The 143,435-nt window shown below is 42.6% G+C and overlaps 5 protein-coding genes, 1 long non-coding RNA gene and 2 pseudogenes across 7 annotated transcripts; 4 read left to right on the forward strand and 4 right to left on the reverse strand.

Moving 5' to 3' along the window:
• Nucleotides 1-15,769: 15,769 nt before the first annotated feature.
• On the reverse strand, nt 15,770-31,014 carry LOC102912765 (glutathione S-transferase alpha-3). Its single transcript, XM_076557914.1, has 7 exons — nt 30,862-31,014; nt 24,298-24,405; nt 23,147-23,198; nt 22,062-22,194; nt 20,877-21,018; nt 17,496-17,627; nt 15,770-16,143 (listed from the first exon to the last, which is right to left on the reverse strand). Exons 2-7 carry the CDS (start codon nt 24,382-24,384, stop codon nt 16,024-16,026), a joined length of 666 nt encoding a protein of 221 aa, XP_076414029.1. The 5' UTR covers nt 24,385-24,405; nt 30,862-31,014; the 3' UTR covers nt 15,770-16,023.
• A 12,105-nt stretch (nt 31,015-43,119) lies between these two features.
• On the reverse strand, nt 43,120-63,143 carry LOC143269968 (glutathione S-transferase A6). 2 transcript variants are annotated; one of them, XM_076557917.1, is made up of 7 exons: nt 62,984-63,143; nt 57,015-57,122; nt 52,220-52,271; nt 51,048-51,180; nt 48,189-48,330; nt 47,304-47,435; nt 43,125-43,465 (listed from the first exon to the last, which is right to left on the reverse strand). In XM_076557917.1, the coding sequence occupies exons 2-7, from the start codon at nt 57,099-57,101 to the stop codon at nt 43,343-43,345; spliced, it is 669 nt and encodes a 222-aa protein (XP_076414032.1). In that variant the 5' UTR covers nt 57,102-57,122; nt 62,984-63,143; the 3' UTR covers nt 43,125-43,342. The 2 variants fall into 2 exon arrangements, with proteins under 2 accessions (XP_076414031.1, XP_076414032.1); XM_076557916.1 differs by lacking the exons at nt 57,015-57,122; nt 62,984-63,143 and adding an exon at nt 53,089-53,228 and having other exon boundaries at nt 43,120-43,465.
• A 41,445-nt stretch (nt 63,144-104,588) lies between these two features.
• On the forward strand, nt 104,589-108,958 carry LOC143269969 (uncharacterized). The gene is made up of 3 exons (XR_013046782.1): nt 104,589-105,911; nt 106,956-107,139; nt 108,574-108,958. It is a non-coding gene; the product is annotated as an uncharacterized LOC143269969 (long non-coding RNA).
• On the reverse strand, nt 107,635-108,172 carry LOC102906033 (small ribosomal subunit protein uS15 pseudogene; annotated as a pseudogene).
• Nucleotides 108,959-109,834: 876 nt separating the features above from the next.
• On the forward strand, nt 109,835-111,488 carry LOC102927149 (KH homology domain-containing protein 1-like). Its single transcript, XM_076557095.1, has 3 exons — nt 109,835-109,934; nt 110,680-110,862; nt 111,175-111,488. Exons 1-3 carry the CDS (start codon nt 109,835-109,837, stop codon nt 111,264-111,266), a joined length of 375 nt encoding a protein of 124 aa, XP_076413210.1. The 3' UTR covers nt 111,267-111,488.
• Nucleotides 111,489-113,426: 1,938 nt separating this feature from the next.
• LOC143269876 (KHDC1-like protein) lies at nt 113,427-115,368 on the forward strand. Its single transcript, XM_076557096.1, has 3 exons — nt 113,427-113,544; nt 114,574-114,756; nt 115,073-115,368. The coding sequence occupies exons 1-3, from the start codon at nt 113,427-113,429 to the stop codon at nt 115,189-115,191; spliced, it is 420 nt and encodes a 139-aa protein (XP_076413211.1). The 3' UTR covers nt 115,192-115,368.
• A 2,161-nt stretch (nt 115,369-117,529) lies between these two features.
• On the forward strand, nt 117,530-131,112 carry LOC143269877 (KHDC1-like protein). The gene is made up of 5 exons (XM_076557097.1): nt 117,530-117,629; nt 119,031-119,213; nt 119,526-119,591; nt 130,497-130,643; nt 130,994-131,112. Exons 1-5 carry the CDS (start codon nt 117,530-117,532, stop codon nt 131,110-131,112), a joined length of 615 nt encoding a protein of 204 aa, XP_076413212.1.
• Nucleotides 131,113-135,894: 4,782 nt separating this feature from the next.
• LOC102924108 (small ribosomal subunit protein uS15 pseudogene) lies at nt 135,895-136,411 on the reverse strand (annotated as a pseudogene).
• Nucleotides 136,412-143,435: the final 7,024 nt, after the last annotated feature.

Here is a 143,435-nt window from a genome sequence, read left to right on the forward strand (position 1 = left end):
CCCACGTCCTTCTGCTTTCCGAGGCCCGGAAGCGGGGTGCAGCTCTGGGGCTGCGGGAGCCGAGACCTTGGGAACTTGCTTGTCTGTGCGGGCTTCCTCGGTCCCGGGAGCGCAGGGCTGGAGTCTGCTGCCCCCTGCCGGCCGGACTAATGCGTGCAGCAAGACCCCTGGCTTTAGCTAGGATCCCCAAATAAAGGAAGATTTTTTTCCTTAGGAAGACAATGTACACGCTGTCTACAAATTGTTTCCGTTTTCAGTGGAGGGAACTGACCTTCCAAACGGTGAAGTAGGATGTCCAAAGAATCCAAGTTGATCTGGTTTAAAACCCGACTTCCCTTACAGTTTACTGTCTCTAGGATCAGGCAGATGTGGGCGTGACATCAAGATCTGGCTTTTTTTTTTTTTTTCCCCTCCCAGTGAGACAAGTACTACCAATCTTAGATGTCCTGGAGAAATGGTACAGAACACCAGAACTGGAAAACATTTGGAGTCTTGCAAGTCCAGGGAAATCAGTTCCCAGAAAAGAACCTTAAAATGTCACGAAATCGTGCCTCTTGGTAAATTCTCAAGCCACTCCAGTTTTGCCCTCTAGGCTGAAATTTTTTAGCTACAACAAACACTCTGCCCTCAATTATATAATAGCCGTCCAGGTATTGAGGAAGACTCCAGAATGTTTTTGTGGTGGGGAATAATGGAATTCACCAGAATACAAAAACAAACATTAAATCTTGTAACAATCATTTGCTGAACCAATTCTTTCACAGTGCAAGTATTTGGGGAAATAATGTGACTGTGTTTTGAGAATTGGAAAGTCTAATCCGGTCCTAATCCAGGATTAACCAATCCCTGGAAGAGTCACGGGAGCACCAGCAGCGCATCACAGGGATTAGAGGCAGTGGCATCCTGATGTTTGCCTCTGAGTTCTCCTGGCTCTCCTTCCCACCCTGCCATGTCCACCATCACCCCAGCCTTCTCTCTCCTCAGACTCACAGAACACTTTCTCTACCAAAAATAGAATGAGAACACTTTGGGAACGCTTTATTATTTCCATGACATGACTTGGGTAAATGATTGTTCCTTTTATCTCATACTGGATTTAAAGAGTTTAGTCTATACTGTTGAATTGGAACACAATCTCTGTCTTGTGTACTCTACCACTTAATCTTCCACCAAGATACACCATCACTCCCAGCAGCAGGGTTTATATGGCTCAGACTAGATGCTCTGAGACTTCTGGTACTAAAGTACCAGGCTCCTATTCAGTTATTCTAAATGAAAATGGCCCCCATAGAATCATAGGGAGTGGCACTACTAGGAAGTGTGGCCTTGTTGGAATAGGTGTAGCCTTGTTGGAGGGAGTAGCCTCCATGAGGGGTGGTCTTTGTGGTTCCAGATTCTCCAGCCAAGCCCAGTGTCACTCTCTCTTTCTTGCCTGGGGTTACTAATGTAGAACTCTCAGCTCCCTCCCCACCACCATGTCTGCCTGCATGTTACCATGCTTCCTGCGGTGATGACAATGGACTAAACCCCTGAAACTGTAAGCCAGCCCCAATGAAACATTTTCCTTTGTAAGAGTTGCCGTGGTCATGCTTTCTCTTCACACCAATAGAAACCCTAAGACAGACTTCCTATTCATGATTGACAACAATGGAGATGAACAAGTCAGTGTGGCCTCAGCACCTTTGGTATTCCAGAGAAATGCACCAAATGAATTACATACGATTTCAAAGGAAGCTCAGCTTATGAATCTCCTAAAGGGCAAAAGATCTGGGATTATGCTTACTAGCATAGCTTCAGAGTACAGTTACACATAATTACTAGTGTATTTTAAAGTGTCTGTAATGGGACTGGCGGTGGCCCTCGATGATAAGAGACACATACTACAGCTGCTATGGTTTGATGTCTATTTTCCTGATGGAAATGAAGTTTAGTTAGAGGTTAGTGAAAACAGACATTTCTCTCTACCTCCCCTGCCCCACAACTTCTCTCATTTCCTGATTCTAATCCTTAGATGACTTTGGAATTGCAGATCCCAAAGGAAAGATTCTAGATATGTAGCCATGGGTGTTTCCATAGATTGAGTACAGGAATAAATAGAGAGAGGGAGAGAACCAGGTCAACAGACTTCCTGAGTTAATTCTTACTGAGTCCTAAGCCTGGTCCTCAACAACCATTGAGAAGCTCAGTTTGTCTCAGGTCTTCCAGGTGGACCCTGCTTTTGGGACATTGATCTCTAAAAAGTAAAATCTCAAGGGGCTTACTGATATTAAACAAAAGCAGACAGAGTCTTGATTCTTTCCTTTCTGGTCCATGTGGCTACTCTACTTCTCCTTAGGAAAAGCTATGTTGAATGGACATATGTGTATATAGTATATAGAATATTAGTACTTAATTAGTTTTTTAGACAGAATCTCACTCTGTAACCCAGGCTGGCCTGGAATTCACTATGTAGCCCAGGCTGACCTGGAATTCACTATGTAGCCCAGGCTGGCCTGGAATTCACTATGTAGCCCAGGTTGGCCTGGAATTCACTATGTAGTCCAGGCTGGCCTCAAAGCCACTGCAATCCTTTCCGCCTCAGCCTTCTAAGAGCTGAAATATAGATGTGAACAACCACATCTAGTTTATACCTTATTTTAAAATTAACACATACTGCTGTGCTAATACTGTAAATATTATTAATATATGTGTATACAACAAAACAGGATATAAAGGGAGAATAGCAATATCATAGATTAATTAAAAACACTTTCCTACATTCAGTAAAACAAAGTGACATAATTCCATGATTCAGAACAATATTTTCATGCTTTCTTTTTCAATGACACTCTTCAGAACTGTCTGTATCCTAGAGAACATTTTCTTTTATATATGAGGTCTTCAAAGTGAATAGATTCAAGCATAGAACTCACTCTGCCCCGCAACTCTGTTCTCCTCAAGCCCAAGTAATACTTGATGTAATACACACCGAGTCCTTGTGTCAATACAGTGTGCTACCATCAAGCTATTTATCCTCTCTACAAAAGCCTTTGAGCTAGGATACTCATGACTTTAGTTCCTGGTAACAACAGGTTTTAGATTCCATTTCCCCACATGCAGCCCCTGTGTCATGTTTACAGGCTTGTCTGAGACCAGCTGTGTATCAGTTGGAGCCTTGGTGTCTATGAGCTTATCACAGAGGCTCTCTACTTCTCAAATGCCCTTCACTCTGAAGTGTAGCTAGAGTTTTCCTGCCTTGCCTACAGTCAGGACAAATCTTTGTCACCTGCCAGTCCCACAGCTGCTCAGACCCAACCAAGTAAACACAGAGACGTATATTGCTTACAAACTGTATGGCCATGGCAGGCTTCTTGCTAACTGTTCTTATAGCTTAAATTCATTCATTTCCTTAAATCTATACCTTGCCACATGGCTCGTGGCTTACTGGCATCTTCACATGCTGCTTGTCATGGTGGTGGCTGGCAGTGTCTCCTCCACTCAGCCTTCCACTTCCCAGAATTCTCCTCTCCTTTTCCCACCTATTTCCTGCCTGGCCACTGGCCAATTAGTGTTTTATTTATTGAACAATCAGAGCAATTTGACATACAGACCATCCTACAGCATTGAAGCACTTCCCAGGCTCACTGGATGTCACCTCTCACCATGACCCAGGGCATTCCTCTAGGTCTGGTGACTGTTCTGAGGAGTGGGCCTTAACTTTTGACATGGAAACAGAACAGTTTGGAGTTTTTATTTGCTTGTTTGTTACCTAGCTAAGCCCTCTTGGAGAGTTAGGCTTAAATATACAGAATGATTGTCCAAAGTGTGGCTCCCAAATCAGCAGCATTTGAGAGTTTGTTAGAAAAGCAGATTCTCGGACCCTGCTCCTAATCCAATAACTCTGGAAGCCTGGAGGTAAGGCTCGGTAATCATCTCTCCTGCAGCTCTGACATGGGAAGCTTGAGAGTCTGTACTGCACTTGATGACGGGACATAGGGACATGGGGACACATTGCAGATTCTTCTTCAAAAGTTGCTTCTAAGACTCGGTCGGTGTGCTCTTATGTGTGAAAAGCAAAAGTCCATGTGAAAAGTAAGTACAGACTTCCACTGCGTCCTGGCACAGACTGAAGATGCTCTTTACACAAGAGAGGAATGGGCAGACAGCGAGGAGTGACTGAACTACAACAACACAAAAGCCAGCAGGGGAAACTCCGGAACTGACGTCGCCGTCTCGGGCATATGGAGCTTGTGGCGGCATCACCTGGGCTCTAATAACCTTTGGCAGCCTCTCCTTGCCAACCTTTGCCACCTACAGCACATGGAAGCCCTCTCTTGGGCCAGCTTCACATTGTGCCTGACATTTCCCGCATCTCGAGGTCTCCATCACAAGTCAGGCCTCACCTTCACAGCTTCATGCAGTGACCTCTCAGGGACTTTTGGCAGAGAATTTGACCCAGTCACACATTTCCTGTCCTCAGCATCCATTCTGATGAAGGGGAAAGGGGCTGAAGAAAAAAACCTCAAGACAACATCACAGTCTGGTCTCAAGTGTTCAGGATTATGTAAGAAGTCCTCAGAAAATTCTATTTCCCACAGATTGTGGGGTGGGGGTGGGGTGTTCAGGGAGCAAATGAAGATATGTGGAGGAGGGTGCTAAAAGGAGGGAGAGCCGTATTTGTCTTCCACAGCATTCCTCCTTAAGCATAAACTCATCAGAATGCAGTTCTGAACACTCCTGAGATCTTCTGATCGTGTAGAGCCCTGCCTGGCTTTCCTCAGGTGGTCCTGATGCCAAGTTTTGCCCATGACTTTCACATCTCTTTGATGTTGACCTAATAATAAAAGAGTGACTACCGTCTGCTCAAGTTAACCCCCCCCACGCACTCCAATTCCAGGAAAACTCTAAATGAGGGGCCTTCTAAACTCAGTGAGGGTTGTGGGGCTGCCAAAGGGAAGCCGAGGTGAAGAGACAACTCGGCCTCCCTCATCAAAGTCCGTCTGGGAGTCAGGGCTGTTGTGTTTGCTGCCCCTTAAGTCACAGGAAATCATTTACCTACGGGGACAGCAGAGAGACTCACAGCACAGTTCTTTAAAGTCTCTGAGACAATCCACACAGTTCCCCTCTCCCCTTCCTGATCTGTTCCTTCCTGACCTAGATGGTGTTTTTATCCTTGCTCTTCCACCAGGGGGCAGCACTGGGCACTGCCAGGGCATATGGGTTGGCCACCACCTCCAATCAGATGAGCTGTGAGATCCAGGACCTTGAGTGCCTGCCTGGTGATAGAGGAAAAATAGAAAAGACAGAAGCCAAAACAGTCATGTCTGCCTGGGCTGCCAGCCACAACCATGTGTGGTCATGAGAGCTTGTCAGAGTCAGAATGGTCCAGACAGCGCCTGCTGAAGGGCTGGGTCCCTCAGACCTCAGCTGGGATCTCAAAGCAGGCAGCCACTGCAGCCCTTGCAGGAGCGGCTCCCTGCTAGGACCTGCTGCTCCCGTGGGAAGTGCCAGCCTTCTGGTCTTGAGTTTGTTTTCTTCCTGAAAATCGACGGCCATCACAAGCCCGTGTGACCAGACACCGGGGTCCCTCTGCGTTCTGGCACCTACGGCTTCTGTCTCTTCAGCACCGTGGAATAATCCTGCTGGCCCCAGCCCTGGCCTTGGCTACCAAGTGCTCACCTGGCATCTGCCTCTCCTGAGCCTGGCGTCTTAAGCTCATTGGGAACTGACTTGCAGATCTTTGCATGGGAGGATGTGGGTCACCTGCGGGCGTCCAGTGCCTGGTGCAGAGGGAGAAGTGAGGGATGATAGTGAGAGAGCAAGATAAACCCCATAGTACAGAAAAACTCCATTTTAAACGGCACTTGGTCAGAAGCTGAAGTTAGTTCCAGTAAAAACCTCAAACCAGCTCCAAGAGAAATTATAAACAGCCAAGGTCGCGGTTGAGACGACCCCACCAGGGTGGGCTGGCCAATGAGTAGTTTTGATAAACAACATCTGCTGGTCCCAAATGTCCTTGGACATCTGCGGGCTCCAAGTATCCTTCTGATAACTGTTGTTGTTGGAAATTCCTCTGGACCCCAACCAGTAAATTCAAAGGTTACATATTCTCACCCAATTCTATGACCCAGAGGCTTGTACCACCCTGCTTGCAGTTTTTCCCTTTAAAAACCCCTCATTCTGAGAGCCAGGGCCGTCCTCCTCCACCCGCTGTGTCGGAGTGTTGGACACGGACCAAACCCAGCTTGCTTGTAGTCAATAAACCCCTGTGTGTTTTGCATCGGATATCGGCTCTGTGGTGGTCTTGATTGCGGGTCTTGATGTGTGGCACAATAATAGCAAGGACTCCCGTCTTTGAGGAGCTCACAAATGTCATCCAGTTTGTCCTGACTGCTCCCGGCTGTTTATAAAACAAGCTGGTCTGTTGCTTTGGAGAGGTCACTGAATATACATAGTTGGCACCCCAGGTTCTGGATGCCCATCCCTGACACAGCAGTAAGTATTTGCCTTCTGGATTTTGGTTGTTTGTTTTGTTTTGTTTTTCTGAGACAGGGTTTCTCTGTGTAGCTTTGTGCCTTTCCTGGATCTTGTTCTGTAGCCCAGGCTGGCCTCGAACTCACAAAGATCCGCCTGTCTCTGCCTCCCGAGTGCTGGGGTTAAGGGCATGCGCCGCCGCCGCCGCCGCCGCTGCCGCCGCCACCACCACCACCACCCGGCGCCTTCTGGATTTCTTGGCCTCGAGTTTTCCTGCTCTAAAATGGAGTTAACAACACCTACTTCATGGGAAAACGCAGTTTTTTTTTTTTTTTTTCTGTTAACTTGAAAACAAAGAACTATTTTAAGGCAGTTGCCTGGTTGGTTATGAGGAATAAATGACGGACTGTGTGTGTGTGAAGGCTGAGCACAGTGGGCATTTGGCAAGTATCTGTAAACAACAGTGTTATTCTCCTTATCACTACATGAAACAGACAGCGAGTCATCCCAGAAAACCTGGACTTCACTTCTAGATCTGACATAAATGATTCTTGCCAGCCTCAGTTTCTTCGTCGATGAAATGCAGACAACACCGGCCTTTGGTTACTCTACTGAAGAACCCTTATCAAAGGTTAACTCTGTGGAAGGCACCCTTGTAAGCTCCTTTTAACTCATTTAACCCTTATTTCACACCAGCTTTGGGCATGGGGGACCTGAGGCACAGAGGTCAAGGGTTAAAAGGTCTCAGATAAGGGGTCTGAGAAGGTCACTGAGATGGATTGTTGAGGAGGAAGGAGTTTGTTTTAGACATTAACATTATGGACAGATAGATAACAGCGTGATGGGGCTCTGAGGAGAGCTCAGGTCTCAGCACCAGAGAGAGACAGCATGGAGGACTCTGGAAAGAGAAATGGGAGGTCTCTCCTGACACCTTTCTGATGGTGTGGGAAATTTCACTGCACATAGGAAGGAGGGGGTAGGGAGCAGGATGTGTGGCCACCAGTACCCCTTTTCAGCTAGGGACTCAGAGATAATGCCTCAGTGGGGGAGGGACATTGCCTGTGCTGCGACAGGGGAATGGCTGCTGCCTGTACTGCAGTCCGACCAGCAACTGGATTCTAACATCCCATCCGACAAGGGTGAAGCAGCTACTAACAGATGGAGTCGGGATTCCGAACCAGGCTGATCCTGGTATGGTGGCGCACGCCTTTAATCACAGGACTTGGGAGGCAGAGGCAGGCAAATCTCTGTGAATCCAAGGTCAGCTTGGTTACGTAGCAAGTTCCAGGACAACCAGAGCTGCATATTGAGACCTTGTTTCAAAAACAAAACAAATGTCCAGCCACCACCACCGGAACCCTGAAACCAACCCAGCAGTCATTCCGACAGCTTGCATTCTCGCTCTTGTTACTGTGAAACCTCAGGAAACGCAGTGATTCTGACTGTGCCCAGAGACGGGGAGCACTGTGTCTACACCACGACAGATTGTGACTCTCTTCTCAGCAGCTGGGGGACTGACCTGGACCAGCAGGTCCTTCTTCAGTGACAGGAGGTGGAGGTGCCAGGGGACGAGAAATATAGAGAAGATAGAGGATAAAGAAGATAAAAGCTGGGGTCAGGAGGTCTTGCACAAGCTTTGTCTATGCCAAGCAAACAGCACTTTACATACTCTTTCCGGGGCGACGTGGGACCGAGTCAGCAGAAACTGTCACACAATGGGACAAAGTCAGCCAGGGCGAGGCTAATCAAACCATGCTGCACAATGAGAACACAGGCTATCTCAAGAGCTCCCAGAGCACACGGCAGCCTTGGGACTGATAACTCCAGTCTCTTCAGAGGGGAAAAGCCCAGTTCCCAGGAACTGGAACCTTTATTCCTACAAGGCCCATGCCTCAGCCCCAGACTGGCCTTGCCAAGTTGGCTCCTGAGCAAGGACACAGAGCTGGGCTCCTTTGTCCTTTCATGGGGCCTCTGAAAAAAGCCTTGGATCGGTCTGGCTAAGTGGATTTTATTCCTGAGCCCATCTTATTTCCTTCCCCTCTTTCTGAGCTCTCCTGAATCTTTCTTCTCCATAGTTTCTTTGGGTTTCAGAAGCCACAAACCCAACTGATGGTCATCTTTTTTTGGGGGGGGGGGGTTGATTTTTCGAGACAGGGTTTCTCTGTGTAGCTTTGCTCCTTTCCTGGAACTCACTTGGTAGCCCAGGCTGGCCTTGAACTCACAGAGATCTGCCTGGCTCTGCCTCCCAAGTGCTGGGATTAAAGGCATGCGCCACTACCACCCAGCTGATGGTCATCTTAAGACAAAAGCCTGAAACGAATGCCTAAGCACTGGAGACTTCGTTGGCATCAAAACCCCCCTCGGTGGCAGATCCTGAGGTGATGGCTAGATCAGCTATAGCAGTGGTTCTCAGGCTGCCTAACGCTGCGACCCTTCAATACAGTTCCTCTTGTTGTGGTGACCTCCAACCATAGCATTATTTTCTTTGCTACTCCATAACTGTAACTTTGCTACTGTTATGAATCATAATGTAAATATCTGATTTGCAGATGGTCTTAGGCAACTCCTGTGAAAGGTTCATTCAAACCACAAAGGGGTCATGACCCACACATTGAGAACTGCTGAGCTAGACCAACACTACCAGAAACCTGTCATGTAGATCTGCAGTCCTTGCCCTGTAACACTGAGATAGTTTGTAGACAGATTTTAGATCACCGGACCTCTGTGCTTTCTGGTATCGCATCATCAGTAAAGCTCCTTTCCCTGTTTCTTAGCATTTGTCTTGGCTTCTCAGGACAGGTGGCAGAGCCTAGAGCACTGGACTCCCTGGTTTGGGGGATTTTACCCTAATGTTGATCTCAGAGGGAGAGCCCAGCTAGGAAGTAGAAAAATAGTCTTCCTGAGGATGCTGAGGACAGGGCTGGGGGAATGGGTGGGGGCACAGACCCATTAGAGGCAGCTCTGAGCTCTAAGGCACATGGCAGGAATACTTGTGATTGTATTTCAGTTCTGTAACTGAATGCAGGAGGTTTGCATCATGGTGACTAGAAACCCCCAACACAAGCAAATAGGAGTGAGAAAGATATCTTATCAGATGCAGGTGAGTGGAGCATAGTGTCTTCTTCAGACAAAGGAAGTGTGGGGATTTTATGTAGGCGAGCCTGTGCATATTCACGTAGGAAAGCACTTGAGGTATGGGCATATTCTTCAGCACACACAGTAACACATTCTGAGCATGCTCAGTTTAGGGTCAGAGCTCAAGAAGGAAAAATGGAGGACGCAATCTTTGTTATGCTTTAGCTCAAGCTCACGGAGCACATTGTTAACAAGGACAAGATGGTAGACAGAAACATTTGTGTGTGCTCAGTTTTTTTTGTGAAGATGGAAGACTGCAAGGCCGCTGGGCTTGCTCTGGGGGTGAGTTGAAGTTATATTAGTACAAGAACTTCCCCCTAAAAGTATCTTTGTAGCAGCAAGCAAATTGTGTACAGAAGGCCAAGAAAGAGGATGCAATGTGGACATTTATGGCTATGAAAGAAGGAGACTCAGAACTTATGAAAAGAACCATTTTCTGTAGGGCTCATGAAGAGCCTCTCACAGGGGATTTCCTACCCAGGGCTCCAGGCTGTGGCTGCCTTCCCGGGGAAAGGTGGTGTTTGCTATGGGGACTTGTACACTGCGTGGCCATGGTTCAGAGGTAAACAGTGCCTACTCCCTGCTCTGGACTGCAGGCTGCCTGAGCTTGTTCAGCTGGGGACAAATACACTCTGTCCTTGAACCATACATGTCAGAAGCCTTTGCAAGAAAGGGATGCTGAGTTCAGGGCAGATGTAGAAGAGAAGGCAGGAAAACTGAGTACAGCTGGAGTGAGGGGAGGTGAGAGCAGTGAGGGGCTGTTCAGAGGAAAGAGCCCATAGTGCAGAGTGTGGTGTAGGGATGACTGCTGGCCAGCTCCAGGCTGAGGTTACAGGGACAGGGCTCTTCATACTTCAGTGTGATCTGAAGCAGGACTGGAAGAGAACAATGTCAAAGTTCAAGGGTAACCAGAGGAAAGCACATCTCCCCTCTTCTTCTTTTCCCAGCTCCAGTTTTACAGATATGTATATATACTATATATAATATAATATATATGTATATATATATTACATTATTGAAAAGTCTCATCTCAGAAACAGTACATATTTGCTGTCAGACTCTATCAGGATTTCTGAGGAGACTGATAGAAATCTGTTTCATTTTCATGGGAGATAAGGGATAGAAGCAAGTCCTCGCACATCTATCTGTTCAGGCAAGATAACGATAACATCACTAGAGGGATTGTGCTGTAGATGCCGTCTCTATTTTGTCTTTCCTAACCCCTCCTCTCGTCCAGACCCACCCCCTTTCCCTCTCCTCTCTTTTACTTCAACATGCCTTTTTTATTTTCTTGTGTTTTCTCTCACCCTCACTTTCCCAAATCTCTTTGTTTTATGTTCTGCACCCCGTGCCCTCCTTGGTTTACAGGAACCCACTGGACAGAGTGAGGGGTTGCTACAGAATCCGGAGCAGTGTGTGTGCTGTGAAGCCATTGGGACCGGGGACTGGGTACCCCAAATCATGAGGGGGAAACCTTTTATCTTTTTCTCCAATCCTGACGAATCCTGTGTAAAGAATTTTCGCCAGCCTGTTGACAAGAATCCATCATAAGAAGATAATTCTGAATACCTAACTGATTTATAAAATAATGACATGTAATTTGTGTTATGAGCACAAGGAATCTGAATGTGAGGTTGTACTTCAAGGTCATATGGGGATGCCCTTGGGTTCCTCAAATTCCTGTCATTAATTTTTATTTAGTGTATTTGCTTTGCCTGTGGTGTACAGTAGGGGATAAGCTGGTGGCTAAGGCATATAGATAGAAACTCCCAGACTCTCTTTTAAGACTCCTCTCCCTCCTACCCAGAATTTCAGCATGTATTCCAGGATAGTGCGGGTGTGTATATAATGATAATGATCCTGTACACACACACCTGAGTGACATTAGATTTTTTTTTTTTTTTTTTTTTTTTTTTCGAGACAGGGTTTCTCTGTGTAGCTTTGCGCCTTTCCTGGGACTCACTTGGTAGTCCAGGCTGGCCTCAAACTCACAGAGATCCGCCTGCCTCTGCCTCCTGAGTGCTGGGATTAAAGGCGTGCGCCACCACCGCCCGGCATGACATTAGATTTTTAAAATGAGTTATATGATTAACTATCTAGTTTTCCCATTCAGACTTTCAAATTTTTAATTGATTAAAGTTATTGATTTATTCTTCTACAGTTTAATACAGACATGCTTTAAAAATCAAGGTCCCCTTCTCCTTTAGCCCCTTCCTAATCCCACCAAAACCCTTCTACCCAAGCCTTCCTCTTCTTTTCATGTCTTATTTTGAACTGGAGCAGGCATTCTAAAACAGGCCCAATTTACTCGATACACCAGATATTTATCCATGTCTGGAGACATTTGTGGTATCAGAACCTGAGTGGGGAGGAGATGGGAATCACAACAGTAAGATGTAAGGGGGCAAGGGATGCCTCCAGGTGTCTATGACTGAGATTGGGAATCCGACCTTAGCCATTCTCTGGACATTCCATAGATGCTGACTTACCATGTAGCTAACTTGTGGAGTACACTAAATTAGAATCCTGTTTTCCTGACATTCAGGGTAATTTATTTCTAATCTGGAACATAAATAAAATCATTTAATAAAAAAAAGTTCTACAGGAAGCAGTTATATTCAAAATGCCCAGAATATATCCAAGTAATGAAGTCAAATAGGTAGAAAAAACAAAAGCATTCATGTGAATATACAACTCTCCTGCAAAGACACTAAAGCAACGAGATTTTCTACTGGTCATTGAGCTACTTGGCTTCTTGAGTGGAGTTGGTTTCTGCGTTTCATGTGAGAGTTATATGGCTATTTGGGAATGTGTCAAGCTGCGGTGGCACCACAGCACCTCGATGATTTTCATGTTAAGTAATTGAAATGTAGCTTGTCACCCACGTCCTGTGTGAGTTGTGAGTAGCACAATAACTTGTACTTAACTGGTCAGACACTGCCAATGACCTTCTAATCAGTGACCTTCCACCTTAACCAAGAATATATGCATATATATATATATATATATATATATATATATATATATTGATTTGTATTGACTCTGTCTCTCTCTGTCTCTGTCTCTGTCTCTCTCTCTCTCTCTCTCTCTCTCTCTATATATATATATATATATATGTAGTTTTGATTCCATAAACACAATATAAAGTTTCTTCTTCATTATCACTGCATGGATTCCACATCACTTTGTGGTTTGTTGATGCCATATTTATGGAAGGCTTTTTTTTTTGTCAAATGAACTCATTAAATACTTTAATGGGCTTAACTTTGATAGTCTGTATGAAAGAGAGACTCCTATTGCTGTAATGAAACACCATGACCAACACATGGAAGGAGTTTACAGTTTCGGAGAGTTAGAGTCCATGAGCATCATGGTGGGGAGCAGCACAGAAGCAGGCAGGCAGGCATGGCGCTAGGGTAGTAACCAAGAGCTTCCATCTGATCCACAAGCATGAGGCAGAGGGCGGCGGGCAGGGCAACACAATATCAGAGAGACTGGGAATGGCATGGGCTTCTGAAAGCTCCAACTCCCATCTCCGATGACACACCTTCTTCAACAAGGACACCTCCTAATCCTTCCAAACAGTTCCACCCACCGGGGACCAAGGATTCAAATATATGAGCCTATGGGGATCGTTCTCATTGGACCCACCACATCTAACTTGTCATGGTTCAGATACGAAGTGTTACCCTGAGACTCATGCATTGAAATCTTGGTTCCCAAGTACACGATCCAATCCTAAAATGTTACTGAGTAACAAGGGGTCTAACCTAGGCAACAGATTAATGCACTGATTGACTGACAACGTGAATATTCTATAGGAAGATGGTGAACTGTGGGAAGTGGGGTCTAGCTACAGGAAGTAGGTTGTCAGGGGGCCATGCCTTTGAAAGCACATCTTGTCCCTGGCTGGAATGTTCCTTTTTTCTGCTTCTCAGTTGTCCAGACCTGAGCAGCTCTCTTCACACCCTCTTGATATTCAGCCTCATTTCAGCCCCTAAACAACGGAGCCGGCTGATCAGAGAGTGAAGCCCCTGACGCCGTGAAGAAAAACCTGTCTTTCCTGCTGTGGACTCATCTCTCTGGCGTGTTTTTCACAGCAACAATAAACTAACACATAGTGGGGGAAATTCTTGGTTTCTGAAATAGAGGCTTGAGTGTTTCAAAAAACATTTAAAAGTATGAATTTTAAATCTTATGTTATACTGGAAAAGTAACACCTATATTTACTCCTCAGCTTTCTGTAATTTCTCAAAGCAAAACCCAGGCTTTTTCCTGTGGCTTCAAAGTCCACATAACAAGCTGTTCCTTGAAGGCCCTCATTGTCAGGCCCTCTTCCTAGTGCTATAATGTTCCACCTACAGTAATGTTTTCTATCTTTGCAAACATGACCTCTGGCCCTTCTCATGAACTGAGGACCCTAATTTCTGCTTTTCTATGAGAGACCACTGTTTTTGGATGATCTTTTAATTTTAAAGACAGCTTCAAGTTCAATGCCTTTATTTTTATATTCAAACTGTTTCAGGACAGAAAATTAAATAATGATGATTGTGGTGGCTTGGGTGAGAAATGTTCCCCACAGTCTTGTCTATTTGAATACTTGATTGACAGTAGGTGGTGGTATTTAGGGAGACTTAGGAGGTGTGGCCTTGATGGAGGAAGTGTGTCACTGGAGTTGGAAACTGGAGTTGGGCTGTGAGAGTTTAAAGACTAGAGAAATTTCTAGTTTGCTTTTTCAGTTCCTGCTTACAGTCAAGATGTGAGGGCTCAGCTGCTGTTCCCTCTGCCATGCCTGCCACTTCCTGATATCATGGACTCATAACCTCTGAAACTGTGATCGCAACTAAAACCTTCCTTCTGTAGATCACCTTGGTCATTGTGTTTTATCACTGCAATAGAAAAGTCACTAATATAATGATTACGGATTAATCTTATCAACTTGGTGAGACTTAGAATAAACTAAGAGAAAAAGCACTGTGTGTGTGAGGATATTTCTGTAGAGGGTTAACTGAGGGAAGACATACCTTGAATGTCAGAGACATCCTCCCATGGACTGTGATCCCCAAATGAATAAAAGGGAGAATGTGAGCCAAGTGCCAGCATTCATCTCTCTCTTTCTCTGCTTCCTGACTGGGGATGAAATGTGAGTAGCTGCTTCATATCCCTGATACCACACCTAAAGCTATTCTCATCATCATGCCTTTCCTGCATAGTATCTGTACCCCAAAGTGTAAGCCAAAATAAACCCTTTGTCCCATGAGTTACTTTTCTCAGGTGTTTTTGTCATAGTAGAATGAAAAATAACTATATCACCTCTCATTCAGAGCCCAGCGTCCAGCAGAAGTATTTCTATTAGGCATGTGCCCAGAATTAACTGCTCCCTAGCATGAGACTTTAGTATAAATTCCATTGTAGAGTATGTTTCAGTCCTAACTGTAATTCCTGTAAGTGTGATCTCATCCGGAAAGATGGTCTCTATCAATTTAAAAAGTTGATGCTGTACTAGATTTGGGTTGTCCATAAAACAATGATTGGTAAGAGGAATATCTGTGTGTGTGTGCCACAAAATGCCATACTACCATGGCAGTAGAGATTTGGGTACTATATATCAACAAACCAAGGAATTTCACCATGGTTTCAGCAGGTGCTTGGAAAGAGGCTAAGAAGAACAACTCATCAAAGCAGAACCTGGTACACTGCAGACTAAGATTTTAGACATACCCCTCTCCCAGGACTGTAGGAGAATACATTTATATTACTTTGAGGCACAATGTTTGTAGAACATTGTCATAGAAGCCTTAGGAATGGGACATACAGTGTCCAATTTTGTATTAGGAATTTCCTAAGTTTTTATTACAGTAATTTTAGCTTCTGGAGCTGGATAAATGATTGTATTTGCTCTATTCATCATTCATGCAGCCACAGGAGGAATGAATGCTCTATATTTAACATAAATATACTGGTTGAGTAATTGAATAAGCAAAAGGTTAATTGGTTGTAGGAAACAGTTCTTCACAGTGTGAGTGTGCTCATGCATGTGTGTACTTGGTGAGAAAGGGCATGATCCATCAGGAAAGATTATGTCTGCAAGAGCCAGAACTTGACATGAAGGTTTCTGCTTACCTCTGTTTGACAAGCCTATGACAGCTATTTCATGACAATATTTGAACACTCCAGGGTCTAAGAAGCTTGTTCTGTTTTATTGAAATTCAAGGGAATATCCCAAGAAGTGATGATGATTTCAGTATTGACTACAGCCAAATAGCATCCCACAAATCTACATAGGTTGTGACTACTTGAATTAATGCACAAACCTTAGAAAAACTTGTAAGCTTCACACTAAGCAGGATCAACATTTAATCAAAACACTTCACTGTTGCAAAGCTTTAGAAGAAGGTTGGCCTTGTGGCTGCTGTTCATCCATATCTGCCTGACTTAACTGAAAATCTTCATTACTGATTCTACACACTTCTCATCCTCGAAAGGCTTCCTCTGGCTGCCAGGTTGGAGAAACTTCTTCACAGTGGGAAGGTTGCTGACTCTGGTTCTCAGTGCCTGCAACAAACAAATCAGAGCCTCAGAGAGCAGCTGAAGAAACAGCTATTGCTTGTGCAGCCCTGCAGCCCTGCCAGGCAGAAAACCAACCGGTCCCCTCCATCAGCAGCAGGGTGGAGGCTGGAGACAGAAACCCAGAGAGAATGAAGTTGAGAGGGAAAAAAAAGTGGAGCTTTCCCCCGGTATATCTTAAAGATTCATTCTGTTCAAGTTGTTCCCATCTTCTTCTCTGGACTTTAGTCCTGCAGACTCTTCATTTCTCTAGAAATTAAGGATGAACAGTTTGTTTCTCAGATGTTGATCCATAGACACACCCAAACAGAGAAAATGAAGATCTGGGACAACAGAGTCAGAAATAGTGGTAGAAAAATAGAACAGGAAACCTGGGTCCGGTCACAACCAACCTTCACACTGGGAAAGACAAGTGGGAAGTGCGGGGGGCTGGCAGTATAGCCCAGTGGTACAGCACTGCCTGGTGTATGCGAGGTTTAATCACTAGCACCACACAAAACCAAGACAAGTCATATGATCAGGAGGGTTGAGGAATAGCTCAGTGGACCAAGTGCCGGCTATGCAAGCATGAGGGTGTGAGTTAGGATCCCCAAACCCACATAACGGCAAGTACAACAGTATGTACCTTTGCCCCAGCACTGTGGTGCAGAGGGTGGAGAAGACAGCCCTGAAATTCACTGGTCAGCCAGCCTAGCTGAATAGATGAGCTCCAGGCTCAGTGACAACTCCATTCAAACATTCAAAGATAAGATGGAGAGTGATCCAGCAAGGCATCTTATGTATACCTCTGGCTTCCATATGCATAAGTACATTTATACACACCCATATGAAACATGCATACCTCTCTCTCTCTCTCTCTCTCTCTCTCTCTCTCTCTCTCTCTCTCACACACACACACACACACACACACACACACACACACACACACACATGGGAGTTATTGGATTGGGGAAATATGTCTGTGAAGGAGGCCACTGTAGAGAGAAGTACAATGTTTGATAACGGAGAAACTTGAAAAGGCCTCTCCAGATAGGATCACTGTCAAGAACAAGACTACCACAGTGATAAAGAGAATCTTATCAAAATCAGGATCAAATCCAAGGTGGAACGGGGTGGGGCGGGGAGAAAGTGAGGCCTTGGACTCTTTCCATTGTACAAGACAACGTAGCCTTCTTGAGATAGCATATGTCTCAGACCTAGGGTCTAAAATCTCATTTTGCAGGTACTGCTGGGGGCAAGGGGTAGCTATGAAGGCAGGAAGAAACTAGAAGTTGGGTTAAAATATTGGATCCGACAAGGTAAGATATGGACTGCCCCTCAGAGAACTTGAAATAGAGCACCTTCAGCAGAGGGAAGTTGGCCATAATGGTGGGGTCCAGCTCTTCCACATGGTAGAGAAGTTCAACCAGGTAAACATCAGCCTTGCTCAGCCTGTTGCCAACCAGATAATCTTGTCCATGGCTCTTCAACACCTGCGAGGTTCAAGATGTTAGTTAGATCTTGACAACAACAGCCATTACACTGGGGCCTCTTGGCTTTTTCTGAGGCTCTCAAATCAAATTTCCCCTCTGCTGCCTTTTTTTTGTTGTTTGTTTTGTTTTGTTTTGTTTTTTTTCGAGACAGGGTTTCTCTTGTGTAGCTTTGCACCTTTCCTGGAACTCACTTGGTAGCCTAGGCTGGCCTTGAACTCACAGAGATCCGCCTGCCTCTGCCTCCTGAGTGCTGGGATTAAAGGCGTGCGCCACCACCGCCCGGCCCTCTGCTGCCTTTTTAGGTGTGTATGGAGCCCCACATCTTGCTCTATCCTCTGACTCATGATAAAATCAAGAAGCAGATGTCTCCCCATCTTTTTGTCATCTGTCCTTCACTGCTTTTCATATATGTGTGACACTCCTAGCTTCAGCCCCACTATTTCTTCCTGACCCCCCCCTCTATACACACACACTAAAGGGGTGAAGATCTGACCTTGAGGGTGTTGCCTCATTGTATTCTATAGCTTCTTAGTGGGAAATGGTTTCACCTGTGTGAAGACATCCTTCACACTGAGTAGACTGCTTCAGTGGTTACATTCCTCTTCATTCTGCTCTCCCAGTGCCCTCATATCCATGGCATCAAGAGTGAGCTTGATCGTCATCTCCTCTGCAACACTGACTCAGGCTCTTTATACTATGGCATCCTCTGCAGTGCCGAGGCAACAAAGGGTTAACTGCATGTCTGTCTCCAACTAATTTTGGAATGCTAGAAAAAGGTACCGTGGTGGAAAGAAGAATGTGTAGGTGGGGGAGGGGAGGAATGGACACCTACAACAAAGCCAGTACCACAGGATGCCCGATTTGCCATCAAGTCGATGAACACATGATATCCATGTGTTCTTTAATCTAACTAACCTACCTTCACTTCTTCTTTTTCTTTCTTTCCTCCTTTCTTTCTTTCTTTCTTTCTTTCTTTCTTTCTTTCTTTCTTTCTTTCTTTCTTTCTTTCTTTCTTTCTTTCTTTCTATTTTGGAGACAGGGTTTCATGTAGCCCAGGCCGGCCTCAAACTCACTGTGTTCTTAGCCTAGTCTTGAACTGATCCTTTGGCTTCTATGTCTTGAGCACTCAGCTTACTGGCTTGCATCACCATACCTATCTCAACCTTTGTAGATGAATGATAGTTTTTATAAAAAATATTGGAGTAACATGTAATATTTGCTAAAATAATCCTTCAATGTTAAAGTCATGAAGAATAAAGAAGAAAAACGTCGTAGCACTACCAATTAAAAATAATATGTTGCCGGGCGGTGGTGGCGCACGCCTTTAATCCCAGCACTTGGGAGGCAGAGCCAGGCGGATCTCTGTGAGTTCGAGGCCAGCCTGGGATACCAAGTGAGTTCCAGGAGAGGCGCAAAGCTACACAGAGAAACCCTGTCTCGAAAAATCAAAAAAAAAAAAAAAAAAAAAAAAAAAAAAAAAAAAAAGCCGGGCGGTGGTGGCGCACGCCTTTAATCCCAGCACTCGGGAGGCAGAGGCAGGCGGATCTCTGTGAGTTCGAGGCCAGCCTGGTCTACAAAGTGAGTTCCAGGAAAGGCGCAAAGCTACACAAAGAAACCCTGTCTCGAAAAACCAAAAAAAAAAAAATAATATGTTATCAAATACTTACCAGATTATGTATACATATAGAAATATGAATAACTGCTTGGTAAAAGAACAAAATGACACTGTAATTTATGTAGTTAACAGATATTCAAGGGGTTCTTTGGTTTCACATTACAGGTGACAAACTGTAATCAACAGAGAGCATCTCTTCATGGGATAAATCCTAATCTGTAGGCATCCCAAGGGCCAAGAGGGAGAGTCTGTGGATATGAGCATTTATATTATTCTGTACCCTGGATCAGACACACAGCAATGAATTAGTATTTGTTGAATAAAGGAAAAATAATCTAATGCTAAGTAAGTATTTACACAACAAATGGGAACAATATGAGCTTTTTGCTAAAAATAACTCAGCATTATTGAAACCTGAAGAATAAAGGGGAAATGCCCATAGTCAGTGAAGTAGAAGTGAATGGAACTCAAATGGTTCTTCCTTTATCTGCAAGGCTCCTGCCTCAGTGACAAGCTTAGACATTTTTTTTTGTTCAGTTTGGCCTAACAGTGTCTGATTCTGAAACATGGCCTCTTCATTTATAAATGGAACTCTAAGTAGGATGGTACACATACAACAAACAGATGTACATATGTATATGAAAATAGAACTTTATCCCCTTATTCTTGTGCAACTTACTTTTAAAAATCTGAGAGCAGTGTTGCTAATTCTGGCAGTTATGTTTTTCTTTGTATTTCCTCACTGTCTCTTCCCTTCCGTGCCTCTGACAATATTGTGTAGATACTCTGAGTCCATCCTGAAACAATGCAACACTCTCCTGATGGAGACCTGTTTCAGGCTTCCCTAGACTTGGGGGTGGAATGTTTTCTGATGTGTTGCTCTCATTTTGATGCTCTTGAGCCAAAAGATTACAGTGTCCTGTTCAATCAGGTCCAGCCTTTAGTATGGCTCAGATGTTTACACATTCCAAGTTCTAATTGTGACTGTGAAATCTGTCTGAAAAAAATTCTGTCATGAGTGACAGAAATTTTTTTTTTTTTTTTTTTTTTTGGCGAGAGAGGAGGAACACAGTATTTGCTATAACTGTCAATGGCTCTTTACATTCGACCTTTACACAACACCTTCAGTGTTTGGGTGCTGAATTAACAATAATAAAGTCCGTCCTGGAAGTGAAGACCAATAGCCCAAGAACACCTAGGCCCTTTTCCTCTTGGCTCTGTTGTGCCTGATGGTTTGTATCTCCCACAAATTAGGATGATGAGAACTCCAGCCCACAGCATGATGCTGTTAGTAAGTAGGACCCTGGAGAGGGGAAGAGGTTCTACAGTTTAAGGGCTCATGAATGGCATTCCTCCTCCCAACCAGGGGCCACCAGAGAGCTCTCACCCCCCTCTGCCATTGAAGACACAGAGAGAAAGCAGGCATACAAGAGCCAAGGAGTAAGTCTGGCCAGACACCAACGCAATGTCTTGATTTTATACTTCAGAGCATCCAGCACAGTGAGAAATAAGTGTCTGAGGTTTAACCCACACAATGCTTGGCATTTTTGTTGCAGCAATATTAGCTGCTCAGATGCCCCCTGAGGACTACTAGGCCCTCTGAACGCTCTAAAGGTCAAACAGCGTGCACTCACCTTCTCATAGGCAGGGAAGTAACGGTTCCTTGCTTTGTCCTTGATCTTGGCAAGGTTTCCCTCTTTCTCCTCTCGGGGAATGTAAGGTTGATGGAGAACTATATCATCCAGATCCGCCAGACCTTCAGTATACATGTCAATGCTGAAAAACAGACAAGCATTCTGCTAAAGCCCTCTTGCCTCAGATATTATAGTTGAAAAACATAAAAGGCAGTGGCCAAATAGTTCACCTCTGATGGGACTATGGAGCCAGTAATAATATATTTTTACCTGCTGGTTAGCAATCGTTTCTTTTCTTTTCTTTTTTTTTTTTGAGACAGGATCTCTCTATAGCTCTGGTGGGCTTTAAACTCACAGAGATTCTCCTGCCTTGTCACTGAATTTGCTGGGATAAAGGCAAACACCACCACCTCCAGTAACATTCCCTTTCGAATGATCTAAAGGGCTAGCAAGAAATGTTCCTTTCTTCATCCATCCTTCTGTTAACATTTGGCTCATTTTTTACTGTTTGAACATTATACTTTTTTAACATAATGCATCTATGAACATCCTGTGAACATTATTCCAGAGGATGTATTTTTATTTCTCTTGTGTGTCTATCTGGTAATGGAACTGCTGGGTTATTGGTGACTTGATGTTTAACTTTTTGAGAAAAACCCCATAGTTCCACAGAAGATTTAGTTTGAATGGGGCGGTTCTATCAGGAGAGAGAAAACCTCATGATCAGTTTTGATACCCCCAAGAATCCTCTAGTTCCCATGCAAAGCTTCATGCAACCCTGGTGTCTCTTTACCAGAGTCTATGAGCCACAATCAGCCTGACTGATGTAGATTTACATGGTAACCTAGGGTCACAGCTGCAATTGTCAGAACTGGAAGATCAGCTCTTTGGGGCCTTCTCTTTACTGACAGTCAAAGCTGTCCACCTCTTTTCCCTTTTCTAAAGCTATTGGCTAAATGCTGCTTCTGAAGACCAAACAAAGGGAAACCGAACTCCACCCTCTCCTGTTCTACATGAGATACCCCTAACCTCTCATATTCTTCCCTCAATCCCACAGTGCTCTACTTAGCTGATGTCAGTGTATGTATGCCAAAGCACACAGCCCATTGTGTTCATGGGTCCTTTTCCATCACTCTGTTCACTCAAGATAGGACCTAAATATTTCCCAGAGTAAGTATATCATACAGGGCTCTCTCCTTCATGTCCTTCCCATAGAGGTTGTATTTGGAGGCGATGTAGTTGAGAATGGCCTTGGTCTGCACCAGCTTCATTCCATCAATCTCCACCATGGGCACTTGCTGGAACATCAAACTCCCATCTATTGGATGAAGCAAAGAGAAAAGAAAATAAGATGCTTATGGGCATATGTAATACGACACACACACATATGTATATATTATATATATTCAATCCATGGTCAGACACATTCAAAACAAAAAGTATTTGATGAAATGACAGAAAAATTAAAAATAACTAATTGCTTGATAACTAATTTTTCAGTGTAATCACATTTAATTTTTTTCTGTTTTTAGTGTCCTCTAAGTTCTACCATTTTAACTTTTTAATTTCAGATTGACAATACTTCTGTATGTGTACCACAGGATGTGACGGTGTGTTTACTCATGTTCATGTATAATTTAGGAAGAAGTTGAAAGAGGAATAATTGTAATATTAACTGGTACCCTTAAAATTAAAAAGAAGGTCTCTCGATGTTCATGACATCAAGGCAAGATGACAAACCTGCTTCTGTGTGGGTTTCCTGTGTGTTTTTCACTAACAGCAAGGGTCAGTGTGTGCTGGGTAGGCCCAGAGACCCTCCCCCATAGGTGTGGACCCTTCCCCTTTTCTCTCTCATCCTCCCTCATAGTATTCCACACAATCAACACAGCCTTCCTGTTAATCCTATAATGCAGCATCACTAGGGAATTAGTTTATAAAACCTGATAGAACTCAAGGTAAGTGGCTGACACATTTGCTACTGACATCCAGTGAATTGTATGTGGATGGCAGGTTGTGTGGGAACCCAAGCTAACTGCAGCAAGCATGGGAAGCAGAGACAGGACATTCTGGGGACTTTGGGGGTGGTTTCAGCAAATACAGAGAGAGTTTCAGCCTTTTAACTGAGCTCTTCACCAGATCTGCTCACAGAGACCCATGGCTGACAATTTACCACCCTTTCATCAATGAATGCTACACTTACATAGGTAATGTCTAATGTCTAAAGCTTCCACTAGAAACCCTCTCGGTAGCATTTAGATCTTTGTTCTTACCGTTTCTTAACCTTGCCAAGTCATCCCGAGTTTTCAGAAATTTTTCTTCAAACTAGAACACAGAAAGAATGAACACATCTTTATTAATTAATTCCATTGCATTCCAGGCTTTTCACTTTGATGACTCCTGTCTGCAGATAATATGAGAGAAGGAAGGTATCTTTTAATTTGGCAAGTACACAGGTGGACTAATCATGGCTTGTGGGAATTGAGAGCAGCTCTTTTAAGAAAGGAGCTGTGGTCACAGCACATTGCTTCTCTTTCTTGCAGTTGACATCATCTTTCCCAGCACTCTACCTATGTTGATGATTAAGTCATAGGTTACAGGAATGCCAGTGGAAGGAAAGTGCTGGTCTTTTCTTCGGGCTACCATTTATAATATTCCAGCCTATTCCCCATGAGATCAGAAGGAAGATGTCTGTGTACCCAGCATGGAAGATGGCATAGGCCAGTGCCCAACATCTGCCAATAGGCATGATCTGTAATGACTTAAAAAACAATGATCTGTAATTATTTTTAAAACACAACATTGGAACCATTACAGAGGTAGGTTAAAGTCAAGTGGTGGAATCTCAACTCTAGGCCCCTGATGCTATTTGATAAAATGCTCAGCCCTTCCATTGGTGGAGAATCTGCTTTTTTTTTAGGTCTGACACAGAGGTGGACAAAGAATGGCTCTTTAGGGAGCTAAAGAGTGCCCAAGATAAATTGGAATTAGCCTCTGGGTCTATGGATGCCAAACTCTCCATAGTTTTAATCGGCCTCTGCAGGCTTAGCTTTTTTTGTAGGAATTCTTGTTCATGGGTTCTTTTTGATATCATCCTTTTAGTTCTTAAATATAGGTTAAGTTGATCTTATATTTATGAATAATGTACTTCACCCTGAAGTGGGTGCTGAGAATTGAACTCAGGTCCTCTGGAAGTGGAGCAAGTGTTCTTAAGCCCTAGCAATTTTTCCAGCCCTTCTTTTAATGTCAATGATTGATAATGAAAACAATAATTTATTAGGATAGATCTGTGGGTCACTTAATAGTTAGCAGTTTTTATTTTAGGTCATTCAGTAAGATACTTTGACAGCTCCTGTGATAAACAAATTGAGTTTGGTAAAATCAATTTCATGTTCAACTTAAAATGACTCAAGTCAAAACATACCTCTACTCCAGCTGCAGCCAAGAGCCACCGGACAGGCTCCATCCTGCCCCGGCCATCGAAGTAGTGAAGGATGGGCTTCCCGGCCATGGCAGCAATCGCTTGGTTTTTCTAAACAGGAATGAAACACACCAGCTGTTAAAAGTCCATCCTATGAGGGTGTTTGGACGGCAGCCCTACACTGAAGAAGGCTGGCTTCCTTATGGCAGGGTTGGAGACATTCCAGTATTATGTTCCTCGATCCAAATTGTTACCCATCAAGAACCACCCTCAGATTTCACCAAACCAGTTTAGCATCTCCATTGGTTAAAATGTGACTTTAAAAAAAAAAAAACAAAAAAAAAAAACAACTGGTTCATCGGTCAGAGTGAAGGATAAAACTGTGTGGACGTAATGGGAAAACAGAGGACCAGCAAACCACAGTTTACTGTAGACCTCTAATGGTCCTACCCACTCCACCCCACTCTCTTTTTCTCTCTTCCCTTCCCCTCCTCTCAGCTGCCTCCTCCTCCCCCTCTCCATGAAGGTCTAACCCAGGGCTTTGCCTATGCTTGGGAAGCTCTGTATCCTTGAGCTACAGCCCCAGCCCAGATCTCTTCTAACACATTGCCTGTAATAGTCACATGACCATAGGAACTGGCTATGTCTCCATTTTTCTGTTAAGGAAACTGGCTATCAGATAACGTTGAAGATTGGTTCACAACCACACCAAACCAGTGAAAGACAAAAGCGAAAAATCACATGAGGAATAAAAACAAGAAGGATCTGTATCCTTATGCGTGAAGTCTTATAACTGATCGTATCAAACCCAGAGGACATGGCCAGTAGCATGACCGGGGCAGCAGGCACTGTTCAGCCCTTGGGCTGTTAGGCTGGGTTTGATCAAAAGCAGAGGTCAGGCTTCAAAGGGTCTGTTGTACCAAACGGAGGGAGTGTGCTGAGAATAACTCAGCTGCCCTCTGAAACAGTCATATTCTGCCCACCACATAGAATGCCAATTCCTTGCCTCTTTGGGATGTGATTTTTCTATCTTTGTGTTTTTTTTCTATCTTTTCTATGTTTGCATTTCTATGTGAAGTCAAGGAAAAGGAGTATTGCTGAATTCATTTTACAGAATACAAGTTCAATACAATTCATTTTACAGCCAAGTTCAGTGGTGTCCATGTCTGCCACTCTGGGCACCCTCATCAGTTCATCTTCATTTTATCCTAATAAAATAAAATCACCTACTGGGACTTATAAAATTTCTTTCCAGTGTACGGCTGTACAGACAGAAGTTTCCAGAGGAGCCTGCTCAAGATGAAGCACCTTTCCAGTATTCACTCTTCTGTTCAAAACCAAGGTCTAGGTTATATTAGTTGTGGTATTAATTTCAAAATATGGTGGAATCTCTAGGTAGGTTATGGAATCCACTTTTTTAAAAAAATGAAATAGAAAAGGATAGGAAGTGTCACTGCAAAAAAGGTTAAGGACATGGATGTGTTTTCAGTTCAGTGTGTGTAACTTGTATGTGTGGACATATGCACATGTATATGCTCATTCGGTCATTGTGAATGATCCTGCTGAGTCCATAAAGGAAATTTGATGTGTTCCCCCCCCCCCATCTCAGGCTTCTTGGAAGTAGAACACAGCAAAGGAACAGTGAATAAAAAAGCAGTGTGTCCTGGGATAGATGGAGCCAGTGAGGTCATGAGAGTAAACTAAACACCCAGGAGTCACTGAGACCAGAGGCTCCAGCACTGGACTTGGGGAAACTCCCTTCCCCCACAGACCCAAAGACTGTTATAAAACATTACATTTCTTTTGGTAAAGTTTTGATGTTGTGCAGTTTGAAACAATCTCCTTGTCTTTACCAACAGATTATTTTTTTAAAAATATGTGTACTTAGATTTAAAATAACAATCTACTTTAAGAGTGTCACTTAAGATGTAGAGCTCCTAAGCTCCAACCTTTCCATTATAAAATCTGTTGGAAATGCGACCACTCCGTCCTTCTTACTATTTAGAACGTGAGTATTGCATGTTCTTATTAGGGGGATAATTCAGCAGAATGAAAGGGAGAGTAAAGTTCACTTGGCTTCAGGTATTTGACTGTTGGGGACACAGAGCCAAGTGATTCAAATCTGCTCACTAATCCTATTATTATTGATAGAGGATCGAGTTCCACAGTATTTCATCATATGCTCCTCACTCTAACGTTCTCCAGTTTCCAAACAAGAGCCTTCCAAAGGTCGATTCACGGCCAGGACAAAGAGTATCACACAGCCTCACAGAGTCCACAGAATGACAATGAGAGAGACTCAATGACTTGATGGGGTCTCAACATGTTCCCGAGTCACAGTCAGTTCCCAGGAGTAACTGCCCTGTCTACAACCACCGTGGGAACAGCTCATAGTGCTTGACTTACAGAGGGTTTCATCAAGTTCAGTGAGAAACATTACACTCCCACTCTCACAGCATTTGATTACTGACTTTCTCCTGGTACAGGTCAGGGCTTCTCCACTCCATCCTGGAGCCCTCCCTGAGCTCCATGCTGCTCTCCTGAGGACCTACTGCCCATTTCCCAATGTCCTTCAGCCTAGACAAGGTTGAAGAGGGAATGAGAAAGCCTCTAGTTTATGAATGCCCTTCTATGAACAGCTTTTCTGGAACTCCAGAGAAAGAAAATTTCGTAAAGGTTTTCAGTGCTTTACTTTGAAAACTTAAGGAATTCAGTGTGGTGAGGACAACATACCTTTATTTGTTCCATTAAGAAAACTGGCTTCTGCATGTGGTGATACATGACTATAATCCTAGTATGTAGGATGCTAAGGCAGGAGGATAAAGAGTTTGAGGCTAGGTGGAAATATATATATGTATATATATATATATGTATGTATATAAAATTTGTTTTGTCTAAAAATAACAACAGCAAAACAAAATACAAGGAAGCAAAAATAATAGGAAGAAGAAAATATGTTTAAAAAAAAGGAATTCCTCTAAAAAAAAAAAAAGAACAAATCTATAGTGATTCCAGTAGTAAATAAGGGGAGTTACATCTCTGATGATTCATAACATCTGGCTAAGAGTGGTACATCCTTAAGAGGTAGAAGGAAGTCTTACCCATAAATCCTTCCATTTAGAGACACATGGACTCAATAGATTACTAAATCTGGGTCTCAGTTTCTCTTCTGACTTTAGAGATAGTTACACCTGCCTACTTTCAGGGGGCAAAGAGCAGTACAGAATCCATGCATATAACATTCATAATAGAAACTTAGTACAAGCATGTTCACCGTTGCCCTAGTTCCTAGGAGACAAGCATGTGTTGGAACATCAGCCATCCCATCTGGAGCAATTGCAATGCATCAGGGGATGATCATTGTCTGCTTTGGTACTTTCCCTGTAAGGTTTTACAGGAATTCATGTGCCTCTTGCAAAGCTGGCAGAGCAGCATGTACTCAATAGTAACTTCACATCATCTGTCTCTAGGGACCTCCACCTGTCATCCTGATTCAGATGGATAAGCAAGTGAGAACCATAGGAAAAGGCAAGTCTTCTAAGACAATGGGGATGCTATCCCTTTCACACTGGGGCTGGGGTGCTACTTGCCAGAAAGAGCAGATTTTGGAAGGCTGAGATGTGTGCCTTCCTCCCTTCAAATCAAGACCACATCTCACAAAAACACTACTGTGCAGCATCTTGCCAGCCTGCTCCTCTATATCATCTATTCAATATCCTTTTCCACAGATTTATTTCCTGTGAATTGTTAGACCTGGTTATTTTGACACCTGGACTTTCAGCTCCCCCACCCCCACCCCGTGGTAACATTTGTTTCATGGCATTGTTGACGACCTGTGCACATTCTAACGACCTGTGCATTCCAGCTAACTGCCAAATGCTCCAGTGTTTGTCCTTCCCATTCATACTTCTCAAGTGTTAGCTCTTGAAAAGTCAGCTCCTTAACTGATCCTCAGCCAGAGCTTAGGCTGCTTCCCCAGTGCAGAGGCTGGGGACTCATTGGACCATCACAGACTGAGGGTAGGGGATATACATATGAAATACTGTACACTCTTGGGTTGTAGAGGTCATGAATCCATCTCAGCACACTAAAATGGAGAGGGAAGCTCTTCACAGGAAGAGTAAGCCAGTCAAAATGGGCAGTGTTATGTAGCTATTTCCTCTGAATTAAAAGATAGTCATGTAGAGAGAAGAGCTAAGCTTATGTTTGAGTCTAAGGAAGCTAAGGAAACCTAAGAGGCCCAGGAAGATAATAAAAGCTACAATATTCACAAGCCCCCTCCCCAGGGTGATAAAAGTAGTGAACAATTGCTGGGAAAGGATTGTCCACTGGACCTTCCTACAACCCAGGCAGGAAGCTCTAGGAGGCAGCTTTTGAGTCATTCATTACCTGTGCCTTTGAATTGATGTGCTCCTGTAATTAACCTCAGTAAAGTCCTTAGTTCCCCAAGTTGGATGTGGATGAAATAGTTGCCTTCATTTGTCAATGGTGCCCTATCTGGGGTGAGGAGATACTTATTCAGGTCTCCCCAGGAAAGGTCACACAACTGACAGTGCTGCTGAGGTTGGGGAACTCTTTCTGCCCTGCCATTTCTCTGCCGTGCCAGGAGATGCCTGAATCCTACAGAGAGGATGTCACTGGTGATCTGCTTCATTACTGCCAAGACTAGATGACATTCTACCACTCCTGACATGGAAAATGACTTGTTTCTACAGCAGTAAGTCTCAGTCTGGATTTTCCCAGCCTACATAGCTTTAGGACATTGTTGCTGGCAGTGGAAGATGTGGCTCAAGGCTGCCAGCTGTAGCAGCTGGAGTTTTACTCAGAGACTCTGCTCACTGGAAGCTGGGATACTTGGACTCATGCCCCAGAGAAGAATTTCAGGGTATGTCACCAGAAAGCAGTGTTGGAGTTCATGAAGAAAAGGCCTGCCTTCCACTCGAGGCTCAGGGACCTTCTACATGTGCAGGTCCAGTAGAAGAGCAGGTAGAAAGAGCCTACAAGCAGGAGAATGGGGAGGGGTGCTGTGAGGTGCAGTCCTCCTCCATGACATGGCTGTTGCCTACTTGAACCCATTGCCACCATAGTTACCTGCACATAATCAATGCAGTTAAAAACTCCAGTGTGAGATAGAAGGGCTTCCCAGTGCTCCACCCCTGCTTGAAGAGCTATTGGGGACTGACAGCTGCTGAGGCAGGAGAGTCACTTCACTGGTAGGTTGATGATGACCCAGTGGATGATTCCACATCCTTGTGTATTTGGGCAAAACTAAGTGGACTCAGTGGGTAGCAAAGCAAGAGGAGGAAGTTGGGAGGGAGGTGTGTTGAGAGGGGAAGCAGATGGAGCTGGAAGGAGGGAGGGAGAGAGGGAGTGGGGATTGGATATGGCCAAGATACCCTGTACATATGTTGAAAATAAACTGAAAAATCACTGCCTAAAAATTGTTTTAGTATAGATTTTATTAGAGAGAGGGGGGAGGGAGGAGAGGTTAGAGAGCGGGAAGGAGGGAGGGAGAGAGAGAGAGATGGAGGCAGAGACATGGAGAGAGAGAGGAAGGGGAGTGTAGAGGGTGGAGGAGGACTATTTGGGGCAAGGAAGGACAAGAGCAGAAAAGGGGGCCAGAGAGGGTAGCCGGGATACATAGGGTCAAAGTACAATGATATACTTGACTGCAAGTATCTGGATGAACTCAATTACTTTATACAGTGAGTTTATACTCAATATTTCTGAAAAAGAAAAGAATAGTTGTGTATACCCAAGTGTTTGTATGGGCAGAAAGAGGGAGAGAGTAGGAGAGAGAGCTGCATTAACAATAGCTATCCAACATAGTTGTGTTAAATATGTAGTTATGACGACCTAGAGGATTAAAAGGTTAGGCAACATGTGTAGGTATGCTTATTTCTATCCAAAGCGTTTCCCCATAATCAACTAGATTGTACATGGTTTTTGAGGCATATTGCTCTGATATACGGTTTATGAGGCATTTTGCACTGGATTATAGGCAGATAAGAGAGAATACAAGTCAAAAATGGTTAATGATCAACGCAGATGTTTTGATTGCAAACACAATTCATGATCGTAATCAAAATCTCAGCCAGCGGAGGTGAGGAGTTCATTTTTTCTTCCTCATCTCTTTAATTCTCCTTGTCCTTATGTCTTGCCTCCACATCACAATTCACAGCCGCACATTGGTTTCCTCTCTAGAGAAAGCCACTCCAGAATTACTACCACACTCTCTTCCCTGGACGGAATTCCAGTGTGCCTGGGCTGTTACCCGCTCTCTCTCCTCCTTAGGAAGTTAATTTTTCTCTTACAATTCTGGCACTCCAATTTTCCAAACCCTTCATTTTTACATCTCTGTAACAGTGTATCCAGCAGAAATGGAATTAACAATTGTTAGACTGCCCTGAGTGCACCAAATGTTCATAATGCGAGTATAAAACATATATTTTCTTGTGCTGAAGTATTTTCTAGGTGCCAAAGTGTGTGTGTGTGTGTGTGTGTGTGTGTGTGTGTGTGTGTGTGTGTGTGTGTGTGTTAGGAAAATTGATTTGATATAGCACTTACCTTTTTAAAAAGCTGTTCCCTCTAAAAAGCTCTACAACACATAAGAGTTCCTGATGTTTTATAACTATTTGTTAATTTGAATAAGCCCTTCCCAGGCAGGGGCAGACAATCCAATAAGAGAAAAGCTGCTCCCACACTGCCCAGAGACCAGAAGTATCCACCAGAGATTAGAAGGAAAATGCAAAGTCATGCCTGTGTTGCTAAAATTTTGGTTAATATGTTACCTCTTCAGGGCTGCCAGTGGAAAATTTGAAGAACAGAATTCAGACAGATTTAACTCTGTGTCTCAGTGAGGATGGACTTTCATAAGAAATTCCCTGTGAGGTTTCCATGAGTGGCAGGCAAGGGCTAAAACAAGCAGGAAATCTCTGCTTAGCTAAGCTGGGAGATGCTGTAAAGAGCTAGCTATTGGCACTAGGTAGTATTTCTGTTGAATGGGCTACCAGGTAATGTACAGAGCAAATAGCTGAGTTTCAGATAATAGTGATTATTAATATGAGTATGTCCCAAATATTGTGGGAACGTGCTTATGCTAAAAAGAGATATTTTCTTTGAAATTCACATTGACGTGGGTGTCCTGGATTTTACCTTCTCACCAATAGGCCTTTGGATGTGGTTTGTGATCAACTCTTCTACCTTCAGCTACTAATGCATTTTCTCAATAATGGTGCCTCAGGTTATTTTCACATTATGTGCTTAATGTGCTTCTCTCATGGGCTTTTGTGTGTGTCAAGTCCCTATAAATGGGCATAAAATATGACCATAGAATCAACTCATTCAATTAATTTAGAATGCTTACAGTAACTTCTAACAGAAAGTGAAATGGTATACCCAACCACAAATTATCCATCATTCTCATTCAGAAATTGCCATGTTTTGTCCACTATACTGTAGAGTAAGTTAAATTTATAATGTGTCTCCCTCAAAAGATAGGCCCATGTCTAAATCCCAGAATCTTATAAATATGAATTGAATTTGGAAAATGTTCTTTACAGATGTACTTAATCTGTGGAACTCAAGATGAAGCCATCTTGAACAATCCACATAAAACCTTCAATCTAGTGGCAGGTGCCTCCATAGGAGCAGAAACAGATGTGAACATGGTGAGCTGGTGAAGAAAACAGGTCAGTGACGTTTTCCACAGACGTCTTTCTTCAGTTCATTTCACATAATGAGCATTTTGTCTGCAGGTATTTCTGTATACCTCCTGCATCCTTGGTACCCACATTGGTGAGAAGATGTCATCAGATCTCCCTGGACTGGAGTTTGGATGGTTGTGAACTGTAATGTGGGTGCTGGGAATCAAACTCAGGTACATGGAAGAGCAGCCAGTACTTTGACACTGAAGCATCTCTCCAGCACCCACAAAGACACTTTTAAGACATTCATTTCCAGTAATTCTTGCTTCTGTGTTATACATTAGGCTTATACATTAATGGGTTTATACAGTACAGGGAATGACAATGTTTCAGATTCTAATTTGCAGTGATCTCTAAGTAGATAAAATTAAAACATAGAATATGTAGATGGAAATGAAGCTAGGAATGATGAAAGTCTAACCACAGCCATGACCGATTCTCACACAGAAAGAAAAAACTGGGGGATTTGGGAGGATGAAGGCGTGTGTATGGAGGAGTTCTATGCAGACAACAAAACTGTAGCTCATCTAACAGCCTGGGCTGAGAGATGGAGAGGGGATGGATGCAGAGAGCAAGACAAAGTCCAACCTGGAAAGTGTGAGATCAGGAAAGCCATCTGTGTTCTCATCCATGCTACATTGTGACAACTAAAGGGAGTTCTTCTGCATAAATATGTATATATCACATATACACTAGCCTCTTTTTTTCTTTTATCTAAAAGTTCTTATTTTTGCTGAGGCATACTTTAAGCCTTTGTACCTTAACATTTTCTTTCTGGGAGTTTTTTTTTTTTTTTAAGGTAAAGTTTGTCAAACATCACACATTTTTAAATCATAATGACTGAGTGGTTATTTAGTACATTTGCAATGTGGATAAACCGTCCCTTCTATACAGGTCTAGACAGTTTCCCTGACATTTTCCTGTTCAGTTGCTACTTTCTCTTTCCAACAATCTCCAGGGGTTCTCTGCTCTGACATTTCATGTAAACAGAATACAATGCATGACTGCTCTGACTTCTTCCACTTAGCATAATCATCTCAAGATTCCTCCACTGTTGCAACATGTATCAGTGCATCATTTTTTCTTATGGACAAATAATATGTACCACATATATGCTATTTTTTTTTGAGACAAGGTTTCTTTGTGTAGCTTTGTGCCTTTCCTGGAACTCACTTTGTAGACCAGGCTGGCCTCGAACTCACAGAGATACGCCTGCCTCTGCCTCCTGAGTGCTGGGATTAAAGGCGTGTGCCACCACCGCCCGGCTAATATATGCTATTTTTAATTGCACCAATGTGCCTCTCTAAAACATTGTGGTGATTTTATAAACAACCACAGTTGATTCTCACACCTCAGTAGGTAGAATGGTTCTTTCTTTTCCTCCTTTAACAGACCATGGAATGGAACCCAGTGAATTATACATACTAACCAAATGCTCTATCACTGAACTGAGTCCACAGCCCCAAGACAGTAATAATTGGGTAATGCCATTAAATATTTATTCATTAATTATAGTTGTAATTCCAGAAAAAAATGCATAAATTGTTTTATGCTTTGTTTAAATCACATTTAAAAAAGAATCTCAAGTTCTGTTAAGTCTCCTCATGTAGTTTTAATGTATTATATATTCTTTGATGTGTATTGATGTAATCATCAGATTAAATATATTTATGCATATCTTCAAAACTGAAATTTTTATTTAAGGCATAATTCTAGAAATATATTGCAGCAAAATTGCCTTCCCATTGATATAAGTGTTAGGTAGGGTCACTTTTAGGACTAAGTTAAGCTGTTCCAATCAGAGTCTATCTCTAACATGGTACAGTCAAGAGTGACCAGATGCAATTCATTCTGCCTGTCAGAGCAACAGTTTCTCGATTTGCTTGTACACACATAAATACATGTATCAGTGAACCAAACCATGAGAGCATAAATGCATGTCACGAGGGACGGTTAAGAGGTATCAACTCTCCTGAAGCACTGTGTGTCTTCTTTCTGGAATGTTCAGAGGAATTTCTGAAATGCCTTCTTGGTACGAATCTATTGGGAGCCACTCAAATTTTATCAAACAGTCTCATGAATCCATGGGATGAGATATGATTGTCTTCGGCTGGTTCTCAGGTCAGAGATTACAGAAATAATGAATATATGGGGGTTAGTGTGACGAGAAAGAACTGAAGAAGCAATACTTACTTTAACTCTTAGTGATCACACCCCCATGCTAGCTGATGACTTCTGGTGTTTCTCATGGTCTATGTAAAACTCCAGTGAACTTTAGGCATGCACCACTGAAGATCAGGACAGTTGCTGAGAAATATGCCTTTTCTCCATCATTTGAACACCGTAGCATATGCTTTTAGATGGAGGAGGTCAGATATTGTGCAGCGCCTCTTGATATGTAAAATGGAGATGTAGTTAACTGAAGATGTGTGAGGCACTGGCTGGCAAACCCACCACAATAAGCCCTTTTTTAATAGAAAAATTATGCTTTAAATAACAATGAACAGTATATTATAGCAAATACACAAGCCAAACCCAGTTGCTTACTGTCTTTATCAAATGTTAGGAATTGGGGCTGCCGAGACAGCTCAGCAGTTAAGAGCACATTTTGCTCCTACAGAGGCCCTGAGTTTGGTTCCCAGCACCTATGTGGGGCAGCTTGCGACAACCTACCACTCCAGCTCCAGGAGCGCCTGACAGCTTGGATCCCTGCAGGCTCCTGCACTCATATATACATACCCCTATACAGAGATACATGCATATATATGATTGCACATAATTAACAAAAATCAATCTTTTAAAAAGCATTTGTGGGATAGCCGGGCGTGGTGGCGCACGCCTTTAATCCCAGCACTCGGGAGGCAGAGCCAGGCGGATCTTTGTGAGTTCGAGGCCAGCCTGGGCTACCAAGTGAGCTCCAGGAAAGGCGCAAAGCTACACAGAGAAACCCTGTCTCGAAAAAACCAAAAAAAAAAAAAAAAAAAAAAAAAAAAAAAAAAAAAAAAAAAAAAAAAAAAAAAAAAAGCATTTGTGGGGCTGCAAATGACTCAGCAATTAAGAGCGTTTGTTACTCTTCCAGCAGATGGATTCAAGTTCAGTGCCCAGCACCCACATGACAACTCATGACTGTCTGTAACTCCAATTCCAGGGGATCTGATACGCTTTTCTGGCCTCTGTGGGTAGCAGACATAGATGCAGCACTCAGACATACAAGCAGGCAAAACACTCACACACATAATTCAAAAGAAACCTTTTATAATAAAAGAGTTAGGGATTGTACATAATTTCATACTCTGGTTTTTATAGAAAGGTTAGTGGATCTGTTTACACTAAAATCACCACAAATCTGGCCCAATGTGCTGTATTTTGATTTACAATGGCTACTTTGTATTCGCTGATAGAAAATATTCATCTCCACCCTAATCATACAGTACCACTGCCAATTATGAGGCTCATCATTGGTTGAAATGTTCTCATGTGCAGTACCACAGTTGCTACCTCTGTCTTAGAGTTGATGAAACCATGTAAAGAGAGGGAAAAGCCAAGTCTACCCTTACACATGCTCAGTTATGGACGTGAAAATTCACATGCAGGGTGCAGGAATAAAATAAGGGCAGATTTGGGACACACAAGACTGTCAGGAGCGATTGTCACGAGCTATTGTGGGCCATGACTCAATTATAGCATATAGCAATTGATAATTCAGATACCAACCCACCAGAGGAATCATTCTCTGATGGGAAACCCCGTCAGCAAGGCTTATAGATCACTGACTCTGAAAACTATTGCTTTCATCTGTAATTCAACTTATGCAATAACTGCCATGATATCTCCCCAGCACCATGCATTTTCATGTAATATGTACATGTAATCTCATGATTACATCTCAATCTGGCGGGCACACCAGTTTTTAATGTAGGATTTTAGGTTCAGTAGACTACTTTTAGGTCCTGAGATTCAGGTAATTAAAGGAAAAAGGCTGTTAACTGATTAACCACGTCCAGATATTATTAATCACACTTAAGAAATGTGATACAGCACACACATTCTTTGCCTCTTTCTTAGATCTCTCATTGGTTTAGTTTTGTCCCTTGTAACCCTTGTAGCTGTCCCTTTAAGAGATAGCCAGAACTTTTTACAGCTGCAGCTGTGACCAGTCATCAATTAAGCTGACTAAGCTTTTGCCTGGTGTGACTCTTATCATATCTACAAAGACTGCTTGTCCCTGAGACTTTGCTTTGTAGCTGTAGCTTTTTTTTTTATTACTAACAAGTTGCTAATGAATATATATGTATACACACACACACACACACATATATATATATATATATATATATATATATATATATATATATATATATGCTTGGGAATTTGTAATGCAAAAATAATGAAGAGCCATGGAATGAAGAGCATTTGCCTGTGTGTGTGTGTGTGTGTGTGTGTGTGTGTGTGTGTGTGTGTGTGTGAAATTATTATAGAAATCTTATATTTCCCTAATCTTGGGAAGCATTTTTTCTTCTTGAACCCTGGGTAGGGGCTGGGAGCTGGGCTCTCGGACCCTACACAAGCCCCTGAGAACCTTGGAGGAGACCCTGCAGTGAGAGGCTCTCACCAGTGGCAAGGATAAGGAGGAAGCAGTCCCTCTTCTCTCCTTGGCTGTTAAGCCACATCTGAGTCAAAGCAGACCTCAGACTGGGCTAAATGTAGTTCAAAGTTGCAAATTCTTTACCTAGTTTCTAATTTCCTGCTCCTACAGGAAATTTGTGTTATAACCCTGGAGGGTGTATTTTGCTTTGGGATTTAGGAAAGGGGATGTTCCTGCATTCACTTACACTTAACAGCAGGGCAGATGAACGGGATGGGGATAACACTGGCCAAGCATCAGTCACACGCTGCTCAAATTAGTGAACTTGCTTTCATTTTACTCCAGAAGAATCAGTGAAGGTAATGATTGCCTAATACATGGGCTGCACTAGCAATTCAAACTATAAAAGGAGAGGAGTTCAAAGTGCATGCAATGATTAGGGCAGTATTTCTTAACCTGTGGGTCATGACCCCTTTGCGATTGCTTATCAAATATTTAGAGTTCACATATCAGATACACTGTATATCAGATATTTACATTATAATTTAAAACAGCAGAAAATTACATTTATGAAGTAACCAAGGAAATAATTGTATGGTTGGGAGTCACCACAACGTGAGGAACTGTATTAAAGGGTCACAGCATTAGGAAGTTTGAGACCACTGGACTAGGGGAAGGGTGAGCATATAGATTGCTGAATCAATAGGAAATGAGACCAAGAGAGCCTGAAGTCAGGGGTCTCACCTATGTTCTTTGTTCGTGGTGATTGTGCAGGAGTGACGCTCCTCTCTACAGGTCAGGTGTCATGTGCATTCAGTTGATTTGTTTGGCTTAAAGACTTCTCCAGATTTAGGAAGCTGAAGTCTAATTGATGTATGATAAGATTGCAACGTACCCTTGAACACAGTCTCCAGTCACCCATCCTCAAGCCAAACACACTTATCTTGTGATGGGAGGTCCTCTCCAGTCCTCTGCTTTCTGCCTGTGGCTTCTTTTTTCTGTCTACAACACACACCACCTATGCTGGGGGCCAGAGCATTCTGATCTTTTTGCTTCAGGCTTATGTCTGTTATACACTACAACCAAAGGTGGGAAGATCTACAAAATTAGTCTTAGAATGTTTTTATTCTGTGTGTTTGAGTGTCCTGGTGTGCCTTTTGTGTACCTGGTGAGCAGGGAGGCCAGAAGAGGGTAATGGATCCCGCAGCACTGAAGACACAGATCTTTGTGGCCACATAGGGGTGCTGGGTCCTCTGGAAGGGCAGCCATGGATCAAACTGCCTAGCCATCTCTCAAGCCCCTACAAAACTAGTTTTGCTAGATTAAGCAACAACAACTGTAGTTTAGTTTTTTTGTGTGTTATACAAGTGAATGTGTGCATACAGACCTGTTGTGTGGACTTTGTAAGGACAGGAACATGTTGATTAAGTTCAGTCAACATCTGATATATGTTGTTCTGCCTTAGCAGTGTGGAAAACAGGACAGAGCAAAGACCCAGACAATGAAATTCAATGGCTCCAGTGACACTTGTGGCTTGAATAGAAACACAAGGACTCATTGGAAGCAGCATTCTCAAGGCCTGGACTCAGCTACAGATGGTTACACAATTCCCCAGACTGTTATATAATGCCCCAAAGTACAAACTGTGCCTAGAGAACATCCAGAGATTTTCTTGTGTGGAGCCCTAATTTTTTATGATTGTCCAATTTCCTTTTTATGCATTTAATTCATTCTTTGAAATTTTTATTCATGTGTATAACGCATTCTGTCTGCTCTCATTCCTTCCATCCTCATCCTCTTCCCGTCCCCTCCTCCGAAATCTCCATCTCTTCTCCCACAAGTCCATTTCCACCCTGATGCCTTTTTGTTTAGTTTTGTGACCCACTGACTTTAACTGGGACCAGCAGTGTGGCTATGGGTTTGGAGTTGTCCATTGGAACCTGATGTGCTCACCATTATGGGTTTCATACACAACTGAAGACAAATACCGTCCCTCCTCCGGAATCCATCTGTTGCTAATAGCTCAGTCCGTGAGTCCCTTCCCAAAGGTGAGGTCAGCTGTTGACAGGCCCAACTGTGTGCCAGCCCAGTGCAAGCAACTGCAAGTGCTGTGAGATCATGTTTCAAGTGCAGTTTTTAAGGAAATGTATTTCTACATAACGGGGGGGGGGGGGGGGTGTTCTGAAAAGAAAGATGTGTGACCATGTTTTAAGTATCTGTACTTTTAAATGTGTGATTCGAAGTTTTAGTGTTTTTTAAGAAGACATTTAGAAGTATACTTTGCTTGTTTGTCTTGTGACTGGATATTCTGTACACTGTACTGGAGACTCTACACTGTTCTTTCTGGCCAGAGAAATGGAACCACAAAGTCCAGCAGAAGGCAAGGGAGGGTGAAGCTGACGCTAACCAGTGAGGTGTGTGAAGTATTAGGGACTAAAGCTCAGACACCACCAGCTTTCTGTTGTTAGTGACTGAGGGCCACGTTACAGAAGAAATGAATTTCCCTTCCATCATATCTTATCCAGTGCTCTTCATTAGAAACCACTTCCTCCTACTTATATGAGGATCCAGAGCCTGGCCTATGACTCCGGGAAAGGTGAGCATATAGCTTCCTGGACCAATAGAAAATGAGACCAAGGGAGATTAACTGACAGGGGTCTCATCCATGTTCCTCACGCATACTCAGTACTCAGAGAGGCTGTCTTCTCCATAACCTCCCTAAGAACAGGCACTTGTGTTCCGTTTACTCAGAAGTGTTAAAGGCTCAGATGGAATCTACTCACCCATATACACACTGAGTGTCAGGTACCTGCTTGGGCCCTGATTTCAGGTCAGCTTCTCCACTCCTCCATGGAGCCCTCCTAGTTCCCTGATCCTGCTGTAGATTTTCCCAGTCTGAGTGTGTGAGCCAAGTACAGTTGGAAGAGAAGGGGATGTGGAATATCTCATTTGTCTTTATCATGTGCTCCTTTTTAATATTGCTGTTTTAAATTTAATCTTCTTGAGACAGGATCTCTCTGTGTAGCCCTGGATGGCTCAGAAATCATTATATAGGCCAGGCTGATCTTGAACTTATAGAGATCCACTTACCTCTGCCTCTCCAATGTTGAGTTTAAAGGAGTGCACCACTACACCCTTTACATTGGGGTCTCTGTCCTGGGAGAAGCATTTCAGGGATTTTTTTTATGGGAGTAGAACATTAGTAAACTTCAGCTTGGGTTTACTTTGACAACCAAAAAACCTGGTTAAATTGAGGGCATGCATCTATCTGTGTAAGGTAATGGGTTTGTTTAGAAACACATGGTACCCATGTCAATTTTGCTGGAAGTTCAAGGAGTTCTGTTTTTGAAGGTACCTTGTTTCTTACCAGAGTGAAGGGAGATTTATAGATGAATCTCAACTCTTAGCATGAGGAGCTGTGCAAACTTGGAAAAGTTGATGAAATTCAGATCTATATACCATTTCTTCAAAACACAGAGAAATATTTGTTTTCTGAAACACTTTAGAGATAATAGACATGATACCTATTATGGTCTCAGCAAATAAGTGTTCTCTGCTGCCCCAAGACCTGAGCTCAGTGTTAGACCTCTTTTTATACTCTTTTTTGTTCCCAGTGAGTTGTGGGGACTCACAGGGCAGAGTTTCCAGGGTAAGTGCAGTATGTTGCACACAGTTGTATTACAGCATCACTGATATTTTAAAACTTAGAATAGCGGTGCAGAATGCATAAGAGGTCACACAGGCATATAATTTTCTTCTAGTGAATGACTACATAGAAACATTTCATAATAGATGATATTGGATCTATAAATCCAATTTATTAGACACCACTTTCAGTTTACACAGAATCAATAAAAACTGGGCCCATCCCAGTCAGGGGACATAGAAACACTAAGGCATAGAAGTTTGAAAAAAAAATTGAGTCTCCACAACAATTGATGTGTGTCGCACAAGGAAGCATCTCTGACCACATCTGAGAGCAGCACTAACCTAAGGTATTTCACAGAACAGTAGCCGCTTCTGTCACCAGGACCTGCTCTCCACAGCCATGTGCTTAGGACCAGGTTTCACATGAATTCTCTCCTTTAGAGTGGGCCTCGAAGACAATCAGAGTGCTGTGGGTTACCTATAGTATAACAGTCCCACCACTACTGCACAGTGGGCACATTCTTGCTCGACACATCACATTGGTTATTTAGCATGCAGGGGCCACGGCAGGGTAAAACCCTTTGATTCCTCTTGCCATACCTCAGTCTACACAGCACTATAGAGCTAGCCAGAAAGGAGGAAGCTTCCAGCTCACTTCCACCTTGATTTCCTATACCCACAGTCCAAACATGAGGTGTCTTCAGAAGTGGTATCTTAACATCCAGTTCTAGCAAGCAACCAAGAGCAGTGGCAATAGAGTTTATTGCTTTGGGGGCCTCAGAGGCCTCCCTGACCAGAAACTCCTAGGGAGATATCCTACCTTTGGGCATTAGGATTTTAAATAATCTATGGCTTCTGGGATCTACATAATTCACCTATGCAGGGTACCTCCATTTATACTCAAAATGAATTATGTTTTTAATCATCTTACAAAGCGGTCAGTTTCCATATACCTTAGGGATGTTGAGAAGTGGTGTGGAAAGCTGAGAGAACCCATGCTGAGCTTGTGAAAGGCTGTCCTCTTGGGTCCTCAGTTCACTAGGATGTTCTGATTGTTTTATAAAAAACTGGATCATTTGAATAACTCCTCCCTACCAAAGGAGGCAGAGCCCAGTCAGGGAAAAGCCACTCCCACAGATTTCAGGGGGGTCACAAATTTACATACATTAGAAGGTATTTCCATAAAACAATGGGTTTAAATATTCCTTTTCAAAATTTCAGGTTGGATGTCTTGGCTAAACTATAGGGAAATGGATTTTTGAAGAAATCTCCTGTTACATTTTCATGAATCAGTTGTGTTAACCCAGCAAGTGGAGAATAACAGCATACAGGAAGCTGATGTCCTGTTGTAAAATTTTCCATATAAGATCATATCTTAGTTCTGTGGACTATTGTGTGATAAAATACCCTGACAGAAGCAACTTTAAGAGAGACGCTGGCCAAGTGGTGGTGGCGCACGCCTTTAATCCCAGCACTCGGGAGGCAGAGGCAGGAGGATCTTTGTGAGTTCCAGGCCAGCCTGGTCTACAGAGCGAGATCCAGGAAAGACGCAAAGCTACACAGAGAAACCCTGTCTCGGAAAAACAAAAAACAAAACGAGAGAGAGACAGAGAGAGAGAGAGAGACAGACAGAGAGAGAGAGAGAGAGAGAGAGAGAGAGAGAGAGAGAGAGAGAGAGAGAGAGAGAGAGAGAGAGAGAAGTTGTCTGTTCACAGTGCACAATTCTAGGTTACACTCCATCACTGTGAGGAAGTCACACAGGCCCCTGAGGCAGCTGGTCATGTCCATAGTCAAGAGCAGAGAGGAAGAATCCTCCTCTGTACACTACTCACCTCATCCTCTCCACTCTTAAATACACTCCAGAACCTAAACCCAGATTATGGTGCCACCATGGTGGGCTGGGTGTTTCCACAACAATTAACATAGGCAAGACAAATCTACACAGACATGCCCATTGGCCAACTTGATTTAGACAGTCTCTTAGGACTCCCTTGCAGGAGAATCTAGATTGTGTTGACTTAATAATTAAAACTAAGCATTAGGGATGGAGAAACGGCTCAACAGTTAAGAGCACTTGCTGCTCTTGCAGAGGACTGGAATAAAGTTCCCAGCACTGTAACTCTAATTCCAGGGTATCTGATATCAGCACCCTTTTCTGACCTCTGAGTACCAGGCACACACATGGTACATATACATACATGTAGGTAAACACACAACACACCTAAATCAAATAAATAAATTATAAACAAACATACAAATAAAACCAAACTCCAGTCACCTTAGATCACTAAATAAACTGAAGTATTTACAGAGAAATAGCTAATGAAAATTAAAATTTTTATTATTAAAAATAAGTTTTCCCAGCCAGGTACTGTGGCACATACCTTTAATCCCAGCACTCTGGAGGCAGAGATAGGCAGTTCTTTGTGAGTTTGAGGCCAGCCTGGTCTACATAGCGAGTTCCAGTACTGCAAAGGTTACAAAGTGAGATACTGTCTCAAAACAAATGAATAAATAAACAAAACCAAAATAAAAATGTTTTTAAGAAGAAAAAAAAAGTGTTACTTGGGGTACTACTCCAAAATTACAGCCATGATTTTGTAAACCTAAGAACATAGAGTGAAGTGCCTGGAGAGATGGCTCAGAGGTTAAGAGCACTGGCTCTTCTTCCAGAGGTCCTGAGTTCAATTCCCAGGAAACCACATAGTGGCTCACAACCATCTATAATGGGATCTGGTGCCGTCTTCTGGACTGAGGGCATGCATGCAAGCACAATACTGTACACATAATAAGTAGGTAAGTAAGTAAGTAAATAAATAAAAAGAATATCAAGTGAAATTTCTAAGCTTGACTCTGATAGATGAGATAAAAGATGCTAGGACTATAAAACAAACCACACAATCTTCATTTTTTATTAAACTTTTTATTACAGGAAAGAGTTAAGTCAGGAAATTAGAAAACATCTCACAGCATATCCTAATAAAAGAGTTTACACTAAGCTATGCCATGGGAGCCCGTTAATTCATTGATAGCATAAGTGAGAAAGCTCACTGTCATGACAGTTCTCAGGATCGACATGGAGGTGTAGTGCTGGGTCCATGTCACTTCCTTAAAACTTGAAAATCTTCCTTGTCTTCTGTATGCTTTTCTCATCAACAGGAGGCTGCCTCTGGCTGCCAGGCTGCAGAAACTTCTTTATGGTGGGCATGTCACTGATTCGGGTTTTCAGAGCCTGCAGTAAAAAAGAAAGAAAATCCATAGCCTTCCGAAGGATGCCAAAGACAAAGGCAGCTTGCAGTGCAGCCTAGGAAATCTGAGTTCCTCCAGCAGCTTGAGTGTGACAGCTACAGAGAGACAATGACACGGAAAAAATGAGGAGGCAGAAAACAGCCTGCTAGCACTTTGCATGAAGATTTGTTAAGACTTTACTGTTATAATCTCCTTTATATTCTTCCTTACACCCTACCCTCATCAGTTCATAACTCTGAAGAAAACCAGCCTGTCATATATGAACTCAGAGGAGTATGGGAAAGCCAAGCTGGACCCGAGGATAGGAAAAACTGAGCAAATATTCACAAATTAAAAAAACCAAAGTAGCTTATTATATCATATGATATGGTAATTTCACAGGAGAAATTGAAGAAAGTAAACAAATATTTGGGGACTGAATAATATAATCATTTTTGAGATTTTTTTAAAAAGATTTATTTATTTTATGTATGAGTGCTCTATCTGCATGTACACGTTTATGTCAGAAGAGGGCTTCAGATACTCCTAGAGATGGTTGTGAGCCCCAATGTGGTTGATGGGAATTGAACTCAGGATCTCTGTGAGAGCAGTCAGTGCTCTTAACCACTGAGCCATCTCTCCAGCCCCATGAAGGATACAATCTTGAATGAAGAGTGTCATCAAAGATAACAGGGAGGAAACTGCTAAATATCTAGGCTCAAAGGCAAATGAAAGCACAACTTAACAGAACCTTTGTGGTACAGCCAAGGCAGCTTTCAGAGGAAAGCTTCCAGCACATACCTGTAATCCCAGCACTTCAAAGAGGGTGGTAGGAGGGTCTGAAGCTTATCCCTAGCTACATAGTGAGTATGAGCTAGTCTGAGGTATTTGAAATCCCATCTAAGAACAACAAAATAAATAAGCAATACATAGACTTTATCAAGTAGAGAGTTGATTGAAAAAAACAAAACACACAATTGAAAACTTCTGAAAGCTAACAAAAAGAAAAAGAGAAGACCCAAATCAACAACAGCATTAGAGATGAAAACAGGGATAACTAATGGGTTCTAATGAAATTGCAAAGATCATTAGGAATATTTTGCAAATATATTCCAAAGATTTGGAAAATATAGGAAATAACAGAGAAATAACTAGACATATTGTGTGCCAAAATCAAATCAGAAAATGTAAACCACTTAAATAATACACAATAATTCAGAATCTCCCAAAAAAGCAATCCCAGGACTGTAGGAAGGCCACCGATGAATTCTACCAAACCTTTAAAGATGACCTAACACTAATGCTTTTCAAAATGATTCAAGAAACAGAAGGCAAGAAACATTACAATACTGATGCTATACATCCAGTCACTATTACACTTCTGTAGTGGGCACTCTTCTGTTGCTATGATAAAACACCATGATCAAAACAACTTATAGAGGGAAAGAGTTTATTTGGGCCTACGGTTCTGGAACCATAGGAGTCTATCATGGAGGGAGGCACACACCAGGCGGCAGGCATGGTGGTAGGTAGAAACAGGAAGCTGAGCGCTCACATCTCCCACCCCAAGAATGAAGCAGAGAGAGGGAATTGGATGTAGAGTGGCACTATAAATGCCCAAAGGCCACTCCCCAGTGATGTACTTCCTCCAGCAAGGCCACACCTCTTAAACCTCCCCAAATAGTGTCACCAACTGGGAACCACTTGTTCAGATATCTGAGCCTATGGGGGATATTCTCATTTAGACTTCCATACTTATATCAAAACCAGATTAAGGACAACACCAAAAACCAAACAAGCAAATAAACTATCCACATTCCCTACAGTATAGTTTCTTAATAAACACAGACATAAAAAATGTCAATAAGGGCTGGAGAGATGGCTCAGCGGTTAAGAGCACTGGCTGCTCTTCCAAAGGTCCTGAGTTCAATTCCCAGCAACCACATGGTGGCTCACAACCATCTGTAATGAGATCTGGCACGCAGACAGAACACTGTATACATAATAAATAAATAAATCTTTAAAAAAAGTCAATAAGTTGATGGCGGCTTCAACAAAGCATTGTTTGTGTAGTGATGTCTCACACCCTTCTGCTGGTCCAGCCTACCAAGAGGCCAGATGGCAGGACCTACATTGACTATGAGTCTGTGAATGAGTACATGAGAGTTGTTTGTTAAATGTATGAAGAACATCTGCAGGGATTGAATCCTAAGAGTCCATCCACACATATGATATCAGTCAATTGTTTGGTTTTATTGATAGTCTGACAAAATCACAGCTGTTTGTCTACTGAGCCAATGTACAGACATAACAAAGACTGGATCAAAGAGAATATCTTTATGCTCTATGTCTATATACTGAATATCTATATATCACTGGCAGGCCCAACGGCCTGGGAAGTAATTGAGTTGGAAGAGTTAAGGGGTGAACAGAGGATTGGAATGGGTGCATATAGCATGCTGTGGTGAATATTTTGCATGATAGTAATTTTGTTTCTATTTTTCTAGTTTAACTAAGACAAAATGTATGACATGAAATGTGAACGATCTTTTCAATCTGAAACCACCATTGTCTATTTGATTGCCCTTCCTTCCTTCCTTCCTCCCTCCCTCCCTCCCTCCCTCCCTCCCTCCCTCCCTCCCTTCCTTCCTTCCTTCCTTCCTTCCTTTTATACTTAAACATTTTTATAATTTAAATAGAAAGTGTTCTTTGCCACTCAGGTTCCAATCCTTAAAATTGTTCTTATCTACTTCACAGCATTCAAGTACACTAACTCTTTGTGCGGAGTGTGGGGTTGGGGGTGCTAACGAGGTTAATTATGTCCTCTAGGAAAGTATTAGTGAAAAAAAAGAAATGTTCTATAATTGTATTTCTTTAATGTCAATGAAAAATCTAATTTAAGGACACATTAAGATCAGATACTGTTTCTGGGGATGCAAAGCTGGCTCAATATATACCAATCAATAAAAGTAATACAACAATGTAGGACAGTAACCCAGTGGAGTTTTGTTCACCCCTCAGGGATGAAATAATGACATTTGTAGGAGAATGAATGGAACTGGAAATCATTATGTTAAGCAAATAAACTAGACTGAAGACGACAAAAGAACGTTTCACCCACATGCACAAGCTAGATTTAAATGTGTAATTAAGTGTATTATATATGTGAGGAATGACTGTAGAAAAGGCCTTATGGGGGGAGGCTTAAAAGGAAGGGGGGACAAATGAGAGCACCGGAACACATATTAATGAAAGCAAAAAGTGGAACCATTTCAGGAGAGGAAAGGGTCTAGTCGGAGGAGGAGAGGGGATGGACTGGGTAGTAGGGGCGGTCCTAATGGAACCCATTTCTTTGGGAAAAAAAGAACATAAATATTATAGCCAATCAAGTGTCGATCATAATCAACTTTTACACTGAGATAAAGATAGTTTTTGATGGAAGTGTGTGTGTGTGTGTGTGTGTGTGTGTGTGTGTGTGTGTGTGTGTGTATACAAGAGAGAAATTGATGTCTGACAGTAGGGGTGAAAGCTGAGGGTATGAGATCAAATGGAGAGAGGTCAGCTCCAATGGACTCTGCAAAGACAAAGTTTCACCTAAGATGCTGAGCATACCAGAGAGCAAGGAGAGAGATGTCAATGGGATAAGAGGATGCATGGGGCCGAGATGCTGGGTCCTTCTTATGTACCACCCAACTGGTTTTCTTTCAGAACAAGATTATTGTAAAGCCTTAGAACAAATGCCTAGACGTTCATTTAGCAGGCCAGAAGAAGGCTGAAGATGAAATATTATCAGCCCAAGCTCAGACATTAGATCCCTGATGGGGAAGTGTGAGATAGCTCACCTGAAGCAGAGGGAAGTTGGCTATAATGTTGGCATCCAGCTCTTCCATGTTGTAGATCATTTCAACCAGGTGAATATCAGCCTTGCTCAGCTTGTTGCCAACGAGGTAGTCTTGTCCATGGCTCTTTAACACCTGGAGAATTCAAGGGACCACATCCTGAACACACAGAGACAGGCTGGGGCCCCTGCTTCTTTCTGTTGAGACCCTAACAATCAGCATCATTCTGTTAGTGGACTGGGGCTCCGGGGTTCAAATTAGTAAATGAGTAGGAGACCCTGAAATTATAAATGCCCTTATAAAAGGATGTGGAGGGTTCCTTAACCCACTGGCTCTGTGAAGACACTTCTAGAAGCCAGCTAACCAGGAGACAGACATCAGGCCTTCATCAATAACTGCATCTGCCAGCACTTTGATCTCCGTTCCAGTCTCCAGAATTGTTACAAATTAACAATGCTTGCACAACTCACAGTGTATGGCATTTTGGGTGTAGCAAATAGCTAAGCCACACTCTAGTACTAAGACAAGTTCTAAACCAGTGGTTCTTAACCTGTGGGTCATGACCCCTGTAGGGTCACATATTAGATATTTACATTATGATTCATAACAGTAGCAAAATGAAGCAGCAACGGAAATAAATTTATGGTTGGGGGTCACCACAAAATGAGGAACTGTATTAAAGGGTCCAAGCATTAGGAAGGTTGAGAACCATTGGTATAAACTCCTTTTTAATAGCGCCCTGATATGCCACCCCTTTAAAGCATGCTATTCAGCAGCCCCAGCCTGAGTCTTCCTGTCTCAGCCTCCTGAGTGCTGGGATAACAGGTACATGGCACCACACCCACACACGTTATTATGGATCTTGAAGTCCAAACAGCTTCTGCAAACCTTTTCAAAGGCAGGAAAGTAACGGTTGGTCGCTTTCTCTTTCATCAGGGCGATGTTTGCTTCTTTGACCCCAGGTGGGTCAAATGGGTAGAGAATAAACATCTCATTCAAATCTGCCAAACCTTCCGAATACATATCAATCCTGAAAGACAAAAACAAACACAGCTGCCGAACCTGTCCGGCCCGACATTTTTCAGTTTGAAAACCTCAGAGGACAGAGCATCAGCAGGTACCACTCCCACCTCCCGCCCCTTCCTCCTGTTCTGTCAGACAGTCGTAGCTAGGACTTTTACAATGAACATTGGTTCCTTAGAGAAATCTAAAAGGAACGCGTGGGTCAAAACCTCGGTTGTATGTGTGGCCAAATACAGCTGGGGGCACTGGTGACTTGTCTAGTGTCACTGCCAGGAGAGAACCTGGAAGCACTCAGGCATTTCCTATGGGTACAGCAAATAGGATGCCTCTTCTGCTTTCGCTTGCTCTCTGAACAAATGGGGTGTGGGTATCAGGAGTAAAAATGGTTGAGAGCTCACAAAGCGCTGTAATATCTCAGATGCTTCTGCTTCCTTTGCTGCCTCAGTCCATGACCTTTTAATGTTACAAGTTCTCTCAGTGGCGTTAGTTTCTAGTTTTGCACATATGACTTTAATTCATTTTATTTTCTGTAAACTGTAACAGAGTGGTCTAACGTGACATGTTTCATTCCTATGCACGTAGATACCCATGACTGCAGTATAGGTGTGTGTGTCTGCTGCAGAGCAGTTGAGTAGATATACATGCATTTGCTCCTGGGCTCTCAATTCCATTCCAGGGCACTGTGTGTCTGGATTTATGCCAGCCCCACACTAGGTTGGATGCCATCAATGTGTGGTACATTTTGAGGTCAGGTACTGTAATCCCTCCAGTTTTGTGCTTTTGGGGGTTCCTCGTATACTATATTTTTAAATGGTAAATTTAATCCATTCACATTCAAGACCAAGATGTGGACACACCCTCGTAGTTCTGTTCATTTTTCCTGGTTGTGCTGCATGCTCTTGTATTTCCTTCCATCTGTGTTCAGTTGTGTTTGGATGATTTCCTATATAGGCGGGAATTGATTCTCTCTTCTCTCTTTTGTGGCTCTGCTCTACTTTTACCTTTTGTACTTGTCTCTGCTTTACTAGCGGAAGCTACTACCACCATCCTTGGCCTTCTAGTCTATGACCCATGTGCAGTGGGACCAGTCCTCTGGTGATGAACTCACTGGGTTTTATTCCAGTTAGTCTAGTGATGTCCTTCACATGTACTGTTGTGGGTCTGTTTCCATGCTCTTTCCCTTCTGACAGATTGGTTGCAATATGCCTCAGGGATCTGTTTTGTGATCTTATCTGGGTTCCTTTGAGCTTCTCAGGATGAGATTTTCATCTTTGCTAAGATATGCAAAGGCTCAAGTAATTATTGCATTTACAGGCTTCCACAGTCCTTCCTGTCTCATTTCAGAACACTCAGAATGTGAAGGTAGAAGAAGCTACCACTTTTACTGAAGAGTAGATTCTATAATCAAAGACTTTCTGCTGGTCATGAATCCTAAGTGTTAGTTGGATGGACAGCATTGGCTTTGAAATGTCTAGTGGGCACTTCAGTGCTCAGGTTCACCAACTAAATATTTCCAGTGATACAGCTGCTGGCTTTTATCTTAATTTGGTCTGTTATGTAGGGAAGGATGTCAAGTGCATCTAGTTACATATTTTTCTGATTTCTTCCATAGTTTGAAAGCTTCTATGAGCCTTTCTGTCCAAGAACAGAAGAGGGCATATTTTTGTTTTTCTTGGATATACACCAGACTGAGGAAGTGATTGGTCATCAATAATACTGTATTTAACTGTTAGAGGAACTGCCAACATTTCATAACAGATTTTACTTTCTTTTGAAATAAATTGGCGTGTGTGTGTGTGTGTGCGCGCATGCGTGCGTGCACATGTATGTGTTTATGTGCACACTGTCATGAATGTATGTGCACTTGGAGGCCAGCGGTCAATGCCAGGTGTTTTTCTCTATTGCCTCCCCCGTCATGAGACATGCTCTCAGATAAACTTGGAGCTCAGATTTTCCTACTAGACCGGCTGCAAGCACGTGGGATCCACCGGTTCCTGCCTCCCAGCACTGGGGTTACTGAAGCACACTGTGGCACCGTGCCTTTATGTGGGTGCTGGATGTCGCACCTTCAATGTGTGCTCTTGGACAGGAAGGACTTTACTGACTGAGCCACGTCCCCTGCCACCATAGTTGGCTAAATGTCAATGAAGCAGTTCTACCACAACTGGGGGGCAAGCTGCCAGGGTTGGTGGCACCGACTCAATCCAGCTGCTGTAGTTCTACATGACACGAGCCAGATGACTCCAGGATCTTGGGCATTTTGATTCTATTACCCTTGAACACTGGACTAGTCCATGTAATTAGCTGGTAGCTTAATTTCCTGGTCCTGACCATGATCATTCCTGGAAATTGGCAGATGAAATCCTTACATTGTCAATCCTTCATCTCTAGACTTCATCTTCTGAGCATCCAGCTTCAGAAAAGCCTGAGCACCTGGAATAATGGTTCCAATGTTCTCCCAAATTCAAATCTGATGAGAGCTGTCTAGCCTCTATCGCTGTGTTGTGTCTGAGAACATCCCTGGTTATTGTTACAGTCACCAGGATCCACCCTACCATTACTCATCCCTCATCTCCAGAGGACTCTGCTATACTTCAATCCAATATAAATACCAAGGCAAGCCTACTGGTGGCCATGACCCCCTGCCATAGATCTGATCATTCAATGAAAGACTTAGATCCTTCTCATGATATTCCTTGACACTGAAATAGAAATATACTGTACAGGGCTCTCTCCTTCATGTCCTTCCCATAGAGGTTGTATTTGCTGGAAAAATAGTTGAGAATGGCCCTGATCTGCACCAGCTTCATTCCGTCCACCTCCACCATGGGCACTTGCTGGAACATCAAAACTCCATCTTTTGAAAAAGGAAAACAAAAATAGAGATTTTTTTAATGCTGTGGGTTATACATATGTTTTCAGAATAAAAGCCATCAAAAGACTAAAATACAAGAGGAAACACATTATAGCCTGGTAACTTAATGTTTCTAATTAAAAACAGTTAGTATTTTTTAAGTGTCTAATAGTTCCTCCCTCCCCAGCCCTTGGTCAGTAGATTGCTAATTCATTTCTGTCTCTGTTACCCATCCAGACACATGCCAGGGAATTTCTATTTCTTCATGTTGACTTCTGCTCATAGCTATTCTTAGGAAAGTGGGAGAGAATGCAACAAGGTGAACAATTTCTATGTCAGGATCTTTTTTTTTTTTTTTAGACAGAGTTTCTCTGTATAGTTTTGATGCCTGTCCTGGATCTTGCTCTGTAGTCCAGGCTAGCCTTGAACTCACAGAGAACCACCTGGCTCTGCCTCCCGAGTGCTGGGATTAAAGGCGTGCGCCACCACTGCCTGGCCTATGTCAGGATCTTTGTGTGCTCTTCTAATCATAGCAGGAGGCAGTGGTCCAAGGAAGGCATGAATCCCTAGCCCCATGTCTGCCATCCATTCCTGTTTCTTCATCTCCTCACACTCTAGTCTGAACCTCCAATACTTTAGGACCATCTCACTATAAGGACCAGCAGGGAGTCGAGGTCAAGCTACCAGACTGAAGAACTCAAGGTGAGCACTGGACTTGCTTCTTTTCTCTGCCATACTGCAGGAAGTGAGCAGCATGTGACCCTGAATGCTCTGTATCTCAAAAAAAGTGGAGAAAAAAGGGGAAAGCCAGGGAAGGCACTCGGGGATGTTTCATTAGCAAATACTCAGAGGCCTAGCCCTTTTTAATATTAAGTAAGCCTCAAATCTGCACAAAGAACCCTCCTCATTTATGTTTTTTCTACTGGCATCCTACTCTTCTCTGGCATCCCTGGGAACCACCCTATAAACACACCCTCATGACCTGGGGTCTAACCCATTTGGAAGACACCCCCGTCTGTGGTCTTCAGGTACTTGAGCTTACCACTTCTTAACTTCTCCAAGTCCTCGTTGGTGTGTATAAATTTCTCTTCATACTAGAAAGCAGAAACAGCAAAGGAGTTGTTAGTTTTTCTTTAGTCTTGCAGGCTTCTTCACTTGAATACATTCTCTTCCATACATAATGTGAGTGAGGGAGCACTTTGGGGTTGGCAGTGTATGGAACAACCTGCTTACAGCTGTTTGGATGCATGTCTGACCGGTCAAGAGAGCACAACTCATGGCATGTAGCTGCTCATCCTGAAGGTCCCTTTCCCTTCCACCCTGCTCCCCACCAAGAACTATGGCAACTTCACAATCTGGGAGGGATTTCACAATAAGGGAACACCTGCAAAGGTCTTCTCATGGTGAAGCTGTAAGATAGCAGGAGTCTGCATCTCCAAGTAAGATCACTGGGTCTGCGGCACAAGATATGATGACATGGATCAACAGTCTCTGTCCTAGTCAACTTGACACAGCCCAGAGTTACCTGAGGGAGTCTCAACTGGGGCATGTCATTAATCAGATTGGTCCATGGACATGTCTGTAAGGCATTTTCTTCATTGCTAATAGATGTAGCCCAGCCCACCATGGGCAGTGCTATCCCTGGGCAGGTGGGCCTGGACTACCAAAGGAAGCTAGCTAGTGCAAGCCAGGAGAGCAAGCCAGTGCAACAGCAATCTTCCATGGTCTCTGCCTGAGTTCCTGCCTCAGCTTCCTTCAATGACTGGCTTTAACATGTAAGCCAAATAATCCTTTTCATCCAAAACAGGTTTTGGCCAGTGTTTTATTTTTATGTAAAAAAAAAAAAAATTCATGGATATAGCTGTTTTGCCTGAATATATGTATGTCTGTGTTTCCCTTGCATGCTTGTGCCTTCAAAGGCCAGAAGAGGGCATCAGATCCTCTAGGACTGAAGATACAGATATAGTGTTGGAGAGATGTCTCAGTCGTTAAGAGCACTGCCTGTTCTTCCAGAGGTCCTGAGTTCAATTCCCAGCAACCATACGCCATCTCATAATCATCTGTAGTGAGTTCTGGTGCCCTCTGCTGGCCTGCAGGCCTATGTGCAGACAGAATACTATGTGCAGACTGTATACATAAATAAATAAATCTTTAAAAAAAGAAATCAAATCTAGGCTATCACTCCAGCACCCAGTCATTGTTTTATCATAGCAACAGAAACCAAACCAGAATAGTCTTTATAAAACCTAGTTTATAATTTACATATGATATGCTTAAGTAGATTTCCTCTTCTGGAATATATGGAACTTCATGGTAGAATTCTCATTTTAAGGTTCATAATACTCATAGTAAAACAGTAAAAGGATCATGACTTTCATGATCTTGTATGGTTGGATACATGTTTTCACACAATATTTAACCAAGGTTGACAAGATGGCTGGGCTGGTAAAGGCATTTGTTGCCATGTCTGACAACCCAAGATTGATATTTGTGGCTCACGAGGTAGAGGAATAACAAACACCCACAAGTTAGCTTCCAGCCTGTACCTATGCATCCATAGTACATATATGCACACACATGAACAAAATAACATGTTAAAAAATATTAAATAAAAAATTTGGGTTGTCATGATTGCACAGGTTCATTATAACACTTCATTTTTGTGTATTTATCTGACCTTGAAGTCATTGTTAAATCTCACTCTCATTATTCTAATCTATACATACAGTTATATGATCTCATTTTGTTATGGGAAATAATTCACTAAGCCATTCAAACCACTTAGAAATATTCAGGGTGTGTGTGTGTGTGTCCAGAAGGATGATGTGTCAGAATTCTAATGAATGTCTTGCTATTTCCTCACACTATCTTTTCATTTAAAGCAACTGAATATTGGTGACCATCTACTCTGCTCTTCATCTGCCTCTAGAAATCAAGCTTATCCAAGAGCAATCACTTTGGTCACAAAGACAGCCCATGACAGGGCTGCCAGAGACTGATCTGATGCCCTGAGGAGTTGCCAGTACTTGCTACAAATGTAGCAATCAATTTGGCCAGACATGGGTGGCACATGCCTATGCAATGGCCGCATTCTGGAATTGAGGCAGGAGGATGACAAGGTCATGGCCAGCCTGAGATATGCTGCAAAACTAGCACAACAACCCTCAATTTAGGAACCAGGGAGATGCCTCAGTGGTAAAGAACATTTGCTGCTCTTCCAAATAATCCAGGTTCAATTCATAGCACCCACATGATGGTTAACAATCATCTATAACTCTACTTCCAGGGAATCTGATACCCTCTTCTGGCCTCAGATCATGGCATCTGATCTGGCCTCTTCTGGCAACAGCCATGTTTGTGTTTCAAACATACATGCAAGCAAAACATCCATACACAGAAAATAAAAACCTCAAATCAGCTTTTATATCATTTTGTATTTATATCATATATCAAATATATAATTATATTTGACTTGATAGAATTTATAAAAATAAAGTCATTAGAAACAATCATGATTTTTTCTGTATTTTGATGCTTATATGATTTATGATCTAGGCTGTAACTAAAAAATAGCTGTGTGGCCTGAGCACCATCATTGAAGATCTCACAGCATTTGTTTCCTCATTTGTAATAAGGAGAGGGTTTTCTATTCATCTAGTGATTTTTTTTTAATGTGAGACAAGTTCTTACTATGTTGCATATGCTAGACTCAAGAAATTCTCCTCCTCCTTCAACCTTCTGAGTAGCTGGGGTCATAAGCACATGCCACTGCACCCAGCTGGGCAGAGTTTTCAAAGTACACAGTGTAGGCCTTGCCCACATCACATTGGACAATAAGTACTAACTCTGGTTGCATAGACTGTGATTTACTATAGTTCTAAGTAGTGATGGGCAGGAATATTTTCATCTCTTGCTGCTTGGTTGGAATGCTGGATTATAGACGTATACACTGTCACACTGCATTAGATGACAGACAGTGAGGTGTTGAATGCCACCAATTAGCCAAGCATCCATTCAGGAAACACACGGGGACAAAGGGGATGGATGAGCAGTCATCGGAAGAGGCTCACCAAGCTCGGATAGGGATGGTGAGTTTGTTGGTTATGGTGAGAACGGTGGGATGGATGGGTCTGACATAATCAGTCTTTGGGCACAGAAGACCCAGAAGGTCTGAGCAAGGGTCCGAGATAGCCTGTGCTCAGCTCCCTCTTCAGTCTCCCTGGGGTGGACAGGAGGAGGCCTTGATACTGAGTTCATTGCTTCTACTTCACCCTTCTGTTAAGAACGCATTCCTGCAGAGGCTGAGCCGCAGGTGGACATCTGCATGACTAGCAAGAAGATTTCGTTTTGAAAGAACACAAGGAAGAAAGGCGCCCATTAGTATCTGTGGGCTGCTCTCTTTGTACCTGGGAGGGATGAAGTCAAAGCCCCATGCACGTCAGGAGCAAGGGTGAAGTGCAACCTTCAGGGTCACGTAAACACCGCGCCAGGAGGCTGGGAGAGCACTGCAAGTCCCCTCCCAGGACCCTGTCTCAACCCTTATCCATTCTTCCCAGCTTCTATCCAAGGGCAAAAATCTCCTGAGTCTGTGATTTCCACTCAAGTAAATCCTTCCCAGATCACAGGCATCTTACTGAGACGTATTTTACCCAAGGATGCCTCTAGAGGGCAGCACCCAACAGGGTCATACAGAAAAGTACCAGCTTCTCTTGAACATTAGTGAAATGCTTGAGTGTTCTAGATGCTTCCCTATTCATTTAAATCTCTTCTTTGAAGCCGTATGTGGTGATGTGTCGGGAAATTGCTGGAATTTGAGGGCAGCCCAAGCTACACAGTGAGTGAGCTATAAAACAAGACCCTTTCAGGAACAACAGTGGGCCACCTTTTTTCCCCCTCTTTGTATTCCCACACATGTGTAGGATGCTGAGGGCAGGGCCAACTAACTGTCTTCCTCCCTGGGTATCCTCGGGACTCAAAAGAACCTGGCACTTACTCTGTGCTCAAGACAATAATGTCTACAGTGTCCGCCCCACCCTGAACAAGCAACCTGTTGCTGTCCACTCCTGACTGCCTCTCAACTGCGGTTTGTATTTCCACTCTACTTTCATTTGCTAAAATGTTATATATTCTACACTGTAAGAATTCTGTCAGGGGAGAAACCTCCCACCAAGACATGATCACATCTAAAACAGTAATAATTCATTAGTGTTACCATATATCCAATATACATAGCTCTAATTCTTAAATAAGTGTCATGAACTATTTCTTGCTTATTTTAATTTGTATTAATTATAAATTATAAAATAATTATAAATAAAAGAAAATCACATGCCCAAATTAACCAGACGCAAAGACCATACAACTCAGCGAACTTCTATATAGTTGGAGTTATTTATTCTTCACACTCTAAGTCTCCATCCAAATGTGATGCACATGTTGTGACTAATGCCTTGAAGTTGTTACTGTCTGTGCTGTGATAAGAAAACAATTTCACCTATTTATTATGTCATAGCTATATATATATATATATACATATACATATATATATATTTATATACATATATATATATATTTAAAACTGATAATCTTAATGTAAGGTATAAGTCTGTTTTTATTCAATAGTGTCACATTCTATAGCATAGCCTACCCCTGAACTTGCGATCCTCCTGCCTCAACTTTTGGGATTAAAGGTATGCCTTAATCCTAGGGCACAATTCCTCAGAGGTCACAATTCCTTAGAGGTCATGCAATAGGAAACACCTCCTGACTGATGTGAGGGACTCAGTGGACACAGTCTGTTTTAGGTGCATCTGAAGATGGACCATCTCGAAACTTACCTCTACTCCAGCTGCAGCCAAGAGCCAGCGGACAGACTCCATTCGGCCCCGGGCCTCATCATAATGAAATAAGGGCTTTCCCGCCATTGTTACAGCTCCTCGGGTTCACTAAGTATTAAAGAAAAAAAAAAAGAAGAAGAAGAAAAGAATGGAACAGAAGCTAAATGCACCTTAGGATTATGGTTAATAATACAATAGTACAGAAGAACTATCTGTCTCTTCTCGTCAAGGCTGCTAGCAATCCTTGTCAGACTTTCTTGATCCACATTGCATCAAACCACACCATGGGTAGTTTGAGGACATAAACAGAGCAGCCTGACCCTACAGTGGAGGAGGGCCTGGGTTCCTGGCAAACCTTAAAATGCAGACATCACTGACAAGGGAAGGGGCCAGAGCAAAGTCCCTCCCTAGCTCTGTGGCTCCTATGGTGCTTTGCTCAGAAGGTCCTGGCTCAGCTTCACTTTGGCTAATTCTCCCCACTGCAGAAGGGGATTCTTTTTCTACTACAACCCCATGTCCCACGTCTATAATGAGTTTTATTTCACAATCTAGGAAAAGAGTAGTTGCTGCAATACTTTTATATTGAAAGGAACATGACCAGTTTATTTAGTGCCTAGTGAGTAATGGGCAGTGTCTCATTTTAATCCTCTTTCAACTGTTATAAGGGACACTGGCATCTCTATAGATACCATGATGTGGAAAACCTGTCATTCAAATGCACTTCCTTTGACACTGAAATCTTAAAATTTTCCCATTCACATAAGTTGCAAATTCCATGTCATTATTGATTAGTGAGTTGGAAAGTACACCATACGTTCTAAGTAGCATTTTTAATACCATAGGAGTTTTCATATCATAGGAACTCTCAGGAGTGTGGCATGTATGTTAAAGGCAAACATTTTGGGTTCTATTCATGTTGTGCAATGCACCTGTGGCTGAGGGTGAGATTCAAGAATCACCCTTCCTGGTACTAGCCATGAGATTCATAGTTTGTTCTTTTCCCAGGTGCCCCTGCACTACTGACGTTCTGAGCAGGGTAATCTTTGTTCTACGAGTCTATGACAATCATTGGAGGTTATTTACTAAGCAACCTCTGGCATTATATTGTAGTCTCCCCCAACTCTCAATTATGGCAACCCCAATGTCTTCAGACTGTCCACTGTGCGCCTGGAGCAGCACCTCCCTGGCACTGCCCTTCAGACTGAGAACCACGGGCTCTGTTCCAAGCTGCCAGAGAGAACAGCATAGAGAGAGGAGTCAGAAAGCACCTTGTAGGGGCCCAAATTACTCAAGGTTAGAGAATCTGGGCTTGCTTTACCCAGCAGGACTGAATAATGGGATGATTTGGCCACAGGTGTGGTTACCAGGTGTTTTGAAGGGTCTATATTTGGCTGTACCCTGAGCTTTGATCCTGAAAGGGGCGGGGAGTCTTTTGCCTCTCCTTTGGCGTTGTATAAAAAGCCCTTTGACATAAACCTCCAGGTGACTGGGTATTGACCCAGGGCCCTCCCTAAGCTATCCCATGTCTCTGTCTTTCTTATCATCTATTTCTATCTTTCTATCTATCATTTCCTCATTCCTCACTCCTCCCCCCATGAACCCTTCACAGGTCGGAGTTGGACTCCCGTAGACTCCCACAGCACCTCAGATTAAGATCAGGCAAGTCAGCGGCAGACTCAGGCAAGCCATGTATGTGTGGTGCATACACAAAAGCAAGCCACAGTTTCAGATTGCTGGGTTGTTAGATCTCTAACACACACACACACACACACACACACACACACACACACACACACACACGCAATTTTCATCATAAGCCCCCTTGGAGCATTTTTGCCGTGTCAAACAATGGTGATGGCTGGTAGAGTGACATGCCAACCTGATCTGGTTCCTGCACTAATCAGGTTTAAATCTAGTCCTGACCACGGACGTGTGTACATGTGAGAGAACAGAATGTGCCCAGAAGTGGCTGTAGTTTTCGATTCAGGAGTCATCATCCCCTTAGCTAGTCAGAGCTGGGAAGATGGCTGCCATTGTGAAAACGAAGCACCAGCTTTTTCTGGAGGTGGGATCCTGCCTGCGGGGCCACCATCATCCCGCACTTTTCTTACCCCTCAGAGGTCAGGCTTCTTTTCCTTAGATTACCGACGCCCCTCACCATTGTCTAATACACCTGATTGAAAAGCTTGAGAGATGGGTCTGTTCTTACGGGGACCAGAGTTTGGTTCCCAGCACCCATATCAGGTGGCCCACAGCTGCTTGGAACACCAGTTCCCAGGGATCCAGCAACCTTTCCTGTACTCCATGGGCACCTGCACTCACACATGAATATTTCCACACATAGACATACACACATACATGTAGTTATAAGCACCATGTTCTCCGTATATTTCAATGTTCCCCCTACTGGCACCATGGTTCTCTGAATTTAGGTTTGCCCTGTGCAACTCCAAATAATTGTTTTTTTGTTTTTGTTTTTTTTTACGAGGTATCTCTGAGGATCTGAGATTTTTCCTACATGAGACATTTGTCACATTCTTTCTTCTGTTGCCAGTGACTCCAAGGTAATCCTGCCTCTGCCTGGTGGGTTCTATGCCCAGTCAAAGGTAAGCATCCGCTCCATGTAGCTAGTCTCCCCTAGTGACTCCCTATGTACTGAGCTGCAAGGGATCTGAGAAACTCTAGATTTGAAGCTAGTTCTGGCATTCCAACTAGTTTCTTCTTGCTTATCTTATTATTATTCAGTTTTTATAGCCTGCAAAGGTAACTTCCCTCCCAGACCCACACAAAAAGGGAGCTTCCAGGAAGTCAGCATAGAATCGTAGTGTGTCAGGTTCTGAATTGTTTATTCTGCAGCCCGGAATAGCCCCTGGCTCCTTAGCTCAAGACACAGCCATTTCTTACAGCGCTTCCTTGCCAGGAAGAATGCCGAGGACAGAGCCAAGCAGTTCAACAGTAAACTAGGGCCACCAGGCTGATAGAGTAACAGTCCTACCACCACACCTGCTGTTCCGCTGTTTAAACACAATCATCCAAATAGCAGCAGTCTCCAGGAGCTAGACAGACAGCTCCTCGATGGAGAGTGCTCGCTGCTCGCACAGGGCACCTTAGTTTAGTTCTCAGCACCCACATAAGGCAGTAATCAACTAGCTAAAACTCCGGTGCCAGAGAATCCAGCACCTTCTTCTTGTCTCTATCAGCACCCCCTACCCATCCACCTCCACGCCCCCCCCCCCACACACACATTCACATAAATAAAAATAAAGCAAATCTTTTTTTAAAATAAATCATACTGACAGTTCTCTACCTAGCAGAAATAGTGGGTTGGGATTTTTATTTTGTTTTGTTTTCACTTGCATGTTTTTTCGCTGGGAAACCTGAAGGGAATATTAAACTCAGAAAATAAAAGGAATTTGCAAATTCTCTGCTGGTGTGGGAATGTGTCATTTCAAAAGAGCATTCATTGCTCTTTAGCTTGTCTAAATCTAGGTCTTCTTGCTTTACCACCCCCAAATTCTAAACGTTTCCATTTTATTGTTCTTTTGAGACTTTAAACTCTGCTCATCTTTGGACTCCTTGATATAGAGGGATCAGGAAGAGGAGGGGAAGGGGGAGGAGGAGGAAGGGAAGGGGAAGGAGGAGGGGAAGGGGGAGGAGGAGGAGGGGAAGGGGGAGGAGGAAGGGATAAAAGTAAAGGCCTATGAAATGGCTTAGCTGGTAAAAAGTGCTTGGCTTGCAAGCCTGGAGAGCAGGGGTCCATACTCAGATCCTGTGGTGGAGGACAGAACCAACCCCCCAAAGTGGTCCTCTGAGCATAGCTGTGTGGTGTCTGTCCTCTGAGCATAGCTGTGTGGTGCCGGCACTTACACACATTGTGGGTAAACACACACACCCAAAAAATAAAATAACCACTACAAAGGTTCGACAACTCCAACAGTGTGATCTAAAAACATAAGAAACAGAAATGCAGCATCAGTGGGAAGCGAACTGACTACAGCCTTAGCCAATAAATCGGCCAATTGATTACAGCCTAGCTAGGTAACTGTTCATAAATAATCATTGCTTTGTTTTGATTTTTTTTTTTTTTTTTTTTGAGACAAGGTTTCTCTATGTAGCTTTGCACCTTTCCTGGAACTCACTTGGTAGCCCAGGCTGGCCTTGAACTCACAGAGATTCACCTGGCTCTGCCTCTCGAGTGCTGGGATTAAAGGCATGTGCCACTGCCCGGCTTGGGCTTGTTTTGATTTTTTAAAGAGAAGAACCAGTTTCTACTTTGTGCTTGATCTTAAGGTAGCTTACTTGAACATGGAACATTTCATGGAAAAGCAACATGAAATCTATATTTAGATTCTGCTCTGCAGGCCCACACTTCAGGCTGGGAATATACACTACAGCGGTATATTTTCAGATTGTTGGGGGCACCCCACTTCTTTTTATCAACCCACCCAGTCCTCTGCCCTGGTTTTCTAAATTCCTGGCAGTTATTTTTCTTTAAAAACTAAGAAAGGAAGTCTAGAGGGACAGCTCAGCAGAGCACTTGCAGTTCTTGCAGAGGACCAGAGTTTGAATCCCAGCACCCACATATTGAGACAGGTAGGTATCCCCCAAAACACCTCTCACTCCAGCTTGGAGGAGTCTAAAGCCTTCTTCTGGGCTCCCACCCACGGTCACACACACACACCCCTCACACACAAATAAATACAATAAATCTTTTAAAAACTAATAAAAACGCACAGGCAGAGGGCAGCGATTATTGTGAGGTGCTATGCTCTGTCTTTTCTCATCATGAGACTAGAAGAAGCAGATTAAGGTATAGGTTAGGGTTTGGAGAAAACGGCTATGTAACTCCCTAATTTCCTAAGCCATTAAAGCAACAAGCGTTCAAAACTTTTTTTATTTAAATTCTCCTAAACCCTAGGAGCTCTGGTCTTTTTTAAACCTCACCCCAAATGAAACTGAAAGCATCTCTCACACCATAGAAAACCCCACGCCTAGGTGAAATTCTCCGATGCTTGGAAACCTTCGATGGGGGGGGGGGAGCCCCAGAGAACTGAGAGCAGTGCATCACTGTCTTCTGAGCATGACAGAGAGCTGTGGCACTCATGAAGTCACAGCAGCTGCACTGCCAGCACCCGGCCTGCCCACGACCAAGTCTGTCAACATTGTCCTAGATGGGGGAGAGGCTGGTGCAGGCCAGGCCCACCCACGTCGGGCAGTCAGCTGAAACCCAGTGGGTCACCAAACCAAACCGAAAAGACATGAATGTAGGGGTGGGAACGTGGGGACAGTGAGAAGGGATGGATGAGGGTGACCAGGCCGGGTTATATACGCGTACGCAACTATCAAAGAATAAATTAAGTAAACATTTTCTAATTTAAAAAAAAAAGGGGTGGGGTCCAGCATTCCCGAAGGCACGGTCCTCACCCCTCCCCTCTATGAGAGCGAAAAGGGGGTGCAGCTCTGCTGAAAGAGGGGTAAGAAGCAAGAAGACGAGGCCTGGTGCCTGCGGGAGAGCAACTAGAGGGTCCGAAACACTGGCAAGTGTTTTGAGAGACTAAGTTTCCCAGATTCTTCTCGCAGCCTCCCTGGTGCGCGTAAGAGTAATACGTGGTGAGTGTAAGAACAGGCTTCATTCAGTGCACCGTGCCTCTAGCCAATCTTGTTAAGGAAGTCACAGAAAGGGCTGGTAATAAAGATAATACAATTGCTCGGGCCATTAAACTCTCATTTCCTCATTTTCTACATTCTTCTTTTTAACATTTCTGGAAAAACTGTTGTTAAACAAAGGGGGTTCGGGGGTTGGTGGTGAGGGAGTTCTGCTGCGTTCTCTAGGCACACGCCCAAGAAAGCACAGCGTGAGTATTAAACTCTCCTTCATGTGCTAAGGAGGCGACGTTAAAGGACTTTTCTTAGCATCTAAAAGGCAGGGCATGCAAACTTGTAGGAAAAACCACCCTGCCAGTCCTTACCTTACTGGAGAATTCTCTTTTCTTCCACAGCAGTAAAGAGCCGCAAGTGCAAATGTTTAGTCCTCAGATTGACTCCATCCGGGAGAAGGGGGAGGAGTCCCGTTGGGGAGAAGCCACACCCCCACCCCGTTCAGGGCTGGACAGGGGGTAGGGGTGAAGCAGGGGTAGTGTGTGTGGGGGGGGTCGTCTCCACTGACAATTAGAAGGAAAAGTGCCAAGTCATTCTAACTCGGCAAAGCACCGGGTTAATATTTTGCTTTTCAAGGTTGATGACAAAATGGTACTGATAAATCTCAGATAGTTTTACTCTGCCTGTGGGTGGGGACTGGGTTTGGGGTCAAAGACTTTTCCCAGTGGGGCGAATGGACTGCAGGGACAAAGGCAGATACAAAATTTCCACTCTGAAATTAGCACTGTAAAACCAAGATGTCACAGGCACAAAGGCGGTTTTATTCCAGGGCGGGATGGATTTGCAAGTAACACTGGTTTTGGTTTGGAAACCCATGTAAGCCACCAACATTAACTAGATCTGAGGGTTTCCGTAAGAAAGGAAGTTAGCAGAACTGCCTCTCATTCTCAGGAGAAAGATAAGCAGGGATGGGACAAATTAGGGTGGCCTATTTGTCCTACGCCAGAATCCAGCTCAAAAGGCAAAATAGACTATCTGGTAATTCTGAAACTGGGCAGTTTTGTCAGTGAAAAGTTTTTTCACCCCGATAAGCCTCTCTGTCTACACAGCGATCCAAATCAGACTGAATTAGAAAAAGCCCCGGTTTAATCGGTGAAGGGTTCCTGGATGATTTTTCGGCCCCCTAGAGAGGAGACAGGGAAGAGAGACTGAAAAACCATGTGTCTGTTTTCTGGGATGCAGCTTAAATACCCTATGGGAGAGGTCTTGAGCATCTCTGGGGGAGGAGCCGTGTTTGGCGGGACTTTCTGAGGAACAGGGTCTGGACAGAGAGATGGGGCTTCCACCAGAACATTCTAGACTCTTTGGGTATCAGGGTGCCAGGGGCTAAGGTGGAGCTTCCATCAGAACAGTCAGCTTGTGCAGATACGGAGAAATCATTGGTAGTTTCCTGTTTGTGAAGCAATTCACCCCATGTATAAAACTCCTTAGAGAATGTTTTTGCTGTTTTATTTTTCATCATTCTGCATCTGTTTTCACTTTTACTTTATCATTTCAGTAGACAGCATTTCCTGACACATGGAGGAAATCACACTGTCCCAGAAAAATTCATCCCTGAGGATTCATGTCCCACAGAATAGTGAGGGATACAAGGGTTCCTGGAGGCTGCAGAACAAGAGGCTTTAGGATAGATAGGGATAAATAGATGATAGATATATAGATACATAAGAAGATGGATACATAGATACATGGATAGACAGATACATAGATACATAAATAGATGGATACATGGATGGATAGATACATGGATAGATATATAAATGGATGGACACATAGATGGATGGATAGATAGATACATAGATACATAGATGTATAGGTAGATACAGAGATACATAAATAGATGGATACATATATAGATGGATATAGATAGATACATGGATACATAGATACACAGATAGATACATATATAGATGGATGGATAGATACACAGATAGAGCTGAACTAGAGTTGGGCTGGGGCCTGGAAGAGACTTGTCTGTTGGAGAAATCAGTCCCATAGAGGGATGCCTGGTGGATTCTATGATTTAAATATGGTCTCTCCCTACTAGGTTGGAGTTAGTCCTCAGCTGAGAAATTATTTGTAGTAAACAAAGTCTAAAGACATTAATTCTTCTTGCTGTTTTCTTTCCAGGCACACATTGTGACAAACTGTCTCACTAGAGACGATTGCTGATGACTTAGCCCAGCTACTTGAGTACCTTACACTCATATTCTACCCATTTCCAGATCAAGAGCATGTGTACTGCCCACCCTGGTGTATGTGCTCATGGGAACACACACACACACACACACACACACACACACACACACACACACACACATCAGCAACAACCTGAATAAACTCTTGATAATATATGAGTCTTCTTTATATAGTTGAAGAGTCTGAGCTTATCATGGTGGGGTGGGGTGGGGTGCTGGAAATTGTGTTGGTATTTGGCCAGGATAAAGTTGGAAAAAGGTAACCTTTTCCCCACTGAAATAAGCCTTAATTTTTGACAAAGACATGAAGAGGTTCGGCCATTGTTATCAGGGGACACAGGGGCTCATTTTCAGGGTCTTAGACTCATAGTTAAAAGAATTTTAGCCGGGCGGTGGTGGTGCACGCCTTTAATCCCAGCACTCGGGAGGCAGAGGCAGGTAGATCTCTGTGAGTTCGAGGCCAGCCTGGACTACCAAGTGAGTCCCAGGAAAGGCACAAAGCTACACAGAGAAACCCTGTCTTGAAAAAAAAAAAAAGAATTTTAAAACCGAGGGTCTATGAGCTGGCTCGGCAGGTAAATGCACTTGCTGCCAAGCCTGGTAACTTCAGTTTGATCTTAGAGACTTACATTCTAGAAGGAGAGAACTGACTTCAGAGGGTTGTCCTCTGACCACCACACACCTGCCTACCCACCCACCCACCCCCAATAATAAATAAATAACATAACATAATGTTTAAAAATAGACCCAGGAAGACACTCAAGGGACCATTTCATTGGAGTTTGAGAAAAACAAACGACAGGACAGGCAGTCTGGAGCTCTCAGAAGCTGCAAGAGGAGGGAGAGGAGAAAGAAGTCACGCTTTCAAAGTTACCAGTTAGGAAGGTAGATAGGCTCAGAACACAAGCCTACACGCATCTCTGCTGTGACTTTGTATGTGAGGGATGTGAGTCTCTCCTCAGAAGCAGAGAGAAAATGCCCAGTGTCCGGGAAAGTAGGCATAGGGGTCGGGCCAGTATTCAAAAAAGGAGCTAGAAATCGAAAAGACGGAGATGCTGTGTGGGCTCACGTGTTGTGCTCCGAGGAAAGCTGGCTAAATCTGCCAGAGGAGTCCAGGCAAGGCTGGAAGCTGGGACGCGGATTTGGTGACCTTTGAGGATGTGGCAGTGAACTTTACCTCGAAAGGACAGGTTTTCTTGGATTTTTCTCAGGTGAATCTATACAGAGATAGGTTATAGGGAACTTACAGGAATCTCACTCACGTGTGGTAGTTTGAATAGGAACGGCCCCCATACACTCATGTGTTTGAATGCTTGGTTTTAATGCCACCAATTGAGAAGAAGACCACTACCCCAATTAAAAGCCAAATTCGAAGCAAGTTTTAATTAAATACTGGCCAGGTGGATAGACTCTGGCCAGGTCTATCTCTGGGTTTCCAGAAAAATGGGCCAAAATCAGGGTTTACAGTGGCTTAAGTATTTCCCATCAGATCCAATCAGGGGCAAGCATATATCTTGGTGTATCTCCTCCCTGTGAACCTCCTGCCCACGTGTGATCAAGCATATCCAGTGCAGATGTGTCAAACAAATTTGTTTAGGGGATTAAAAATATGTGGCTTGTTTTCTTCCATAAATAATAGCCTGCAGCATTTCAGGAACTATCTGTCCTCAGCAAGGGGCTTTCGGATTAGAGACAATTTTGTTTCATCTAACTTTAAGGCATAGTAATTAAAACCTAAAATGTAATTTTAGCTCTCACATTTATCCATAGGGAGTGGCTCTATTAGGAGGCATGGCCCTGTTGGAGAAGGTGTGGCCTTGTTGGAGTAGGTGTGGCTTTGTTGGAGGAAGTGTGTCACTAGGGGGTGGGTTTTGAGGTCTCAGAAGATCAAGCCCAGGCTCAGTGGCTCATTGTCACTTCCTGCTACCTGCAGATCCAGATGTAGAACTCTCAGCTACTTCTCCAGCACCATGACTTGCCATGATGATAATGTACTAAAATTCTGAAACTGAATCTTGAGTGTCCCAGGAGTTCCTTTGATTTCCTTTGGCCTAAGTGTATTCCCTTGTGGATCTGGTAGGTCAAGGACTTGGCCAACTCATTCGGTAAGATGAGTCTTTCGTCCGAAGTATACCTCCATTTGTTTTTAACCCAGGTGTCAGGTAAAAAGGTAAAGTCTTTATCATCTTGGGCAGAATAATCCAACATCTCAGGCAACATAGGGTCTAGGAGTGTTATCAGCAAATTGGTGCCAGCCAGGGAAGCCTCCTTGGCTGCTTGCTCTGCCTTTCTATTGCCCTGGGCTTTATAGGAATTTTCTTTTTGATGTCCTGGGCAATGGATGATGGCTAGTCTTTTTGGAAGCCATAGGGCAGACAGTAGATCTAAGATTTCTTGTTTATTTTTAATAGTTTTCCCTCAGCAGTTAGTAAGCCCCTTTCCCTGTAGATGGCCCCATGAACATGTGCCGCTGTGAAAGTATAACAGCTATCTGTATAGACATTGATAGTCTTGTCTTTTTCTAATTGTAAGGCTCTGGTCAGAGCAATTAGTTTAGCCTTTTGTGCTGAGGTGCCAGTGGGCAAGACAGTGGCCCAGATAGTCTCAGAGGCAGTAACTATTGCTGCTGCTGCATACCTGGTTCCTTCCCAGTTGGCACTGCTTCCATCCATAAAATATATGAGATCTGGGTCCTGTCAAGGGATGTCAGTCAAGTCTGGTCAGATTCCATGTACTTGCTGCAGGATCTCTGTGCAGTCATGGACGATGTCTGAGGCCAGATTAGGCAACAAGGTCACCAGGTTGAGAGAGGTACTTGGGAAGAACCTAATGTGGGGGGTGATTGAGGAGCAGGGCCTGGTAGTATGTCAATTGGGTGTTTGTTATCCACCGATCGAGGGGGTTTCTGAGAATGCCTTCTATGGAGCAGGGAATGGTTATGGTTAGAGGTTGTCCCAGAGTGAATTTGTCAGCATCGTTGACAAAGAAGGTTGTGGCTGTGATAATACGAAGGAAGCCAGGTCATCCAGAAGCCACAGGATCCAGCCGTTTTGGATAAGTTGGCAATCAGCCACTTCCAGGGTCTAAGACTGAGTCAGGACCCCTTTAGCTACTCCCTCTTTTCATCTACAAATAATTGAAAGGGCTTGTTTATGTCTGGTAGAGCTAGGGTGGGGACCTTTAGTAGATCTTCTTTTATGGCTCTAAAGGCCCCTTCTTGGGTCTCAGTCCAGAGGAAGGACTCTTCAGTCCCACAGGTGGCCTCATATAGGGGTTTGGCCATTTCAGGGAATCTCAGTATCCAGAGTTTGCAGAATCCAATTGATCGTAGAAATTCTTGGCCCTGTCTCTGGGTCTTAGGGGTTGGGATACTCAGGATAGTCTGTTTCTGGGCATGTGATAGCCATCTCTTACCTTCTTTTAGAATGTGTTCCAGGTATGCAACTTCTGAGATGCAGATCTGAGCCTTTTTTTGCTGACACCTAATATCCCAGCTCATCTAAGGCCTGTAGTGAGTCCCTGGTAACAAGAGTCCTGGTCCTTGGAAGCAATTAAGAGGTCATCTACATATTGATGGAGGCTTACCTCAGGGTGTGAGGTCCAGTAATCCCTCAAGTCTGGATAGAGGGCTTCATCAAAGATAGTTGGGGAGTTCTTGAATCCTTGGGGTAGGCTGGTCCAGGTGAGCTGCTAGCTGAAGCCCAAGTATGAGTCATACCATTCAAAGGCAAAGATAGGCTGGCTCTTGGCCTTCAGGTTTAGGCTGAAGAAGACATCTTTAAGGTCTAGAACTGAGTAAACTTGGAGCTCTGGAGAGAAGGAGCTTAAGAGGCTGTAAGGGTTGGGAACAGTTGAGTGAATGTCTTCAACACATTTTTTAACTTCCCTAAGGTCCCGTACTAGATGATAATCACTGGTTCCTGACTTTTTGACTGGCAGAAGCAGGGTGTTCCACAGTGACTGGCAAGGTACTAGAATTCCATGCTCCAGGAGTCAGTTGATATCTTTCATGATGCTCAATTTGGCTTCTGGAGTCATGGGATATTGCCTTACCCAGACCATTAGGGCATTTGTCCTTAGGGTGATTATGACTGGGGACTGCTGGATTGCTAGCCCTGGGGTGGGGGTTAGTCTCTACTCATATTCCAGGAATGGAATGTTGGAGTTTGAGCATTAAAGGAGACACATCTGAAGTAAGTGTCTGTGGAAAAAGCCTATATTCTTCCTCTAAGTCCAGACATAAGGCATATCTTCAGGTCATGAGGAGATCATCCCCTTCCCAGTGATGCTGTGGGACGGTCTGTATGTCAAATTGCTCTGATTGGTCAATAAATAAAACACTGATTGGCCAGTGGCCAGGCAGGAAGTAGGTGGGACAAGGAGAGAGGAGAATTCTGGGAAGTGGAAGGCTGACGCAGAGAGACACTGCAGCCGCCGCCATGACCAGCAGCATGTGAAGACGCCAGTAAGCCACCAGCCACGTGGCAAGGTATAGATTTATGGAAATGGTTAATTTAAGATAAAAGAACAGTTAGCAAGAAGCCTGCCACGGCCATACAGTTTGTAAGCAATATAAGTCTCTGTGTTTACTTGGTTGGGTCTGAGCGGCTGTGGGACTGGTGGGTGACAAAGATTTGTCCTGACTGTGGGCAAAGCAGGAAAACTCTAGCTACAAATGGCGCCCAACGTGTTGGCAAGAGTTTCCACCTAAAACCTGAGAAAAGATTCTAAAACGGAACTAAAAACAGCTTCCTAATTGTCTCTCTCAAATGAGCGGCAGCCTGCCGGTTTGAGCTACTGGCGGGTTCCTAGCATGCAAGCTCGATCTGCAGTATGGCGGGAATGAGGCCTCTGCAAGTGGCACATTAAGCTGCATGGTGGATTTAGCTTTTGCTAGTACAAAACAAAAAGAGGTTTCTGGGCCACACGCTGCTTTGATAAGAAGCATAGACCCACTATTTCTGAGAGTTGATGGCTCCCAGAGCTGGCGGAAAACGTACCACCGCCATGTTGGGAAGCTGAAGTGGGTGGAGCCAGCAGCCACAGCGCCTTTTCAGGCTTAAAAGGCTGCAGTTTAAAGCAATAGGCTCAAGGTGATATAAAACATAAGCCACATAAAGATGGCTACCACACAGAGAATCTGGATTATGTTCTCTTTGATATTCGTAACTGAAGAGAAACATTTGATTGCAAAAGCTGTTGAGTTATGCCAAAATGTGTGTTTTAAAAGTACCTTAACTTCAAAATTTGGATGTAAGGATATGTTGCTTTGGAAAGGAGGCTCTGCTTTTGTTTCCACAGAAAGCCAGAGGCTATGGATTTGTTCCAGATTAAGATACATCAGGTTTGACCAGCCAAGACCACCTGAAAGGTCTCCGATGACACCATGGCCCAGATGATCCAACATCCAGAATCGTTTCAAGGCAACTGGCTCAGACGATACAGTCTCATGGACTACTCCATGATCCTAAAATTTTCTTTGTGTCCCCATAAGATACAGAGCCCCCCCTCCAGCAGGAAGTAGTAAGAGAAGCTACGCCCAAATTCCCAAATATACCAAGCTGACTTTGGAGAGGTGTAAAAGTTAAAACCTTCCTTTTAAAAAAAAAGAAAGGGGAAGTGCTGTGGGACGGTCTGTATGTCAAATTGCTCTGATTGGTCAATAAATAAAACACTGATTGGCCAGTGGCCAGGCAGGAAGTAGGTGGGACAAGGAGAGAGGAGAATTCTGGGAAGTGGAAGGCTGACGCAGAGAGACACTGCAGCCGCCGCCATGACCAGCAGCATGTGAAGACGCCAGTAAGCCACCAGCCACGTGGCAAGGTATAGATTTATGGAAATGGTTAATTTAAGATAAAAGAACAGTTAGCAAGAAGCCTGCCACGGCCATACAGTTTGTAAGCAATATAAGTCTCTGTGTTTACTTGGTTGGGTCTGAGCGGCTATGGGACTGGTGGGTGACAAAGATTTGTCCTGACTGTGGGCAAAGCAGGAAAACTCTAGCTACACAGTGAAATGAATTTGAACTTTCATTTTGGTCAGTAGGTCCCACCCCAACAGGGAGAAGGAGTACTCAGGAATAACCGTAAAGGAAAGGGACACTTTCTTCGTGCCCAAATCTGCAGTTTACTTGGTGGTCCATGGGTGTAGAGCTGTTCCTGTGGCCCCTTGCACCCAAGTTTGTTGAAACCTAAAGGAGTTTTCAGCACAGAATGATGCACCCCAGTGTCCACCAGAAAATCAACTGGTTGCCCCTTCACTTGCAGGGTTACCCAAGGCTCAAACAGGGGTTCTGAGCCCCATCCTCCTCAGTCATCAGCCTGCCAATTCAAGGACTTTCGGTCCTCCCCATGACCTTTCTACTTTCTTTTTCCTCTGAGGACATTCCCCCCTTCCAATGGCCCATCTCCTTGCAGTAGGCACATTGGTCCTTCTTTAGTTGAGGTCTCTCTGGGGGTTCATCCCTTGGGGTTCTACCAGTTTGTGACTTTTGGCAGTATTTGGCCCCAGTGTGACCCCCAGCCTTATCTCTTGCTAGAAGGATCTGAACCAGTCCCCTGGTTTGTCTGTCCTCTTAGTAGCTATGGCTGCCAATTCAGACATGTTTTGGGCCATCGAGGTGTTGGAGTTTCTTTTTCATATCCAGGGTTGCCTGTATAACAAAGGGCAAATTGACTGTCATTTGGTGTTCAGGTGCTTCTGGGTCCATTGGTGTGTAGGTACTGTAGGTGTTCATCAGGAATAGTGGGTACCTGTTCCACCTATGACCTTGAAGTACCAGCCCCTAGGATGTGGCCTCAGGGGCTAGCTTAAGCTGAGGGGTACATACACATGGGCCCTTCTCTCCCTCATGGGCTTGGATGATGTGGATTGACTCAGGCGGCAGGAACAGTGTGGGACAGTGTGAGAGACCAGCTTCTGCATTTTTATGACAGAGAACTCTTGAGAAGAGAGGATAAGAGATGGAGGTAGAAATACAGAAGTAGAAGTATAGAGGGGGAAAGAGAGAGAGATAGAAACACAGGATAGCCTGGGGAGGGCCTGGATCATTATCTACTGGCCTCTTCTGTCTCTTCTAAAGGACTATTTATAGGAATGCCAAAGGGTGGAGCAAAAACCTCCCCCTAGCTCAGCCAGGTGTAGACCCTTCCAATTCACCTAGTAACCAAGCACATGGTCAAGCAATCCTCTAATGCAGCCCTGCTGTGTTGTGAAGTGTCACGGCACAGGTGTGTGGGATCACGTGGATCCATGGAAAGAAGATTCAGAGGCACCTTAAGAATGAATCTCGCCTTTCAAAGCTGCAGGGGGATCCATCCTCTAAGGACTGAAATATTTTCCCTTCACCCAGGGCATTTTTATTTTTCTCAATATTTACAGTTTAGCCAGTTGATTTCCACATGCTCAAAACAACCCAAAAGGAACTCCCAAAAATACAATGCCAAGTGCAAATTCCTTGATGATCAGGTACCACAGTTTTCTGGGTTCCCTGAACAAAGTTTTGCATAGACTTTGTATCAATATTCTCATAGCCGACTAGAGAAACAGAAGGTATTGGTTAAACAAAGGATGGATTAGGACTAGGTGCTACTCTCTGGAGCCAGGCCAAGAATAGCTCAGCAGGAATACAGCTACACTGCTGGGTAAAGCAAGCTCAGATCTCACTAGGAAACCTTTGTGGGCAAGACAGGACATCAGCCTTCCAGGACTCTGTGATGATTTTGCCTATCCTGTTTAGTGAGTTGTTCTCCCCAGTGTAATTTCTAAATAAATAGTTCCTTTATCAGTGTTTATGGATTATCTGCTATAATCAGTCATTTAATAAAGGCACCTGGTGACTGTCTTCTCTTGCATTACCTGGCTTACTTTTGACAAAACTGTGGGTTGCCTAGCTGTTGCCCGGAGACCCCCCATGAGAATCTGGTGATAGACCTTTAACCTCTCCCTATGTTTAGCGGTGTTGTAGTCTCATCCCTCGTGTGGTCTTGTTGAGGGGAAAGCTGTGTTTATGAATGCTTCATCGCCCATGGGATGACCATTGTTTCCAGGGACCAGTTTACAGCATTCTCACCGAATCTGGTCTCTTTCCTCTGTAGTAAAAGAATCTGAAGAAGCTGTTAACAGACATCCCAAGTAGACCAATGGGGTGAACAGAAGAGTGTCAAGAAGGGATATTAGAGCCTGTGGCTTCTCAGAAAAGGAGGGAGTCTGAAGTCTCTAATTGTACAGGTTGCTAGTGGCAAATGGAAAGTAGGTAAGATGGGAGTTTCCATCCTCATCAGGAGGACCCATCACATGGAAGAGGAGAGTGACTGCCTTTCCACACTGCATGTGGAACATGCTAGGCCCCAGGGGTAGGGCTGGGGTAACAGGGGGTGATGGGGGGTGGGGGGGGCGAGATGAGGGACTCTGGGAAGCAGCTTAGGGTCTGGGAAGTTTAGGTGAGAACATAGGGAGAGAGCCAACACACAGAAGCTTGGGATCTCTGACTTCCCTCCTGGACCACCTCCAGGATTGGGAGTTGTAGAGAAGAGAGAGATCCTCTACACCTTCAGAGTTGGAGCAGGGAGGTAGAACTGAAGGGGGCAGAAGGCTGTTGTTCTTTTCCCTCCACCATCTGTGGGCAACCGGGAGAAGAGTGGTCTTGGCCTCAGGCAGGGAAATAAGGCTTCAGCCATGAGAAAGTTCAAACAAGAGGTACTGCCAGGCCACAATGTAGGGAACCTGATCAGAGTGTCTGGGGTGGCTGAAAACAACACTCCGGACCTTAAAAATAAGACTTAGGTTAAAAGATCCCTCTGAGGGCCAGCCAACTTGAAGGAGGGGGGCTATTCTAGTGCACATAAAGTCTGGTGCTGCCTGGCTTACTTCCGGTCAAGGAGATAGCAACAGTACTCCTAAAATCTTGGAAATGGGAGAGGACCATGTCTAAGGGTACTTGGGTGTTAGAGGAAGACTGGCCCATGTTAAAGAATGTTTTTACAGTTATAACAACAAAAAGATCAACAGCAAACATACCAACAAGTAAATGAAAATGACAAGTCAAAAACCCTGCGCTGTGCATGGGACTAGCAGTTGGTGCCTGGTAGTCCATCCTGGTGCCAGTGCTGAAAGAATGAAGAACCACACCCCAACGGCTGCCAGTGGAGGGGTCAGGGCATCCCCTCTTCCTCCTCTGGATCTTGCTATGCCTCTAAAATGTAGGGTTCTTAGATCACTCCAAATGACCAGAAGACACCCCATATGCAATTGCAGAAAGCAACTTTATTCTTGAGGAAAACCAGCATGCTGGGGCCTACCCAAAATGACTTTGACCCTGGAGAAGGGTATGACAGCTCCTTTTAACCTGTTGAGGGGAATCCCAGCTGTGGTTAAGTGTGCTTTGGAGTGATTGAGTATAGATCCTTACTGATACAGGAATCATTTTATGACTGATTCATGACATCTGGTCAGCAACTGTGGTTGAGGTATCAGGGGTCTGTCTGCTATGTCAGGAGTCTGTCTGACTGAAAATAGCAAGAACAATTCTTGCTTATGGCTGGGTAGGACCCTGATTGGCTATCAGACTGGATGTACTTCCTGAGGGTCTTGCTGAAGCCAAACATGAGTCAACGTAGGGTGGTGGGGTATTATGGGGCAGAGGTCTTAGCAAACTGGCCCCTGGAAAGAACAACTGGCCCTGGTCCCTTTACTGTGGTCATGGTATCTCTTTGCAGCAGTAAAATCCTGACTAAACCACATAAATCAATAAAATAAAGAGGGCTTAGCAGTTAGGGGCACTTACTACCAAGCCCAATAACCTGAGTTCAATTCTCAGGACCCACAAGGTAGAAAGAGAACTGACTCCTACCACTTTCCTCTGACTTCTCATACATGCCACTGCCCACACATACACACACTGAATTTTTTATTAAAATAACACCATCTATATTCTATTCTTTTTTAAAATTAATTTTCTCTCATATATTACATCCTGACTGCAGGTTCCCCTCCCTCTTTTCATCCCAGTCTCTCCCACCCCTTTTCCCTCCCCCCATCTACTCCTCTTCTAGTTCCCTTCAGAAAAGGGCAGGCCTCCCAGGTGTCTCAAACAAACATAACATATCAAGTCACAATATGACTAGGCACTCCCCTCCACAAACTGTAATTTTAAGAAAAGGAAGAGGGGGGGGGAGTATACTCTTCCTGAATTAGAATGAAAAAGTGAGAATGCTTAGCAGTGAGAACCTATAAACACTGCATCAGGGAAGGGCATTCTCGGAATCTGTAATTATGCATCTCAGTAACGGGGCAGCTAGCTGTCTGTCCCTTAGCATGTTTTCAGGTATACCATGTTTCCTGATGTTTCTGGGACAATAGCTTTCCTGGCATCATCCTTTTGTTCAGGTGACATGATCCATAAGAGATGGAAGAATAATGTGTCCTCAAAATCTTTGCATGTCTTTGGCAGTGCAGAATTTTATCTACAACCAGAGCTACAGACACAGTCTGGATCCCATTCTCTTAACCACAACTCATGTAACAGAGCAGATTAAAAATAATTAAAAAAAAAAATCCAAGAAACAGCCATTCTTTGCCAGGAGGAAGTAGATGTCCCAAGTAGTTCTCAACAGAACTTGCTACCTCCTCTCTTTTATATAGTACTTCAGGTCTTCAGGAGAGGCAACTCTGATACTTTCCCTTCTGTACAATTGGTGTGTTACTAGGGACACAGAAGGCAGGGTCTGAAACTGTCATGAGAGGAAGGGGGGCTATCCTGGGCTCATCTTCAATCACCTCCAAGTCTGCTAACGTCTGACTGTCAACCCAACAACCATGCCGGGTAAGAGCCTATTTCACCAAATGAGATTTTATAACATAAATGGCCTAAAATTGGGCAGATTCATTTTGCATGATTCTTTCAATAAAATGGAAATTCCTGTAACTGTATAATGTGAAATTATTATCATTTTAGAAACTTTGCTAGTGGCCACAGCTGTAGCTCAGTTACAAGGGTTTAAAACATTTCTTCAAAATAGAACCTGTAAGTACTCACTGTGAAACAATAGTCATTTACATAGTCTTCATGACTGAATAAGAGTTATAAACGAATTTAATCAGTTACAGGCTATTATTATTATTATTATTATTGGTAGTTTTTTTTTTTGTTTTTCAAGACAGGGTTTCTCTGTGTAGCCCTGGCTATCCTGGAACTTGCTCTGTATGTAGACCAGGCTAGCCTTATACTCACAGAGATCCACCTGCTTCTACCTCTAGAGTGCTGGGATTAAAGGTGTGCACTACCAATGCTCAGCAAGTTATAAGTTCTTTAAAATGAATATTAATAGATAAAAAATATTCTAACTTTAAATTTTTTAATTAACCAAAAACTTAATATAAAAAACAAAAATAACTTATCTGACAGATCACAAAAATTTTATTTTTAGGCTAATTATCAAAAAAATCCCAAGAAGCCATTCTGTCCTGTCATTGTTCTCTTCAAATAAGGCCTTTTAGGTCACTTGCAGATGGACACTGTTCAATTAGCATCATGAGCCTGCCTGGGAATGTGTGACACTTACAAACATTGAAAGCACACAAACTGTCTGGTTATGTGGGATAAGGAAGACACGTCAAGACAAGCCGAAAGTGAAGAGCCCACTTTGCCTTTAGCACAGGCACTGTTGGGCTTTATTAGCAGAGTGAGACTGCAGAAAAAGAAATGATTTCAGGAACTGACTCAAGAGTTGAGGGAGAGAGACCAGTTACACTAACATTAAAAAACAGGAAAAGAGCTGGGTGGTGGTGGCGCATGCCTTTAATCCCAGCACTCGGAGGCAGAGCCAGAGGGATCTCTGTGAGTTTGAGGTCAGCCTGGTCTACAGAGCAAGATCCAGGACAGGCACCAAAAATACACAGAGAAACCCTGTCTCAAAACAAAACAACCAAAAACCAAAACCAAAAACCTCAAACAAACAAACATCAGGAAAAATCAAAATACAAGGTACAGAGGAAGGTTGAAAAATTCGAAACAATGAGATTTTAGAATTAAAACTCAGACCTCTTAAATTTTTTTTCTAATCCCAACCCACAATTTCTTGAGTAGTGCAATAGTATTTTTAATGATACTTAATAAACAATAGGTGTTGGTTTTTGTTTTTGTTTTTGAGAAAGAGCTCATTTTTTGCTTGCCGTTTGATGGGATGTAGTCTATCACAGAGAAGACCTCTGGGCAGATGACTTCATAGTGGCAGAGACGTGCAGCTGGGACTCCACTTCCTCCCCTTCTAGAAGAATAGGGAGCAGAGAGTAGACAGAAAGCAGAGCCAGGCTATAAAGACCTCAGGGCTGGACTCCAGTAGCCCACTTCCTCCACTGAGGTTCCTCATCCTCAATGTCCTTTAACGTTCTAAGACAGCGCTAACAGCTATCAGTGGAGGATCAGATGAACCTATTGGGAAGATTTCATGTTTGTAATGCTGTCCTAGGATTTCTTTATACCCTACAGGCCAACAAATACTCACATGTCTACAAGCAGCTACAAGAAGCTGGGGAAATGTAATCATCTGCTTCATGGGTAAAGTGCCATGGTCAGCAAATCAGGGAAGTTCAATCTTGTTACAGCTGGACTCCTTGAGAACTGAAGAGGAGAGGGCAGAGCATGGTAGGAAAAGCATGGGATCTTTGAATTGAGGGTTCTGGACACTACTGCAGCGATTCCTACAATGTTTTCTTGTGCAAATCAAGGCAAAAACCAACACTAAGTTAAATTCATCTTTTTTTTTTTTTTTTTTTTTTTTTGACACATGGGCCTTACCACTACAATTTCCCTTTTCCTTATTATCATCTCTCTCAGAGTGGCAGGTGGAAGGCCCTCACACACCAAACCATGGAGTCTACATTTTTCTTGAATGTGCTAGATTGATGGTTGGTTCAGAACAAACAAGCCATTAGCAAAGTGTATTCATCCCTGCATAATGAAGAACAAATACCCTTTTATAAATACAAATTCTGAAGTGCCCCTGTCATACTCTTCATTCATTTTAATTGGAAGGAGGTATTATATCCTTCATTAAACATTGGTTTGTCAATAAACATATGCACATTTTCTCTGTCAGTACAGAAGGGTAAATTTATTAAACTAAATGAGCCATAAGAAAAAGTAGGACCTACACTGCCAGGAACAGAGAAAATGAGCAGCAATGGTGATCACATATGAAAGACTAAATAAAAAAAGAACCTGACACTTCAGTAGTGATACTTTAGCTCAATATTCTAAGGAAAGTCACCATGTAGATTGACCCATTTAGTTCTTAGAGAAGAAAGTTTTAGTTGATTTTAATACACATTTAAAATATATGTAAGATTCATTTAAATCATGTTTCTACATTAACTTTTTCTGGGGAGGCTTGAACGAACATCTCTTTGTTGTATGGTATCTACCAGAGAAGACTACTCAGACATGGGTTTAAGCCAATTGAGTCCTTGTTAGCTGGTCAGGGACCACACTGGGTATTTGAGATCCCAGTATAGACCTGACCCTTTCTCAGGGTGAGCTTTTAAGCAAGAACAAACAAACAAACAAACAAACAAACAAACAAAACACACACACAAAACAAAAACAAACAAACAAAAGACTCCACACATCCTGGGTTGACAGACTTCAGTTAGCAAGAACAGTTAGTCAGAAGTGGAACTACAGAAGCCAGAGAACAAGGTTAGTACATCTAGAGATGGTCTCCAGAATAACAGGCTTTGATGGATTAAGTGTTTGTTTTTGTTTTGGCATGTGGTGTTGTCTATGTGCTGAGTCAGTTGTGCTAAAGTCTGGGGCCCTGCTATATCCTTGCTCCAGATAGAACACTGATGATAGACCAAAGTAATAATATATCAACATCTAACTCGGTGAACCAGTGAGTGTATTACTGGGCTTTCTTACATGAGTTATGGGTTAATTACAGAATTTTAGGTAGCTCTGAAGCAGCTGCATCACCTCAAAGTCCCACCCCATCATGGGTGATGACCACATGGAAGGTGCATGGTGGAGTCCCCCTTTCAGCCAACCTTCCACTTTTAGATACCCTACCATCTACCAAGATCACTGCAGCTGGGGCAGCAGCAATGACTCCAATCCCAAGTGAGGGACCTGAAAGCCTTCTTTCTCTCTTATTAGGGAGTTATCTTAGGGTTTCTATTGCTGTGAAGAGACACCATGGCCACGGCAACTCTTATAAAGGAAAACATTTAATTGGGGTTGGCTTACAGTTTCAGAGGTTAAGTCCATTATTGTCAAGGTAGGAAACATGGTAGCACACAGGCAGACTTGTGCTGGAGAGGTAGTTGAGAGTTCTACATCTAGATCCTCAGGCACCAGGAAGAGATTGTGAGCTACTAGCCTGGTGTGAGCTTCTGAGACTTCAGAGCCTGCCCCCAGTGACACACCTCCTCCAACAAAGCCACATCTACTCCAGCAAGGCCACAGTTCCTAGTAGTGCCACTCCCTGTGAGCCTGTGGGGACCTATTTTTTTTCAAACCACCACTGTGTTAACAGTTCTGTTGTGATTGCCATAGGCCTACCTATGTTTTTCTCTACTAGTAGTCATGACTAGTGGCAGATAATTTCTACTTCAAATTCATGATTAGATGACTATATGCACAGAGAAAAGAGGTCATGCTACAACACCTGCTCACATGTCAGGTCAATATATGTAACTATAAAGAATATACTAGGAAAAATTATGTCCTGCAAATCAAGAAAAAAACATCCAATGTTCAAGTAAATGCAGACACAGCTTGTGGTAGAGAATAAATTTTCACACTGAGAGATACAAGTCCAGACAGAAGTCAAACATGTGGTGTTTGAAAGCAAGGAGATGGGGGGGGGGGTTAAAGGGAAATCATAGAAAATGGGATGAAATGAAGAAACTTTGTTACCCTGATCTAGTCCCTGCCTAGGTAATCTGAGTGAGTTTCTACCTAACTATTCTGGCATATCTTCCAGGACAAGCTTCCTGTAAACCAGATAGTCCTTTCTATTGCCCAGGCCAAGCCACTAGACCTAAATTGGCTGCCAGGGGAACCTAAAAAAACCCTGACTTCGTTGTAATTCTGTCTACCTTCTAAATGGCACACTCATTAGTGTCATGATAGTGACAATTGCCATACAAGTAGAAAGAACCATAAAAAGGGGGAGAGTGTGAGGTGGGACCTGAATACTGGAAACAATCCACTGGTTCTAAAAGAAAAAGAGAGAGAGAGAATGACATGAATACCTCTGCTTTTTGTTAACCTATTGCTTCTGTTCCTTCCTTTCACCTTTTGTCTGTCTCTGAACCCCTAAAATGTAAAATAAGACTACTGTTACCAGAGTTACAGGGTCAGAACCTGGGCCCTGATATGCTGTACCCTCACCCTTCCTTAGTAAGCCAACTAGATGAACAGGTAATAGTGGAAAGCAGAAGAAGGGATTCATTCAGTGTGGCCACATTGAGAAGAGGAGCAAAGGAAGACGCAGTGACTCCCCAAGTCCACAAGCAAATCCCCTTTGAAAAAGAAATGTCTGAGATTCAAGTGTTGGAGATAAAGGAAGGCTTTATTTAGTGGCCAAGGGATGGAGACAAGGAGCTTTGCTCACATCTTGGATCAGTACCTTGGGAGTTAGAGATACAGGGCAGGACTAAAGAAGGGACTAACAGGCTGATAAAGGGAAGGATGCACGTGTGGTTTCTGGGAATTGGTGTCCATTCCTTTTATAGTCTGGTGTTTCTGGTCATGGTGGCTATTGGAAGCCTTTAGTCTTAAATCTGGGGAAAGACCAGACAAGTTTAGGCCAACTTAATATTGCATTATATAGTTCTGAACAGAACATTCTCAAATGAGCAACATGACATATGTAAACAGATGGCCCTCTCCCACCTGTCAGTTCCAGAATAACCACTCAGAGGCTTATATTAATTATAAATGCTCAACTGGTAGCTCAGGCTTATTACTAATTAACTAGCTCTTACATTTAAATTAAACCATAATTCTTATCTGTATTCACATGGTTGGTGGCTTGTTACCTCATTTTTTACATGTCTTGCTTTCTTGGCAGCTGGCTGGCATCTGCCCAACTTGGCTACTCTCTTCCCTTCCTTAGTTTGGTTGTCTGATCCAAAGGCTAAGGTAACAAAGGAGAGAAATACAATATGAAGACAGAGGTGCTAAGAGTTTCCATCCTATTTAGTCACCCCATCCTCTCCCTCCTCTCCCTCCCCTCCCTCCCTCCCTGGCTTCCTTTCTCCCTCCCTCCCTCTCCCCTCTTTTTCTTTATTTTCTGAGACAGGGTTTTCCTGTGTAGCCCTGGCTCTCCTGGAACCCACTCTGTAGTCCTGGCCAGCCTTGAACTCACAGAGATATGTCTGCCTCTGCCTCCCAGGGATTAAAGGTGTGTGCTACCATTGTCCAGCTGTGCACTTTTCTAATATTAGTTCTCTGGTACCAACAGAGTCAGAACAACTGTGCATATCCCCCTAGTGGACTTAATTCAGAAGCTTAGACATATTAATCAAGGGCTGTGGCATTGAGTTATATATACTCCAGCCCCTGCATATATATATATCTTATATATATATATAAGATATATATATCTTAATTTACTTATTTGATGTTCAATATTTTATTGCTGAGAAAGTGTTCAGAAACTAAAGTAATAATGACTTACTTTCTGTTTTTTGCTTTCATGATGTTATACAATAAAATATTTGCTTTCTATAGCTCAATCATTTTTTTTTTTTCAAAAAGTAAAATTTGGGGCCTGGAGAGATGGTTCAGCAGTTAAGAGCACTGGCTGCTCTTCACAAAGACCCTGGTTTGATTCCCAGCACCTAAATGGCAGCTCAAAACATCTGTAGCTTCATTTCCAGAGGGACCCAATGCCCTCTTCTGGCTACTTTAAGCACTGCATGCATGCTGTGCACAGACGTACACTCAGGTAAAACACCCACATACATAAAATACAAATTAATAAATCCTAGGAAAAGTAACAGTTTGGTAAACCTAGATAGTCAAAATAAGAAGTATGTAAAAGGGACAAGAATCAAGTGTGCTTCAAACTTCAAGTACCAGGAAACACTGGTCAAACTGAATAGCAAGAGGTCCAGGCACAGCCTATCAAGGAGTCAAGTTCATTTTCTTTATTTTCTTTCTCTTCCTCCTGTGGTACATCCCTCTTCAGTCTGGTAATGTGATACTCATGCTATTGCCCAAATCATATCTGGTCACAACCCCAGGAGAAGAGATGAGATATGCTCTTTTCTCATTTCAGAAGGGAGAAAAACCTTTTCTGGAAATTTCCAGATTTTACCTTATTTCTAAACTGATGCCATTTCTTTAATCAATCACTGGCAAGGATGAAGAGATTGTCTCCATCAGTCTAACCTAATCAGCTGAAGTTGTGCTAGCTAAGAATCATCACAGCACTACCAGTTTCTTTTCTTTCTTTCTCTCTTCCTCTTCCTCTCTCTCTCTCTCTCTCTCTCTCTCTCTCTCTCTCTCTCTCTCTCTCTCTCTCTTTCTTTCTTTCTTTTAAAAGATTTATTTATTTATTTATTATGTATACAGTGTTCTGTCTGCACATATCCCTGGCAGGCCAGAAGAAGGCACCAGATCTCATTACATATGGTTGTGAGTCACCATGTGGTTGCTGGGAATTGAATTCAGGACCTTTGGAAGAACAAGCAGTCCTCTTAACCTCTGAGCCATTTCTCCAGCCTAATTAAATTTCTTTTCTTTTCTTTCCCTTTCTTTCTTTCCTTCTCTCTCTCTTTCTTTCTTTCTTTTTTTTTCTTTTTTTTTTTTTTTTGGTCTTTCAAGACAGGGTTTCTTTGAAGCCTGTCCTGGAACTCATTCTGTAGCCCAGGCTGGCCTCGAACTCAGAGATCCGCCTGCCTCTCCCTCCCAAGTGCTGGGATTAAAGGCATGCGCCACCATTGCCCAGCTACCAGTTCTTGTCTTCTGTATTTTGAAGTCATCTGAAGGTTTTTAACTTCCAGGTATCAGCCAGGAGCTGGCAGAGTAATAGTGATGTAGTTCTCAGGTTGTTTATTACCTAAGGATTAAAATCTCCAGACTCTAATGTAGAGTGCAAGAGAAACAATATTCTGGCACAAATGTGTTGTTTGTACTGTTTTTAAAAAGCTGACAGTGAAGCACCTGCCATCAGACTCCCTGAGTCTAACCTAGGTGGACGAAGTCAATCTGCACTGGCTTTTCATTCTCATCTCTTCACAGATCACTGCCTGCACTGACACCTGCAGGGTCCCTCTCACTGGCAGTGGGGAGTATGTAGGCTGGAGGCAGCCAGAGCGGCCCAGATGATGACCTGGAAGACCTCCCTCAGCGGGGGCACGCACTGCTATTGTGTTTCAGGCTGTGCTCCCAAGGATGGAGGCAACAAGCATGGACCAAAGGGGAACTCTGGACTGGCATTTGGTCCCACTTTTTAGTTTTCCACATGAGATTAAATTAGAGCTTCATACAGAGCATAGAGGGGCAGACTTCGCCTGGGCAGGAACTTCATTTTGCAGCAAGCATGGCTTATAGCATTGCACAAAGACATGACTCTCCAGGAGGAACAGTTTTGTGGCCAGGCTTAAAGAAAAAGACCGTTCTAGAACAGATCAAATAAATATTTTGGATATATCTTCAAGGCTTGGTTTTGGTGTCTAGGTCTTATCTCTTAGGTTATGAGTGAATGAAAAAAAGAAAGAAAGAAAAAAGGAAAGGACATGGGTTTCTGCATCAGATGAATGAAAAAAATAGAAATTAAAAAGGAAAGGGCACTCTTGTATAATATTAGAGGGACCAGCCTCAATATTATACATCCCAGGGGCTCAGGAGAGAGAACTACTAACGGCGAGAACTATTATCAGGAAATATAATCTCAGCACACTGAGTTCCATAGTCCACTTGCTTTAATTCCTCTGGCATAACATCCTTTATACACAGCTTCAATTCTGTTCTTATGTCTAGCTCCTTTCTTGTCTGATTTCTCTCTCTATTTATCTACTGTCCCCTCTAGGTTCTATCTTAATTCCTTCATCTAGTTCTGCCCCTTCTAGGTTCTCATCCATCTTGTTCCTTCCCATATCATCTCCTCTCCCGTCTCCTTCTCTCTCATCTGGCTCTTCCTCATCTTCCATCTCGTTCCTCTAGTACTCTCCTGTAGCCCTTCAATCTACTTCTTCCCCATCTCAGTTTGTTCCTCTCAAGTTCTTACCCATCTCGTTCTTCCATTCTCTTCTCTCTTCCCTGTCCTCTGCTTTATTTACAGTTATATATCTCCCCAAAATCACAATCCTCCCCTCCACCCAGGACACTCAGCCTGAACTTCCTCAGGCAGTGATTGTCCGCTATCAGGATCAAATGGAGGGTTGATAAGAATTACAAAGAAGGGCACTAGTTGTTAATTACCATTTGTGACCCAAAGGGGAAGTGACTAATGAATTAACTAAAGGCTAAATATGGGTAATATCTAAGAAGAGGGGTCTTACGTGCGTCTTAAATGTGTTTGGTAAAAGATGTTAAAAATCTATAAGTTGCTAGGTCAATGGGAGAAAATAAAACTGTCTTCTTTTTTCCTGTGGCTCCTATCTGTCCAAGCTGTCTGCCGTTTTTCTGCAGGGTGGGGGAAAGTGTGCTCAGTCTCTAGGCAACCTGTGTATAGCTAGATGCCTCTGGTGATAGCTAAAGGGAGATCTGGAACTGGAGGTAAGGTTTGGGAAAGGAGGAAGTTAAGCTTAATTAGCACATCCACCAGGCCTTTTCAAACAGGTGGCCTGGATGCTTAAGTCTGTTCTTAGAAAGTACAGAGGTATCTCTGATAAGGTACTTTCCTCCATCCGGTGATGGACCTGGCTGGATGCTATCAATAATGATAATTACAGGGAAGCTTGAACTGGGAGTTCTGGCTGAGCATAGCTGTTAGCACAGAAGGTTATCTAAATATTCCTAGAAGTGGTTAGGTAAGTAATTAGAGATCTATAAAGTTGGTAAGGCTGTAAGAAAGGAGGGGTCTGAGCTAAATTGTGTAAAGCTATTACTTAATGTCTACCTGACCTAGGCGGTGTCCCCTTGTGGAATTTACCTTAAGTCAGGAGACTCGCCTGTGGGTTGTTATCACTGTTAATCCTCGGAAATTGGGTGACCACCTGGGTGATGTCTCCTTTAGTCCTTGAAAGTGGCTAGGGGAGATATCTGATTCCAGAGAAAGCCTTTCCTGAGGCTGTTCTCCAAATGCCTGGAATGTGTATGTCTAGAGAGTTATCAGTCTACACTGTTAGTCCTTCTTAGGGGAAAGTCAATTGGGAAAACTATGAAGGCACACATGATTTTCATAACAGAAGACAGCTGATATATAACAAGCCAAGTAACACCAAAAACTCCTTGGGATTTGGCTTCCTCTGGAGGAATTCCCTGATCCCTCCAGGTAGTGACTTTGCCATAACCAGCTGAGTTCTTATGATATATTTCTGCGGCCCGCAGCAGGGCACTAGTGCTCCTAAGTATGGCTGAGGAGGAGGTTTATCTTAAATAAAAGGGAGAGCATAGCCAGAGGCTATCTGGGAGTGTTCAGAGTGAACATGACCCTGAGCTGGGTCAAGTGAGGAGAGGAGGAAGGGGAGAGAGGAACGTCAGACCAAGAGGCCAGGAAGGTAAAAGGTAGATCAAAAGTCATAGGTATTCATTCCCCGACAGTAGGTTTCTCTGCCAATGCAGTAAGCCAGATCAATTCAAATTAAAAAGACCAGGTTATTGGGCCAATCCCTCTGGGGTGACTTTCCAGAACCCCCAGAGGTGAGGTAGGGTGAGGGAGGAGGAGAAACCACATGGCCAGTCTAGAAATGAAGGCTTAAATACCCTTTAGGCATGGTCTTGAGATTCAGGGGAGGAGCCTGGACTTCTGTCAGTCTTTCTGAGAGGGCGGGGTTAGGAGAGAGGAGTGGGGTTGAGGCGGAGTTTGCAGCCAAACACCCTGACATTCTTGGATAGATGGGCAACTGTTCAAGTCTGGCTACTTCCGTTGGCATGGGACGATGTAGGGAGGGGGAGTCGGGAGTTGGTGGGCTCACACTCAGTGGGAGGTATGGGTGACAAAGGATTAGGTTAACTGCTATGACCTCAGGAATCTGTTTCTTGAGGAAGCAGAGAAAGCAAATGGCTAGGAGAAAAAATAGATCATTAACACCAGCCCTATGACAGGCAGGGGCTAGCAACGGGAAGAGTGAAAACTGCCAGACTGAATGCAATGGAGATGTGCTCTGGCTGTATGGGGGAGGCAAGGGTAAATGGCAGAGGTGAATGAGCAAGACAGAAGAGCAGAGAGGCCCCTCATTGGGCCATTTTGGAAAACTGGAAGATGGAGGGTCCCAGTTGCTGGACAGACTGTTCATCCTGGATAGATGCCCGCTTGAGCCTGGAAAGGTGGTACCAGCGCTGATGTCCCAGGGGCTTGGCAGCTGAAGGGGTGGTGAGGATCACAGTGTAGGGCCTTGTCCATCGGGGTTCTAGGGATTTAGGGGATAACTGCTTGAGGAGGACCTGGTCCCCTGGGGGAAGTGCGGTGGGCTCAGGGGCAGTTGGGTCCGCTGGCGGGGGTCAGGGAGATAGCTGTCAGCATGTGAGCAGCGGAGAAGGGACCTTAGGAAGGAGAGGTGTGTGTGGGGGTACCTGACCAGTGGAGGGCTCTGGGGTGGAAGGTGGTGATTGAGGAAGAAGGGCCCTTCATAAAGGAGCTTAAAAGGGCTCAGGCCTGTAGGAGAGCATGGGGTGACCCGGAGACGGGCAAGCGTAATAGGGAGGAAGGAAGGCCAAGACAACCTGAGTTCAATGGAGAGCTTGGTGAGTTGTTGTTTGATGAGTCCGTTGGCCGTCTCAACCTTTCCCGAGGATTGGAGATGGTAAAGGGATGTGGAGCTTCCAGGAAATTCTGAGGGCTTCAGACAAGAACTTGATAATCCTGGAAGTGAAGGCTGGGCCATTGTCCATTTGAATGGTCTGTGGCACACCAAATTGAGGAATGACGTGTTTCAGGAGTACCTGAGCCACCACATCCGCTGTTTCCCTTGAGGCGGGGAGCGCCTCCATCCATCCTGTTTCAGAGGGGGCAGGGGCTGACAAGAAGGAGGAGCCATGGGTTGTTGAATGGCTGCCAGCACCATGCTTTTCAGCAACGCTTCTGCAGAGTTTTGCCATGTGTGGCTGGAGACAACACAGTAATGCTGAAAAAGCCTCTCTGCAGTCCTGTTAGTGTCATAAAGAACCTAAAAGCTTCAATCAGTAAAATCCACAGAAATTTAAGGACTCCTGAAAACTGTATGTAGTCACTGCTCTATCTGTTTATCAAAACTCCATTTATCAATGCGAAAATTCTGAAGCCTTTACTAGGAAGCCTGTGAACAAGGCAAACCTGTCTATATTTTTAACAAGAAGCTTAACTAATGAACTAATGAGCTACCAAGGTGGTTGTAGGCTTGTGGGGTTGAGGGGGAGAGCTGTTAAACTGGTAAATCTGTCAGTACCCTAGTCATCAATCACCATCAGATCTGAGAAGGGTAAATTTCACCCGAGTAAGCAGAAGCGTCAGGAGCTTACCAGCTACCTAGGCAGCTACCCCAGGTTCCTCCGGGGTCATTGGGGACAGGGGTCCCAGGGCAGTACCAGTCTTCAGCTGCCAGTCTCAGAAGATCTGACAGACTCTCCTGTGGAGTAGGAATTTGAGGAGACCAGTCTACCTTGTCCTGGCAAAGCGGGGCAATCAACTCCCTAGTGTCCTGCTTGTCTGACGCTGGACAGGGCCTTGGCGGCCGTTAAGGTGCAAGGCAGTTTTTTTTTTTTTTTCTGTTCTGTGACTGGCTTTGCTACATTAAAAGCAAGCTCCAGCTCCAGGTGGAAGTTCTGTGACCATCCATCTTCCTTGGAGGAGGTGGGGGTGCTGCCAGAAGCTGGCATGTCTCTATCATGAAAAGTCTTTTTATTAAATGCCATATTCTTAGAGCTGTGAAGCGTTTGAGGATCAGGAGGTCGTTATCTGTTAGGTATAAGCAGTTTATTATCTCTAAAAGGCAAAACCCAGTTTTCACAGTGTAAACAATGCAGTGTTTCTAAAATCAACACCAAGGGGATTACTCTTTTTTTTTTTTTAATTTGGTTTTTTGAGACAGGGTTTCTCTGTGTTGCTTTATGCCTTTCCTGGATCTTGCTCTGTAGACCAGGCTAGCCTCAAACTCACAAAGATCTGCCTACCTGTGCCTCCCAAGTGCTGGGATTAAAGGCATGCGCCACTACCACCTGCCTGTGCCACCACCGCCCAGCAAGGGGATTACTCTTATGATACAAAAACTAGCTGTCAGCAAGATACATCCCAGTACATAAATGCATGGAGGTGCAGCTTTAATACCTCATTAATCCAGCATTGTTTTAAATTCTATCTTTCAGAAACCTTGTTTTCAGGACAGGACAGGAACTATCATACAGAAATCTATCCTAATCCAAAATATCTTGGAGACCTATTGTCTCTTTGGTGGGCCCACTCCATTTGGTCACCTTTATTCAAGATGGCAGAGAAGCCATATGACCTCCCTTTTCTCCATCCTTAGTCAAAATGGTGGCTGCCCACAAGGCTGTACTTAATTAAGGTAGTGGCAGATCACGTGTCTTCTTCCAGAGCAGTTTCAATTTGGAGTTACAAGTTTTTTTTTTTTTTTTTTTTGAGACAGGATTTCTCTGTGTAGTTTTGGTGCCTGTCCTGGATCTCGCTCTGTAGACCAGGCTGGCCTCAAACTCATAGAGATCCTCCTGGCTCTGCCTCCCAAGTGCTTGGATTAAAGGTGTGAGCCACCACCACCTGGCTGGAGTTACAAGTTTTAAGTTAACTTTTTGTTACATATTTTTAACCATACTCAGTTCCTTAGCTGTTTTTTTTTTTTTTTAAATTAGGTAGAACAGCATAAAATAACTTTTTCTGTCATTATGTCAGATTCAGTGGCCAGAAATCCCAGAGGCAAATTCTGACCCCAGACCGCTAGTTGTAATAGCAATGGCTCAGCTATTACCAAGACATATGGAACACCTAAACTTAGGCCTCCAAGACTAGTCAGAAGCAAGCATGCAGTAGCCACACACATTCACACACCCGACTGAGCCTGAAGGAAGTTTGCTTGGCTCCCAAGTCCACAAGAAAACACACAGGTACAGATCCGTCCCTCCATACGAAATAGACAGGACATTTCTAACAGCAAGGCAACAAAACTTTTCGTGGGAAACAGACTTTGTTACAGATTATATAGATCTTAAACCATGTAGTAGCTTGTAAGGAACCGTAGGAAGAAGACACTTGCTGGCCATGGTAATGCTGCTCCTATCGGGCCAGCCCATCTCAGTCGGCCAGGCGCCGCCACTTGTGGTGTTGGGCTCCGACGTGGGCAGGGTCTGAGGTGGGCAGGGTCCGAGGTGGGCAGGGTCCGAGGTGGGCAGGGTCCGAGGTGGGCAGGGTCCGAGGCGGGCAGGGTCCGAGGTGGGCAGGGTCCGAGGTGGGCAGGGTCCGAGGTGGGCAGGGCGCTGCAGACTCGCCAGCGGCAGTGCCTTAGGCACCTGAGCATTGGGAGGGTACTTCAGAGGAAACGAAAAAGAGAGAGTAGCAGTGCGGACTGCCCGGTCGAAAGAAAGCCCAGACGAGCGAACAGGAATAGCAAGTGGTGGATTTGGAAGGAGATTATATATATATGTTTAATGCAGTGAGGAAGCAGTGCCTTAGAGGTTGAGAGACTTCGAAAGTATAGCAGAGTTCATCAGTTCAGGGTGGGAGAGCAGGCAGGACAGACAAAGAGAACAAACGGATCTGCTTTGGGTGGAGTGGGCATATAGAATTCCAGCATGGTATGGTGGGAGAGCAGACAGGAACAGAGAGAACGAATCTGTTGTGGGAAGAATCCAGGTGTGACCAGATCAAACGCCAGGAAAACCTGGTGAATAAAGGCAAAATGGGCAGGCACCCTTTGGCAGGCCCTGACAGGTATGCCACTAAAACAGCACGTCGGGAACAGCAGAGTTTGCGCAAGAGAAGTTTATCGGGGAAATGCGGAGAGTGGAAGAATGTAAGGTCATCTCAGAGCAAAGACATAGGAGGGATGAGAGCACAGGACCCCCAAACCGTGGATACACAGCAGCTCAGACCATTTGTCCATAGGTTGGCAGAGATTTTCAAGATCATGAAAGATGTTAAGGTCACGAGTTCCCTCTAGTGGCCATCTTGAGTGATTCTCACGAGCATATTGGGGCCCAGAGCACAGGGAAATCAGATGTTTTGGACATAGGATATCAGATAGCCCCAATTTGGATACATTTGTAACAGACACTCCAGGGGTGAGTGAGGATGGGGCTTGGACCTGAAAGTATTGATTTACAAGCCTTTTTGCCAGAGACCAAAGGGTATATAGCACTGCGTCCATTGCTACAGCCTAGAGTCGGGAGCCTTGTGGGGACTGCCTCTGTGCAGACCTCCTGGGGCAAGGACTGTCCCTGCTTTGGAAATGGGCTGGGGTTACCTGACACTGTAGTGGCTAGGCAAGTGCCGCAGAAGTCTTAGACCCAAAAGGGGTCAAAGTCTCAGAAGAGGTGCTGGACCTCTTAAAGACTTTTTGCTTGGAAATGGGTGACTTAAGGGAGCCAAAAGTCAAGGTCTGGTGGAGCGCTTTTTAAAAGGAAGAATGGTTTCCCACATGGCCAAGAGACCAGCAGGGAATTCTCAACTCTACCCAGGCTTGGCACCAAGATGATAGGCATTTCGCACCCCAATAATAGGTTTCTCGGAGGATGCAGTGAGCCAGATCAAACCCATTAAAAAGATAAAGTTTATTGGGCCACGAACTCTCAGGTGACTTTCCAGTCCCTCAGGGGTGAGTGGGGAGGGGAGGGAGGAGGAGAAATCACATGTCTGGTCTAGAAATGGGATCTTAAGCAGTGCTGAGATGAAAGTTCATAGTACTAAGTGCCTACATAAAGAATTTGGAAACTAGGCATGGTCGGGCACGCCTTTAATCCCAGCACTCAGGAGGCAGAGGCAGGTGGATCTGTAAGAGTTCGAGGCCAGCCTGTTCTACAAAGGGAGTTCCAGGACAGCCAGGGCTGTTACACAGAGAAACCTGTCTCAAAAAAAAAAAAAAAAAAAAAAAGAGAGAGAATTTGGAGAAATCTCACACTAGTGACTTAACAGCACACCTGAAAAGCTCTAGAACAAAAAGAAGCAAACTCACTCAGGAGGAGTAGTTGGCAGGAAACAAACTCCAGGCTGAAATCAATAAAATAGAAACAAAGAGAAAAGTACAAAGAATCAATGAAATGAAGAGTTGGTTCTTTGAGAAAATCAACAAGATAGTCAAGCCCTTATCCAAACTAACCAAAAGGTAGAGAGAACATGCAAATTAACAAAATCAGAAATGAAAAGGGGGACTTAACAACAGACACTGAGGAAATCCAGAGAATCATCAGGTCATACTCCACAAAATTGAAAAATCTAAAAGAAATGGACAATTTTATGGATAGGTGCCACATACCAAAATTTAATCAAGACCAAATAAACAATTTAAATAAACCTATAACTCCTAAGGTAATAGAAACAGTCATTAAAAGTCTCCCAACCAAAACAAGCTCAGGACCAGATGGTTTCAGTATAGAATTCTATCATAATTTCAAAGAAGAGCTAATACTAATTCTCCTCAAATTTTTCCACATCATAGAAACAGAGGATCATTGCCAAATTCTTTTTATAGGCCACAGTTACCCTGATACTCAAACCACACAAAGATGCAACAAAAAAAGAGAATTATAGATCAATCCCCCTCATGAAAATTGATGCAAAAAACTCAATAAAATACTGGCAAACTGAATACAAGAACACACACACACACACACACACACACACACACACAAAGGTCATCTACCATGCTGTGGGATGTCTTTCTGTATGCTGTGAATATGTGTTGCTCTGATTGGTTGATAAATGAAGCTGTTTGGCCAATTGTGAGGCAGAATAAGGTTAGGCAGTACATTCCAACTGGAGACAGGAAGAAAGGAGAGGCAGATGAGATGCCATCAAGCCATCTAGAGAGCAGCATGTAATGGCACACAACACAAGTAAAGCCACAGAACACACGGCAACATATATATTAACAGAAATGGGTTAATTTAAGATATAAGAGCTAGCTAGTGAGAAGCCTGAGCCATTAGGCCATATAGTTTGAAAATAATATAAGTATCCGTGTGCTTATTTGGGTCTGAGTGACTGTGGGACCAGTGAGACAAAGGAAAACTTCCAGCTACACTACCATGATCAAGTAGGCTTCATCCCAGAGATGCAGGAATGGTTCAACATATGAAAATCTGTCAATGCAATCCATCATATAAACAAACTGAAAGAGGAAAAAAAAAACCCACATGATCATCTTGTTAGATGCTCAAAAAGCCTTTGACAAAATAAATCCAGCACCTCTTCATGATAAAGGTTCTAGAGAGATCAGAGATACAAGGAACATACCTAAACATAATAAAAGCAATATACAGCAAGTTGACTGCCAACATCAAACTAAATGGAAAGAAACTCAAAGCAATTCCACTAAAATCAGGAATAAGACAAGGCTGTCCACTCTCCCCATATCTATTGAATATAGTACTTGAAGTTCTAGCTAGAGCAATAAGACAACAAAAGGAGATTAAAGGGATACAAATCGGAAAGGAAGAAGTCAAACTTTCTCTATTTGCAGATGATATGATAGTATACATAAACGACCCCAAAAATTCTACCAGGGAACTCCTACAGCTGATAAACTCCTTCAGTAATGTGGCTGGATACAAGATTAACTAAAAAAAGAAAAAAGAAAAAAAAAAACAGTAGCCCTCCTAAATACAAATAATAAATAAAATCAGAGAAACAACACTCTTTACAATAGCCTCAAATAATATAAAATATCTTGGGGTAACTCAAACTAAACAAGTGAAAGACCTGTATGACAAGAACTTTAAAAATTTGAAGAAGATATCAGAAAATGGACAGATCTCTCATGGTCATGTATTGGTAGGATTAACATAGTAAAAATGGCAATCTTACCAAAAGCAATCTACAGATTCAATGCAATCCCCATCAAAATTCCATCACAATTCTTACAGACCTTGGAAGAACAATATTCAACTTCATATGGAAAAACAAAAACCCAGGATAGCTAAAACAATACTTTACAATAAAGCAACTTTAGGAGGCATCACTACCCCTGACTTCAAGCTCTACTATGGAGCTACAGTAATAAAAAGAGCATGGTACTGGCATAAAAACAGACAGGTGGATCAATGGACTCAAATTGAAGACCCTGACATAAATCCACACACCTATGAACACCTGATTTTTGACAAAGAAGCCAAAATTATACAATGGAAAAAAGAAAGCATCCTCAACAAATCATGCTGGCATAACTGGATGTCGGCATGTAGAAGAATGAAAACATATCTATCACCTTGCACAAAACTCAAGTCTAAATGGATCAAAGAGTTCAGCATAAATCCAGTTACATTGAACCTGATAGAAGAGAAAGCGGGAAGTAGCCTTGAATGCATGAGCACAGGAGACAATTTCCTGAATATAACACCAGTAGCACAGACACTGAGATCGACAATTAATAAATGGGACCTCCTGAAACTGAAAATCTTCTATAAGGCAAAGGACACTGTCAATAAGACAAAATGACAGCCTATAAAATGGGAAAAGATCTTCACCAACACCACATCTGACAGAAGGCTGATCTCCAAAATAATATAAAGAACTCAAGAAACTAGACATCAAATATCAAATAATCCAATTAAAAAATGGGGTACCAATTTAAACAGAATTCTTAACATAAGAATCTCAAATGGCCAATAAACATTTACAGAATTGTCCAACATCCTTAGCTATCAGGGAACAAATCAAAATGACTCTGAGATACCATCATCTTTCACCTGTCAGAATGGCTAAGATTAAAAAACAAAAAACAAAAAACCAAAAAAACCCTGCTAGCCAGGCAATGGTGACTCACACCTTTAATCCCAACACTTGGGAGGCAGATCTCTGTTCAAGGCTAGCCTGGATTACAGAGCTAGTTTCAGAACAGCTATAGCTGTTACACAGAGAAACTCTGTCTCAAAAAACCAAAACCAAAACAAACAAACCCCAAAACAAAAACCCCAAACCAAAAAGCCAAACAAAACAAAACAAAACAAAACAAACAAACAAAACACTCCACTAATGACAGCCTTTGTTGAAGAGGATGTGGAGTAAGGGGAACACACTCCTTCACTGCTGGTGGGAGTGCAAACTTGTACAGCCACTTTAGAAATCAGTATGGCAGTTTCTCAGAAAATCGGGCATCAATCTACTTCAAGACCCAGCTATACCACTCTTGGGCATATACTCAAGGAATGCTCAGTCATATCCAACACTTGCTCAGCTATGTTCATAGCAGCATTATTTGTAATAGCCAGAACCTGGAAACAACCTAGATGCCCCTCAACCAAAGAATGGATACAGAAAATGTGGTACATTTACACAATGGAGTATTACTCAACAGTAAAAAACAATGACATAATGAAATTTATAGGGAAATGGATGGAACTAGAAAAACACCATCCTGAGTAAGGTAACCCAGAAAGATAAATATGGTATGTACTCACTTAAAAGTGGATATTAGATGTAAAGCAAAGGATGACCAGGCTACAATCCACAGCCCTAGAGAAGCTAGGTAACAAGCAGGACCCTAAGAGGAATGCATGGATTGCTCTGGGAAAGGGAAATAGATGAGATTTCCTGGGTAAACTGGGGACAAGAGGGGTGTTGGAGGGGAGGGTATAGGGGACGGTAACATGAAGGATCAAGTTGGTTGAGTTGGGGGCAGGACAGAGGGGTAGAGTAATGAAAGTAATGTTATGGTGAGGGGGTCACCACAACGTGAGGAATTGTATTAGAGAGTCACAGCATTAGCAAGGTTGAGAACCACTGAATTAGACTATCAAATTTTGCCTGAAAAATTAAGTTAACATAGATAGTTGGGGCTAGAGAGATGGCTCATCAGTTAAGAACATTTGTTGTTTTTGCAGAGGACCTGGTTCTATTTCAGCACACACAGTGGTTTACAACTCTTGGTAACTCCAGTTCCAGGACATCCAATGACCTTTCTGGGATTCAGGGTCATCAAGTATGCATGTATTGCACATCACTTTATTTAGGCAAAACACTCACACAAAGAACAAAAATAAATACATTTTTCAAAAAATCAGTTGATTGAATAAAAGTTTGGTGTGAGAACTGTGGGATAGGACCGTTTCCCAGTGCGGGGCCAATGGCTGTGTTTTTGGACTGGGCCCTTTTCTGCACTGTGTCATACCAGTTGCGTGGACTTGCCATGTTCTTGAATAAGTAGGAGCCTCACAGGAGATGGGAATGAGTGCTTTCAGCAAAAAAGCATTATCTTTGCTTAAGAAGTTTAATGGCCCCCCTGGTGTTCTGTGTGTGTATGGGGGGAAGGACCAGGAAGAGGACATACTTGGTAGGTAGCTCTTGCCCACATCTCCCTTTCACTCACTTTTCCATTTCCAATCTTCTCCCTCTCTGTCTATCCTATAATGCTGCCCTTAAGGATACCTGTCTACCAACCAAGTGCTGGTGGTTTACATGATCTCCTTCCTCTTCTGTTCTCAGGTCACCAGAACACATACTTCAACTGATTCAAGGTGCAATGTCACACCAAGTTCGAGAAGTGGTTCTCAGCTTCAGGCCAGACTTAAGTCACTGTTGTGGTGATCACTCAATGTCGAGGCAGTGTGTGATAGACATGATCTGAAGTGCGACCATTGGGACTTTTACCATTAGCCTGGCAATAAGGCTTTCTACTGACTTGAAAGGGTTTGGTGGCTGTCATGGTAGACTCATGACATTATCCATTCTTAAAGAATTGTAAGCCGGGCGGTGGTGGCACACGCCTTTAATCCCAGCACTTGGGAGGCAGAGGCAGACGGATCTCTGTGAGTTCGAGGCCAGCTTGGGCTACCAAGAGAGTTCCAGGAAAGGCGCAAAGTTACACAGAGAAACCCTGTCTTGAAAAACAAAAAACAAAAAACAACAACAACAACAACAAAAAGAATTGCTGAGGTATCTGAGAACTCATATACTTCTCAGAATTCATACAAAGGGGAGGAACCTAAAGTAATTGGATATCTTTGATGGAACAAATTCACCAAGGAAGTAGAAGGTAGGAGGGTGGGATGAGTAAGCCATGTAGGAGGGTTAGGGCTAGAATGACTTAGCTTGCCGCAACATCCCTGAGAAGACCTTCCTTCCAGTTACTTGATGCTCTACTTCCTCATGGCCACACATTCCCTCTACAAGCCATGTGATGCTACAGTGGGTAGAGATCCAGCCCCTGACCAAGACTGACCTGGACAACTTTCTCAGGATGCAGACAGCTATCTGGGACCTGTCTCTGCCTACCAGGCTGGGTAGAGATACTATGGCTTCCTTATGCCAATTCTTTGGTTGTTTTGGGTTTTGTGAGCGTTAGCTCTATCCGTAATAAAAAGCTTACATCTCTTGGAAACAGGAGTAATAAAAGTCATGGACTTTTTTTTATTGAGAATAGGCCAAGCATACTGGTGGAAGTTGCAGGTTTGTGACTTGCCCTTTGTGACATCTCAGGTCTTCTGTTCATGTCTCTGAGGAAAGACTGCTAAATGTAAAACTGTTGTACCATGAAACATGTCCAATAAAGCAACTTACATAATATTTAATGCCTTTGATGTGATGGTCTCTCTTTTGGATTAGCTTATCCAATCAAGAATGGGCTTTTACAGTAAGTGTGGTACCAAAGCAAGGGTGGCCTACAGAACTGCGGGGGGAGAACAATACCAAGCAAAGAACCAGAGTCTGCATATTTCTTGCATGAATTGCTTCTCTCTGAAGAGAAGTCTGGCAGGCTGCCCTGATATGAGAGAAAACAGGGATTTGTTCTGTGAAGGGGTCTCCTCAAGAAGCCAGTGATTCTCATGATCATAACATACAGACAAATGGGGAGTAAAGCCGAGGGAGGGAGTGGTCCAGATGAAGACAGAAAGAGGTTACCCTGCTAACCTTCCCTGCTAAGTCCCTCCTGTGTGAACTTTTCCTCCTCCCAGGTCTACTGCTGTCTGTTTCCCACAACAAAACTGTCCCCCCATTCTATTAGGAGAGAGACATGGTCATTCCAGCCAGTGTGGAGTGTGTCAAGGAACAATTTTCAAAATGTTCCCTCCTTGTTAGACAGTGGTGGTGCATAACTTTAATCCCAGCACTCAGGAGACAGAGACAGGTGGTTTCTGTGAGTTCAAGGCTAGCCTGGTCTACAGAGCAAGTTCCAGGACAGCCAGGACTACACAAACTATGTCTCAAAAAAAAAATAAATAAAACAAAACAAAAAACAAACGCCCAAAATTGCCTAAACATTGACTTTTCCTGGATCTGAGGTAGAACTCAGAGCTTCTGCCAGCCACTGACGCCCTCTCTTACCAGACTACATACACAGATCAGGGTCTTCTGAAACAGTCCCACTATGTGTCCCAAACTCCCTCCACAGCTGACCCTGCTGGGGGAATCTCTCTGGAACTCTGATACCAGGGAGAGTAAAAGCGAGGTGATGTCATTAGTGGACCAAAGCTGGGTAGCTCCGGAAAGGCTTCGATGCCAGGTGTAGTGATCTAGTTTATGTTTGAATTTTACATTTAAATCTGTAAGGTGGGACAGTCAATCGGGCAAGATTTTACAGAAGCCTAGGCAGTGAGCAGCTTGTTAAGGGCAATGACCCATTGTTTCAGCTATTCCTCCAGGTCCTTCTGTTCCAGGTAGCAAGTGAAAGTCATGCTTGGTGAACAGGCAGTACAAGTGATGCTTTAAGAAAATCACTAAATGAATCAATAAAACAATATCTATCAATTGGGTTTTTTTCCCTACCTGATTCTACTTCAACCTTAACTCTCTAGCTTGGGATTCTATCCAAGGGTCACCATTCTCATCAATAAAAGAAAGATTTCTTTCTTTCTTCCTTCCTTCCTTCCTTCCTTCCTTCCTTCCTTCCTTCCTTCCTTTCTTTCTTTCTTTTTTTCTTGGAACTATCTATTGAGCAGAGGACAGTTCCTTAATTTCAGATCAAATGACATCAACTCTCAACTAACAGCATGGAAACAGTTAGCCTGACAGACAAGGGCACCAACAGATACCAACAGATCCCTGATCCCTATGTAGATCAGGCTGATCTGGTATTCACAGAAGTCCACCTGCCTCCATCTTCCTAGTGCTGTGGTCAAAAGCATGAGATACCAGCAAATACTAAAGGCTTCAATATGTCCCATAAAGTCTATTAGAAATGACCCTAATGTAGAACCAACAAAGAATTTTCCTTTTAAATAATCAATGTGTTGTGTAAGCCAGGTATGGCTAAACATGTCTATAATCCTAGCCCTTGGGAGATAAAGTTAGGACAATCAGAAGTTTAAAGTTATTCTCTCTTTATAACAAGGTCCAGGCCAGCCTGGGCTACAGAAAATCTTGTCTAAAAAAAAAAAAAAAAAAAAAGTAAAGGTCACTTAAGTGGAGAGGTGAATCCTAGGGAAATGACTTAGTTTCAAGCTGTTAACCAAATGGGCAGGATTAATCGAATAACTGCTTCAGCTCTGAGTTGTAACTGGTTCTGGTCATTGTTCTCTTCATTTCTGGATGGAGTGATCTCATTCCTGAAGATCCCAGGTTCTGAGGATAGAACCCCTTCCCAGTTGTTCTGGACCCAAAGAACTCAAATTTGTTCTTCAGTGAGGCAGGAGAAACAGTCCACGATGGCTATTGGTGTTAGTGAACATCAGCTCCAAAATGTATTTCCTTAAAAATAATAAATAAAGGCACAGACAGGCCCCACTACCCGATCTCAGACAGTACTCCGGAAAAGAAAGCAGAAACCCTTCAACTGAAATCCTGGAAACGCACCAACACTTGAACTTCCGTTGCCCAACAATTTCTAGTCTTGGAGGCTTGGGAGAGTGGAGTTGTGAAGGGGAAAGCAGGAATATTTGGAACCAACAGTTAAGGTTTCATGACCACCCAGACTGTAACGATATTTAGAAGTCCGCAAAACCCCCGATTTTCAGATTAAGAAGCTGATGACCCTGAGTGGGTATTTCTATCAAGAGACTCAAGATGTGTCTTCTTACTCGGCCCCTTAAAGCCTGCTGCACTTCGCGTGCTTTGCTGCCCTCTAGAGGCCGGCCCAGGTTTCAAGACGGGTTCAGGAATCTCCCTTCACTTTTCCACGGCGTTTGTTACTCTGGTATCTAAAGAAATGCCAAGTGTCCAGCTACTGTTTTGTTCTGTTTTTATCTTGTTTTGACACAGGGTCTTGCTTATGTCGGCCAGGCCGACTCCCCATATCATACTTTAGTCTAGGCTGGAAGTATTAAACGGCTATCTTGGCTCTGCCTCTGGAACATTGGTACACAGACATTCACCACTGCTGGGTTGTATTCCTTCCCTCTCCTTCCTCTCCTCTCCTCTTCTCTCCTTTTTTTTTTCTAAAAGCTATTGGCAGTTGCTGGTTGCTGGGAGAGGGGAGTCATTTTTCTTGTGGGTCTGGTCACTGGTAGGCTGCCCATGCTCCAATGGATGGTTCCACACAAACATGCATACTGTGAGTCTAAATGAGGGGAAAAGGGAGAAAGTGAAGTTGGGAGGGGGGATGAATGAGAATGGGTTCAGGGGGGGTATGAGTAGGGAAATGGGAAATAGATACGATCAAAACACACTGTATATGTGTATGAAGTTCTCAAAGAATAAGTAAAAATAGTAAAATAAATAAGATTTTTCTTAATGGGTAATCCTCATAAAAAGAATTGATTTCATGAAGACCTCAAAATATTATGTATGTATATAATGAATGTTGACCTAATTTATGTCTCTACTTTCTCCTGTTGACTTTCCTTTCTCCTCTTGGTCATCTTTCTTGCTCTGAATTATCTATTCTGTTGACACATTGTGTGTGTGTGTGTGTGTGTGTGTGTGTGTGTGTGTGTGTGTGTGTGTGTGTTTGAGAGTGTGTACTATGTAACCTTCCCATCCTCCAGTACTGGGATGCCAAGCTTGCATCATGGTGACCTGTGGGAGCCCACAACTGACTCAGTTTCCCAGTTTGACTCTGAAGTCTATTCTGAGTCAACAGAGTTCAGGCTTGCTTGTTCCAGGGCTGTGAGAAACTCCTGATTAGCCCACAGAGTCTCTTTGAAGGGCTGTGAGAAAGTCCTGATTAGCCCACAGGAAGGAACACATTGTCTAGCTAGATGCAGGCTGCTGATGCCAGTTGGAGGTAAATCGAGATAGAAAATGAAATTGCCTGCTCCTTGACTCAAAGCCAGGATAGATAATGGTTGAATGGCTGTGCTATGCATTGTTCTATCTCTGTGCTTCAAAACTGTATATAAGCTGGCTGTGCAATAAATTTGGGGCTGTCTGGCATTGACCAGCAGACCTCTTGACTCCATTCTATCTTCTTCATTGTCTCTACAATTAGCACATCTCTACACAGCTATCCAGCTGACTGTCAGCAGGCTCTGACAGTGGCCTGACATAGTTATTGTTTTTAAATCAAACTGATTCATGGATACTTTTTGCTTACCACAAGATTTAACTAACACAAATTTAATAGCTGTTCAATTAAACACTCTATAGAGCAAATTTTCTAGGAATTCTATTAATCTGTTAATATTTGTTCTATTAAAGTTGCATTTGGGGTCATGATTCCATACCTTGGTTTTGCAATGTAGGCTCTGATCTCTTAGTTTATTAATAGCATTAAGAAGGAGTGTAGCCGGGTGGTGGTGGTGGTGGTGGTGGTGGTGGCGGCAGCAGTGGCGGCGCACGCTTTTAATCCCAGTACTTGGGAGGCAGAGCCAGGTGGATCTCTGTGAGTTCAAGGCCAACTTGGTCTACAGAGTGAGATCCAGGACAGGTGCCAAAGCTACACAGAGAAACCCTGTCTCAGAAAAAAAAAGTGTTTATGTCAGGGCCTGGGGGCCCATGTCTCTAATCAACATTTGGGAGGCAAAGTCAGAGGATCTCTCAGAGTTTGAGACAGTTTTGATCTACCTAGTAAGGTCCAGGCCAGCAAGGAACTACATGAGACCCAAGCAAAAGAAAAGTAGGTTTTTCAAACAATGAGCAGCATCGTATTTAGGACTGCATCATACTGTGTGCAGTCATTGTCTTTTTGGATGTTTCATGATATTGTTTTGCATAAGAAGGCCTCTTAGACCCTGACTGTGTGCTGCTGCAGGTGTTGATCTATGAGTCACTTTGTGATCAATGGGCTCTGACAGAGGTGTGTGCTTTAAATAGTCAGGGTCCTTTTCAGGCTCCCCAGTGAGATGTGCTGAGGTGGATCTCAGGTGATCAGGTTCTTTCATGATGCCAGCCACTTAAAGCTACAAAGGCTGCAATACAGTGAAGACCCAATCCAAACCTTACAAAATTTCATGCAGTAAAATGTGGAGCTTGCTGGGCAGTGGTGGCACATGCCTTTAATCTTAGCACCTGGGAGGCAGAGGCAGGAGGATTTCTATGAGTTTGAGGACAGCCTGGTCTACAGAGTGAGTTCTAGGATAGACTCCAAAAAGCTACACAGAGAAACCCTGTCTCAAAAAAAAAAAAAAAAAAAAAAAAAAAAAGTGGAGCTTGCCACTAGTTAACCATAGAGGTCTGGAGGTCTGTACAGAGATGAGCTAGGAAGTGACGAGAAGGGGCGGAGACAGGAAGTGATAAGGCAGGGAGGAGACAGGATCTCTGCCCTTTTGGTCAGAGGATCTGGAGAGGTAGGAAGTCACTGGTGGCTGCTTCTCTGCTTCTCTAAATTTCAAGGTTTTACCCAGATGTCTGACTCCTAATTTTTATTGATAAGATTAATTAGATGCTTCATCTGGTGCTCAAGTTTTGGGGCATGAATTCACAAAAAACTGCTTGCCCATATGCCGGAGCTGCATTCGGGGTGGGAGGCTCCTGCTGGAGTCACCACCCGACCACTTAGGTTTTCCTTTTCTTCAACCCCAAAAGGTAGAAATCAGGAAAGATCAATTGCGAACTCTTAATGACTTTCAAAAATGTCCAGGAGACATTAACTGGCTACAGTCCACAATTGTATTTACAACTTAAGAAATGAGTAATTTCTTTCAAAACTTACAAGGTGACAGGGACTTAAATAGTCCAAGAACATTATCAGCTGAAGCTGAAAGAGAATTGGCTTGGTAGAAAAGAAATTACAGGATGCTCATGTGGATCATTTGGATCCAGAGCTTGATTACACTCTGGTCATTTTACCTTCTGTGCATTTCCCTACAGGAGATTTAATGCAGAGAGAAAAGAATATCTTAGAATGGGTTATTTTATTTTATTTTGTTACCATATAAACAGAGTAAAAAATGAAAGACCTAGGTAGAAAATGTTTTTGAGTTGATTTCAAAAGGAAAATTGAGACTTTGTCCGTTAGCAGGAATAGATCCAGTAGAAATTGTAGTACCATTTACTAATGCTGAAATTTCCTCTTCATGGGCAGAAAATGAACATTGGCAAAGAGCTTGAAATAATTTTTTGGGGAGGGATTAGTGACAAATATCCCAAAAGCAAGAGAATTCAGTTAATAAAGAGAACTAAATGGATCCTTCCTCACATTGTACAGGAAACACCAACTTCTGGAACCCCTACATTCTATACTGCTGCAAACACACCAGGAAAGGTAGGTTATAAGTCAGGAAATTTGAATAAAGTGGCTCAAAGCCCTTATAACTCTGTTCAAAATTCAGAATTATATGCTATTCTGATAGTGTTATTGGATGTTTCAGAACCTCTTAATATAGTTATTGATTCTCAATATATAGAAGAGTTGTCTTACATATTGAAACTGCTGAATTTATTCCAGATGATAGAGAATTAACATTGTTATTTATTCAGTTACAAGAAATAATCATAGCCGGGTGGTGGTGGTGGTGGTGGTGGTGGTGGTGGTGGTGGTGGTGCACACCTTTAATCCCAGCACTCGGGAGGCAGAGCCAGGTGGATAACTGTGAGTTTGAGGAGGCCAGTCTGGGCTATCAAGTGAGTTCCTGGAAAAGGCTCAAAGCTACACAGAGAAACCCTGTCTTGAAAACAAAACAAAACAAAACAACAACAACAACAACAAAAAAAAAACAAAAAAAAAAAAAAAGAAAAAAGAAGAAAAGAAAAAAAAAGAAATTATCAGAAATAGAAATCATCCCTTGGCTCTCTGCTCTTACCACTGCATCAGACAGAGAGACCGAGCTTGGAGTTTGGAGATAATAAAGGCTCTTTGCTTTTACATGTGTGTGTGTAGGGGAGGGAAACAAAAACAAACAAAAATATCATCCCTTATATATAACACATATTAGATCCCATATGGGTCTACCAGGCCCTCTAGCACAAGATAATGATGAAATTGATCAACTATTGGCAGGAAATGTGCTAGAAGCCTCAGAACTTCATAAAAAACACCACGTCACCAGCATGAATTTGAAAAAAGATTTTTTTTAATCACTTGGCAGCAAGCGAAGGAAATTATAAGAAAATGTCCTACTTGTTCCTTGAATAACCAAACTCCACTACGGGCAGGAATTAACCCAAGGGGCACTCAAAGAATTGAATTTGGCAAATGGATGTGTTTCATTTAGCAGACTGGAAAATTAAAATATGTACACCATACCATAGATATATCTTCAGGATTTCAATGGGCAACTGCTTTGAGTTCTGAAAAGGCTGATTTGTAATCACACATTTGTTAGAAGTTATGGCTGGCATGGGAATACCTGTACAAATTAAGACATATGTGTGGTGGTATTGTGTTCACCAAAATATTGTGTACTCTAATAAATTTATCTGGGGTCAGAGAACAGACAGCCACTAAATACAAAGGCTAGAAAATGGTGGCACTCACACCTTTAATCCTAGCATTCCAGAGATAGAAATCCCTCTGGATCTCTGTGAGTTCAAGGCCACATTGGAAACAGCCAAGCATGGTGACGCGCCTTTAACCCCAGAAAGCCAGCCTTTAATCGCAGGGAGTGGTGGTAGAAAGCAAAAAGATATATAAGGCGTGAGGACCAGAAACTAGAAGAATTTGGCTGGTTAAGATTTTGGCTGGTTAAGCATTCAGGCTTTTGAGCAGTAATTCAGCTGAGACCCATTCCGGATGAGGACTCAGAGGCCTCCAGTCTGAGGAGACAAGACCAGCTGAGGATCCGGCGAGGTGAGATAGCTGTGGCTTGTTCTGTCTCTCTGATCTACCAGCATGGACCCCAATAACTCGCCTTGGGTTTGATTTTATTAATAAGAACTTTTAAGATTCCTGCTACACATATGCTTCAGCATATGTCTCTAGTAAAATAAAACAGTTTTTTTTTTGCATATTACAACATAAAGCATATTACAGGTATACCACACAATTCTACAGGGCAAGCATAAAGCAGATTACAGGTATACCACACAATTCTACAGGGCAAGCATAAAGCAGATTACAGGTATACCACACAATTCTACAGGGCAAGCATAAAGCAGATTACAGGTATACCACACAACTCTATAGGGCAAGCATAAAGCAGATTACAGGTATACCACACAATTCTACAGGGCTAGCAGTTATAGAAAGATCTAATCAAACTCTAAAAGATACACTTAATAAACAGAAAGGGGTCACAAAGACCCCCAGAGGTAGATTGCATAATGCCTTATTAACTTTAAATTTTCTAAATGAGAAATTTAAATTTCTCTAATGAGAAAATGAGAAAAAAGCTTCAGAGAGACATTGGATAGTAGAAAAAACTACTGAATTAAATCAGCCTGTGTACTTTAAAGATGTGTTGGCCTCATAATGGAAACCAGAATATGTGTTACATTGGAGAAAAGGTTTTGCTTTTGTTTCCACAGGAGAAGAAAAGCTTTGGATATCATCAAAATTGATATAGATGAGATTTGTACATGAGAGACCTCTTGATTAGAAGAGGTAATAGTTCATCAGCCAGTGTGACCATTCAATCTAAACTAACTTATAAGACTAACAAATGCTTTTCATTTATTTCAGATATAAATTGCCAAAAGGGAAACTCCCCAAAGTTAGGGTTGGGACAGGGTTTTGTTTTTGTCTTTCAAGGAGAATAAAGGAATCCAGCTAAAGAATCTGAGGACCACTGGACAAATGAGACATCTGAAGAAAAAGGATGAATCATTCAGAGAAAATGCCCCAAGAAAAAGTGTAAATTGGCTTATTGATATGTCACATTTCCAACAGGATAAAATTTTATAAATCTCAAATGTTTGTTTCTGCTGTTCTCTACAGACACATAATACAAATGGTGTTTTTTTTTTTTTGTATTCCCAGTTCAATTAAAAATTAAAGCTGGCTTTGGAATTGGAGCATGGCTCTCTCCTTCTCTAAACCTAAGCATCTTGTTAAAAGGAAAATCCAACATCTCTGTCTCATGTCAGAGAGCCACCTGATATGGGACAGAGGAAAAACCAAAATTAAGGGGCTATTCTATTGCTATTATTCTCATAATCCTTTGGTTTTATTTTGACTCTTTAAAACTATTCTTAAGGTATAAATATTATATCAAAATTTATAAGATTGATATATACATTTTTTTCTACTTTTTGTCATGATTATTAATAGTCATATAGAGAACTCATTCTAGAAAAAGGTTTGATCTAACTTCCTCACATGATTTTGGGTTTGAGTCTCTATCAGGTAACTAGGAATTAAGATTTTGTACTCTGGATGTATATGGCAAATTATGGTTCTTTAACTTCTTTGAGACCTGTTGCATATGACACTTAAAATGTTAAGTTTTCTGCAGTGAACCATGACCATGCCTAACAGAGACCTTTAAAGTCTCCAAAAGAGGATGGGGCCCCACTACAACAATTCCACCTAAACTATGGTAATGCTACTAAGCTAACAAACACAACCTAAAGATTGGCTTTGGACTATAAACTGCTTAAGACAATTTTAAGGTAGTAGGCTGAGATGGTGCAGCCTCACAGACTACTCTAGCCAGGACTTGAGACAAGCCCTGTACTTTCCCATTACACAGAGACTGGATAATAAATGATACAGCCAGTTCTCCCAGGACTTGACAATTATCCCAGTTTTTTTCAGGTCCCCTAAAGATGCCATCACCCCCAGACAACAGGAAGTAATTTTAAGAACACTACAGCCATATTCCCAAGGGGTGCAGTGGACAATTTTTGGTCTTTCAATGGGTTATGGATATTTGTCATCAGTTAGGGGAATTGGTTACAAGTTATTATTGGTATGGTCAGGAAGAAAGCTAACAAAAGAAATTAGATTCAGGGATCCTGTTATAAAAAGAAAAAATGGTAATGTATAAATAGGATAAAAGTATAGATCATTGAATGTACTTTTAACCAAAAAAGCAACTACTAGTCTTAAACATTTTACGTTGGCTTAAAATTTTGAATACTGATACAAATTTTAGATTATTTTTGTTATACTGTAATATGTTATAGAAATGATAGGATTAAAAGGTAGATTATTGAATCTACTTTTAAAACAAAAACAACTACTAGTTTTAAATATTTTCATTGATATGGATTTTTTTATATTGGTACAAATTTGAGGTTATTTTTGTTAGGACATACTATGCATATGTTTCTACTCTTGTTCAAGATATCATACTTATACAGCTCATTTAACAATGTAATTTAAATTTCTAGTCCTTGAAAAATATTATTACAAAATATTTAGGTTAATAAAGAAATGCAGGTAGTTAGTAGTTAGTCACCTATTACAATCAAACTTGTATTCATGCTAGATATGTTTTCAAGGTCAAGCAGAGATATAGTTTAGATAGTCAGGTAGTCTTCAAACACTTCAGAGACTTACAGAATATAGCATTTATGATGTTTTAATAACATAAGGTTCTTTTTTTTAAATGACAATGTGACATGTCTGTTCTTGGCAGCACCAATCTACTTCAGAGAAGATGATGGACATCAAAGAAACTCCAAATGGAGTTTACTTTTTTTGTGGCAAAAGTTAGCCACTGGGAAAGAAACTGCCCTTTCCTTGACTGCTGGCAGTATGCTGCCCAAAATGGACAAGCAGGACAGACAAGAAAGTGACTTGCCAAACTTTGCCAAGACAAGGTAAGACAGTCCTGCTTCATGGAAAAGTCTGTCCAGTATCTTAGCCTGTGGGTGGAAGATGGATGCCCCAATGTTACAGAGGAACCTTGGGTGACTGTCCAGGAAGCCAGCTGTTTCTATCGTTTATTAATTTGGGAAGTTGTTTCCTCTGCACTTTCTGTTTTCTCGGGTAATAGTATATACTTCTTGGGTCTCTGATGGAGTTGAAGACAAGATAGTTATAGTTTTTAACAAATTCAGAAAAGTCATTCATAAAAGAAGTGTAAAGTATATAAGATTGAGATACATCAAAAACAGTTTGGGGTTGGTAATACAAGTTAGGATAGAAAGTGAATTAGGTACAACACTTTGGACTCACCAAGATAGGATAGATAATGGAGTATTTTCTCTAAATTTGTCAAATGCTAATGGACTAGATGTTGTTAATGTAATTATTGCATATATATATATTGTGTTTATTGTATATAGTTTTTCTATGTTAATTAAAACCTTCACTTTTTTTTTATTCAAAGCGATTTTATTGCTGTGTACACAAGAATTTACGCCACTAGAGCAGAGGCTGTGGATGACTCATATTTCCAATTGGGTGGGAGGGCCCGCTTAGTCTTATAGTAATGAGCCAGCTGGTGAATTCTGCTCTCTATCAGAATCAGGCGGAATTTAGCATCCTTATCCTTTCTGTTCCTCTCAAGATGCTTTCGGACAGCCACCACTTTCTTAATCAAATGGTACAGATCCTCAGGGAGGTCAGGGGCAAGGCCTTTCAACTTAAGGATTCTCAGGATTTTATTACCAGTCACAAATCGGACCTGCGCCACACCATGCGAGTCCCTCAGGATCACACCAATTTGGGAGGGAGTCAGGCCTTTCTTGGCCAGTTTGTAAATTTGTTCCTTCACGTCGTCAGACGTCAGCTTCAGCCACGTGGGGACGCTATGGGGGTAGGACAGCGCCGACTGGGACAGGCCCTTCCCGGGAGCGTGCATGCCACCCATGATGGGGGAGGTCTGGCAGCAAAGAGCAAAACCTTCACTTTTATTTAGACAAAATGGGGAAATGTGTGATAAAGCTTGCCTGGAGATGAGGCAGTGGAGCTAGACACTAGTTAACCACAGAGGTCTGGAGGTCTGTACAGAGAAGAGACAGAAAGTGATAAAGCAGGGCAGAGACAGGATCTCCGCCCTTTTGGTCGGAGGATCTGGAGAGGTAGGAAGTCACAGGTGGCTGTTCCTCTGTTTCTCTAATCTTTCAGGTTTTACCCCAATATCTGAATTCTGATTTTTATTGGTAAGATTAGTTAGAATTACACTTCAGGCAACATGTTTTAATAGATATTGTTGCTAGAATCTTACGTCTGGGAGACGTCTCTGCTTGAGAGTGACAGTATGGTCCACCAATTCAATTTCCTGAAGTAACTTTCACTTTTTTTCAAAGGCTGATGAAGAACCTCTCCTCACCCCCACCCCTCTACTTTCCAAAAGGAGTTCCCAAGGGAGATCTGTCAGAATATGGATAGAAAGAAAGAACTCTAACAGAACCTCAAATAACAAAACAATTGTCAAAGGAAACCTTCAGTAACTTCCAGAGAAATGATACCACTCATTCTAGTAGCCAAAGACAGGTCTCAGATTCTGGATGAACCCAAAATTAATGTTTAGGTCTTGCTCTGTTGGGGGATGGCTGCAGATCTGATGTAGCATCACCTTGACTGAGAAGGGAATATAAGATTCAAACCTAAGAAAAAGAAAAAAACTGTATGACTTTATGCTCTCTCCCTCTTTACTAGACTCTGTGTTATATCTGGTTTACCAGATAGCTGAGAGGTTTTTCAGGAATGCTTGGTGCTATACATCTATTCCTAAAGAGGCATCAAAGCCTCCACCATAAGCAAATTTTACTATACCACTTAAGCTATAAAATCTGAAATTATCAAATAAATAATAAATGCCACCAACCATTGGAACTAGTGATGTAGACTAGGCTTACTCACAAACACTGATTTTATAAGGGCAGTAATTGTGCTGGCTTGCTGATATAAGTCTTTAATCCATGCACTGTGGAGGAAAAGATGGGCGGATCTCTGTGAGACTGAGACCTGCCCCATGTACAGAGTAAGTTATAGGAGAGACAGAGCTATGTAGAGAGACCATGTCTCAAAAAAAAAAAAAAAAAAAGAAACAAACATATAGTACCCACCGAGGACCTTCCTGCTCCTGTACATTCATCCCTCATCTGCTTGTTTTTATTTTTTGAGACAGGGTTTCTCTGTGTAGCTTTGGAGCCTGTCCTGGTACTCACTCTGTAGCCCAGGCTGGCTTCAGACTCACAGAGATCCATCTGCCTCTGCTTCTCAAGTGCTGGGATTAAAGGCATGTACCAACACCACCAAGACATTCTCCACTTTTCTAGTTCATGCTCAGGAGACTTCCTGAAGCACCTTTAAGATTACCTAAAAGAAAATTAGAATTCCAGGGCACTGAAGATGACCTCATTGTAGGAAAAGAGTAAGCCAACAGCTGATTGGTTGGATTAATGGGAGAAATTTAGGGATGAATCCTTTACCCTAAGGTGGGTCAAGGGCTGGGCTTTAGGAGGGAGTATATAAGCCAGAACCTGGGCCATTCTTCACAACTACATTGGACAGTCATCTGCTTGGAGTTGCCTTATTCTGAACAGGAGAGCTCTTGTGATGGAAATGGATGGTTTCAACGAGAATGCCTGGTGGACATTGCCTGAAAACTTTGATGTCCCATTTGTAACATTCATAGATGAAGCCCAGGAAGAACACATATTTGGTAGGTGGCCTTTCCTATGTCCTCTTCCCCTCTTTCATGGTTTTCCAATCTTCTCCTTTTATGCAGTCTGTCCCAGATTCCTAGTTGTTGTGTGACACCATTCCTAGGGAGATGTGGGCAAGTATGTACTCAGCCCTGAGAGGGAACCTATACCAGCCAAGGAAGCCATCAGTAGAACTTGGTGAACCAATGAGAATTATTGGGGATCCTTAGGGGTAGTAGTGAGGGGTTACCCACAGGAGCAGAAATGACTCCAAGACAGCTGTGTCACTCAAGCCCACCCAGCATGGGTGACAGCTCACAGAAGCTGGGAACCTGGAGCACACTGAACAATATTGAGGGACTTCCAGAACTTGCTTATTTCTTCTGTCTTAAGGAGCTTCCCTGCAGGATGGAGTATGTAACTGCCCTGATTCTTAAACATTTTGTTTGCTCTTTGCTTTTGTTTTTTTGTGATAGTGCCCCTCTATATAGCACTGTGTGACCTGTACTAGCTGTTTAAAACAGGCTGGCCTTGACCTCACAAGGATGTGTCTGTTTCTCTGCTCTGAGTGCCAGCATTAAAGGAATGCATCACAATGACCTCCACACCTTGTTCTTCTATCTCTTCTTCAACATCCACTGTCTTTATTTACAGCTGCACTCAGAATAGGTTTTAATCTTGGAGGTAACTGCCACCCAGTTCCAGCCTCCTCACATAGTGCTAGTGGCTTATAAATCCTTTTGTTATATCTTGTGTGTTCAGGCCATGAAGACTTATACCTCAGAAGCATCGAGCTACACAGCAACACCCTCATTCAACTGGAGAAGTGGTTTTCAACCTCAGGCCAGACTCGAGTCACTGTGGTTGGACCACTCAGAGCAAAGCAGTGGTTGATGGATATGATTCGGAGTGTGGGGAGCCAACAAGCTTACTTCCAGGCCCGAGGTAGGTGACTTTGACAGATATGCACTTGAGGGTTGACTGCCTGACAGATAATAGTTGTATGGCACCATAGATTCTGATTGAGCCTCCCAGGACTGTGGGAATCCAGATGCTTCTCCAAGTCCATTCTAAGGGAAACAGTTTTAGGTTACAGCCATTTTCATTTCCTGAGGTCTCTAAGATCCTGGGGTGGTATGAATAGATCACCTGGGTGGGTCTGGGCTTGTCTGAATTCTTCCCTAATCATGTCCCCAAGGAAATCTTGGTTCCTAGTTCTGAGCCTCACTTTACCATTGTTCCACATTCTCTCCTCAGGTGAATTGATGTTGCATCTTGTCCGGAGCCAACCCTTGACCAACGCTGACTTGGATGCCGCTTTGAGCATACATATATGGCCTGATTTGTGATATGGTTTCTGGGTTCTGAACTGGCTGGCCTGGACTTCACAGAAATACACCTGGTTTTGCCTCCCGAGTACTGGGATGAAAGGTGTTTGACACTACCTCCAGGCTCATATTTACTATATTCTACAGCGAAAAAAAAAACTGTACTGTTGAAAATAACCATGGACATTTGAAGTATAACCTGTTTTTATGTTCATGCTATCTGTGTATTATTTCTCCTGCCATTGTACATAAAATCTTCTTACCACAAAAAAGGACAAATACTTTAGAATTGTATTACATGACATATATAGAATATACAAATCATAGAGACAGAAAAAGTAGACATTATCTCAAGATGTAGAAGAAAGAAATATAGAGCAATGATTTTCTAAGTACAGAATGTCTGTTTTGTGTGATGGAAAAGTCCCACAAATGATCCTTAGAATCAGGACGTAATATTATGAATGTAATAAATCAATTCAATTAATGTAAATAACGAATATCATAAATATAATTATTGAATGAAAACTGAATATGTAATCAGTGAATACCACAGATATTATTAATATCATGATTGTAATTAAAATTAATAAATGAATAAATTAGATGTGAACAATGACAACAAATTCCACAAGAGCTTGTAGTTATTTTTTTTCTACCAAACACAAGCATTTTTTGAAAACTGGGTGGAGATGCACACCTTAAATCTGAGCACTCAGGAGGCAGAGTCAGAGGAACCCTGTGAGTTTCAAGACAGCCAGGCCTACATGAGATAGACCTTGTATAAAATGAAATGAAACAAACAAACAAAGAATCAAAGAGAGTCAAAGACAAAAAAAAAAAAAAGAAATTGTCCTGGCCAAGGTGGTTACCATTCCTATAAATCATGCCTGATAAATCTTGAAACCTGAGAAATCAGTAACTTGCCAGAGATGACCAATCATCAGGACATCTTTACAATGTTGCTTCAAACATCCATGCACCTGGATGCTGACAGCACACAACATTCAGACTGGAATTTAGAGACCTGCATTACAGCCTGGAGAAAGATTGTTGACTTGATAATGGTTGGTGTGAAAATCCACTGAAGGAGAAATAAGTTTTCTGCATTTTGAAACTCTCCAGGCTGGGCTCAAACTCACAGGACTGCCTATCTATTACTCCCCAGTGTTAGAATTAAAGGAATGCACCCCCTTTTATGACTTTATTTCTCTTATTATGGGGAGTATTATATAATTACACAATTTTACCCCTTCCCTTTCTTCCACTACAACCCTCTCACATACCCCTCTTTGATCTCTTTCAAAATCATGGCCATTTTACATTAGCTGTCTTCACAGGCATCTATATATATATATGCAATTAGCTCAGCATGATTTTCTGCTCCCCTATAATCTCTAAAATATGAAATTATCAAATAAATAATAAATGCTACCACCCTCTGGGAACTAGGGATGTAGACTAGGCTAATCCACAAACACTGATTGTATAAGAAGGGCAGTAAGGGCGCTGGCTTGTTGGCTCAGGTCCTTATCTCTGAACTGTGGAGGAAGAGATGGGTGGATATCTGTGAGAATGAGACCAACCTGATGTACATAGTAAGTTCCAGGACAGCCAGAGCTATGTAGAGAGACCTGGTCTCCAAGGAAACAAGATAAAACAAAAAAGAAACAAACAGATATAGCATCCACAAAGGACCTTCCTGCTCCTGCACATTTTTCCCTCATTCACTTATTCTTTTTGGATTTTTGAGACAGGGTTTCTATGTTTAGCTTTGGAGCCTGTCATGGAACTCACTCTGTAGCTCAGGCTGGCCTGGAACTCACAGAGATCCACCTGCCTCTGCCTCTAAGTGCTGGGATTAAAGGCGTGCACCAACACCACCTGGATCTCATCTACTTTTCTAGTTGATACTCCGGAGACTTCCTCAAGCACCTTTAAGATTACCTAGAAGAAAATTAGTATTCCTGGGCACTAATGATGACCTCACTGTATTAAAAGAGTAAGTCAACATCTGATTGGTTGGATTAATAGGAGAATCTTAGGGATGAATCCTTTACCCTAAGGTGTGTCAAGGGCTGGGCTTTTAGGAGTGAGTATATAAGCCAGAACCTGGGCTCTTCTTCACAACTACATTGGATAGACATCTGATTGGAGTTGCCTTCTTCTGAAGTGGGAGCAATGGATCTTTTGATGGATATAGATGGTTTCCACGAGAATGCCTGGTGGACATTGCCTGAAAACTTTGATGACCCACTTGTGACATTCATAGATGAAGCCCAGGAGGAGCACATATTTGGTAGGTGGCCTTTCCTATGTCCTCTTCCCCTCTTTCATGGTTTTCCAATCTTCTCCTTTTATGCAGTCTGTCCCAGATTCCTAGTTGTTGTGTGACACCATTCCTGGGGAGATGTGGGCAAGTATGTACTCAGCCCTGAGAGGGAACCCATAACAGCAAAGGAAGCCATCAGTAGAACTTGGTGAACCAATGAGAATTATTGGGGCTCCTTAGGGGTAGTAGTGAGGGATTACCCACAGGAGCAGAAATGACTCCAAGACAGCTGTGTCACTCAAGCCACCCAGCATGGGTGACAGCTCACAAGCAACTCAACATGCCATTGTGTGATCTTTCCCAGGGGCTCAGCTGGTCTCTGCTTCTTTCAGACTTGATGGACTGTGTTTCTCCCCAGCTCTGTCTGCCTCAGCCTGACTTCTGACAGTCTTGACTGCTTACCTACCCGTTTTGTTTCGCCATTTTGAGACAGAGTTTCTGTGTGTAGCTTTGCCTGGAATCTGCCCTGTAGATCCAGATATCCCCCTGCCTCTGCTTCCTGAGTGCGGGGATTAAAGGTGTGTTTGACCAACTGCCGGTTTCCTTAAGTGCACTTGGTGAGGTCAGATCCTCCTGAAGCTGATCAATTTTGATGGACTTCCAGAGCTTGCTTATTTCTTCTGTCTTAAGGGTCTTTCCTGCAGGATGGAGTGTGTTCCTGCCCCGTTTCTTAAACATTTTGTTTGATGTTTTGCTTTTGTTTTTTGAGATAGTGCCTCTCTCTATAGAGCCCTGTGTGGCCTCCAACTAGCTTTATAATCCAGTCTGATCTCACAAGGATGTATCTGTCTCTGTGCCCTGAGTGGTAGGATTAAAGGAGTGCACCACCATGACTGCCACACCCTGCTCTTCTATCTCTTCTTAAACATCCACTGTCTTTATTTACAGCTTCACTCAGAACAGGTTTTAATCTTGGAGGTAACTGCCACCCAATTCCAGCCTCCTCACATAGTGCTAGTGGCTTGTAAATCCTTTTGTTGTATCTTGTGTGTTCAGGCCATGAAGACTTATACCTCAGAAGCATTGAGCTACACAGCAACACCCTCATTCAACTGGAGAGGTGGTTTACAGCCTCAGGCCAGACTCGAGTCACTGTGGTTGGACCACTCAGGGCAAAGTGGTGGTTGATGGATATGATTTGGAATGTGAAGAGCCAGCAAGCTTACCACCAGGCCCGAGGTAGGTGACTTTGACAGATATGTGCCTGAGTGTTGCATGCCTGACAGATAATAGTTGTGTGGCACCATAGATTCTGATTGAGCCTCCCAAGACTGTGGGAATCCAGATGCTCCTCCAAGTCCATTCTAAGGGAAAGAGTTTTAGGTTACAGCCATTTTCATTTCCTGAGGTCTCCAAGATCCTGCGGAGGTATGAATAGATGACCTGGGTGGGTGGGCCTGGGCTTGTCTGAATTCTTCCCCTATCATGTCCCCAAGGGAGTCTTGGATCCCAGTCCTGAGCTTCACTTTACCAGTGTTCTACTTTCTCTTCCTAGGTGAAAAGATGTTGCATCGCGTCCAGAACCAACCCCTGAACAACGCAGACTTGGATGACTCTTATAGCATGCCGGAATACATATTTGGCCTGATTCTTCATATCGTTTTTGGGTTCTGACCTGGCTGGCCTCGACCTCACAGAGATACACCTGGCTTTGCCTCCCGAGTTCCGGGATTAAAGGTGTTCACCACCTCCAGGCTCATATTGACTATATTCTACAGAGAAAATACTGTACTGTTGAAAATAATCCTGGAGTTGTGAAGCATAACCTGTTTTTATGTTCATGCTATCTGTATTATTTCTCTTGCCATTGTACATAAAATCTTTTTACCTTCAAAAAAAGGACAAATACTATTGTATTGTATTTCATGACATATATAGAATATACAAATCATAGTGACAGAAAAATGAGACATTATCTCAAGATGTAGAAAAAAGAAATAAAGAGCAATGACTTCCTAAGTATAGAATGTCTGTTTTGTGTGATGGAAAAGTCCCACAAATGGAGAGTAGTATCAAGAAATAATATCATGAATGTAATAAATCAATAAAGTTAATGTACTTCATCAATATCATAAATATAATTATGAATGAATACTGTGAATGTAATCCATAAATACCACGAATGTAATTAATATTATGAGTGTAATTAAAAATAAACAAACAAATAAATAAATAAAAACTTAGCCCGGCGGTGGGTGGTGCTGCACACATTTAATCCCAGCCCTCGGGAGGGAGAGGGAGGCAGATCTTTGTGAGTTGGAGGCCAGCCTCCTCTACAGTGAGAGATCTAGGAAAGGCACTGAGCTACACAGAGCAATCTTGTCTCAAAAAACAAAAATTAAGTAAATAAAACAAACAAACAAAAACACTTAATAATAAAAAGAAAATATAAATTAGATGTGTCCAATGACAACAAATTCCCCAAGAGTTTGTTGTCACTAATTTTTTTCTATCAAACACAAACATTTCTTGAAGGGCTGGGTGGAGACGCACACCTTTAATCCTATCACTGGGGAGGCAGAGTCAGGAGGTACCCTGTGAGTTCCAGGACAGCCAGACCTACATTAGAGAGACCCTGTCTTAAATGAAATGAAACCAACCAACCAACAAAGAGAGTTAAAGAGAAAAAAAGAAATTATCCTGGCCAAGGTGGTTACCGTTGCTATAAATAATGCCTGATAAATCTTGAGCCCTGAGAAACCAGTAACTTGCCAGAGATGACCAAGCATCAGAAAAAGCTGCAGTATAATAAGTAGGCCATCTTTACAATGTTGCTTCAAACATCCATGCACCTAAGGCTGACAGCACACTACATTTAGAATGGAATTTAGAGACCTGCACTGCAGGCAGGAGAAAGAATGTTGACTTGATAATGGTTGGAGTGAAATTTCACTGAAGGAGTAATACCATTTCTGCATCTTGAAACTCTCCAAGTGGGCTGAAACTCAGAGGATTGTCTGTCTCTGCCTCCCCAGTGTTATGATTAAAGGCATGCACCAACTTTTCTTACTTTATTTCTCTTATTTGGGGAGTATTATATAGTTGTACCATTTTACCCGTTCCCTTTCTTCCATTCCAACCCTCTCACATATCCCTCCTTGAGCTCTTCCAAATTCATGGCATTTTTCATTAGCTGTCTTCACAGTATATATTCTAATATATATACACACACACACACACACACACACACACACACACACACACACACACACACACATACTAGACTAATCCACAAACAGTGATTGTGTAAGTAGGGCAGTAAGGGCGCTGGGTTGGTGGCTCTGGTCCTTAATCCCTGCATTGTGGAGGAAGAGATGGGTGGATCTCTGTGTGACTGAGATCAGCCTGATGTACATAGTAAGTTCCAGGACAGCCAGACCTATGTAGAGAGACCTGGTCTCCAAGGAAACAAGATGAAACAAAAAAGAAACAAACAGATGTAGCACCCACCAAGGACCTTCCTGCTCCGGCACATTTGTCCCTCATTTATTTTTCCTTTTTGTTTTTTGAGACAGAGTTTCTCTGTGTAGCTCTGGAGCCTGTACTGGAACTCACTCTGTAGCCCAGGCTGGCCTCGAACTCACAGAAATCCACCTGCCTCTGCCTCCCAAGTGCTGGGATTAAAGGCGTGCACCAACACCACTTGGACCTCATCTACTTTTCTAGTTGATATCCGGAGACTTCCTCAAGCACCTTTAAGATTACCTAGAAGAAATTCAATATTCCTGGGCACTAATGATGACCTCACTGTAGTAAAAGACTAAGCCAACAGCTGATTGGTTGGATTAACAGGAGAAATTTAGGGAAGAATCCTTTACCCTAAGGTGTATCAAGGGCTTGGCTTTAGGAGTGAGTATATAAGCCAGAGCCTGGGCCATTCTTCACAACTACATTGGACCGTCAGCTGCTTGGACTTGCCTTATTCTGAAGTAAGAGAGCACTTGAGATGGAAATGGATGGTGTCAACAAGAATGCCTGGTGGACATTGCCTGAAAACTTTGATGCCCCACTTGTGACATTCATAGCTGAAGCCCAGGAAGAGCACATATTTGGTAGGTAGCCTTTCCTATGTCCTCTTCCCCTTTTTCATGGTTCTTCAATCTTCTTTTATGCAGTCTATCCCAGATTGCCTGTTGTTGTGTGACACCGTTTTTGGGGAGATGTGGGCGAATATGTACTATTGGAGAAATTATTTTGGCCACTCCACGTAGTTAAAAGGATATTTATTTAATGGTGTAACTCACAAATTAAGTAATAGGTAGGTCGCAGGGTCTGGGGAAGGTGTATTGCAGTCCAGCAGTGTTCTCCGGAGCTTTGCACAGTCCACCTTCACCGTTCAGCATCCTTGCACATAGGGAGTTCACAGAGAGAGCGCTGGCCCATCCAGGTCTCTGGTCTCCAGGTGCCTCCCCTGGCCCCACCTCGTAGGCGTGACAGTTGCCAGAGTCTCAATGGGGGTTGGACCTTCCAGATCCAAGCTGGAATGGCTACCCACTACAATGTACTCACCCCAGAGAGGGAGCCCAAAACAGCAAAGAAAACCATCAGTGAAACTTGGTGAACCAATGAGATTTATTGGGGTTCCTTAGGGGTAGGAGTGAGGGGTTACCACAGGAGCAGAAATGACTCCAAACAGCTGTGTCACTGAAGCCTACCCAGCCTGGGTGACAGCCCACAGAAGCTGGGGAACCTAGATCACACTGAACAGCCAGCAGGCAACTCAACATGCTGTTGGGTGATCTTTCCCAGGGGCTCAGCTGGTCTCTGCTTCTTTCAGACTTGATGGACTGTGATTTTCCATAGCTTTCTCTGTCTGCCTCAGCCTGACTACTGACAGTCTTTACTGCTTACCTACCCTTTTTGTTTTGTCTTTTTGAGACAGAGTTTCTTTGTGTAGCCTTAAATATCTTGGAATCTGCTCTGTAGGTGAAGGTATCCCCCTGCCTCTGCCTCCTTAGTGTAGGCATTAAAGGTTGGTTTGACCACTTCTGGATTTGCTTAAGTACACTTGGTGAGGTCAGATCCTTTTGAAGCTGATCAATTTTGAGGGACTTCCAGAACTTGCTTGTTTGTTCTGTCTTAGGGGCTTTCCTGGAGGATGGAGTGTATTCCTGCCCCGGTTCTTAAACATTTTGTTTGATTTTTGCTTTTGTATTCTGAGATAGTGCCTCTCTATATAGTCCTGTGTGGCCTGACCTAGCTTTATAATCCAGGCTGCCCTTGACATCACAAGGATGTGTCTGTCTCTTTGTTCTGAGTGCCAGCATTAATGGAGTGCACCACCATGTCCGCCACACCTTGTTCTTCTATCTTGTCTTCAACATCCACTCATTTTCCAGCTTCACTCAGAACAGGTTTTAATCTTGGAGGTAACTGCCACCCAATACCTGCCTCCTCACATACACCCAGTGCTAGTGGTTTATAAATCCTTTTGTTGTATGTTCTGTGTTCAGGTCATTTAGACTTATACCTCAGTCGAATCCAGTTACACAGCAACACCCTCATTCAAATGGAGAGGTGGTTTACAGCCTCAGGCCAGACTCGAGTCACTGTGGTTGGACCACTCAGAGCAAAGCGGTGGTTGATGGATATGATTCAGAGTGTGGGGAGCCAGCAAGCTTACCACCAGGCCCAAGGTAGGTGACTTTGACAGATATGCCCTTGAGGGTTGACTGCCTGACAGATAATAGTTGTATGGCACCATAAATTCTGATTGAGCCTCTCAGGACTGTGGGAATCCAGATGCTCCTCAAAGTCCAACCTAAGGGAAACAGTTTTAGGTTATAGCCATGTACATTTCCTGAAGTCTCTTAGATCCTGGGGAGGTATGAATAGATCACCTGGGTGGGCCTGGGCTTGTCTGAATTCTTCTTCTATCATGTCCCCAAGGAAATCTTGGTTCCTAGTCCTTAGCCTCACTTTACCTTTGTTCCACATTCTCTCCCTAGGTGAAAAGATGTTGCATCGCGTCCAGAACCAACCCCTGACCTATGCTGACTTTTATGCCACTTTCAGTATGCTGGCATACATATGTGGCCTGATTTTCTATATCATTTTTCGTTTCTGACCTGGCTCTCCTCAGCTATCTTACATTGATCCACCTAGCTCTGCCTCTCGAGTGCTAGGATTAAAGGAGTTTGCCACCACTGCCAGGCTCATATTTACTATATTTTACAGAGAAAGTACTTTAGTGTTGAAAATATCCTTGGACTTTTAATTTATAACCTATTTTTATGTTCAAGGTTTCTGTGTATTATTTCTCCTGCAGTTGTACATAAAATGTTCTCACATTCAAAAAACGGACAAATACTTTGAAATTGTATTACATGCAATATATTGAGAATATACAAATTTATAGGAATAGAAAGATTAGATATTACCTTATGATGGAGTAGAAAGGAATAGAGAGCAATGATTTCCTAAATACAGAATGTCTGTTTTGTGTGATGTAAAGTCCCCAAAATGGACAGTACTGTCCAGATGTAATAACATGAATGTAATAAACAATGAATTAATGTAATTCATGAATATCATAAATATAATTATTGAATTAAACTGGGAATATGATCAATGAATACCACAAATGTAATTAATATTATGAGTGTAATTAACAAATAAAATAATTTTAAAAAATTAGATGTGAACAATGACAACCAATTCCCAAGAGCTTGTAGTTACTAATTTTTTTCTACCAAACACAAACATTTTTTGCAAGGCTGGGTGGAGAATCACACATTTAATACTAGCACTCCGAAGGCAGATTCAGGAGTATCACTCTGAGTCTGTCAATGTAATACACCATATAAACAAACTCAAAGAAAAAAACCACATGATCATCTCACTAGATGCAGAAAAGGCATTTGACAAAATCCAACACCCCTTCATGATAAAAGTCTTGGAGCGATCAGGATTACAGGGAACATACCTAAACATAATAAAGGCAATTTACAGCAAGCCAACGGCCAACATCAAATTAAATGGAGAGAAACTCAAAGCAATTCCACTAAAATCAGGAACAAGGCAAGGCTGTCTGCTCTCCCCATACTTATTCAATATAGTACTTGAAGTTCTAGCCAGAGCAATAAGACAAGATAAGGAGATTAAGGGGATACATATTGGAAAGGAAGAAGTCAAGCTTTCCCTATTTGCAGATGACATGATAGTATACTTGAGTGACCCCAAAGATTCCACCAAGGAACTGATAAAGCTTATAAACACCTTCAGCAACATAGCAGGATACAAGATCAACTCAAAGAAATCAGTAGCCCTCCTATATACAATAGACAAACAGGCTGAGAAGGAAATCAGAGATACATCACCCTTTGCAATAGCCACAAATGACATAAAATACCTTGGGGTAACACTAACCAAGCAAGTGAAGGACCTATATGTCAAGAACTTTAAGTCCCTGAAAAAAGAAATTGAAGAAGATGTCATAAAATGGAAAGATCTCCCATGCTCATGGATAGGCAGGACCAACATAGTAAAAATGGCAATTTTACCAAAAGCAATCTACAGATTCAATGCAATCCCCATCAAAATACCAACACAATTCTTCACAGACCTGGAAAGAACAATAAATCAACTTCATATGGAAAAACAAAAAACCCAGGATAGCCAAAAGAATCCTTTACAATAAAACAATCTCTGGAGGCATTACGATCCCTGACTTCAAGCTCTACTATAGAGCTACAGTAATAAAAACAGCTTGGTATTTGCATAGAAACTGACAGGTGGACAAATGGAATAGAACTGAAGACTCTGACATTAACCCGCACACCTATGAACATATAATTTCTGACAAAGAAGCCAAAAGTGTACAATGGAAAAAAGAACGCATCTTCAACAAATGGTGCTGGCATAACTGGATATCAACGTGTAAAAGGCTGCAAATAGATCCATATCTGTCACTGTGCACAAAACTTAAGTCTAAGTGGATCAAGGACCTCAACATAAATCCAGCTACTCTGAACCTGCTAGAAGAGAAAGTAGGAAGTAGTCTTGAATGCATTGGCATAGGAGATCACTTCCTAAATATAACACCAGTAGCACAGACACTGAGAGAAACAATCAATCAATGGGACCTCTTGAAACTGAGAAGCTTTTGTAGAGCAAAGGATATGGTCAACAAGGCAAAGCGACAGCCTACAGAATGGGAAAAGATCTTCACCAACCCCACATCTGACAGAGGGCTGATATCCAGAATATATAAGGAACTCAAGAAATTAGACATCAAAACGACCAACCGTCCAATTAAGAAATGGGCTAGAGAACTAAACAGAGAAGTCTCAACAGAGGAAACTCAAATGCCGGAAAGACATTTAAGGAATTGCTCAACATCCCTAATCATCAGGGAAATGCAAATCAAAACAACTCTGAGATAACACCTTACACCTGTCAGAATGGCTAAGATCAAAAACACTGAAAACACCTTATGCTGAAGAGGATGTGGAACTAGGGGAACTCTCCTCCACTGATGGCAGGAATGCAAGCTTGTACAACCACTTTGGAAATCAATATGGCGCTTTCTTAGAAAATTGGGAATCAATCTCCCCTAAGATCCAGCTATACCACTCTTGGGCATATACCCAAGACATGCTCAATCATACCACAAGAGCACTTGCTCAGCTATGTTCATATCAGTATTGTTTGTAATAGCCAGAATTTGGAAACAACCTAGATGCCCTTCAACTGAAGAATGGATAAATAAATTATGGCACATATACACAATGGAATACTACTCAGCAGAGAAAAACAACATCATGAGTTTTGCAGGCAAATGAATGGATCTAAAAAAACATCATCCTGAGTGAGGTAACCCTGACTCAGAAAGACAAATATGGTATGTACTCACTCATGGGAGGATACTAGAGGTGGAACAAGGATGACTGGACTGCTACTCACATCACCAGGGAGGCTACCTGGAAAAGAGGACCCCTAGAAAGACATGATGATGGCCCAATGAAGGAGAAATGGCTGAGATCTACATGAACAACCTGGACATGAGTGGGAGTAATGAAGGGCGAAGGTCGAGGGAAAGAGATCCTGTGGGAGCAGGAGATCCCAGCTGGATCAAGAACAGAGAGGGAGAACAAGGAATAGGAGACCACGGTAAATGAAAACCACATGAGAAAAGGAAGAAACAGAGTGCTAGAGAGGCCCACAGATGTCCACAAAGATACCCCCACAATAGACCGCTGGCAATGGTCGAGAGACAGCCAGAGCTGACCTACTCTGGTGATGGGATGGCCAAACACCCTAATAGTCATGCCAAAAACCCCATCCATGTTCTGAGGAATCTGGATGCAGAGATCCATAGCTTGGACCCAGGTGGAGCTCCGGGAGTCCAATTATCGAGAAAGAGAAGGTTTTATATGAGCAAGAACTGTTGAAACCAAGTTTGGATAAAGCACAGGGACAAATAGCCAAATGAATGGAAACACATGAACTATGAACCAAAGGCTGAAGGGCCCCCAACTGGACCAGGCCTTCTGAATAGATCTCTGAAGTTTTCGAAGGCCACCTGGCCAAACATCCTAATTGTCATGCTAGAAACCCTATCCAATGACTGAGGGAACCGGATGCAGAGATCCACGGTCAGGCCCCAGGTGGAGCTCTAGGAGTCCAATTGGTGAGAAAGAGGAGCGTTTGTATGATTGAGAATTGTTGAGACCAAGGTTGGAAAAAGCACAGGGACAAATATACAAACAAAAGGAAACATATGAACTAGGAACCAATAGCTGAAGAGCCCCCAACTGAATCAGACACTCCTGATAAATAAGACAGTTGATTAGGTTGATCTCCTTGGGAGGCATCCAGACAGTGGGACTGGGTCCTGTCCTCAGTACATGAATTGGTAGTTTGGAACCTGGGGCTTATACAGGGACACTTGGCTCAGCCTGGGAGGAGGGGACTGGACCTGCCTGGACTGAATCTACCAGGTTGAACTCAATCCTCGGAGGAGATGGGAATGGGGGGTGGGCTGGGGGGAAGGCAGGGGGTGGGGGTGGGGTGGGAGGCGGAGAACAAGGGAATCTGTGGCTGATATGTAAAATTAAATTTAATAAATTTAAAAAATTTAAAAAAAATTAAAAAAATTTAAAATATATAAAACAATGGAAAATATAGAATGTGGAGAGGAATGATGAGCCCCTAGTTCTCCCTTTTCACTTTAAGAAAATATTTGGTTTCTTTTAATAGTTCAAATTTTTCTTTTTCTTTTTCAGTTTTCTTTTTCTTTTTTCTTTTTTGAATTAATTAATTAATTTAAATTAATTAATTTATTTATTTTTCTATTATCAGCTTGATACAGTATAAATTCTTATCCTAATAGTGAAATGTTTCATTGGGGTTTGCTCAGTAATTGAGTAAAACCAAAACTTATTATAAGCCACAGTCATCCTAGAGTCCCCCCATGCTATATATATAGCCTCCATGGTTCTGTGGGTTGCAGTCTGATTGTTCTTTGCTTTATATCTAGAATCCACTCATGAGTGAATACATACCATATTTGTCCTTCTGGGTTTGGGTTACTTCATTCAGGATGATTTTTTCTAGTTCCATCCATTTGCCTGCAAATTTCATGCTGTCATTGTTTTTCTCTGCTGAGTAGTACTCCATTGTGTATTGTACCACATTTTCTTAATCCATTCTTCAGTTGAAAGGCATCTATGTTGTTTCCAGGTTCTGGCTGTTACAAATAGTGCTGCTATGAACATAGTTGAGCATGTTTCTTTGTGGTATGATTGAGCATCCTTTGGGTATATGCCCAAGAGTGATATGACTGGGTCTTAAGGTAGCTCGAGTCCCAATTTTCTGAGAAACCATGATACTGATTTCCATAGTGGTTCCACAAACTTGCATTCCCACCAACAGTAGAGAAGTGTTGCCTTTGCTCCACATCCTCTCCGACATAGACTGTCACTGTTTTTGATCATAGCCATTCTGAGGTGTAAGGTGGTATCTCAGAATCATTTTGATTTGCATTTCTTGGATGATTAAGGATGTTGAGCATTTCTTTAAACGTCTTTCAGCCATTTGTGATTCTTGTTTTGTGAATTCTCTGTTTAGCTCTATAGCCCATTTTTTAATTGGAATGTTCAGTATTTTGATGTCTAGTTTCTTGAGTTCTTGGTATCCTGTGTAGATCAATCCTCTGTCTGATGTGGAGTCGGTGAAAATCTTTTCCCATTCTGTAGGCTGTCTTTTTGTCTTATTGACCGTGTCTTTTGCCCTGCAAAAGCTTCTCAGTTTCAAGAGGTCCCATTTATTAATTGTTGTGCTCAGTGTCTGTGCTGTTGGTGTTATATTTAGGAAGTGATCTCTGGTGCCAATGCATTCAAGAGTACTTCCTACTTTCTCTTCTATTAAGTTTAGTGTAATTGGCTTTATGTTGAGGTCTTTGATCTACTTGGACTTGAGTTCTGTGCATGGTGACCGATGTTGATCTATTAGTAATCTTTTACATATTGACAGCCAGTTTTGCCAGCACTATTTGTTGAAGATACTTTCTTTTTTTTTCCCCATTGTATAGTTTGGCTTCTTTGTCAAAAATCAGATATTCATATGTGCATGGATTAATGTCAAGGTCTTCATTTCGATTCTATTTGTCTGTTTGTCGGTTTTTATACCAGTACCAAACTGTTTTTATACTATACATCTATAGTAGAGCTTGAGGTCAGGGATGGTGATGTCTAGAGAGGTTGCTTTATCATACACGATTCTTTTAGCTATCCTGGGTCTTTTGTTTTTCCATATGAAGTTGAGTATTTTTCTTTCCAATCTGTGAAGAACTGTGTTGGGATTTTGATGGAGATTGCATTGAATCTGTAGATTGCATTGGTAAGATTGCCATTTTTACTATGTTAATCCTACCTATCCATGATCATGGGAGATCCTTCCATTTTCTGATATCTTCTTCAATTTCTTTCTTTAGAGATTTAAATTCTCATCAAAAAGGTCCTTCACTTGTTTAGTTAGTGTTATCCCAAGGTGTTTTATATTATTTGTGGCTATTGTAAAGGGTGATGTTTCTCTGACTTCTTTCTCAGCCCTTTTATCATTTGTGTATAGGAGGGCTACTGATTTTTTTTAGTTGATCTTGTATCCTGCCACTTTATTGAAGGAGCTTATCAGCTGTAGGAGATCCCTGGTAGAATTTTTTGGGTCACTTATGTATACTATCATATCATCTGCAAATAGTGAAAGTTTGACTTCTTCCATTCCAATTTGTATCCCTTTGATCTCCTTTTGTTGTCTTGTTGCTCTAGCTAGAACTTCAAGTACTGTATTGAAAAGATATGGGGGGAGTGGACAGTCTTGTCTTGTTGGTGATTTTAGTGATATCACTTTGAGTTTCTCTCTATTTAATTTGATGTTGGCTGTTGGCTTGCTGTAAATTGCCTTTATTATGTTTAGGAATGTTCCTTGTATTCCTAATCTCTCTAAGACCTTTATCATGAAGGGGTGTTGGATTTTGTCAAAGGCTTTTCAGCATCTAATGACATGATCATGTGTTTTTTTCTTTCAGTTTGTTTATATGGTGTATTACATTGACAGATTTTTGTATGTTGAACCATCCTTGCATCCCTGGGATGAAACCTACTTGGTCATGATGGATAATTTTTTTGATGATTCTTGGATTTTGTTTGCCAATATTTTGTTGAGAATTCTTGCATCAATGTTCATGGGGGAGATTGGTCTGTAATTCTCTTTCTTTGTTGCGTCTTTGTGTGGTTTGGGTATCAGGGTAATTGTAGCCTCATAAAAAGAGTTTGGTAGTATTCCTTCTGTTTCTATTGTGTGGAACAATATGACGAGTATTGGTATTAGTTCTTTGAAAATCTGGTAGAATTTTGCACTGAAAGCATCTGGTCCTGGGCTTTTTTTTTTTTTTTTTTTTTTTTTTGGTTTGGAGACTTTTGATGACTGTTTCTATTTCTCTAGGGGTTATTGGTCTATTTAAATGGTTTATCTGGTCTTGATTTAACTTTGGCCTGTGGTATCTATCCAGAAAATTATCCATTTCTTCCAGATTTTCCAATTTTGTGGAGTACAGGTTTTTGAAGTCTGACCTGCTGATTCTCTGGATTTCCTCATTGTCTGTTGTTATATCTCCCATTTCATTTCTGATTTTGTTAATTTGGGTGCTCTCTTTTTGCCTTTTGGTTAATTTGGCTAGGGGTATGTTTATCTTGTTGATTTTTTCAAAGAATCAACTCTTTGTTTCATTGATTTTTCTTTATATTGTCTCTTGGTTTCTATTTCGTTGATTTCAGCCCTCGATTTTATTAATTCCTGGCATCTATTTCTCCTGGGTCAGTTTGTTTCTTTTTGTTCTAGAACTTTCAGTTGTGCTGTTAATTCAGTGGTATGAGATTTCTCTATCTTCTTTAAATGTGTGTGCTTTTAGAGCCAGGAATTTTCCTCTTAGCACTGCTTTCATAGTGTCCCATAAGTTTGTGTATGTTGTACTTTCATTTTCATTGAATTCTAGGAAATCTTTGATTTCTTTATTTCTTCCTTGACCCATTGATGTTTCAGGTGGGCATTATTCACTTTCCATGAAATTGCAAGCTTTCTATAATTTTTTTTGTTGTTGTTGAATCTAACTTTAAGGCATGGTAGTCTGATAAGATACAGGAGGTTATTCCAATGTTTTTGTATCTGTTGAGATTTCTTTTGTGACCAAGCATGTGGTCAATTTTTGAAAAGGTTCCATGGGGTGCAGAGAAGAAGGTATATTCTTTTGTGTTAGGATGAAATGTTCTGTAGGTATTAAGGCCATTTGAGTCATAACATCTGCTAGGTCCTTTATTTCTTTGTTAAGTTTCAGTCTGGTAGAACTGACCTTGGTGAGAGTGGTGTGTTGAAATAACCCACTACTAATGTGTGGGGTTTGATGTGCGTTTTAAGCTTTAGTAATGTTTCTTTTATGAATGTGGGTGCCTTTGTATTTGGGGCATAAATGTTCAGAATCGGGACTTCATCTTGGTTGATGTTTCCTGTGACAAATATGTAATGTCCATCCTGAAATCTTTCGAATGATTTTAGTTTGAAGTCTATTTTATTAGATATTAGGATAGCTAGACCAGCTTGATTCTGAGGTCCATTTGCTTGGAAAGCCTTATCCCAGCCCTTAATTCTGAGGTAGCGTCTGTCTTTGAAGTTAACATGTGATTCTTTAACTTCGAAGTTTAAAATCTTTAATCCTAGCACTCAGGAGGCAGAATCAGGAGGATCCCTGTGAGATCCAGTACAGCAAGACCTACATTAGAGAGACCTTGTCTAAAATGAAATGAAACAAACAAAGAGAGTTAAATAGAAAGAAAAAGAAATTATCTTTGTCAAGATGGTAGGCATTGCTACAAATAATGCCTCATTAGACTGAGCCCTGAGAAATCAGTAACTTGCCAGAGATGACAAAGCATTAGTAAAAGCTGCATTATAATAAGCAGGCCATCTTTACAATTTTGCTTCAAACATCCAGGCACATAGATGCTGACAGCACACAACATTCAGACTGGAATTTAGAGACCTGCACTACAGCCTGGACAAAGAATGTTGACTTGATAATGGTTGGTGTGAAAATCCACTGAGGAAGAAATACGTTTTCTGCATCTTGAAACTCTCCAGGCTGGGCTCCAAATCACAAGGCTGCCTATCTATTCCTCCCCAGTGATAGGATTAAAGGCATGCACCCCTTTTTGTGACGTTATTTCTCTTATTTTGGGCAGTATTATATAATTACACCATTTTATCCTTCTCTTCTCTTTCTTCCATTCCAACACTCCCACATACCCCTCCTTGATCTCTTTCAAATTCATAGTCGTTTTTCATAAGCTGGCTTCACAGGCATATATATATATATATATATATATATATATATATATATATTGAGCTCAGCATGTTTTTCCTATACTCCCTAAGCTCTAAACTATGAAATTATCAAATAAGTAATAATGCCACCACCATATAGGAACTAGGGATGTAGACTAGACTAACCCACAAACACTGTTTTTATAGGAAGGCCAGTTAGGGTGCTGTCATGGAGGCTCAGGTCCTTAATCTCTGCACTGTGGAGAAAGAGATGGGTGGATCTCTGTGAGAATGAGACCAACCTGATGTACATAGTAAGTTCCAGGACAGCCAGAGCTATGTAGAGAGACCTGGTCTCCAAGGAAACAAGATAAAACAAAAAAGAAATAAACAGAGGTAGCACCCACCAAGGACCTTCGTGCTCCTGCACATTTGTCCCTCATCCACTTTTTCTTTTTGGTTTTTTGAGACAGGGTTTCTCTGTGCACCTTTGGAGCCTGCCCAGGAACTCACTCTGTAGTACAGGGTGGCCTGGAACTCACAGAGATCCACCTGCCTTTGTCTCCCAAGTGCTGGGATTAAAGGCGTGCACCAACACCACCTGGACCCCATCTACATTTCTAGTTGATACTCCCGGAGACTTCCTCAAGCATCTTTAGGAATACCTAGAAGAAAATTAGTATTCCTGGGCACTAGTGATGACCTCACTGTATTAAAAGAGTAAGCCAACATCTGATTGGTTGGATTAATAGGGGAATCTTTGGGATGAATCCTTAACTCTAAGGTGGGTCAAGGTCTGTGTTTTAGGAGGGAGTATATTAGCCAGAGCCTGGGCCCTTCTTCACAACTACATTGGACAGTCATCTGCTTGGAGTTGCCTTACTCTGAAGTGGGAGAGCTCTTCTGATGAAAATGGATGGTATCAATGAGAATGCCTGGTGGACATTGCCTGAAAACTTTGATGCCCCACTTGTGATATTCATAGATGAAGCCCAGGAAGAGCACATATTTGGTAGGTGGCCTTTCCTATGTCTTCTTCCCCTCTCTCATGGTTTTCCAATCTTCTCCTATTATTCAGTCTGTCTCAGATTCCTAGTTGTTGTGTGACACCATTCCTGGGGAGATGTGGGCAAGTATGTACTCAGCCCTGAGAGGGAACCCATAACAGCAAAGGAAGCCATCAGTAGAAGTTGGTGAACCAATGAGAATTATTGGGGCTCCTTAGGGGTAGGAGTGGGGGGTTACCCAAAAGAGCAGAAATGACTCCAAGACAGCTGTGTCACTGAACCTACCCAGCATGGGTGACAGATCACAAGCAACTCAACATGCCATTGTGTGATCTTTCCCAGGGGCTCAGCTGGTCTCTGCTTCTTTCAGACTTGTTGGACTGTGTTTCTCCCCAGCTCTGTCTGCCTCAGCCTGACTACTGACAGTCTTTACTGCTTACCTACCCTTTTTGTTTTGTCATTTTGAGACAGAGTTTCTGTGGGTAGCCTTGGCTGTCCTGGAATCTGCTCTGTAGATCAAGATATCCCCCTGCCTCTGCCTCCAGAGTGCTTGGATTAAAGTTGTGTTTCGTCACCTCCCAGTTTGCTTAAGTAGACATGGTGAGGTCTGATCAAGTTTCAGAACTTGCTTATTTCTTCTGTCTTCAGGGGCTTTCCAGGAGGATGGAGTGTGTACCTTGCCCGGTTCTTAAACATTTTGCTGGATTTTTGCTTTTGATTTTTGAGATAGTGTCCCTCTATATAGCCCTGTGTGGCCTGGAACTAGCTTTATAATCCAGGCTGCCCTTGACCTTACAAGGATGTGTCTGTCTCTGTGCTCTGAGTGCCAGCATTAAAGGAGTGCACCACCATGACTGCCACACCCTTTTCTTCTGCCACACCCTTTAATTCTGCCACACCCTGTTCTTCTGCCACACCCTGTTCTTCTGTCACACCCTGTTCTTCTGCCTCTTTTTCAACATCCACTGTCTTTATTTACAGCTTCACTCAGAACAGGTTTTAATCTTGGAGGTAACTGCCACCCAATTCCAGCCTTCTCACATAGTGCTAGTGCTAGTGGCTTATAAATCCTTTTGTTGTATCTTGTGTGTTCAGGCCATGAAGACGTATACCTCAGAAGCATCGAGCTACACAGCAACACCCTCATTCAACTGGAGAGGTGGTTTACAGCCTCAGGCCAGACTCGAGTCACTGTGGTTGGACCACTCAGAGCAAAGCGGTGGTTGATGGATATGATTCGGAGTGTGGGGAGCCAGCAAGCTTAAACCAGGCCCGAGATAGGTGACTTTGACAGATATGCACTTGAGGGTTGACTGCCTGACAGATAATAGTTGTATGGCACCATAGATTCTGATTGAGTCTCTCAGCCCTGTGGGAATCCAGATGTTCCTGAAAGTCCATTCTAAGGGAAACAGTTTTAGGTTACAGACATTTTCATTTCCTGAGGTCTCTAAGATCCTGGGGAGGTATGGATAGATGACTGGGTGGGTGGGCCTGGGCTTGTCTGTATTCTTCCCCTATCCTGTCCCCAAGGGAGTCTTGGATCCCAGTCCTGAGCTTCACTTTACCAGTGTTCCACTTTCTCTTCCTAGGTGAAAAGATGTTGCATCGCGTCCAGAACCAACCCCTGACCAAAGCTGACTTGGATGACTCTTTCATCATGCTCGCATACATATTTGGCCTGATTCTTGATGTTGTTTTTGGGTTCTGACCTGGCTGGCCTCGACCTCACAGAGATACACCTGGCTTTGTCTCCCGAGTACCAGGATTAAAGGTGTTCACCACTGCCAGGCTCATATTTACTATATTCTACCGAGAAAATACTGTACTGTTGAAAAGATCTTGGACTTTTCAAGTATAACCTGTTTTTATGTTCACACTATCTGTATTATTTCTCCTACTGTTGTACATAAAATCTTTTGTACCTTCACAAAAAGGACAAACACTATTGAATTGTTTAAGGAAACATATACAGAACATACAAATCATGAAGACAGAAAAATTAGAGATTATCTCAAGATGTAGAAGAAAGAAATAAAGAGCAATGACTTCCTAAGTACAGAATGTCTGTTTTGTGTGATGGAAAAGTCCCACAAATGGAGAGTAGAATGAAGAAATAATATCATGAATGTATTAAATCAATAAATTAATGTAATTCATGAATATCATAAATATAATTATTGAATGAATACTGTGAATGTAAACCATGAATAACACGAATGTAATTATTATCATGAGTGTAATTATAAATAAATAAATAAATAAATAAATAAATAAATAAATAAATACATAAATAAATAAAACTAGCGTGGCAGTGGGTGGTCCTGCACACATTTAGTCCCAGGCCTCAGGAAGCAGAGGCAGGCAGATCTTTGTGACTTTGAGGCCAGCCTGGTCTACAGTGCAAGATCCAGCAATGGCACTAAGCTACACAGAGCAATTCTTTCTGAAAAACCAAAAATTAAGTAAATAAACAAACAAACACTTAATAATAAAATGAAAAATTGAAATTAGATGTGAACAATGACAACATATTCCCCAAGACTTTGTCGTCACTAATTTTTTCAATCAAACACAATCATTTCATGAAGGGCTGGGTGGAGACGCACACCTTTAATCCTAGCACTTGGGAGGCAGAGTCAGGAGGTACCCTGTGAGTTCCAGGAAAGCCAGACCGACACTAGAGAGACCCAGTCTTATATGACATGAAACAAACAAAGAAACAAAGAGAGTTAAAGAGAAGAAAGGAAATTATTGTGGCCAAGTTGGATACCATTGCTATAAATCAAGCCTGATAAATCTTGAGCCCTGAGAAATCAGTAACTTGCCAGAGATGACCAAGCATCAGAAAAAGCTGCACTATAATAAGCAGGCCATTTTTACAATGTTGCTTCAAACATCCATGCACCTAGATGCTGACAGAACACAACATTCAGACTGGAATTTAGAGACCTGCACTGCAGCCTGGAGAAAGAATGTTAACTTGATAATGGTTGGTGTGAAACTTCACTGAACGAGAAATACCTTGTCTGCATCTTGAATTTCTGCAGGCTGGGCTCAAACTCACAGGACTGCCTATCTCTGCCTCCCCAGTGTTGGGAATAAAGGCATGTACCCCCTTTTCTGACTTTATTTCTCTTAATTTGGGCAGTATTATATAATTACACCATTTTATCTCTTCCCTTTCGTCCATTCCAACCCAATCACATATCCCTCCTTGATCTCTTTCAAATTCATGGCCGATGTATGTATCTATGTATATCTATGTATATATGTGTATATGTATGTATATATGTATGTACATATGTATGTAACGATCTCAGCATGTTTTCCTCTACCCCCTAAGCTCTAAACTATGAAATTATCAAATAAATAATAAATTCCACACCCTATAGGAACTAGGGATGTAGACTAGACTAACCCAGAAACACTGTTTTTATAAGAAGGGCAGTTAGGGTGCTGTCATGGTGCCTCAGGTCCTTAATCCCTGCACTGTGGAGAAAGAGATGGGTGGATCTCTGTGAGAATGAGACCAACCTGATGTACATAGTAAGTTCCAGGACAGCCAGAGCTATGTAGAGAGACTTGGTCTCCAAGGAAACAAGATAAAACAAAAAAGAAATAAACAGAGGTAGCACCCACCAAGGACCTTCCTGCTCCTGCACATTTGTCCCTCATCCACTTTTTCTTTTTGGTTTTTTGAGACAGGGTTTCTCTGTGTAGCTTTGGAGCCTGCCCTGGAACTCACTCTTTAGCACAGGGTGGCCTCGAACTCACAGAGATCCACCTGCCTCTGCCTCCCAAGTGCTAGGATTAAAGGCGTGCACCAACACCACTTGGACCTCATCTACTTTTCTAGTTGATACTCCGGAGACTTCCTCACGCACCTTTAAGATTACCTATTAGAAAATTAGTATTTTGGGGACTAGTGATGACCTCACTGTATTAAAAGAGTAAGCCAAGTGCTGATTGGTTAGATTAATAGGGGAATCTTTGGGATGAATCCTTTACCCTAAGGTGGGTCAAGGGCTGGGTTTTAGGAGGGAGTATATTAGCCAGAACCTGGGCCCTTCTTCACAACTATATTGGACAGTCATCTGCTTGGAGTTGCCTCATTCTAAAGTGGGAGCAATGGATCTTTTGATGGATATAGATGGTTTCAACGAGAATGCCTGGTGGACATTGCCTGAAAACTTTGATGTCCCACTTGTGACATTCATAGATGAAGCCCAGGAAGAGCACATATTTGGTAGGTGGCCTTTCCTATGTCCTCTTCCCCTCTTTCATGGTTTTCCAATCTTCTCCTTTTATGCAGTCTGTCCCAGATTCCTAGTTGTTGTGTGACACCATTCCTGGGGAGATGTGGGCAAGTATGTACTCACCCCTGAGAGGGAACCTATACCAGCCAAGGAAGCCATCAGTAGAACTTGGTGAACCAATGAGAATTATTGGGGCTCCTTCGGGGTAGTAGTGAGGGGTTACCCACAGGAGCAGAAATGACTCCAAGACAGCTGTGTCACTCAAGCCCACCCAGCATGGGTGACAGCTCACAAGCAAGTCAACATGCCATTGTGTGATCTTTCCCAGGGGCTCAGCTGTTCTCTGGTCTCAGAACCATAATTTGTTATATACTTCTTTGAGATCTGTTGCATATGACACTTAAAATGTTTAAGTTTTCAGCAGTGAACCATGACCATGCCTAACAGAGTCCTTTAAAGTCTCCAAGAGAGGATGGGGCCCCACTACAACAATTCCACCTAAACTATGGTAATGCTACTAAGCTAACAAACACAACCTAAAGATTGGCTTGGACTATAAACTGCTTAAGACAATTTTAAGGTAGTTGGCTGAGATGGTGCAGCCTCACAGACTAGTCTAGCCAGGACTTGAGACAAGCTCTGTACTTTCCCATTACACAGAGACTGGATAACAAATGATACAGCCAGTTCTCCCAGGACTTGACAATTATCCCAGGTTTTTCAGGTCCCCTAAAGATGCCATCACCCCCAGACAACAGGAAGTAATTTTAAGAACATTACAGCCATATTCCCAAGGGGTGCAGTGGACAATTTTTGGTCTTTCAATGGGTTATGGATATTTGTCATCAGTTAGGGGGATTGGTTACAAGTTATTATTGGTATGGTCAGGAAGAAAGCTAACAAAAGAAATTAGATCCAGGGATCCTGTTATAAAAGGAAAAAATGGTAATGCATAAATAGGATAAAAGTGTAGATCATTGAATGTACTTTTAACCAAAAATCAACTACTAGTCTTAAACATTTTACGTTGGCTTAAAATTTTGAATACTGATACAAATTTTAGATTATTTTTGTTATACTGTAATATGTTATAGAAATGATAGGATTAAAAGGTAGATTATTGAATCTACTTTTAAGACAAAAACAACTTCTAGTTTTAAATATTTTCATTGATATGGATATTTTTATATTGGTACAAATTTGAGGTTATTTTTGTTAGGACATACTATACATATGTTTCTACTCTTGTTCAAGATATCATACTTATACAGCTCATTTAACAATGTAATTTAAATTTCTAGTCCTTGAAAAATATTATTACAAAATATTTAGGTTAATAAAGAAATGCAGGTAGTTAGTAGTTAGTCACCTATTACAATCAAACTTGTAGTCATGTTAGATATGTTTTCAAGGTCAAGCAGAGATATAGTTTAGATGGTCAGGTAGTCTTCAAACACTTCAGAGACTTACAGAATATAGCATTTATGATGTTTTAATAACACAAGGTTCTTTTTTTTAAATGACAATGTGACATGTCTGCTCTTGGCAGCACCAATCTACTTCAGAGAAGATGATGGACATCAAAGAAACTCCAAATGGAGTTTACTTTTTTTGTGGCAAAAGTTAGCCACTGGGCAAGAAACTGCCCTTTCCTTGACTACTGACAGTATGCTACCCAAAATGGACAAGCAGGACAGACAAGAAAGTGACTTGCCAAACTTTGCCAAGACAAGGTAAGACAGTCCTGCTTCATGGAAAAGTCTGTCCAGTAGCTTAGCCTGTGGGTGGAAGATGGATGCCCCAATGTTACAGAGGAACCTTGGATGACTGTCTAGGAAGCCAGCTGTTTCTATTGTTTATTAATTTGGGAAGTTGTTTCCTCTGCACTTTCTGTTTTCTCGGGTAATAGTATATACTTCTTGGGTTTCTGATGGAGTTGAAGACAAGATAGTTATAGTTTTTAACAAATTCATAAAAGTCACTCATAAAAGAAGTGTAAAGTATATAAGATTGAGATACATCAAAAGACAGTTTGGGGTTGGTAATGCAAGTTAGGATAGAAAGTGAATTAGGTACAACACTTTGGACTCACCAAGATAGGATAGATAATGGAGTATTTTCTCTAAATTTGTCAAATGCTAATGGACTAGATGTTGTTAATGTAATTATTGCCTATATATATATACATATTGTTTTATTGTATATCATTTTTCTATGTTAATTAAAACCTTCACTTTTATTTTTTTTTATTCAAAGCGATTTTATTGCTGTGTACACAAGAATTTATGCCACTAGACCAGAGGCTGTGGATGACTCATATTTCCGATTAGGTGGGAGGACCCGCTTAGTCTTATAGTAACGAGCCAGCCGGTGAATTCTGCTCTCTATCAGAATCAGGCGGAATTTAGCATCCTTATCCTTTCTGTACCTCTCAAGATGCTTTCGGACAGCCACCGCTTTCTAAGTCAAATGGTACAGATCCTCAGGGAGGTCAGGGGTAAGGCCTTTCGACTTAAGGATTCTCAGGATTTTATTACCAGTCACAAAACGGACCTGCGCCACACCATGCGAGTCCCTCAGGATCACACCAATTTGGGAGGGAGTCAGGCCTTTCTTGGCCAGTTTGTAAATTTGTTCCTTCACATCGTCAGATGTCAGTTTCAGCCACGTGGGGACGCTATGGGGGTAGGGCAGCACCGACTGGGACAGGCCCTTCCCGGGAGCGTGCATACGACCCATGATGGTGGAGGTCTGGCAGCAAAGAGCAAAACCTTCACTTTTATTTAGACAAAATGAGGAAATGTGTGATAAAGCTTACCTGGAGATGAGGCAGTGGAGCTAGACACTAGTTAACCATAGAGGTCTGGAGGTCTGTACAGAGAGAAGACAGAAAGTGATAAAGCAGGGCAGAGACAGGATCTCTGCCCCTTTGGTCGGAGGATTTGGAGAAGTAGGAAGTCACAGGTGGCTGTTCCTCTGTTTCTCTAATCTTTCAGGTTTCACCCCAATATCTGAATTCTGATTTTTATTGATAAGATTAGTTAGAATTACACTTCAGGCAACATGTTTTAATACATATTATTGCCAGAATCTTACGTCTGGGAGACGTCTCTGCTTGAGAGTGACAGTATGGTCCACCAATTCAATTTCCTGAAGTAACTTTCACTTTTTTTCAAAGGCTGATGAAGAACCTCTCCTCACCCCCACCCCTCTACTTTCCAAAAGGAGTTCCCAAGGGAGATCTGTCAGAATATGGATAGAAAGAAAGAACTCTAACAGAACCTCAAATAACAAAACAATTGTCAAAGGAAACCTTCAGTAACTTCCAGAGAAATGATACCACTCATTCTAGTAGCCAAAGACAGGTCTCGGATTCTGGATGAACCCAAAATTAATGTTTAGGTCTTGCTCTGTTGGGGGATGGCTGCAGATCTGATGTAGCATCACCTTGACTGAGAAGGGAATATAAGATTCAAAGCTAAGAAAAAGAAAAAAACTGTATGATTTTATGCTCTCTCCCTCTTTACTAGACGCTGTGTTATATCTGGTTTACCAGATAGCTGAGAGGTTTTTCAGGAATGCATGGTGCTATACATCTATTCCTAAAGAGGCATCAAAGCCTCCACCATAATTTTGTCAAGGATACCTGCCACACTCCCGACGGTGTTGCCCGTGTGACAAATGCCGATCTGGTGGTCTCATGAGGAAGGGGGGCACATGTCTCTCGAGGCTAGGCCCCTCTGCGGTCCCCTGGCAATCAGCCTGAGCAATGGTTCCTGGATACATTGTTCCCTAAAGACCATCCATCCTTGGATGGTTGGCAAGACTCCTGCTTCTTTCTTCTTTCCTGACAATAACAACCTCCCTGTGCCTGGACTCCTGCAGACACTCGCTTGACGTACCTGATAACTCCCCAACTGTCACACCGGAACCACCCCCAGTGATTCAAGCCCTTGGGCAGATAGCACAAAAAACCCCTACTTCAGTGGGGGCACTCATGGATGGATTAGAACAGAAAGAGCTAATGATTCAGGCTCCCACAGATTCTAAGGAAGAAAATGTAAAAGTAAAAAGATTGTTAGGTAACCCTCACTCAGCTCATGCAAACTCACAAGAAAGAGAACTTAGGAAACTGGCAACTCCCACAAGAATGGTTGGAAAGTTCATTCAATACCGTATTAATGGGAAATGGTGGACACCCCCGCATTGGAATCCCAGAAGTAGGAATTACTTAGATCCACCCCCTTTTACAGGGGCTTATGACTATGAAGGGAATCGGTTGGGTAAATCATGGGGGAAAAAGAATGTTGTGGAATCAGTTGCCTTTTATGGAAAGGCTGGCTAGAAGCAGAAAGGTATGGTGTGCATATGATAGGCAGACAAGGTCAGCTATATTGAGGGGTATAGCACCTGTGCTAAAGAGGTGGGCTAAGGCTCTTGGTAAGAACTTTGTAACTGTCTTTAATAAATTACTAGAAATGGATTACCAGTTATTATGTACATGATCTGGCTCTTAGGGTTCAGGCCACAGCATGTCTCTGTCTGAAAGGATTAATCATTCTGAAAATCACATTGTGTGACCACAAAAGATTGCGTCTATTGCTTTCCTTTTGCCACTGGGCTTAGTTCCATGTTAAGATTGTATAAAATCTCAGCCTGATGTTCAGTAAAATTGCAGCAGTTTCACAGCATACTCTGGTGTCTGTGTCTGTCTGTCATTGCCGAATCCCAATTATCCTGAGCACCTTCATCTCGTTCTCCCTCAGTCTGGTGGCCCTACTGAGACCCAGTCCGTGGCAGATACCTACCTTCAGGCTGATGTCAGTGTCCTGATTCCCCACCTTCCAGAGCACGTTCATCATCCACAGCTCTTCCTTAAGTGGTCCCACCACAGTGAGTGATGCCTGGTTAAGCATTTGACTGGTTAAGCATTTAACCAGTCAAATGCTTAACCCAGATAAGTTTATTAAGGTACACAATATTTTGGGGAACACAATACCACCACATTTCCTCTCTTTTTGTCTAAAATTAAAGAAAGCTTTTAACTAATACAAGAAAAACTATCCAATAAGTATATACAATATATACAGCCAAAAATTACATTAATGATGTCTAGTCCATTAACATTTGACAGATTCAGATAAAAACTCCATATATATTAACAATGTCCAGTCCAGTAACATCTGATAAACTCAGACCAAAAAATTTTCATTACTTACCTTATTTAAAACAAGTAGTTCCTTTTTAAAAGTAGATTCCATAATCTCCCTTTTTAATCTTATCATATCCATATTCTCTCTTTTTTCTTTTCATAATACATTCAGTAGTCTACCTTTTGTCATTTTTATATCTTCCCCTTTTTCTTCAGTGTAGATTCAATGATCTACCTATTTATCCTATTATTTCTTTATCTTTTTTCTCAGAGTAGATACAATGATCTATCTCATACCTTATTCTCTTTTTCTTTTTGCTTTCTAGGGGTGAAGATATCTTTAGGGAATCTTGAAAAGAAAATTTTGGGGTTAATTGTCAAGTCCTGTATCATTTGTCCAGTCTCTGCATAAAAGGAAAGTTCAGGGCTTGTTTCAAGTCCTTCTTCAAGTAGTCTGTCAGGCTGGATCATCTCAGCTAGCCATCTCAAAATTGTCCTAAGCAGTTTGTAGTCCAAAGCAGATCTTTCCATGGTGTTAATCAGCTTAATGGTTCTACTATAGTCCTTTTGAAGATTTCAAAGTTGCTGTTAGGTGTGGTCATGGTTCCATGCAGATTTTTTTTTTTGTGCCTCCTCTGTGGTTTGGAGCAATCACAGTCTGATAAATGTCTGTCTCTCAGAACCATGAACATTCTTCCCTAGAACAGAAAATCTTCACAACAATTTCTTCCTACCATCTGTCTTGCCAAACTTTTCCAAACTGACCTTTGCCGATGCTTTCTTGTAACACGATGGTCCTGGCAATTCTTCTCTGAACCAGGAGCAGGAAACCCTTCATCCCAGGTAGCAGCATCACCGCAGTCACCAACACGATGAGAAGGAGCTGGCAATGTGGAGCAGTAGCCACTGCTTCCATGGTCCCACCACTGTTTGTGGTTCAGTCTGGGCCAAAGCTTCTCCCAAGCCTCCTAGGCCGGGCTCAAACTCGGGATCCTCCTGCCTCTGCCTCCTTCAGCAAATCCAACTGGCATGCGCCACCACTACCAGCTGAGAGTAGCTTGGGCCTGAGCTGGGGCTCACAAGGCCACAGGCAAACAGCTTTTTCGTGAATTTGTAACACGAACGTTGGGCACCAGATGTAGCAGGAATCTTAAAAGTTCTTGCCAATTCCTCAGCTGGTCCTGTTTCCTCAGGTTGGAAGCCTCTGAGTCCTCATCCAGAATGAGTCTCAGCTGAACTGTGTTGCTCCAAAGCCTGAAAGCTTAACCAGTCAAATGCTTAACCAGGCCACAGTGTGTCTTGCCTAAGGCTGTAAGCCCCCTCTCCAGCTGAATGAGGGTGCATACCTCTATGCAGTGATGATCTTTGTCCTCAGGGCCTTGCACAGAAGAGGTAACAGTACATGTAAACCACCAGCACTTGGGGGTGGACAGGGGGCCTTAAAGGTTGAGGCCTAAGATGGGCAAGAGAAGGAAGGGAAGATGTGGGCAATGGCTACCTACCAAATATTTGCTCTTCCTGGTCTTTGTCCATTCAGAACACCAGTGGGCTATTAAAGTGTTCAGGAACAGTCCTCCATGCTTTCTTGCTGAGAGTGCTCATTCCTGTCATCTCTTAGACTGCCTCAGAACACAGCAATTCCAGGCATATGGTTGCACAATGCATAGAAGGTCCCATGTCTGAACTCATATATAAATGTGTACTCATGCCCAAGGGCCCAGCTTTGACCTACCTTAGGGAGGAGGCCCTAATACCCATAGCATTTTCCTTCAAAATCCATTTAATCACTGCTTGTAACCACAACTAGATCATTTATTTAGTCTTCACTTGAATGTCCAAGAGCCTAAAATTTTCTTCTTTATAATATCAGAAATCCTGGAGGCGATCTACTGATCATGGACTAGAGACGTGGATGAGGGGTGGGGGAAGAGTGGATGAGTTGGAGCAAGAAGGCCCAGGAGGGGTCTCTACCCTTTTCTTGGTTTGTTGTTTTGTTTGTATTTTGTTTTCCTGGAGGCAGGATTTCACTAGCCCTGGATTTCCAAAAACCCTCTATGCAGAGCTCATGCGGCCTTGACCTCTTCAAGTGCTGCCATCAAAGTGTGTGCCACCAGTCCCAATACACCCTGTGCCTTGACAGAGGCTAACGAAAACTTATGACTACAAGAGTGTGCTCAAGGAGAGCTGGGCTCATCGTGTGATTGCAGCACTCCGGGGAAGTAGGACACCATTTCCTAAGGTGCCATTTGGCAATTGTGTAGATTAGTGTGATTTGAGGTTTTTTGTTTGTTTTGAGTATAGGCCAGGTCACACTCAGGCTTGCCATCTTCCTTCCTGAGCCTCCACAGGCAGCTGTCACCATGCCCAGAAACACAACAGTATCTTCTTTATTGTTTCCTGTGCTGGTCTGGATCCCAGGACCCGCAGTCCAGAGATACTTTCCAGGCCTCCTTGTGAGCTGTTTCAGGATGTCCTCTCTATCTAATTTTTAACAGTTTTTTATGGTCTTGGCTCATCAAAATTCCTTACAGGGAGAGCTTTTGGTTTGTTTGGTTTGGCTTTGTTTGGTCATTTGTTTTATTGTGTGGAGGTTGGGTTTTCTGTGGCACAGGCTAGTCTGGAACGCTTTAGATAGCATAGGCTGGAACTGGGTTACAGAAACTTCCATCAATGCTCCTGTCCTGGCCTCTCCAGTACTAGGATTATAGATGTGTGCCTCCCCATCCAGCTTTTGGGGAGTTATTTTTTTTTATTTCCAAGATAGGATTTCTCTGTAGCCCTGGCTGTCCTGGAACTCACTCTTTTTTTTTTTTTATAAACATTTTTATTTTATAAGTAATTTAATTTTACACATCAGCCATGGATTCCCCTGTCCTCCCTACTCCACCCCAGTCCCCCCCACCCAATCCACCACCCATTCTCACCTCCTCCAAGGTAGCCTCCCTGGAGTTGTGAGTTGCCGTCTGGTTATCATTTTCTTTACCTTTAGTATCCACTTATGAGTGAGTACATACCATGTTTGTTTTTCTGAGTTTGGGTTACCTCACTCAGGATGGTATTTTCTAATTCCAGTCATCTGCCTGCAAATCTCATGATATTGTTTTTCTCTGCTGAGTAGTACTCCATTGTGTGTATGTACCACATTTTATTTATCTATTCTTCAATTGAAGGGCATCTAGGTTGTTTCCAGGTTCTGGCTATTACAAATAATGCTGCTATGAACATAGTTGAGCATGTGTCCTTGTGGTATGATTGAACATTCCTTGGGTATATGCCCAGGGGTGGTATAGCTGGGTCTTGAGGGAGGTTGATTCCCAATTTTCTAAGAAAGCGTCATATTGATTTTCAAAGTGGCTGTACAAGTTTGCATTCCCACCAACAGTGGAGGAGTGTTCCCCTTGCTCCACATCCTCTTCAACATAAGCTGTCTTTAGTGTTTTTGATATTAGCCATTCTGACAGGTATAAGATGGTATCTTAGAGTTGTTTTGATTTGCATTTCCCTGATGATTAAGGATGTTGAGCAATTCTTTAAATGCCTTTCAGCCATTTGATCTTCTTCTGTTAAGAATTCTCTGTTTATCTCTATAGCCCATTTTTTAATTGGACATTAAACATTAACATAATTTGAGTATTTTGATGTCTAATTTCTTGAGTTCTTTATATATTCTGGATATCAGCCCTCTATCAGATGTGGGGTTGGTGAAGATCTTCCCCATTTTTTTTTTTTTCTGAGACAGAGTTTCTCTGTGTAGCTTTGCGCCTTTCCTGGAACTCGCTTTGAAGACCAGGCTGGCCTTGAACTCACAGAGATCCGCCTGCCTCTGCCTCCTGAGTGCTGGGATTAAAGGCGTGCACCACCACTGCCTGGCGATCTTCCCCATATTATAGGCTGTCATTTTGTCTTATTGACTGTGTCCTTTGCCATACAAAAGTTTCTCAGTTTCAAGAGGTCCCATTTATTAATTGTTGCTCTCAGTGTCTGTGCTACTGGTGTCATATTTAGGAAATGGTCTCCTATGCCAATGTGTTCAAGACTACTTCCTACTTTTTCTTCTGTCAGGTTCAGAGTAACTGGATTTATGTTGAGGTCTTTGATCCACTTGGACTTGAGTTTTGTGCACGGTGACAGATAGGTCTATTTGCAATCTTCTATATGTTGACATCCAGTTATGCCAGCACCATTTGTTAAAGATGCTTTCTTTTTTCCATTGTACAGTTTTGGCTCCTTTGTCAAAAATTAGGTGTTCATACATGTGTGGATTAATGTCTGGGTCTTCAGTTCAGTTCCATTGGTCCACATGTCAGTTTTATGTCAGTACCAAGCTGTTTTTATTACTGTAGCTCTATAGTAGAGCTTGAAGTCAGGGATCATGATGCCTCCAGAGGTTGTTTTATTGTACATGATTCTTTTGGCTATCCTGGGTTTTTTTGTTTTTCCATATGAAGTTGAGTATTGTTCTTTCCAGGTCTGTGAAGAATTGTGTTGGGATTTTGATGGGGATTGAATTGAATCTGTAGATTGCTTTGGGTAAGATTGGCATTTTTACTATGTTAATCCTACCTATGCATGAGCATGGGAGATCTTTCCATTTTCGGACATCTTCAATTTCTTTCTTCAGTG

The sequence above is a fragment of the Peromyscus maniculatus genome, chromosome 21 (genome assembly GCF_049852395.1).
Source record: "Peromyscus maniculatus bairdii isolate BWxNUB_F1_BW_parent chromosome 21, HU_Pman_BW_mat_3.1, whole genome shotgun sequence".
Classification (NCBI taxonomy): Eukaryota; Metazoa; Chordata; class Mammalia; order Rodentia; family Cricetidae; genus Peromyscus; species Peromyscus maniculatus.

What these genes read in the sequence shown, in the direction of transcription:
- LOC143269877 (XM_076557097.1), top strand. Translation starts at nt 117,530, where the DNA reads ATGGATGGTGTCAACAAGAATGCCTGGTGGACATTGCCTGAAAACTTT. An exon ending in CCAGGAAGAGCACATATTTG is followed by an intron (nt 117,630 to 119,030) that starts GTAGGTAGCCTT and finishes TTCTGTGTTCAG; the next exon opens with GTCATTTAGACTTATACCTC. An exon ending in GTTGATGGATATGATTCGGA is followed by an intron (nt 130,644 to 130,993) that starts GTGTGGGGAGCC and finishes TTCTCTTCCTAG; the next exon opens with GTGAAAAGATGTTGCATCGC.
- LOC102912765 (XM_076557914.1), bottom strand. Translation starts at nt 24,384, where the DNA reads ATGGCCGGGAAGCCCATCCTTCACTACTTCGATGGCCGGGGCAGGATG. An exon ending in TGGCTGCAGCTGGAGTAGAG is followed by an intron (nt 23,199 to 24,297) that starts GTATGTTTTGAC and finishes TCTGTGTTCTAG; the next exon opens with TTTGAAGAAAAATTTCTGAA. An exon ending in GACATGAAGGAGAGAGCCCT is followed by an intron (nt 21,019 to 22,061) that starts GTATGATATACT and finishes TCTGTTTTTCAG; the next exon opens with CATTGACATGTATACTGAAG.
- LOC143269876 (XM_076557096.1), top strand. Translation starts at nt 113,427, where the DNA reads ATGGATCTTTTGATGGATATAGATGGTTTCCACGAGAATGCCTGGTGG. An exon ending in CCAGGAGGAGCACATATTTG is followed by an intron (nt 113,545 to 114,573) that starts GTAGGTGGCCTT and finishes TTGTGTGTTCAG; the next exon opens with GCCATGAAGACTTATACCTC. An exon ending in AGCTTACCACCAGGCCCGAG is followed by an intron (nt 114,757 to 115,072) that starts GTAGGTGACTTT and finishes TTCTCTTCCTAG; the next exon opens with GTGAAAAGATGTTGCATCGC.
- LOC143269968 (XM_076557916.1), bottom strand. Translation starts at nt 53,226, where the DNA reads ATGGCGTATGGTTGCTGGGAATTGAACTCAGGACCTCTGGAAGAACAG. An exon ending in CCCTCTTCTGGCCTTTGAAG is followed by an intron (nt 52,272 to 53,088) that starts GCACAAGCATGC and finishes TCTGCTTTCTAG; the next exon opens with TATGAAGAGAAATTTATACA. An exon ending in ACTTTCCTGCCTTTGAAAAG is followed by an intron (nt 47,436 to 48,188) that starts GTTTGCAGAAGC and finishes TGAATTCTCCAG; the next exon opens with GTGTTAAAGAGCCATGGACA.
- LOC102927149 (XM_076557095.1), top strand. Translation starts at nt 109,835, where the DNA reads ATGGATGGTTTCAACGAGAATGCCTGGTGGACATTGCCTGAAAACTTT. An exon ending in CCAGGAAGAACACATATTTG is followed by an intron (nt 109,935 to 110,679) that starts GTAGGTGGCCTT and finishes TTGTGTGTTCAG; the next exon opens with GCCATGAAGACTTATACCTC. An exon ending in AGCTTACTTCCAGGCCCGAG is followed by an intron (nt 110,863 to 111,174) that starts GTAGGTGACTTT and finishes TTCTCTCCTCAG; the next exon opens with GTGAATTGATGTTGCATCTT.